Source organism: Serinus canaria, chromosome 26, assembly GCF_022539315.1.
Source record: "Serinus canaria isolate serCan28SL12 chromosome 26, serCan2020, whole genome shotgun sequence".
In the NCBI taxonomy this organism is placed as follows: domain Eukaryota; kingdom Metazoa; phylum Chordata; class Aves; order Passeriformes; family Fringillidae; genus Serinus; species Serinus canaria.
The window spans coordinates 3,735,702-3,875,628 of NC_066339.1; the positions used below are offsets into that span (position 1 = coordinate 3,735,702).

Genomic DNA, 139,927 nt, shown 5'->3' on the forward strand with positions numbered 1-139,927 from the left:
ATGGGTTTGTCCAGAAAAATTTTGGCTGGTCTACCCTTGGGAGTGTCCCAGGCCAGGCTGGAGCAACTTGGGATAGGGACAAGTGTGGAACTGATGATCCAACCCAAAGTATTCCAGGATTCCCTGAGCTGGTTTGGGTGGGATTTTGGGAATAAATCCATCCCTGGGATGGGCTGGGATGGAATTCCCCATGGAACTGTGGCTGCTCCATCCTTGGGAGTGTCCCAGGCCAGGCTGGAGCAGCTTGGGATAGGGAGAAGTGTGGAACTTCCAACCCAAACCAGTCCAGGATTCCCTGAGCTCAGAACCAAGTGGTGAATCAGGGCTGGGGTCATTCCTTTGGGAACAGGGAATGGAAGGGGCTTGTCCAGGGAAATTCTGGCTCTTCCATCCTTGGGAGTGTCCCAGGCCAGGTTGGAGCAGCTTGGGATAGGGACAAGTGTGGAGCTGGTGATCTCTTCCAACCCAAAGTATTCCAGGATTCCCTGAGCTGGTTTGGGTGGGATTTTGGGAATAAATCCATCCCTGGGATGGGCTGGGATGGAATTCCCCATGGAACTGTGGCTGCTCCATCCTTGGGAGTGTCCCAGACCAGGTTGAAGAGTGAATAAAATGAGTAAAAAGGGTAAAATGGATAAAATTCCACCCTGGGATGGTGGGAGGTGTCCCTGCCCAAGGGATGGGATGGGATTTAAGCTCCTTTTCCACCCAAACCCATCTGGAATTCCATAATTCCCTCATGGACTCAATTTTTGTGTGTTGAAATCCTTGATGAGTTCCCATTCCAATTCATTTTTGGGCTTTCCTGCTTCTGTTTAATTTGGGATTTTGAGCTCAAAAACTCCAGCTCAGCTTTGGATTCATCCTTGAGCTCCATCCCAGGGACATTTTCCATGGAATTGTCCCCTCCTTTCATGATGATCCAGGTGGATGTAGATTCCTTGATTTTTTAAATGCTTTTATGGGATTTTCCTCGATTTTTTAATACTTTTATGGCATTTCAACAAGATTGCAGATCCACAAAACAATTCAGGCTGGAAAACCCCTCCCAGATCCCCAATTCCAGCCATTCCCAACTTTCTCCCTTGCCCCATTCATGTTTAAAACCCCTCCAGGATATTGAATTCCTCGAAATTCCAGCAATCCAGGGAATCCTGTGCTGTTTGTTTGGATTAAAAGTGATTTTTTATGGTTTTTTTTTCAGGAAAACTGGAGTGCATTTGCCCCTGATTTCAAGGAGTTGGATGAAAATGTGGAATATGAGGAGAGGGAATCAGAATTTGACATTGAGGATGAGGATAAGAGCGAGCCAGAGCAGACAGGTGCAGCCCAAAAAATTCCCAAAACATTCCAAAAAAATCCCAAAAAATTACCCAAAAAAATCCCCAAAAAATTCTCAAAAAATCCCCCAAAAGATCCGCAAAAAGTTCCCGAAAAAAATTCCCAAAATTCCCCCGAAAATTCCCCCGAAAATTTCCAAGAAAAAATTCCCCAAAAATTCCCCAAAAGCTCTTGAAAAATCCCCAAAAAGTTCCCAAAAACGTTCTCAAAAAATCCCCCAAAAATCCCCAAAAAGTTCCCCAAAAAATCCCCCCAAAATCCCCAAAAAGTTCCCCAAAAATTCCCAAAAAAATTCTCAAAAAAATCCCAAAAAATTCCCCCAAAAAATCCCAAAAAGTTCCCCAAAAATTCCCCCCCAAAAATCCCAAAAAATCCCCCAAAAAATCCCCAAAAATTCCTCCAAAAAATCCCCAAAAAGTTCCCCAAAAAAATCCCCCCAAAATCCCAAAAAGTTCCCCAAAAATTCCCCAAAAAATTCTCAAAAAATCCCCAAATTCCCCAAAATTCACCCCCCAATCCCCCCCAAAATCTCCCAAAAAATCCCCAAAAAAATCCCCCAAAATCCCAAAAAGTTCCCCAAAAATTCCTCCAAAAAAATCCCAAAATATCCCCCAAAAAATCCCCAAAAATTCCCCCCAAAAAATCCCAAGAAATCCCCCCGGTTATTTCTGGCAGTACCGGGAACACTCCAGGTGTTTCCCTGCCCTGAATTCCCGTTTTCCCCGTGCCAGGTGCAGATGCTGCCGAGGATGAGGAGGTGGACGTGACCAGCGTGGATCCCATCGCCGCCTTCTGCAGCAGGTGCCAGCCCTGGGTGCCCCCCTGACCCCAAACTCGTTAACAGCCGCTAATTAACCTCCATGGGACCTTCCCTTTGTGCACCACGACGTTCCCTTTAAACATTCCCTGTATAAACCACAAAATTCCCATCCCAAAACCCAAAATTCCCGTTCCAAACCTCAAAATTCCCATCCCAAAACCCAAAATTTCCATCCCAACCCCCAGAATTTCCATTCTAAACCCCAAAATTCCTGTTACAAACACCAAATGCCAAAATCCCCATCCCAAAGCCCAAAATTCACATCCCAAAATTCCCATCCCAAACCCCACCATCTCCATCCCAAACCTCAAAATTCCTGTTACAAACCCCAACATTCCTGCTCCAAACCCCAAAACTACCCACCCAAACCCCATCCCGAATCCCATCCCAAACCCTGAAATCCCCATCCCAAACCCCAAAACTCCCACCCCAAACCCCGTTCCAAACCCCAAAATTCCTTCTCCAAACCCCAAAATCCCCATCCCAAACCTCACCCCAAACCCCAAAACTCCCATCCCAAACCCCGTTCCAAACCCTATCCCAAACCCCAAAATTCCTGCTCCAAACCCCAAAATTCCCATTCCAAACCCCACCCCAAACCCTGAAATCCCCATCCCAAACCCCATCCCAAACCCCCCATCCCATTCCACACTCCAAAATCCTCATCCCAAACCCCCAAACCTCCAAACCCCTAAACCCCAAATCCCCAATCCCAAACCCCAAAATCCCCAAACCCCCATCCCAAACCCCAAAATTCCTGCTCCAAACCCCAAAATCCCCATCCTAAACCCCGTCCCAAACCCCAAACCCCATCTCAAACCCCCAAAATCCCCACCCCAAACCCCCAATCCCAAACCCCAAAACCCCAAACCCCCATCCCAAACCCCAAAATTCCTGCTCCAAACCCCAAAATCCCCATCCCAAACCCCATCCCCCAAACCCCAAACCGCATCCCAAACCCCAAACCCCCAAACCCCCAAATCCCAAACCCAAACCCCTCCCAAACCCCAAACCCCCAAACCCCAACCCCAAAATCCCCTTCCCAAAACCCAAACCCCAAACCCCAAACCACAAACCCAAATCCCTAAACCCAAACCCAAATCCCCTCCAAAACCCCAAACCCCAAACCCCCAAACCCCAAAATCCCCTTCCCAAACCCCAAACCCCAAAATCCCCTTCCCAAACCCCCAAACCCCAAAATCCCCTTCCCAAACCCCAAAATCCCCAACCCCAAACCCCCCAAACCCAAACCCCAACCCCAGCCCCGTGGTTGTCCCCGGCAGTGACGAGGAGCTGGAGGACGCGCGGGCGCTGCTGTACCTGCCCATCGCCCCCGAGGTGGAGGACCCCGAGGAGAGCCCCTACGGGCCCCCGCCCGAGGCCGTGCCCGGCGCGATGCCCGACGACGCCCTGGGCCCCGACAAGAAGCGGCCCGGCTCCTCGGACGGGCCCCAGAACCCCAAGAAAAAACCCAAAACCACCAACATCGAGCTGCAGGGAGTCCCCAATGATGGTGGGTGGGAGATCGGCGGGGTTTGGGGTTTGGGGGTTGGGGGTCTGATCTTGAGGGGTTTGGGGGTTTGGGGTTTGATCTGAGGGCATTTGGGGTTGATCCTGAGGGTTGGAGTTTGATCCCAGGGTTGGGGTTTGATCCTGAGGGTTTGGTTTGGGGTTTGATCCTGAGGGGTTTGGGGTTTGATCCGGGGGTTGGGGTGTGGAGGGGTCTGATCCTGAGGGTTTGGGGGTTTGATCCTGAGGGTTTGGGGGTTTGTCCTGAGGGGTTTGGGGTTTGATCCTGAGGGGTTTGGGGTTTGGGGGGTGATCCTGAGGGGTTTGGGGTTGGGTTTGATCCCAAGGGGTTTGGGGTTTGATCCTGAGGGGGTTTGGGGTTTGATCCGAGGGTTTGGGGTTTGATCCTGAGGGGGTTTGGGGTTTGATCCTGAGGGGTTTGGGGGTTTGGTGTTTGATCCTGAGGGGTTTGGGGTTTGGGGGTGTTGATCCTGAGGGGATTTGGGGTTTGATCCTGAGGGGTGTTGGGGTTTGATCCTGAGGGGATTTGGGGGTTTGATCCTGAGGGGTTTGGGGGTTTGGGTGTTTGATCCTGAGGGGTTGGGGTTTGGTTGGGGTGTTGGATCCTGGTGGGTGTTGGGAGGGATCCAATCCCAAGGATGTTGGGAGGGATCTGATGCGGATGGATTTCAGAGTTTCAGGGTGTTGGGAGGGATCTGATCCAGGATTTCAGAGTTTCAGGGTCTTGGGAGGGATCTGATCCCAAGGGTCTTGGGAGGGATCTGATCCCAATGGCATTGGGAGGGATCTGATCCAGGATTTCAGAGTTTCAGGGTGTTGGGAGGGATCCGATCCCAAGGGCGTTGGGAGGGATCTGATCCCAAGGGTCTTGGGAGGGATCTGATCCCAAGGGCGTTGGGAGGGATCTGATGCAGGATTTCAGAGTTTCAGGGCGTTGGGTGGGATCTGATCCCAAGGGTTCTGGGGTGTTGGGAGGGATCTGATCCCAAGGGCGTTGGGAGGGATCTGATGTAGGATTTCAGAGTTCCAGGGTTTTGGGAGGGATCTGATCCCAAGGGTGTTGGGAGGGATCTGATGCAGGATTTCAGAGTTTCAGGGTTTTGGGAAGGATCCAATCCCAAGAGCGTTGGGAGGGATCTGATCCCAAGGGCGTTGGGAGGGATCTGATGCAGGATTTCAGAATTTCAGGGCGTTGGGAGGGATCTGATGCAGAATTTCAGAGTTTCAGGGCATTGGGAGGGATCTGATGCAGGATTTCCAAGTTCCCACTCACCCCAAATCCCTTTTCCCCCCCAAATTCCCGCCCCCAGAGGTTCACCCGCTGCTGGGCGTGAAGGGCGACGGTAAATCCAAGAAGAAGCAGGCGGGCAGGCCCAAAGGATCAAAAGGTAAAGACAAAGATTCTCCATTTAAACCCAAACTCTACAAAGGGGACAGAGGGGCTCTGCCCCTGGAAGGAGCGGCCAAGGGGAAGGTGCAGCCGGAGCTGGGCCAGCCCCTGACAGGTAAGGACGGTGTCACCTCCCCGGTGGCCTCGCTTTGTCACCCCTGATCCTCCAGGGTCCCTCCAGAGTCCCCAGAATCCTCCCTCCCCGCTCGGCTGCTGGCAAGGAGGGGCAAAATTGGATTTTTGGGGGGGGAAAATTGGGAGAAAATTGGATTTTTTGGTGGGAAATTGGGATAAAATTCGATTTTTTGGTGGGAAATTGGGATAAAATTGGATTTTTTTTGGTGGGAAATTGGGATAAATTTGGATTTTTTTGGATTTTTTTGGGGGGTGTTTTAGTGGGAAATTGGGATAAAATTGGACTTTTTGGGGGGAAACTAGGATAAAATTGGGATTTTTTTGGTGGGAAATTGGAATAAAATTGGATTTTTTTGGTGGGAAATTGGGATAGAATTGGATTTTATGGGGGGAAATTGGGATAAAATTGGATTTTTTTGGATTTTTTTGGGGGTTGTTTTAGTGGGAAATTGGGATAAAATTGGATTTTTTGGGGGGAGATTGGGATAAAATTGGATTTTTTTGGGGGGTGTTTTAGTGGGAATTTGAGATAAAATTGGATTTTTTGGTGGGAAATTGGGATAAAATTGGATTTTTTTTGGTGGGAAATTGGGATAGAATTGGATTTTTGGGGGGGAAATTGGCATAAAATTGGATTTTTTGGGGGGTGGTTTGGTGGGATTTTTGCGGGAGAAATTTGGGATTTTTGCGGGAGAAATTTGGGATTTTTGAAGGAGAATTTTGGGATTTTTGCGGGGGAAATTTGGGATTTTTGCAGGAGAAATTTGCAGGAGAAATTTGGGATTTTCCTCCTTCACAATTGCAATTTCCCATCCTCCAATTCCCTCCATTTTATTGGGGAAATTTCCTCTTTTTTTTTGGGAAAATCTCCTCCAGGCCCAGCACAGGGAGCACAATTTTGACTCCAATTTTGACTTTTTAAAAAAGAATTTTAAACCTTGGATTTGATGGATCCAATTCTGCATTTCCTTGATTCCAGCAGCTGCTGCTGTGGATTTTTAGGAATTCAGGAATTATTTAAATTCATTTATTCCTTTAATTTCCAGCAGTGATTTATTCCCTTTTTTCCCCTCCCCTTCCTGCTCAGCTCCTCTTTGTTGTTTTCCAGGAATGGGAATTTTGGGATGGGGGGAAAAACCTTGGGAATGTTCTTTGGGAATGTTTCCACCTGGAAAAAAATCCAGGATTGGAGCAGCCAGGAGCATCCTGGGGTTGGTTTTGGGAGGGAATTTTGGGGGATTTTCCAAGATTTTTGTGAGTTTTCATGGATGGCACCTGGATCCTCACAGGGCTGCCTCAGAGATGATTAATTTCATGTTAATTATTGCTGCTAATTAACGCAATTAACGACAGAATTGAGAAAGGATCGTGGCCTGGGAGGTGGAAAATTGGGATTTCCAAGGAGAATTCCAATCCTTGGCTTCCAAACAGTGCAGGATCCTTGGATTTTCCATGTTGGAGGGGCTGCTCCCAGAAAAACAAAACTTTAATTTTTAATTACCATTGAATTTTTGATTAACATTTCATTTTTAATTACCATTGAATTTTTGATTGCCATTGAATTTTTAATTACCATTGAATTTTTAATCACCATTTCCTTCCTGGAGGGGGTGCTGTCCCTAATTCCTGCTTTTCTTTGGAGTCACTGGGAAATCCCAATCCCAATCCTTCTGGAATGTTCCAGATCCAGCAGCTTTTCCTGCTTCTCCCTCTCCTTTTCCAGCCCTACATTTCCCATTTTTTTCTGTATTTCCCATTTTCCCCCCTGAATTTCCCATTCTTTTCCCTACATTTCCCATTTTCCTTGCATTTCCCATTTTCTCTGCAATTCCCATTCCCCTCCAATTCCCATTCCCCCAACAATTCCCATTCCCCCACCAATTCCCATTCCCCAACAATTCCCATTCCCCAACAATTCCCATTTCCCCTGCAATTCCCATTCCCCCAACAATTCCCATTCCCCAACAATTCCCATTCCCCCAAAGTCCCATCCCCGTCCAATTCCCATTCCCCTCCAATTCCCATTCCCCCAACAATTCCCATTCCCCTCCAATTCCCATTTTTCCCCGTCAATTCCCATTCCCCTCCAATTCCCATTTTTGTCAATTCCCACCCCTGTTCCCCGGGCTCTGTCTCACCCCTCTCTGCTCTCCCCAGCAGGTGGTGCCATCTCCGAGCTGCTATGAAGACTCTCCCTCCTCCCTTCCCTCTCCTGGCTCCCCAATCTTGGAAAAACGCTGGAATTCCCAGGCAGGACTGGCACTGACTGAATTCCAAGGATTTCAGGGAGTGATTTGGGGCAGGAATGACTCTGCAAGAGGGAGCAGCTCCATCCTCCTGCTGCCTGGCCACGGATCAGGCTGGCACTGAGCTCCAGCCGGGAATTTTTGGGGACAAATCCTTGTCCCAGAGTGACCTGAGCCCCTTCCCTGCCACTCCAGAGCCTCTCCACCTTTTATCTCCCAAAATCTCTCGGCATTCCTGGATGGAAGAACAGCCCAAAGTGTGAGTTTGGATTCCTGACTGTCTCCTGCCAAGTTCCCCTTTTCCAGCTGGGAATTCCCAACTTCCTGAGCCCGACTTTTCCCAGGGCAGAGCTGCTGATCCCAGCCCAGATTTTCAGGAATTTCCAGTGGGATTTGAGGAGCTGAGGCCCCTCTGGAATCTGCCTTGGTTTTGTGTTTGTTTTTCCCACCCTGCCAATGGCTTTTAGATAAAAAAAGTCATTTTCCAATGTTTTTTTTTTTTTTTTTTTATCCCAGCCTGTGATTCCCAAAGCTCTGCTGGAATTCCCTCCTGTCCTTTCCCATGGTTTTATTCCTTCTCTTCCTTGGGAATTTCTCCTCCAGGAATATCCAGGCTCCTCCTTGATAAACAAAAACCAATTTTATTTTTGGTCAGAACTGAAGCAGAACTTTTCCAAAGGGTTTCTGTTTTTCCCACTTCTGGGTTAAAAACAGAATCTGGCAGCTCATTCCCAACTTTTATTCCTTCAGGAATTCCTGTGGGAATGGGAATGGCACTTCCCCTGTCCTGGCACCTCTCATCCCACACCAACATCCTGATCAAAGGAAATTTCATTCCTAAATCCTTTTTTTTTTCCCCCCAGACTTTGGAGTTTCGTTCCCCCCAGGTGGAATTTTTGGGATTATCAGGAGCTCTTTAAATTTCCTGGGTGTCCTGCAGGCACTCAAAGCAGGAAGGGAGTTGGAAAATGATGAGGAGAGAGAGAGAGAAAACATTTGAAAATCAGAGGTTTTGAAATGTCTCAAAACTTGATGTTTTCAATCCCAGCTTTGGGGACATTTGGGGACATTGATGACCACGAGTGTAAAATTCCTTTTTTTTTTTAATTTTTTGGTTCTTTTTTGCTTGTGGGGTGGCTCTGCTGTGCCAAACCCACCCTGGGGGCTGGGCCTGACCCCCCCCCACATTAAAAATGGCCAGGCCAAGGTTCTGCAGGTTGGGTTAAAGCCTTGAATGCCCCCAAACTCAGCTCCCCTCTGTACAGTGTAAATGCCTTCCTTTCTTCCCATCCCTGCTTCATTCCCATCCTTCTTTCCTGCTCTGCTCCCATCTTTATTGTATTCCCATCCTTATTCTATTTCCTCCTTTATTCCCATCTTTAATCTATTTCCTGCTTTATTTCCATCTTTATTCTATTTCCTGCTTTATTCCCATCTTTATTTCCTGCTTTATTCCCATCCTTATTTCCTGGTCTCTTCCCATCTTCATTTTATTTCTTGATTATTCCCATCCTTATTCTATTTCCTGCTTTATTCCCATCTTTATTCTCTTTCCTGCTTCATTCCCATCCTTATTTCCTGCTCTGCTCCCATCTTTATTTTATTCCCATCTTTATTCTATTTCCTGCTTTATTCCCATCTTTATTCTATTTCCTCCTTTATTCCCATCCTTATTTCCTACTCTGTTCCCGTCTTTATTTTATTTCTTGATTATTCCCATCCTTATTTTATTTCCCAGTTTGTTCCCATCCTTATTTTCTGTCCTGGTTATTCCCATCTTTATTTTATTTCCTGTTTTTATTTTCTATCCTGCTTTATTCCCATCCTTATTTTATTTCCTGCTTAATCCTCATTTTTCTTTCCTGGCTATTCCCATCTTTATTTTATTTTATTTCATTTTATTTTATTTTATTTCCTGCCTTATTCCCATCTTTATTTTATTTCTCACTTTGTTCCCGTCTTTATTTTATTTCCTGCTTTGTTCCCATCTTTATTTTATTTCCTGGTTATTCCCATCCTTATTTTATTTTATTTCCTGCGTTATTCCCATCCTTATTTTAATTTCTTTCCTGCTTTGTTCCCATCCTTATTTTAATTTCTTTCCTGCTTATTCCCATCTTTATTTTCTTTCCTGCCTATTCCCATCCTCTTTTTCTTTCCTGATTTATTCCCCCCCTATTTTATTCCCTGGTTTTGTACAATACTGGAGCAGCTCCTGCAGCGGTGGTGGTTCTGTGTTTGTAAATAAAGAGGTACCTTCCCTTTCCTAAAACCCACGGGTAAATCTTGGCTTCTCCATGGAAAAGTTGGGGGTTTCTGTCGTGCTGGAATTTGGGAATCTTTCAGATTTGGGGTTTTTAGGGTATTTTTGGTTGGTTTTAGTGAAGGGAGAGGAGTGAAGCTGGAGTAAAACCCAACCCTGAGTGCTCAGGGATGGAATTCCCATCCAGGGAATGTCCCAGGCCAGGCTGGACAGGGTTTGGAGCATCCTGGGATGGTGGAATGGGTGGGATTTGAGGTCCCTTCCCACCCAAAGCAGTCTGGAATTCCCAGATCCCTGAGTGCCCGTGGAGCTGGGAGGGGAGGGCAGCTCCAGGGGGGATTGGGGGTGGAAAATCCTCCTGGAGCTTTGGGAATTCCTCAGTTGGGTTTGAGGAGTGTGAGGAAGGGAAACGGATCTGGACGTTCATGACGGGCAGAGGAACTCGGCAAACCCAAATCCCTGTGGGAATCCAGGGATGCCCATCAGGAGACTCTGATTATGGGATGCCTTTTCCATAAAACTCTGCTCAAAAACTGTGGAGAACATGATTCCATGGAACTGTGGGGAGTTCCTCCATCAAAAAAACCTGGATTTTCCAGGGAAGAACGCTTCAGCAGGGCATAATGATTTTTTTGGGATGCTTGAGCACCGCATGGATCCCACCTGGAATCTCCTTCCCTGGAATCTCCTCTCCGAGCGTTTTCCTGGGATGGCAGCGTGGGAACGATTCCTGTGGATCCATCAGTGGAGGTTTGGGGTCGGATCCCTCAGGATTGAGGGCTCTGAGAGCTCTCCCAACTCCTGTGGCTCCTTCCAAGGCTGGGAATTTCATCCAGAGCCTCCCCCGGAGCTTCTGGAGCCCTCAGGATTTGCTGGACCTTCCCTGAGGGTTCTTCCTTGGAATGTTTGGGGCTGTGGTGGCCCGGCTGTGACATCAGAGCTGCTCCCATGGGAACAGCTCCAAGGCCTGGTGTGGACACGGAGTGACCGGAGCCAAACCGGCTCAGAGCACCCTGGATTCCCATGGATCAGCCCCAGTAGAGGTTGGAATGTTGGGGTTGGATTTGGGGAGCGCTCCAGACTGGGATGTGTTTGTGTGAGTGAGGATCAGACAGGGCCTCCCTGAGGAATTGGGATTTTGGGATTGTTGGGATTGTTTGGGAGATTCCAGCAGTAATTCCTGCTGGAAATTCGGGGTTTGGTGGGAAAATGAAACTGGAGCTGCTCCTTTTCCAGTGAAAAATCCATCCAAAATAAAACCCATCAAAAACAATGATGGGAGTCTTACAGAGAGGAGAGAATTTCACTCTGGAATTGCCGAACACACCCAAAACTGATGGAATTTGGGCAGAGTTGGATTGGATCCAATGGATCAGAGCATCCTCCTGTCCTGTTCAAGGAGCGTTCCCGATGGAATTCCTGGAATTCCCGCCCTGCTGGATCCAGTAACGCCCTGCTGTGTCTTTTTTTAGTAGTGCCTCCAGCTCCACATCCGGGAGGATTTTCCCAGGTGGAAGGATTAGATCTGGTGGGATGTCAGAGACATCCCGAAGGACCTGGAAGATTCATGGAATGATTCCGGGGGGTTTGGAGTGCTGAACCCAGACACAAAACCACCTGGAAGATGGAGCAGAGCCCCATCGTGGTGATCCTGCTGTGTGCCCTGTGCATTCCAGCGGTGCTTCCCTTGGAACCGGGAATGGAGCTTCCCTTGGAACCAGGAATGGAGCTTCCCTCGGGATCGGGAATGGAGCTTCCCTTGGGATCACAATCAGAGCTTCCCTTGGGATCACAATCAGAGCTTCCCTCAGGATCAGAAATGGATCTTCCCTCGGGATCACGATCAGAGCTTCCCTTGGGATTGGGCTCGGAGCTTCCCTTGGGAGCGGGATCAGAGCTTCCCTTGGAACCAGGCTTGGAGCTTCCCTCAAGAGCAAGATTGGAGCTTCCTTTGGGATCAGGATCGGAGCTTCCCTCAAGAGTGGGATTGGAACTTCCCTTGGAGCCAGGCTCGGAACTTTCCTCAGAACTGGTATTGGGATTGGAGCTTCCCTCGGAACTGGGATCTGAGCTTCCCTCAGAAGTGAAATCGGGCTCAGAGCTTCCCTTGGAACCGGGCTCAGAGCCTCCATCGGGATCTGAGCCTCCCTCGGAAGTGAGATCGGGCTCAGAGCCTCTGTTGGGATCTGAGCTTCCCTCAGAAGTGAGATTGGGCTCAGAGCTTCCCTTGGAACTGGGCTCTGAGCCTCTGTTGGGATCTGAGCCTCCCTTGGAAGTGAGATCGGGCTCAGAGCCTCTGTTGGGATCTGAACTTCCCTTGGAAGTGAGATCGGGCTCAGAGCTTCCCTTGGAACCGGGCTCAGAGCCTCCGTCGGGATCTGAGCCTCCCTCGGAAGTGAGGTTGGGCTCAGAGCTTCCCTTGGAACCGGGCTCAGAGCCTCCGTCGGGATCTGAGCCTCCCTCGGAAGTGAGATCGGGCTCAGAGCCTCTGTTGGGATCTGAGCTTCCCTCGGAAGTGAGATTGGGCTCAGAGCCTCCGTCGGGATCTGAGCCTCCCTCGGAAGTGAGATCGGGCTCAGAGCCTCTGTTGGGATCTGATCTTCCCTTGGAAGTGGGATCTGAACTTCCCTTGGAAGTGAGACGGGGATCTGAGCCTCCCTCTGAACTGGGATCTGAACTTCCCTTGGAACCAAGACTGGGATCTGAGCCTCCCTCAGCACCAGGATTGGGCTTGGATCTCCCCCCGGAGCTGGAGTCCGTGCCGCTGGGGCTGAAGGCCATGGTGGTGGTGAACTCCACGCCCTGCAGCGTCACCTGCGGGCTGGGCGTCAAGCAGGAGCAGCTGTGCGAGGTCAGCCCGGCCGGGCAGCGCCGCAACTGCTCCGTGGTGCGCTCGCGCTGCCTCAGCGATTGGATCTGCGGCCTCCGGCACCTCAGCGTTCCCGAGGGAAAACCCCTCCAGCTCACCTGCCTCACCCCGGACGCCGCCAGCCTGGAGGGACCAAATTTTGGCTACACCTGGAAGTTCGCCCGGGGGCTCATCACCACCAACGACCTCCTGTTCCACCCTTTCCGCAATCCCAGCCCTTCCCTGAGCTTCTCGCCGGCGCTGGAGTCGCATTCCGGCACCTACCGCTGCGACGTGCAGGTGCTGAGCTCCTTCCAGTTCGTCAAGAGGATCTACTTCGGCCTCAGGGTGATCCCCAGCGATCTGGTGGATCTGGACTTCCAGAAATCCCTGACTTGGGAGCAGCAGCTGGCGGCCATCGGGGAGGAACCGCCGGGAAACGCCACGGGCCCCCTGGAGCAGCGGAAGAGATTTTGGGAGAAGCAGTGGTTTTACGAGGTCGTGCTGGGAATGGGGTGTGGGGTGATCATGGGGATCGTGTTCAGCTTCGGGCTCTGCTGCCTGGGCGGCATTTGCAGGAGAAGAGCAGCACGAGAAATGAACGGAGACTGACGCAATTCCCTGTCTTTGGCTCTTTGTTAGGATCAGGAATTCAGGGTGGGAATCTTGGGATCTTCCGCAGTTGGATTTTGGTGATCCTCCCAACTCAGGACCATCCATGGATCCCAGACCCATTTAATGGGATATTTAGAATTTATTTGCAACAGACACAGTTTATTATTGAATATTTTTGGCTACTTTGGAGCCTGGATTAGGAATTCAGGATGGGATTCTTCGGGTTGTCCCCAGTTGGATTTTGATGATCATCCCCTTCCAACTCAGGACATTCCATGGATCCCAAACTACTTAATGGATATTTTAAATTTCTTTGCAACAGACACAGTTTATTATTGAATATTTTTGGCTGCTTTGGAGCCTGGATTAAGAATTCAGGAATTCAGAATGGGATTCTTTGGTTTGTCCCCAGTTGGATTTTGGTGATCCTCCCCTTCCAACTCAGGACATTCCATGGATCCCATAAGTATTTGATGGGATATTTAGAATTTATTTGCAACAGACACAATTTATAAATTAATATTTCCGGCCACTTTGGAGCCTGGATTAGGAATTCAGAATGGGATTCCTGGGGTCGTCCACGTTTTTTCCTTTTACCAGAATGACACAAAAATGCTTTGATATCGAAAAACATGGGTATGGAGGGAAATAATTTTATTTATTTGAATGAAAACCAAACCAGGCACTTGCCAGAGCTGATTCCCAGAGGGTTTTTTTCACCTCCTGAACATGGAAAAATCGGGACTGACCCATCACAGCGGGCTGGGAGTTAATGGTCCAGAGCTGCCCCATCTGCAGGAGCCTCTCTGCTCTTTGTCATGGAAATTTCAGTGTCTTGGGCCCAGCTGGGATTCCCAAATCCAGCGGGATGAAAGCTCCAGCTCTGCTGGGGGAGTCAGAGCGGGAGCCAAAAATCTCCTTCATCTTTGGGTCGTGGGGTTTTGTAATTTCTGAGGGGAGCCAGATGCTCGGAGCAGGGAAAATGAATCCATAATTGGAGTTTTTATTTGGAGGCCGAGGGCTGGGATGGCCACTGGGGTCCAGCTGTCACCAAGGGCCTTTAATGGGATTTTTTTTAGGGTGCCCTTTGATTTTTGAAGGGTTATTAAGGACTGGGGGATGTTTATCATAACAGGGGAAGGAAGGGAAAGGGAACAGCAGAGGTTGGAGCTCAGTGCAAGCAGGGAAGTAAAAACCCTTTTTATCCCTCCTTTTTTCCCTCTCTCCCTGCAAAACAATCTTTTCTTAATGAATTCCCACCATAAAGGGCAGAAATTTAGGAAAAAAATGTCTCTCTCTGCTCTGAACTCCGGGAACTTTGGGATCACCAGAGGCTGGAGCTGGGCAGGGCTCCTTCCCTCTTTCCTTCCTTCATCCTTCCCTCTCTCTATCCTTCATCCTTCCCTCTCTCCATCCTTCATCCATCCCTCTCTCCATCCTTCCTTCATCCTTCCCTCTCTCCATCCTTCATCCTTCCCTCTCTCCTTCCTTCATTCTTCCCTCTCTCCATCCTTCATCCTTCCCTCTCTCCATCCTTCCTTCATTCTTCCCTCTCTCCTTCCTTCATCCGTCCCTCTCTCCATCATTCATCCTTCCATCTCTCCATCATTCATCCTTCCCTCCATCCTTCATCCTTCCCTCTCTCCATCCTTCATCCTTCCCTCTCTCCATCCTTCATCCTTCCCTCTCTCCATCCTTTCTTCATCCTTCTCCTTCTCTCCATCCTTCGTCCTTCCCTCTCTCTATCCTTCCTTCATCCTTCCCTCTCTCCATCCTTCCCTCTCTCCTTCCTTCAATCCTTCATCCTTCCCTCTCTCCATCCTTCCTCCTTCCTTCCATCCTTCATCCTTCCCTCTCTCCATCCTTTCTTCATCCTTCCCTCTCTCCATCCTTCCCCCTCTCCCTCCTCCCTCCAAATCCCCTGAATTCCACTTCCCTCCCTGGCTCTGCCCACCTTTAACCCCAGGCTGTGTTTTGGGAAGCTCAGAGAGGTTTTAAGGAGGATTCTGAGCCTTTTCCTGCCCTTGGTGGCTCTGGCTGAGCGTTCAATGTAGATTTTTGTCGTTTCCCCAGCTCTGAGTGCCGGATTTGCAGGTGCAGATCCCTCCCCGTGGCTCTCCCAACCCTGGATTAACGGAATGCCAGAAGGGGCTGCCCAAAACGGGGCTTAACAAAGCCTGAGCTGCCCTGTCTGGAGAGGGATTTCCCTGCCTCCCCCTGGGCTAAAAAGGGCGAGGAATTGGCATTTAAAGGGAAAACTTCACATCAGGGCCCAGCCAGGAAATTCCAGGGTCGGATTGCCCAGGCTGGCACGGATTTCTCTGGGATTGAGGAATCACAGCCAGGGAAATCCCTAAACCCCCCCTTGGGATGGAACCCCGCGCGCTGAGCGACTGGGCAGGCTCGTCCCGCTCTTCCGTCCTGTCAGGGCCGTCCCGCTCTCCGCCTGCATCCGTCCCTCTCTACTTGCCTTATCCATCCCTCTCTCCATCTTCCGGCATCAGTGCCCGCGCGCGAGCCGGCTGCAGGCAGCGGCAGCAGGCCTGGAAGGAGGCCTGGGCGCGGCCGGCAGTCGGAGAAGCGCGCAAGACGGCATGCCGGCAGCCGGCCGTCGCGCCTGGCCGGCAAGCCGGTCAGCCGGCATCGGCGCGCGAAGCCGGCCGGCTGCCGGCCAGCAGCGCCGGACAGGCGGCCGCACGCCAGCAGGCAGCCGGCCAGCGTCGTCAGCGGCGGAAGGCGGCCCGCGCGCCAGACGGCCGAGGGCCGCGCGGACGGCGGCAGCCGTCCGAGATAAAGCCGGCAAGCCGGCCCGCGCGCAACACGCCGGCAGCTGCAGTGCGGCCCTAGCGCCGAAGACCGGCAGCCGGCCCGCGGCGATACCTGCAGGCAGCCGGCCCAGCGGCATGCAGGCAGCCGTCCTCACGAGTCCGCCAGCCAGAGTAGCCCCACCACAGGTCGCCTGACTCGCGCCAGACAGGACGGCCCTCTCGCTCCCCATCGCCTAGCCACCTCCCCCCACTCACCATCCGCCCTTCTCATCCTTTTCCATCCCTTCCCCATCTCCCCCTCTCCTCCCCCAAATCCCTGAAATTCACTTCCCGCCCTGGCTCTGCCACCTTTAACCCCAGGCTGTGTTGTGGGGGAAGCTCAGGAGGTTTAAGGAGGATTCTGAGCCTTTTCCTGCCCTTGGTGGCTCTGGCTGAGCGTTCAATGTAGATTTTTGTCGTTTCCCCAGCTCTGAGTGCCGGATTTGCAGGTGCAGATCCCTCCCCGTGGCTCTCCCAACCCTGGATTAACGGAATGCCAGAAGGGGCTGCCCAAAACGGGGCTTAACAAAGCCTGAGCTGCCCTGTCTGGAGAGGGATTTCCCTGCCTCCCCCTGGGCTAAAAAGGGCGAGGAATTGGCATTTAAAGGGAAAACTTCACATCAGGGCCCAGCCAGGAAATTCCAGGGTCGGGATTGCCCAGGCTGGCACGGATTTCTCTGGGATTGAGGAATCACAGCCAGGGAAAATCCCTAAACCCCCCCTTGGGATGGAACCAGCAGCAACACCAACCAATTCTCGTTAACTTTGGTCAACTGCTTTACTGGGAGACAGAGATTTCAACAGGCAACATCGATTCCCAGCCAGTCCTGTGGGTGCTCAGCTCAGCATTCCTGCTTTTCCCAGCCTCTGGAGCGCTGGGGGCTCCTCAACATCCCAGAGCTTCCTTGGGATGTCTGGCAGCCATCGGAGCTGGAATCCAGAGCTGCTTCCTGGCTGGATCTCAGCCTTTGCAGTCCCAATCCAAGCCTGGAATTTTGGCTGGGTGAATTCTCACTGCAGGGAGATGAATCCGAGTCCAAGTTTTCCTTCTTGTCCCAGTGGTGGCTTCCTGGAGTCTCCCATTCCTGTTTTAATTTTGTCATTTAAAAAAAAATTCCTTCTTGAAGCCCCTCTGAAATTGGATTTATTGACAGCTCCGTTTTTAGGCAGAGCTGCCCAAATTAAGGATTCTGGGAAAGGATCCCCTTCTCCCAAAGAGGCAAACAGGGTGACAAATCCACCCCAAAAGCACGTGGGAGATGGGAAAACACGGAATTTGCACCTCACAGCTGAGACAAGCACCAGGCTGGGGCTGAAAATGAACACCAGAGTAGTAAAAAAATCTTTTCAGGCTGGAGCAGAGCTTGACCCTCCCGTGGATTTGTCTCCTTGGGCTGGTTCCTGCAGGGTTTGGCTCTTTTTTTGTGGGAAAAGGGATCAATCCCGTGCCACAAATGCTCCGAGCTGGCTGTGGTGGGATGGGTGTGGAACATGCTGGTCCCTGAACTCCTCAGTCCCCGTCCCCCCCACGGAATTCACTGTACAGAGTTAAAAAAAAGTCAAATTTAGCAGTCTGGTTATCTGATACATGGCTTCAATAAGGCAGAAAACCTATGGATACAGTGAGGGCGGGGGCAGCTGGCTGCAGAATTCCCGGAGAATTCTTCATTTTCTTCGTTTTCCTTAAAAAACATTTCATCGGTTAAAGACCCATGTCTTGTATGAAAGCTTTTCTTCCTCCAAACCAAAAAAAAAAAAAAAAAAGCTGTTTTTAATTTCTTCCTCCCTTCCAACCACGTGGTCCAATCCTCTCTCTCCCCACGGCGCCGCCCCGAAGTGGGGTTTGCGTTGTTCCCGTGGGATTTGCGTTGCTCCCATGGGATGGGGAGGAGCCGCGGTCAGAGCTCCAGGGATCTGATCAGGGCCACCATCAGCAGGGAGTTGGTGGTGACAACCACGACGTGTGGCGCTGGCCTCATCCCCGAGTCCTCCACCATCATGCTCGTCCCTGGAAAAAACAGGGAATGGGGAGCTGAGGGAGGTTTTGTGGGGTTTTTTTTGTGTGTTTGGTGCTGGTGAAACTCCTGGGAGGAATTTGGGGGTGGGCGCTGGGAGTTTGCCCCTGGATTTAGGGAATTTGCTGGAGCTGGAGCCCCACAGAGATGGGGTTTCACTCTTAGTGGAAAACTTGAATGGTTTTAGGTCGTAACTCTTGGGAGGTTGGGTGTTGTGGGGTCTGGAGGCTGCAGATCCCAAAGCTGGCTCAGGCTGGACTGAGTTTGGGAAGAGGAGTGGGGAGAAGGAGAAGAGTCGGGAATTCCTCTGAGTGAACAGCACCAGGGAACCAAAGGCTGATTCCAGGAAAAAACAATTCCAGAAAGGACCAACTCCAGAGCCTGAACCTGAAACCCTGTGGGGGGAATGTTCTCCCCTGGCCCTGGAAGGGGGAGTGGGAGTTTAAACCACAATTTATTGGGATCGTGCTGTGGTCAGGATGGGAGGGGCGTGGCTGAGTCCTTCCTGCTGGGAAGGGAAGGGAAGGGAAGGACAGGAGGTGTCCTGTGAGCTCCGGGGCCTTGGAGAACCTTGGAAAGGGGAATTGGGGTGGAGAGAGGGCGTGGTCAGGGAGCACAGGGAGTGGGTGTGGTCAGAGGAGTGGGTGTGGTCAGGGAGCACATGGAGTGGGTGTGGTCAGTGGAGTGGGTGTGGTCAGTGGGGTGGGTGTGGTCAGGGAGCACAGGGAGTGGGTGTGGTCAGTGGCATGGGTGTGGTCAGTGGAGTGGGTGTGGCCAGAGGGGCAGGTGTTGGGCAGAGGAGCACATGGATGGGTGTGGTCAGTGGGGTGGGTGTGGTCAGTGGGGTGGGTGTGACTGGAGGGGCACATTGAAGGGTGTGGTCAGTCGAAGGGGTGTGGTCAGTGGGGTGGGTGTGGCCAGAGGGGCAGGTGTTGGGCAGAGGAGCACATGGATGGGTGTGGTCAGAGAAATGGGTGTGGTCAGAGAAATGGGTGTGGTCAGTGGCCTGGGTGTGACTGGAGTGGCCCATTGAAGGGTGTGGTCAGTTGAAGGGGTGTGGTCAATGGGGTGGGTGTGGCCAGAGGAGCACAGGTACCGCTGTTCCTGAGGATGTGAACTTCTGCCGGGGTCCCGTCCCCGCCGGGCCCGGTCACCCGGATCTGGACGAAGGCGTGAGTGAAATCCTCAGGGATGGGGATGTCGATTTGGCTCTTGCTGGCCAGGTACAGGGTGGGGGCCGAGTGGGAATCCTGCCTGTAGAGCATCTGTGGGAAGAGGGAATGCTGAGCTCCAGTTCCCTGTGACTTCCTGGGATCAGCTCCAGGAGAAGCCCAGCCTCGCTGGCCGTACCTTGTACCCCGTCACCGCCGACTCGTCGGCCTTGGCCACCACGGGGTCCCACTTGATGCTGACTGTGGAGCCGGAAAAAGTCCAGGAGATGTTCCCAGGTGGCCTTTTTGGTGCTGAGGGATGCAAAACCAGACAGGGATTGGGTAAATCAGGGAGGGAGGAGAAGGCTGTGCTGGTCCCAACCATCCCCTGAGCTGTCACCACTGTGGGGCGTTCAGGGGACATCAAGCAAGAGCACCAAGGTCAAAGTTTGGGTGATTTTGGGGGATCCTGTGGAAAGTGGAGGGGTCAGGGCTCACTCACGGGGTCTCGTGGTGGTGACGTTGGTGGCAGGGCTGGGGGGGCCGGTCCCTGCCCGGTTGTAGGCTCGCACCGACACGTGGTAGTCGGTGTTGGGGTTCAGGCCGGTGACATGGGCCGATGTCACCAGCCCCGCTGTCCTCACTCTGTCAGCCGCCTCCTCCTTGTCCCCGTCCTTCCAGTACCGGATCTGCATGGAAAGGGACGGGTTTAGGAAGGAGAGATCTGCCAATCCCGAGTCAGCCCAGCCTGAAGGGCCTCTGGGTGTTGGTTCCTGTGTGTTTTGCTTTGTGAGTGCCCAGGAATGAGGCCACGGCCTCCTGGGAAAGGCAGGCAGGAAAAATGGGATGATTCCCTTTAATCTCTCCTGAGAGAGCAGCGAGAACCACGTGGTGTGAGAATTATCCCCCACTCTGGAATCAAAACGCTGTTTCCTTTCACCTCACATAACCCCGGGGAATTTTCCTTGCTGGGCTCTCAGGCTCTCCCATTCCCATTGGAATCTCCTACCTCGTATCCCAAAAGCACTCCGGTCATTTCTCCCTGCTCCACGGGCTCCCAGGACACATCCATCTCTGAGGACAGGACAGACTTGGCAATGACCCTGTAAGGAGCCGCTTTGGGTTCTGAAAGACAGGGATAAAATCCTTTTCCTGACTTTGGGCCCCGCTGAACAAAAGGTTTTCCCGTAGCGTCGTGCCCTGGCAGACAGCTGGTGTTGTGTGAGGGAGCGAGGGGAAGGGATTTAGGGACTTAGGGGGACAAGCAGGGCCAAAGCTCTGAGCTCTGGGATCCGTGTCTGCCCTGAGGCTGTGGGGCAGCTGGGGCTGGGCTTAAGGAATCCTCACTCTGAGGGTTTGGAGGAGTAGAGGAGCCAGAGGAACGTCCGAGCTCCCGGATGGACACAGATCCACAGGGGTCTGGCTGGGGAAAGGTGATGGGTTGGATAAAATGGGGAATTCCAAGTCTGTGCAGTCGTGGAATGGTTTGGGTGGAAGGGACCTTAAGGCTCATCCAGTGCCACCCCTGTCATGGCAGGGACACCTCCCACTGCCCCAGGCTGCTCCAAGCCCCAGTGTCCAACCTGACCTTGGACACTCCCAGGGGCAGCCTCAGCTTCTCTGGGAAATCCATCCCAGCTCCCCACCCTCACAGGGAACAATTCCATCCCAATCTCCCATCCATCCCTGCTGTCTGGCAGTGGGAGCCATTCCCTGTGTCCTGTCCCTCCATCCCTTGTCCCAAATCCCTCTCCAGCTCTCCTGGAGCCTCCTCCTCTCCAGGTGAACATTCCCAGCTCTCCTGCTGCTCTTTACCTTCCTCTGCCGAGTACACGATGGCCGTGAGGCTCTCGGGGCCCTCTCCTTTCCTGTTGTAGGCCTTGATCTTCACCTCGAAGGGGGTGTAGGGCGCGATGCTCTCGTTGCGGTACACGAAGTGCAGCGACTCCGCGTGCGGCACCCGCGCCCTCAGCCAGGCCTGGCTGCCCTTCCTCCGGAAGGACACGATGTACCCAAAGCCGTCCCCGTTCTGGTAGTCCCGCAGCGTCGGCTGGGAAGAGAGAGAGAGCCTTGGTCTGTCCAAACTGGGATTTGGTTCGTCCAAACTGGGACAATGGTGCTGATTTCCTGAAGGAAATCTGCACTTGGTCCATGCAAACCAGCCCTGGGCTCAACCCTTGTACAAACTGGGATGGTGATGCTGATTTCCTGAAAGAAATCTGCACTTGGTCCATGCAAACCAGCCCTGGGCTCAATCCTGTGTCCAGACTGGGATGGTGATGCTGATTTCCTGAAAGAAATCTGCACTTGGTCCATCTAAACCAGACCTTGGATCAACCCCCTTGTACAGACTGGGATGGTGACACTGATTTCCTGAAGGAAATCTGCACTTGGTCCATCCAAACCAGCCCTGGGATCAACCCCCTTGTACAAACTGGGATGGCAGCACTGATTTCCCTCCAGAAATGCCACACGGTCCCACCTTGGTGCTTTCCCTGTTCCCAACTCACCGTCCAGGTGATGATGAGCTCGTTGGGAGCCCCTCCGCCACCGCCGAGCCCGGATGGTGCCACCGTTGGTGCTGTGAGATCCCCAAAAAAAGCAGAGTTTGGGTTAAGGAGGTGGGAGTGATGGAGAGGAGCACAAACACGGTGTGACACCGGTGACACTGGATGGGACAGCTCCCAGGAAAGGACTGGGCTCTGTGGAATTCCAGCTTGTGCCTGACCAGGTGATTTAGGGACCAAGATCTGGTGTCCGAGGGGACAAGGATGGGGCTCGAAAGCAGGGATGTGGAGGGGAGTTTTATTAGGAAGAAGCTGGTTTGCATTTGGTGGATTGGGTGAGGTTCTCCTGCTGTTCTCCCATCCTTTCTGTCCAAGCAGCCGGACATGGAACAAACATTCCCAGCTGGATGTAGTGCTGGCAAGTGCAGCTCTAACCCTGCTCATCTTTGACACAGAAATGGGCAAAAAGATGGAAAATCCTGTGGTGGCCTCAGCTCTGGGAGCTCCCCAGGAGATGTTTCATCCCTTGGGATCGTCCTGGGCAGGGACAGGGACCTGGGCTTGTCCCCACACCCACCTGCTTCCTTGGTGCGGATTTTGCTGGAGGGCAGACTGGGCTCCCCAATTCCCAGGATGTTGCTGGCCAAGACCCGGAACTCGTAATCCATCCAGGGGATGAGGTTCACCACCTGCGCTGTCTCCGCGTTGCCCTCGATGTTTACGGGATCTGTAAAATCCAACAGCACCAGAGGGGAAGGAATAGAGCGAGGAGCAGCACGGAGCCAGGACTGGCCGGTGGCCGGTGGCCTCGGTGTGTCACCGGTGCCACTGTGGGGACACTCACTGGTGCGCATCTGCTTCCATTGGCTGGACAGGAGGGTCCGGGCCTCGATGAGGTACCTGGCGATGGGGCTGTGGTTGTCGAAGCCACGGCTCCAGCTCAGCTGGACGCTGGTGTCCCCGATGTCCCTCACCACCACCCCACCGGGTGGGCCTGGAGGTCCTGGAGGGATGGGAAATGTGTCACTGACACGGAAGGAATGGAGGTTTATCACTCTGTGCGTTGTGCAAGTCCTAAATTCACACTGGGGCTTTCTTTTCTGGAAGCTGGGAAGCCTCACAGCCAGCTTTAGCTTCTGGAAAAGCTCCTCAGCTTGGTTGGAAAGGTTGAAAAGACCTCCAAGATGATCAAACCCAAGTTTTAGGTGAGAATAAAACCCTCTGGGCCGTACCATGGAATTATTGGGTGTGAGATGGATACAGAGCAGCTGATGGCACGGGCCATGTCATTGCTGTGGGTTTGCCAGGAGCAGGGAACGTTCCCACAGGGAATTACCTCTGACGGTGAGCGTGGCTGACTCGGACGCGCTGTCCACCACGGTCTGGGCCGTGCAGGTGTAACGGCCCGAGTGCCGCAGCTGCGCGTTGGAGATGCTGAGGTCCCCGATGGCCTCCTTCTGCAGGGCAAAGGGACAACACGGTGGGGACAGCACCAGGTGATGGTCACGGGCCAGAATCCAGTGTGGGTTGGTTTGGTGGTGGTGGTGGAGGTGGAGAGGAGGGAGATGGGAAAAGATTCCCTCAGGAGGATGGAGCTGGATGGATCCAGGATGGATCCAGTGCTGGCCAAGGCTGAGGCTGTGCTGGGTCTGTTTGGGTTGGGATGGTGATCCAAGAGTGATCAATGAGTGATCAATGAATGATCATTGAGTGACCATTGAGTGACCATTGGGCAATCACTGAGCGATCATTTAGTGATCGTTGAGTGACCAATGAATGATCAGTGAGAGATCACTGAGTGATCAATGAGTGATCATTGAGTGACCATTGAGTGACCGTTGGGCAATCATTGAGCGATCATTTAGTGATCGTTGAGTGACCAATGAATGATCAGTGAGAGATCACTGAGTGATCAATGAGTGATCATTGAGTGACCATTGAGTGACCATTGGGCAATCATTGAGCGATCATTTAGTGATCATTGAGTGATCAGTGAATGATCATTGAATGATCAGTGAGAGATCACTGAGTGATCAATGAGTGATCACTGAGGGATCAATGAATGATCATTGAGTGATCATTGAGTGACCATTGAGTGACCATTGAGTGACCATTGAGCCATCATTTAGTGATCATTGAGTGATCAGTGAATGATCATTGAATGATCAGTGAGAGATCACTGAGTGATCAATGAGTGATCATTGAGTGATCATTGAGCCAACATTAAGTGATCGTTGAGTGACCAATGAATGATCATTGAATGATCAATGAGTGATCACTGAGTGATCAATGAATGATCCTTGAGTGATCATTGAGTGACCATTGAGCCAACATTAAGTGATCGTTGAGTGACCAACGAATGATCATTGAATGATCAATGAGTGATCACTGAGTGATCACTCATTGACTATTGAGTGATCAATGAATGGTCATTGATCGATCATTGAGGGATCACTGGGTGATCTCTGCCTGCCTTTATCCACAGGCCTTTCCTTTTCTCCTCCAGTTTAGGAAGGGAGTGACCATGGAATCATGGAATGGTTTGAACTGGGAAGGATCTTAAAGCCCATCCCATTCCACCCCAGCCATGGCCAGGGACTCCTTCCACCATCCCAGGTTGCTCCAAACCCCATCCAACCTGGCCTTGGGCACTTCCAGGGATGTGGAATTCACAACCACTCTGGGCAAAGTGACAGAGCAGCTTTGGTGGGCACAAACATGCAAACAACGAGCCTGGAATTAATTTTCCACCCTTTTGGATGGTCCGGAATTCCCTCTGGACTCACTGCGCTGGCTCGCCGGTAGTGGCCCTCGGACTTGTCAAAGTCGATGGGGAAATCATCCAGGGCCCAGGTGAAGGTGAGGTCCATGGTGGGGTCGTGGGAGGCGTGGCACTGCAGGGTGAGGTTCTCACCCACGTTGATGTCGGCGCTCGATGGTGCCAGCGTGATCTTGGTGGCATCTGCAGGGAACGAGCGGGAAGGGCCGTCAGCAGTGAATGTCCCCATCCCAGTATCCAAACCATCCCAGCTCCTCATCCCGCTCCAACAGCTGGAGCTTCACAGGAGGAAGAGGAGGGACTGGGAAATGGAAATGTTCTGCTCAAGGGCTGTTTGTTGCTGGGTCAGGCAGAAGTTTTGCTGCTCCACCTGAAATCACTTTGATTCCCTGATTATTTTGGTTTTTGGGAGTGTAAGGAGAAGAGAAACATCACATCATTCATTCTTAGCCGTTTCTTGCTTGATTGACCCCAAAGGAAGATCCCTACCTCGGACAGAGAGGATTCCAGTGCTGTTGGCTTTGCCCATGAAGTTCTCAGCAAAGCAGGTGTATTTTCCCTCATCGGATTTGCTGATGTTCTGCAGGATCAAGGTCCCGTCCGCCGTAATCGTCACCCTGCAGAGGAGGAGGAGCCACACAAAGGAATGTTGAAATGTCCGCTGGACATCTGGGAATTTCCACTGATTTTGGAGGAAACCAGGGACAAAATCAGGCGGGAAAAAAAAAAATCATGTAGGAGTTTGCTAAAGAAGAAATTAGAGGACTAAGAAAATTCAGGGATGCAGCAGCACATTTGGATCATGGAGTCCAGTCTTCTGTTAAAACAAATAAAATTATTGCAGCTACGTTTTCTAGGTGGGAGCTGACTCTGTGCTGCTACCTGCTGCTGTTGACCAGGAGTTCTGTCCCTTTGGTCCAGAGCACGGTGGCTTTTGGTGCTGCTCGTGGCTGGCACGGGATGATGACCTTCCCGCTCCGGGCTGCCGGGATCAGGCGCTTCACCGGGTTTAGTCTAAAATCTGGAGCTAAGGCTACAGGGATAAAAAAAGAGGATTAAGGCACGATTAGAAACGCTGCCCCGGGGGGAATTTCAGCGCCGTGCGAGTGGGAATTGATTTGTTTGTTGGATGGCTTGGTAAAAGAAGCGAGGCAGTCTGGAGAGCGGGATAAGGGAGGAATTCCTTGGCTGCTGAGGGTGGATCCTGATGCCTGCCAGGCAGGAATTATGTGGCACACGAGTGGGACGGAGCGATGGGAATGACCCTAACAAGTGCAAGGTCTTTGAGAGACACAACAACAGCTGCTTTGGAACATGTCGAGGATAATCTCTTCAATATCCTGACCAACGCAGACATCCAGCTTGCCTGAAACTCCTCCTGGAATTGCAGATGGAATCGGGATTTACCTGTTGGCCTCGGTGTGTTAGTGCTGAGCAGTTGGTGCTCAGGGCCTTTAACTCATCTTTGGCATCTCCACGAGGAGATAAACTTTTGGACTAACGTGGAACAAATTTGGCAGCAGCTCAGCTCCAGTCACCATCCACCAAACCAGGTGGAATGGAGGCTGAATTTTCTTTTTTTTGGACCTCTTTCCTCCAAAAAAAGAGGAATTTATAGTGGAAGAGAGGTTGTAGTGCTGCTGCTGGCTGTCCTGTCCACTTCCTGAGGCTAAACAGATTTTTTTTTTCACTTTCACACAGAATTTACACAGAATTTAGAATTTCAAGGCTTGCACAGTGTCTTGTTGAACCAGCAACCATTTCAGTGGTGAGCGGAGCCGTTTTTGCCCGCTCCTATCTCGCTGCCACATCGCAATGTCAGGATCACATCAGGATATTAGGAAGAGATTTTTTCAGTGTCCCATTGGAACCCAGAGCTCTGGGAAAGGAGGAATTACCTTGCACTGTTAATTCAGCACTTGCATAAACTGTGCCATGCTTGTTCTCAGCCACACACTGATACATGCCAGAGTCCTCCAGGACTAGCTTGGAAAATCTCAGCTCTCCACCGCTCACTTCGATGCGGTTCTGTGCAAACAAGAGGATGAACCCATTAGATGAGAAAAACAAAAAAATAAAAATGGAACTCGGTCCTCGGCTGGGTCGGGGTTGAGTTTCGTCACAGACTCCTCGGGGTGGCCTGGTTTTCCACGGGGGAAAACGCAGGAATTGTTTTTATGTCTGTGCGGTCACTCCCCGGCTTTGCCGTGCTCTCTTTGCCGAGACACCTGAGCAGCAGCGTGCAGGTGACACCAGGACAGGCACGAGGTGCTGTTTGTCCTCCCTGCTGGCCGGCTGTGAGTCCCTGCAGCTGCACGAAGCGATGGCTGGGATGGCAGCGCCAGGAGAGGGGGTTTGGGGAGGGTGCCGTCGCTTCGCAGCCCGATGGGGGCACATGGAGGAGGGATGCGGGGTGAGAACCGGAGCGGGGATGCAGGAGCGAGGCAGGAGGAGGGGCTGGGGCTGGAGGAGCGGGATCAGAGCTGGCTGGGGGGTACCTGGGACGTCAGGGGCTGCCCATCCCGCAGCCACCGCACCGTGGGCCGGGGCTTGCCCGAGGCCACGCAGCTCCAGCGCAGGTCGGACCCGATGTCGGCCTCGGTGTCCGAGATCACGTCCAGCCAGTCGGGCTGGGCTGCAGGGGACAAGAGAGAGAGGGCAGAGCCAAGGAGCTCAGCTGAGAGGTGGCACTGCCAGGCTGGCAGAAGGATGTCCCTGTGCCAGCGCTGCCGGCGCAGTCGTTGGCACAGCGGGATCTGCCACGGGAACCGCCCCCGCCTTTTGTGCAGTGAGGGGCACGGCCGGGTCCCGCTGTGCAAGATCAGGGCAGAATCCAGGGCTGAGGAATTGGCTTCTCTTCTTAAGGGTAAATTCAGCCATTCCTGAACCGTCAAATCATGGAATGGCTTGGGTTGGAAAGGAACTTCAAGATCCCCCAGTGCCATGGGCAGGAACACCTTTCACCATCCCCAGCTTGCTCCAAGTCCCTTCCAGCCTGGCCTGGAACACTTCCAGGGATGGGGAAGCCACAGTCCCTGTGCCACCATCCCCATCCACCCTGTGCCAAGGCCTCACCACTCTGACAGTAAAGAATTTCTTCCTGATATCTCCTCTGAACCTTCCCTCTCTCAGCTTCAGGCCATTCCTGAACTTCAGGAAAAACTGGGATCAGGATGAGGTAACAGGGATAAGTTCTTTAACTCCACTAGATCTGCTCAACAGCTCAGAGCGTTACCCCTGGTGGGAGCTCCTCAGGCTTAGGGAGGATCTTGAGTGGGAGCCAAGTTTGATTTCTAGCACTCTCCTTCCTTCCCTGGTTCCCTGATGTTTGCTGTGATGATTTTAGAGCCTGTTAAGAACTCTCTCTCTCTCTCTCTCTCCTTGCCACAGCCCAAATGTGCCCACCAAGGAAAGGTTTCCCTGATCCCTGCAGGTCTCGGCTGGGGCTTTGCAGCTCCTTTAATTAGGGCTGGTGAGAGGCAGGATTAGAGGGGGTGGTTTTAGTCCCAAAGCCTTGGACCATTGCCTGTGGCACCTTGGTGTGCTCTGGGAAGTGAAAATGTGTTCTCTGGGTGAAGGACACGTGTTTAGATGTGTTCCTTGGGTGAAGGACACGTGTTTAGATGTGTTCCCTGGGTGAAGGACACGTGTTTAGACGTGTTCCCTGGGTGAAGAACACTTTCCTGGGTGAAGGGCACGTATTTAAATGTTTTTCTTGGATGATGGACACATGTTTGTGTCCCCTTGGAAGAAGGACACGTGTTGAATGTGTTCCTTGGGTGGACACGGGTTTGGATGAAGGACATGTTTTTGGATGTGTCCTCCTGGATAAGGGACACATTTGGTTGTGTCCTGGATAAGGGACAAATTTGGTGCATTGCCTTGGATAAGGGATGAGTTTGGCTGTGTCCCCTTGGATAAGGGATGAGTTGGGTGTGTCCCCTTGGATAAGGGATGAGTTGGGTGTGTCCCCTTGGATAAGGGATGAGTTTGGGTGTGTCCCCTTGGTAAGGGATGAGTTTGGGTGTGTCCCCTTGGATATGGGATGAGTTTGGGTGTGTCCCCTTGGATATGGGATGAGTTTGGCTGTGTCCCCTTGGATATGGGATGAGTTTGGCTGTGTCCCCTTGGATATGGGATGAGTTTGGGTGTGTCCCCTTGGGTAAGGGACGAGTTTGGGTGTGTCCCCTTGGATAAGGGACGAGTTTGGGTGTGTCCCCTTGGGTAAGGGATGAGTTTGGCTGTGTCCCCTTGGATATGGGATGAGTTTGGGTGTGTCCCCTTGGGTAAGGGACGAGTTTGGGTGTGTCCCCTTGGGTAAGGGATGAGTTTGGGTGCGTTACCGTGGATGATGATGCGGCCCTGGTGGGTGTCCCTCCCTTTGGCGTTTTCCGCCTCACACTCGTACGTCCCCTCATCCTCAAACCCGGCGTGCTGGATCTGCAGCAGGGGCTCGCTGCCGATCCACTTGGAGGACTGCGGCCCATCCAGCTTCCTCCACTTGATCCGGGGCACGGGGCTGCGGAGAATCCGAGTCGGTGAATCCGGGCTGAGCTCAGTCCCCGCGGAGCCACCCCGGTCCTGTCCCACTGGGCCTTGGCTTTGGCCAGCTCCTCCCTTTTCCCATCTCCCTCCATCTCTGGTCTTCCATTGGAGGGGTGGAAGTTCTGCCATTCCCTCCCCATCGTGATCCCCATCCCAATCCCGATCCCGATCCACGTGGAGCTGCACTCACTTCCCAAAGGCGAAGCACTCCAGGGTCACCACCTGCCCGGTCAGAGCGTAGGTGTCCGCAGGGAACCTGGCCTTGATGCTGGGTGGGAACTGCCTGGCATCTGCCACAGGGGAAAACACCGCTCAGGGGACCTGGGTGACACCAAAGTGCCACCCAGGGGGTCTCAAAGGGCAGAGGGACCCATGAGGTGACTTCCCAACCCCTTTGGGTGAGGGGACAGAGGTTTCATTTTCTTTTTCAGGCAGCTCTTGCTGAGGTCTCTAAAAATCTCTTTTATAACATCTCAGGGCTCCGCAATTCCCGAGAATTCTGGATTCCCCGGAGTCTGGAATGGTTTGGGTTGGAAGGTCCTTAAAGCCCATCCAGTCCCACCCATGCCATGGACAGGGACACTTCCCACTATCCCAGGTTGCTCCAGTCCGTGTCCATCCAGGCCTTCCTCCTGTTTAATTCCCTTTTCCCTCTACCAGAATTATCCTTTAAAAATAAAGGATAATTTATTTCCACTCCCACGGACGGAGTGGAAACAGAGAATCTTGGAGAGAGAGCTGCTTCCCTCCCATCCCAGCCCATCCATATTTTTGAAGCTCTTAAGAGAAGTTGGAGGGTGACTTGGGCACTGTCCCCAGACGCTTTGCGGGGGTTTGTTAATTCAGATTTTTCCCAAAAAATTGGCATTTTTGGGACAACCCAAAAGCACCGACCCTCTGCAGCCAGGCTGAGGCGGGAGAACTTGCTGAAGACGCTCTTGGTGATGAAGTCCATGTGGCTCGTGGCAAAGCAGGAGTAGTTGCCCAGGTCCGAGGCCTCTGTCTTGGCAATGTAAAGGTTGCCCGTGGTCTGGGAGATGAAACGTCTCCCGTCGGCCGGGATGAAATTGGGGAACTCATTCAGGAGCCACCGGTAGGATAAACCTGGGGGGAAAGGAAAGGAATGAACTGGACAGGTTTGTCCTCCCCAGTGGGATGGACCCAGTGGGATTCCTGGCTGGAATTGGTCTTTCCATGGGAGGAAAAGGGAATTGACTGCAGTGGTTGTTGTGTTCTCCCAGGTGGGATGGACCCAGTGGGATTCCCAGGCTGGAATTGGTCTTTCCATGGGAGGAAAAGGGAATTGACTGCAGTGGTTGTTGTGTCCTCCTGGGTGGGATGGACCCAGTGGGATTCCCGGCTGGAATTTTCCCTTGAGTGGACACACCAAGTCCCGCCTCTGCTCTGCTGCATTACAAACTCTGAATTAACCCCAAATTTCCTTCCATGGAATTCCCAGAAAATCTGGGAACCCCGTGCTCTGCTGTGTCCCCCTTACCTGGGTAGTGGGGCGGGGGGCTGCAGGTGAACATCACCCCCCAGCCCTCGGTGATCTTCACGGGGTCCCGCTCTTCCGCCGAGAATTCCTGCAAAACTGAACAGGCAGAGTGAAACCCGGACAGGAAAATTCATCTGGAGAAACCTCTGCGCTTTCTCTGCCCCTCCTCGGGTGGCTTTGTGCAGAGGGAGATCCAAAAATATCAGTGGCTTTCTCCATAAATCCCCAAACTCTCCAAATTCCTACGGAAGTGCCAGGAGATTTCTCCACGGGATGATGTTTTGGAGAGATTCTCTCCAGCCTTTTCCCAGGCAGGCTCCGTTTAAGCCCAGCCTAACTGGGGCTGGGTTTAATTTACCTGGCGGTGCCAAACTTACAGCCAAAGCGGAGCGAGGCCTCCCTGCTCACCACGGTGCCCCTGGAATTGGATGCCACGCACTGGTAGGAGCCGGAATCCTTGGCCTTCACGGGGTTGCTGATCACCAAATCCCCGGCCACCAGCCTGTAGCGGGAATCCGGCTCCAGCTTTAGCTCCGTGCCGTTCATCTTCCACCTGCCGGAAGAAACGGGGCAGGGACAGGGATGAATCCCCACGGCCACGCTCGTGGGGCTGGGCCTGGTGGATTTCCAGCTGGAGGTGGATTTGGATCTGAGCTGTGCCCTGGGATGGGGTGGAACATCTCAGAATTGTGGGATTGTTGAGGGTGGAAAATCCTCCTGGGATCATCAAGTCCCATCTCTGCCCGATCCCCACCCTGGGCACTCAGTGCCACCTCCAGGGATGGGCACTCCAAACCCCCCTGGGCAGCCCCTTCCAGCCCTTTCCATGAGGAAATTCCTGCTGATGTCCAACCGGAGCCTCCCCAGCCCAGCCTGAGGCCGTTCCCTCTCCTCCTGTCCCCGTTCCCTGGGAGAAGATCCCAAATCCCCCCCGGCTGTCCCCTCCTGGCAGGGAGTTGTGCAGAGCCAGAAATTCCCCCTCAGCCTCCTTTGCTCCAGGCTGAGCCCCTTCCCAGCTCCCTCAGGACTCTCCAAACCCTTCCCAGCTCCCTCAGGATTCTCCAAACCCTTCCCAGCTCCCTCAGCACTCTCCAAACCCTTCCCAGCTCCCTCAGCACTCTCCAAACCCTTCCCAGCTCCCTCAGCACTCTCCAAACCCATTCCCAGCTCCCTCAGGACTCTCCAAACCCATTCCCAGCTCCCTCAGGACTCTCCAAATCCTTCCCAGCTCCCTCAGGATTCTCCAAACCCTTCCCAGCTCCCTCAGGATTCTCCAAACCCTTCCCAGCTCCCTCAGGATTCTCCAAACCCTTCCCAGCTCCCTCAGGATTCTCCCAACCCTTCCCAGCTCCCTCAGCTCCTCACAGAACAAGGAATCTCATTCCCAAGTCAACAATTTCCTATATGTAGAAGCAGAGGGGAGAAAGCAGAATTCTGGATGTTTCCATCCCATTCCAGGTGCCGAGGGAGCCCTGAGCTCACCTGTAGGTGGCCGGAGGATTGGCCCGTGCTCGGCAGGCCAGGGTGACCTTTTCCTCTGCCGAGCCCTCAGGGAAGAGGGTGTGGGATGGCTGCTCCTCGAACACCGGCCCGTAGCTCCTCATGCCGCCCTGGGCTTGGCACCAAACTGCAGGAGAGGGGAAAATCTGCTCAGCTCTGCTTGGCTTTTCCTAAAAAATATTCCTCCTTTTCAGTTTGGTAGGGTGTCCCCAGCAGCGAGGAGGAGAGAAGGAGCAAGGTGAGAACGGCACCCCATCTGTCAGCACAGCCCGGGCCTGGCGGTGGGGACACACCCTGCCACTCCCACCCAGCATCCCGCAGCGTTCCCGCCCTTCAGAGGGACCAGCATCCCTGGGGACACGTGGAGCAAGGAGTTGGGACCTCCTGGAACACCACAGCTGGAGCTGGGAATGTCCCCTTGTCCCTGAGGTTCCTCCTCTGCCTGCACAGACTTTGCCTGGTTCGTTCCTCCGAAATCCTCTCCAGGGGGAGGGAGGAGAGGGAGAACTGGGATCTTCATGGCTCTGGACACACCTGGCAGGTGCCTCTGTCCCTGCAGCTCCACCGGCTCCTGACACCTCAAACCAGTGCAAACCAGTACACACCAGTACACACCATTCTGTTCCATGGCTGGGATGAGCCTGAAGCTGCTTTTGGGGTCTTCAGACTCGGAATTGTCTCTGGTTTTGAGAAAGGGGAGGAACAAGAGGGACAAAACCCCCACCTGCCTGATCCACCCCACGCCTGGGCCACCCTTTGGGGACAATGTGCCCCTGGCAAGTGCCAGCTGCTTTCCTGTCTCAGAATTCCAAATTCCAGCAGATCCCCTCCCACAGAGGGCAATCCCAGAACCCCAGACTGGTTTGGGTGGGAAAAACCTTCCAGCTCATCCCATTCCACCCGTGCCTGGGCTGGGACAGCTCCCACAGCCCAGGGTGCTCCCTGGAAGGGACACTGCCAGCCAGAGCCAGGCAGAACCCGCCTGGAAATCTCTTTCTTGCAGGAACAGCCGGTGGGATAATTGCCAGCACGTCTGTCCTCGCTGTCCCTGTCCCCCTGGAGACGCCTGGCCCTTATCAGGGAAGGAGCCACCAGCACTGATAAGCTCCGAGCTCCTTCCCGACTCCGGGATCCTTCCCCGCTCTGTAATTGAATTAATGAGCGTCCCCAACCCGCTGTGCCAAGGCCAATCTGTCTCCTTCCCCCCCTGCTCCTCAGTGAAGCGATTCCCGGGAGCGGGATGTTTGATGGAAGAGTCACTTCCAGCCGGGAACAGGCTGGGATCAGCGGGAGCAGCCCTTGACCCGCAGCTCCCGGGGCTCGCCTGGCGTTCCGGCTGCTCCGGGAGGAGGCTGGGAAGGGAAGGGATGGGAAGGGATGGGAGAGGGGCTCTGCTAATTGGCTCCAGGCTGGGAGCAGCTGCTCCCCGTGTCCCTGCTCCAGGCAATTATCCCGGCTCTGCAAGGATGTGCTCGTGGGATGGTCCCTGGAGCTGCACGGGGAGAGGCGCTGAGCTGGAGTTTGGGAATTAAGGAAAATCAGTGGGTGGAGCTGTTTCCCCTCTCCATCAAATGGTTCTGTTCCTAAAGGAAAGCTGGAAATCCTCTCCCCTTTGGATGTGCTCACGGGATGGTCTGCAGAGCCACACAGGGAGAGGCTCTGAGCTGAGGTTTTTTGGAATTAAGGAAAAGCAGCGGTTTGGGGTTGTTTCCTCTCTCCATCTAGGGTGGTTCTGTTCCTAAAGGAAAGCTGGAAATCCTCTCCCCTTTGGAATTGCTATGGGGATGGTCCCCGGAGCCAACCAGGGAGATGCCCCGAGCTGGGATTCTTTGGAATTGAGGAAAAGCAGCCGGTTTGGGGCTGTTTCCCCTCTCCATCAAATTGATTCTGTTCCTAAAGGAAAGCTGGAAATCCTGTCCCCTTTGGAAGTGCTCAGGGAATGGTCCCCAGAGCCAACCAGGGAGATGCACTGAGCTGGGATTCTTTGGAATTAAGGAAAAGCAGCGGGTTTGGGGCTGTTTCCCCTCTCCATCTAGGATGGTTCCATTCCTAAAGGAAAGCTGGAAATCCTCTCCCCTTTGGAAGTGCTCATGGGATGGTCCCCAGAGCCAATCAGGGAGATGCACCAAGTTGGGATTCTTTGGAATTGAGGAAAAGCAGCCGGTTTGGGGCTGTTTCCCCTCTCCATCTAGGATGGATCCATTCCTAAAGAAAAGCTGGAAATCCTCTCCCGTTTGGGTCAGTGCTGAGGGAGTCCCAGCTGGAATAAACTCTGCTGGCTGAGGGGGAAACAGTGATGAGTTAATGGGGAATTAATGAGAAAGAATTAATTGGGTGCTGATAGATGAGTTAATTGTGCTCTGATAGATGGCGGGATCCAGGCTGAGCAGCTTTAATTTTGAGATTAATTGGGGAGCATAAGGTAAATAATTTCTATTTATTTAACAAATAAAATATCTATTGGTACCACTCCCATCCCTGCCCCTTTCCCGTGGGATTTTTTATTCCAATCAAGGCAAATCAGGCTCATCCTCCCTCCTGATCCCACCTGGAGCCTGTGTCCCCTCTCTCTCCTCTGCTGTCCCTTTGTCCCTGCCAAGGTCATGGCTGCCAGTGCCAGGCATCGATTTTCCCACTTGGAATCGATGCCAGGGGTTCAGGTGAATTTTAATCCACAATTCCAAGGTGCCGGAGGGGTGAAACGCTTGGATTTCACTCATTAAACAAATCAGGGGTTGATTAAGGCGGTAATTAAACAGTTGTGAGGTGGGGATAAGGTTAAAAATAAGAACTGATAAATCCCAGAAGTTCTGAGATTGATCCAGGCCATTCTGCCACCCCAAAATTCCCAATTTTTTATGTTGCCAATGCAGGATCTGTCCTGGAGCTCTGACATTTGCAAAACAGGGAGAAGACAGACACAAAATTAAGGTTTTTTAAGCCAAATTTCAAAGGAGAGGAACAACCCACTGGGAATTTTCCGTGTTCCATCCAGCTGGGAGAGCTGGAACAAGGGGAAAAACCCCACCATGCCTCTGGAATAACCTTCAGGATCAGGGAAAATGATAATGAACACCGGAATCATGAGGAACAGGTGAAAGCAGAACGCCTGAAAATGAAGATTTGGAGGAGCAGCTGCAGGGAGGTGACTCCAAAGTCTCCCTTTTGGGATGGTTTTTAGGATATTTTTAGGAATTTGCTGAGGGCCAGGCCTGGAAAGCCCAGGTGTGCAGGAGGCTGCACTTTGTGCTGAGCTGGGAAACGATGAATTTCCTCACTGGAACATTTTCCAAGCTGGATTCCTTTTTCTGAGGACATCCAGAGCACAGCCCTGGAGCTCCTGGATCACAGAGGGGAGCTGGGCCATAAATTGGTTTTACAGGAGTTTTATGCCCAGAATCCAACTGGATTTGGGTTTTTTTTCCCTCTCTCAGAGGAACCGAGGTTTTATTCTGGTTGTTTTTAACAAAAGGGTCAGGGCTTGGATTCCCAGATTTTCCAGAGCTTTTCCCAGCTGAACAAAGGCCGGGGAAACTTTGGGATTTTAGAGTGGTCTCCGTGCACTTCAGAAGCTTTAAATATTTAAATCTCCCTCCAGACCTGGAGGTTTTGGCTCCTTTCTCACTCCATAACATTTCCCTGAGCTTCACCCATCGCTTCCATCCTTTTGTCCCCATCCCTCCTCGCATTCCCAGGATTTCTCCCTGTCCCACCTGCCCTCGGATCTCCGTGGCACCGCCAGCCAAAGCTCAGTGAAAATCACCCTCCCAGCCTTCCCAGGGTGCGATTTTTGGGGGGTTTGCCTGAACTCAGGTGGGTGGTGGGAGACCCCAAGTCCGGCCGATTTCCAAGCGGGATAATTGCCTCTGGATCCAGGGCAGCTCCCCCTGCCTGGGCCTCCTCAGGGATGCAGAGAACATTAAAAGGTAATTAGATATTTATGAGGATGGGCCAGCAGGCTCTGCCCGGGGTGATGGATTGGCTGGAGGACATTAGGCAGGCTCAGCTGGAGAGGAAATGTCTCCCTGCGGAAAAGGGACCTGCAGGGAGCAGCCTGAGCCTCCCCGAGAGCCAGGGATGGGGCCTGAGGTCTGGAAATGGTCCCCAAAATCCAGAAATGGTCCCTGAGATCCAGGGATGGACCCTGAGGTCTGGAAATGGTTCCCAAAATCCAGAAATCATCCCCAAAATCCAGAAATCATCCCCAAAATCCAGAAATGGTCTCTGAGATCCAGGGATGGGGCCTGAGGTCTGGAAATGGTCCCCAAAATCCAGAAATCATCCCCAAAATCCAGAAATGGTCCCTGAGATCCAGGGATGGACCCTGAGGTCTGGAAATGGTTCCCAAAATCCAGAAATGGTCTCTGAGATCCAGAGATGGGCCCTGAAGTCTGGAAATGGCCCCCAAAATCCAGAAAGGGTCCTTGGGATCCAGGGATGGTCCCTGAGGTCTGAAAAAGATCTCCAAAATCCAGAAATCATCCCAAAAATCCAGAAATGGTCCTTGAGATCTAGGGATGATCCCTGAGGTCTGGAAATGGTTCCCAAAATTCAGAAATCATCCCCAAAATCCAGCAATGGTCCTTGAGATCCAGGGATGGTCTCTGAGGTCCAGAAAAGATCCCCCAAATCCAGAAATCATCCCCAAAATCCAGAAATGGTCCTTGAGATCCAGGGATGGTCTCTGAGGTCCAGAAAAGATCCCCCAAATCCAGAAATCATCCCCAAAATCCAGAAATGGTCCCATAGATCCAGACCTTCTCCCTGAGATCCAGGGATGGGCCCTGAGGTCTGGAAAGGACCCCAAAATCCAGAAATGGTCCCTGACATCCAAAAATATCCCTGAGATCTGGAATTTCTCCCTGAAGTCTGGAAACGGTCCCAATGATCCCGAATTTCTCCCTGAGACCCAGAAATTCTCCCTGAGATTCAGAAATGGTCCTTGAGGTCTGGAAATCACCCCTGAAACCCAGAAACGTCCCTGAGCTCTGGAATTTCTCCCTGAGATCCAGAAATGCTCCCTCAGGAGCAGGGGGACCTTTCAGGGTACAGCCAGCAAGGAATCCCTGGAAAAAGTAGGATGGGGAGTGGAATGAATCCCACTTGGCAGGAGGAAATTCCTCCTGCTCCTCCCTAAATCTGGGATTGGAAAAGGGGAATCCTGTCAAACACTCCTGGCTCAGAGGGACATCGGGAATAGCCCAGACACGGAACAGCCCATCCCAAACCAGGCGGGGATTTGGGATCGGGCGGGAGGTTCCCGGTGAATCCCGGGGGATGTCCCCCCTCCGCCAGCCCTTCCCGCGGGAATCTCTTACCCAGGAAGGCGCCGACGGCCAGGGAGGTGTGGATGAACCCAGCGGTGCCTCCCATCCTGCGCCGGGTCCTGCGGAGCCTCTACGGGCACGAGGGGACGGCGGCCCTGGGGGGGGGGACACACAGAGGGGTCAGCTTCCAACCCCAGATATTCCATGGGACTGTGATTCCAGAGTCAGCAGGGCCCTTCCAGCCCCAGATATTCCATGGGACTGTGATTCCAGAGTCAGCAGGGCCCTTCCAGCCCCAGATATTCCATGGGACTGTGAGTCCAGGGTCAGCAGGGCCCTTCCAGCCCCAGATGTTCCATGGGGTTCTGATTCCAGAGTCTGGAGTCAGCAGGGCCCTTCCAGCCCCAGATGTTCCATGGGGTTCTGATTCCAGAGTCTGGAGTCAGCAGGGCCCTTCCAACCCCAGATATTCCCTGGTTCTGTGATTCCAGAGTCTCTGGGATCAGCAGGGCCTTTCCAACCCCAGATATTCCATGGGACTGTGATTCCAGAATCTGGGATCAGCAGGGCCCTTCCAGCCCCAGATATTCCATGGGACTGTGATTCCAGAGTCAGCAGGGCCCTTCCAGCCCCAGATATTCCATGGGACTGTGATTCCAGAGTCTGGGATCAGTGGGGCCCTTCCAGCCCCAGATATTCCATGGGACTGTGAGTCCAGAGTCAGCTGGGCTTTTCCAGCCCCAGATATTCCATGGAACTGCAGTTCCAGAGGCTCCAGGGTCCAGCTGTGCCTCCCTGCTGGCCACCAGCCCAAGTGAGACTCACTCCAGGGCAGAATTCCAGCGGTGCCCGGAGGAGCAGGAGCTGCTGAAGGAGCTCTTTTTGTCCCCATGGGAGGGGACAATCAGAGAGCAGAATTGTTGTCCCTCCTCCTTTGCTATTTCCCATTCTTCCCCCCTCCTCCATAAACTCTCCTTTCCAAACGTTTCTGGTGGGAAACACCCAGGCAGAAGCACACGGGGCATCGGTGGGGAGTGAGGAAGGAGGAATAATTTGGGTTTTTGTGAAAATAATGAAGATATTGGGAAGGAATTCTTGGCTGGTGAGGGTTGGGATGGCCTGGAACAGGATTCTCCATCCCTGGAAGTGTCCCAGGCCAGGCTGGACGGGGCTTGGAACAGCCTGGGACAGTGGAAGGTGTCCCTGCTCATGGCAGGGGTGACACTTTAAGGTCCCTCCCAATCCAAATCACTCCAGGATTTGGGAATTCTGTGACAAAGGAATCTTCAATTGAAACTCTTTAACTGCCAGGGCATCTCCTGATGGCCTTCCCAGCCTCTTCCACAGCCTCCTGTGATCCCAAAAGATCCCCAAAAATCAACCCCCAGCCAAACCCTGCGCTCTCTGTGCAGCCCCGAGCCCTCTGTGGGAGCAGCCCCACCCCCGGCACCGCTTCCCCCGGAACTCCAGCTGGAATTTCGGGCTGGTTTCTCCCTCTTTGTTAACAAACCCTCTGGAAAGGGCTCACGGAGCTCTCCCCCAGCCCGGCAGGGCCTCATTTCCCGCTGCCCTGCCCAGAACGCCCCGGCGAGGAGCTGAAGATGCTGCCAAGAGCTCCCGGGCCGCTCCTGCTGCTCATCCCCCTGCTCCAGCTGGTGCTGCTTCCACTCCTGTCCCTGCCCATCTGTCCGCCCCGAGCCCTCGGAGCAGGGATTAGCCCATCCCCTGGGATGTTCCCCCCTTTCCAACCCCCCCTCATTAGCAGCAGCACCTGAGCAAACAGCGGAGCCCAGCTCGGCAGAAACCAGCCGGGCTCTTTGTGTCCTCGCCCGGAGAGAAGGGTTTGCTGCCAGCGTCCCAAAATCCATCCCAAAATCCATCCCAAAATCCGTCCCAAAATCCATCCCAAAATCTGTCCCTAAATCCGTCCCAAAATCTGTCCCTAAATCCGTCCCAAAATCCTGGGGGTTTGTCTTGTCCGGGTTCGAGGGCTGGATGTCAGTGTCCCTCTGTCCCCAGCCCCGAGAGCAGGGCAGGGGACACGGGGAGGGGACAGGGAGGGGACAGAGGGGGCAGAGGGGACAGAGGGGACAGGCAGAAGAGGACAGAGAGGGGACAGAGGGGGGACAGAGGGGACAGGCAGGAGGGGACAGAGGGGGAAGAGTGGGGACTGACAGAAGGGGACAGAAAGAGGACAGAGGGGACTGATTGGAGGGGACAGAGAGGGACAGAGGGGACAGGCAGGAGGGGACAAATGGGACTGACAGGAGGGGACAGAGAGGGACAGAAATGAAACAGAGGACAGAGAGGGACAGAGGGGAGGGGACAGAGGGGGAAGAGTGGGGACTGACAGGAGGGGACAGAAGGGGGACAGAGGGAGGACAGAGAGGGACAGAGAGGGGACAGAGGGGTCTGGCAGGGGAGGACAGAGAGGGGACAGAGGGGACTGATAGGAGGGGACAGAGAGGGGACAGAGGAAGGACAGAGGGAACAGGCAGCAGAGGACAGAGAGGGGACAGCCGCCCTCAGCCCTGCTGGGATTTTGTTCCCTGACAGGCCCCAAAATAAAGCTGGGGCTCCTTCACCCCGCCTGGCCGGGGAGGGAGGAGCCGCTGCCGGCAGCTCCAGGCGGGAGAGGCAGGAGCTGCGACAGGGACAGGGAATTTGGGGACGGAGCACAGCGGGGCGGGAGACGCTCCCACGCAGAAGCCGCTGGTTCCAGCAGCCCTGGAGCGGCTCGGTCACATGGAGTCACTTGATGTCACCGAGAATCCTGCCCCAAACAGCGTCCCGAGCCCACGGCCCTGCAGCCAACACTGTCCCTTTGTTCCCCCGGCCTGTCCCTCCGCCCTGGGGACAAGGGGCAGCTTTGAGCGCGCTGCGGGGTTGCAGGAGATGCCAGCCCTGCGCTAATTAATGAGTTGACTTTCCCAAATCTCCGCAGTTCCCTTGCTCGGGGCTTTGCGAGAGGCGGGAGCTGCTCCTGCACCAGCGGCTGCAAATTAAACTCGGGGAGTTTTTGCTCTGGCGTTTCCAGCCCCGTTTTCCCAGCCTGAATCCTCTGCTGAGCCCCGGGAGCTGCCTGGGAGGGCTCCAGCTGCAGCTCTGCTCTCTTTGTTCCCTCTCCCCCTCACACTTTGAAAACAAACAGGAAAGAGATGGGGAAAGCTGGATTTTGTTATTTCCGTGGAATCCTGGACTGGTTTGGGTGGGAAGGGACCTTAAATCCCATCCCAGCCCATGCCATGGGCAAGGACATCTTCCACTATCCCAGGTGGCTCCAACCTGGCCTTGGACATTTCCAGGGATGGAGCAGCCACAGCTTCTCTGGGAATTCCATCCCAGCCAGGAATTCCTCCCAATATCCCATCTAAACCCCTTCCCTGGCAGCTGAGTTCCCTTCCACAAGGAGGAGGCAGCGGGAGGAGGTCGGGGTTGGGCCTGTCCTCCCTCCTGGTGTTGAGGGCTCCTTGGGGCAGCTCTGAAATCCAGGGAATTTCTCTGACATTCCCTGGATTTATCCAGCTCCTAGCTCCTGATCCTGGATCCAAACCCCAGCTCCTGATCCTGGATCCAACCCTGAGCTGTGGATCCTGGATCTGACCCCCAGCTCCTGATCCTGGATCCAACCCTGAGCTCTGGATCCTGGATCTGACCCCCAGCTCCTGATCCTGGATCTGACCCTCAGTTCCTGACCCTGGTTCCCACCCCCAGCTCCTCCAAAGCTCTGGAACATTCTGCACTGGACACTGAGCCCTGCTCTCATCCCTAATTAGGGAAGGGCACAGGGAGCAGTTTGTCCCCTGTTCCCGGGGTATTTTGACAGCCACCCGAGAGCCTGACGGTGTCCTGAGAGGGGATCTGTCACCGCCGCTAATGGAGGCTGTCACCGATACCTCCGGGAGCCGAGAGCTCCACAGGATCCCTTCCCTCTGGGAGCAGGGAGCTCCACAGGATCCCTTCCCTCTGGGAGCAGAGAGCTCCACAGGATCCCTTCCCTCTGGGAGCAGAGAGCTCCACAGGATCCCTTCCCTCTGGAGCCAGGAGCAATCCGTGAGCGGGGAGTCAGAGTCAGGGAGCTCGGGGAGATTTGGAGAGGGGCTGGGAGGGGAGGAACAGCCTGGAACAGCACCCCCAGCTCCGACTGCGGAGCTGCATCCTCTGGAGGACGATTCCAGCGGGGATTTTGGGAAGGTCAGGGGTGGATTTTGGCAGGAGATGCCGCATCCAGCGCTATCCATTACCGGGATAAAGCCGTGTAATTCCATCTCCTGCACTCAGCCACCAGAGGAGCATTTGGGATTAAGTGGGGCAGCTCCTTCTGCCGCAGCATTCCCCAGGGAGGGATCGCTCCGGCCAGAATTCCTCCTGTGCCTCTTTTATTGGGGATGGTGGCTAAAGCTGGGAAGGGCAGGCGTGTGATGTTCCCTGGGTTCTGTCTCTCAGAACCTTCCCAAGGTTGGGGACATCGTGTCCGTCCCGGCACAGCGTGGCTGGGGAGGGACAAACGCGTTCATTGTCACGGGTGTGTCCTCCTGGAAATCAGGGATGGATCGAGAGGAAAACTCCGGATTCAGCCCTTCCCAGAGCTCTGTCGGTGGCTCCAGGTCCTGCAGGGATTCTGGGCCACTCCAAACCCATCCTGAGCAAGGGAGGCTCCAAAGGAGGACGGGAAGAGGGGCTTGGGGTGGAATTCTGTCACCCCAAACAGACCCTGAGCCTGGGAGCGCCTTTCCCGAAGAATTGGTCACAGCTCCTCGCTGTCCCCGGGGCTCAGGGGAGTTTCCTTTTGATCCAAACTCTCCCTTTGTGCGGGAGACAAAGCCGGGAGGTGCCTTTGGTCCGGACGTGGAAAGGGAGTGGGCGGGGTGGGCTTGGGGGGAAAATCGAATTGTGGGGGGAAAAAAAAAGGCATTTTATTATGAGTGGGACTTTTCTGCTCTGGGCAGAGTGAATTTTACATCTGAGCTTTGCAGTGAGTCAGTTTCCCTTTTAAAATTATTATTATTATTATTATTATTATTATTATTATTATTATTATTATTATTATTATTATTATTATATTTTAATATTTTAATTCTCTTTTTCCTCCCCAAACAAACCCGCTCCCATCTCTCTCCTCAGTGCCTTCCAGGTGGAAATGGAATTCCAAAATTCCCAGGGGTTTGGAGCTGGAGCTCCTGGGGGTTCCAGGCCTGGGCCACCTCCGGTGGGACCTGGGGACCTCGGGGTGGCTCAGCCTTGAGCCAAAGCCTTGGGACAGGTGACAAAGCCAAGGGGACCAACGGGAAGAGCCGGGAGACTTTTCCATGGATCTCCAGCCCCCAGGGATGGGGGAATTTCGGCTCGGGAAGGGAATTCCCCCCAGGCTGGGCACGGGCCTGGTGTTAAGCTCTAAACTCGCCCTCCAGACTCGAGTCCCAACGCAAAGCTCGGCCCAGAGCAGTCGGATTGAGAAGTCTGGAAATCCACCCAGGGGCGATTCCAGCGGGAATTCGGCCCCAAATCCTGGTTAGTGCCTGTTAAAGTCACAGATATTCCCACAGGCACATTCCCCTGCTGCCAGCCCCTCTCGAGAAATGTTCCCTTTTCCCGGGAATTGTTCCGTTTTCCCGGGAATTTTCCCCTTTTCCCGGGAATTTTACTCTTTTCTCAGGAAATCCCGGCTGCTCCTGCCCGGGAAGAGGCGCTGGGCCGGGTGGGATTTCAGGCAGCGAGAACGGAGCTGAGCCCCCCTCCCCAAAATAACCCCCCCATTCCCGCTTCCCACCGCCCTCTCCAGGCCTGGATCAGCTCCGTGAAGCTCAGCCTAAAGCCGGGACTATCCCGGGCTCCGCCCGCGCTGCCGGTGGCGTCAGAGCGGCGGCGCTTTGCTGTGCTCAGGTATAAACAGCGCCCACCTGCTCCAGCTCTTCCCCGCCGCTGGAAGCGCTCCTGGGAGCCGGGAAAGACGAGCGGGGAGCTCGGGAAACCTCCAGGAGAAGGGCTTGGATAGGGGAGCCCTGATCCAACAGCAAGCGCCTTCCGAAGGTTTTGGGGTTTGGGGATCCCTGCGTGGCTCCCGGAGCTTCCCAAGCTTCCCGGAGCTCCTCAGCCCTCCCAGTGCACCGCTGGGTGTTTGTACTGGTCAAACTGGGGAGGGGCAGCAGAGCCGAGGGGGCGCTGGGGTTAAAATCGGCCCACGGGGGAAGGTGCAGCTGCTCCCGGCGGTGCTGCCGGGTTGGTTTTGGTCCTTGGGATGCTCCAGACTCGTGTCCAACCTTCTCTCCTGCCCTTTCCTGTGGGGTTCGGGCTCCAAACATTCCCAGCCTCGTCAGGGATCGGCACCAGGCAGATTTTCCTGGTCCTTCCCGGTTTTTATGGCTCTTCAGTAGATAAAAAATGAATAAATGTCCTAATTTAGGGTCAGGGGTGCTGGGCAGGGCTGGGGTTGGGATTCACAGCCGGCTCCCTCTGGGAATGTCCCTTGTGCTCCCTGGGATCATCCCAGTGGGATCCTGGGTTTTACAACTGGACCGGGGGTGTTTTTCATGGAAAATGAAAGATTTTTGGGTTCAGGGAAAGGGATTTTGTGCAGCTGGAGAGCTGCGCTGAGCAAACCCGTGGGAGACGGGGAAATCCTCATCCCATCTTCCCTGAAAACCCCATCCCGAGTTCCTTGAAACCCATCCCAAATTCCCTGAGACCCCACCCCGATCTCCGTGGGACCCCATCCCAAATTCCCTGGGACCCCATCCCAAATTCCCTGGGATCCCATCCCAAACTCCCTGGGACCTCACCCCGATCTCCGTGCGGGCTCCGGGAGCCAGCTCCGATCCCGGGAATGCCGCTGAGCCGGGAGCGGCTCCCGGAGCTGCCGGGAGACCCCCGGAGGTGCCAGAGGCTCCAGGTGACCCTGCGGGCTCGCGCCGTGCCCAGCGCTGCCACCCTCCCCCTCTGGGGATGGTGGCACTGCCAGGGACAGGGACACAGTGCCACGGCGAGAGAAACCCCGGCAGGGCTCAGCCTCTCAAATATTTCATGGATAATTCGGATTTTGGGAATTTCCAGTGCGCCTGTAACGGCTTTCACGCGGGCTCAGCTCCACGTGGATTCCCATTTTCCCATGGGGTGACAATTCCACGCGCTGTGGGAAATCCCAAAGGCACGGTTTGGGTTTTCTGCCCTTTATGGTTTATTTGTGGTAAATCCGCACAGAAAATCCTAAGCCAGACCGACAAATCCTCGGCGAATATTCCAAAGGGATAAAAGTGGCCGCTCAGTTTTGTGGGAATTAATCAGGGGATGGAGAGGAGCTTTGGGAACCCTTTGTCTCGCTCTACCTGAGCCCAAGTGCAGCTGGGCTCACAGGATCCCCCCCTCTCCCGTTTTCCTGGAGTTTTTGGGAATTCTGAGCCACCCCTTGGAAAGCTCAGTTATTTCTGGAAAGTTTGGGACCCGCTGCTGAGCAGAGGAAGAGGTTTTTGGGGTTGTGTGGCTGTGCTGAATCCCAAACACCCAGCCTGGAGAGGTTCATCCTAAATCTCCTGCGCGACCTCGTGCTCCAGCTTTGCACCCTCAGAATTCCTCCTGGATCTGCCTGCCAGGAGCAGGGCCGAGCTCGGGCTCTGGGAAAGCCTCGGGATTTCTCGCAGCTCCGGGATGCAGAGGCTGCTGCCTCCCATCCTCACAGCAACCGGTGTTTCCCGGGAGAGAAGCGATCCCCCGGGAATCTGCCCCGGTCCGGCCGCGGGGATAACGCTGGGGGCTGGAGGGGGTCGGGGCCCACCCGGGGGAGTTTTGGGGTCAGCGTGGGTGGGGTGAGGAGGGAGCTGGGGGTGTTTGGAGACACGAGAAGGAGCCCCAGGATGATCCCCCCAGCTTTCATCCCTCTGGCAATGGGAACAGAGGGGTGCCCTGGTTGTGGGGTGCCCCCCATGCCCATGGGGGAAGGGATCAGCGGCTTGGCACACCCCGAGTGTCCCTGGCACAGCCCCAGACACACAAATCCCCACCAGGAGCACCCCCAAATCCCACCCTCCCCTGGGATCTGCCCTCAGGAAGGTGAACTGGGACACCACGGCGTCCCCGCTGCTCCCTCCCTGGAGAGGAGACTCTGCCCAGGGCTCTGCCAGCTCCTTCTGGGGGTGCTGAAGTAGTTTTGGGCAGCAGAACCCCCTGCGGACCCCCCCAGCACGTTGGAGATGCCCAACCTCCCCCCAGCGCTCTCCCGAAGTGCCTCGGGCCGGAACGCGCCGGGAAAAACCTCGCGACAACCGCTGAGAACCGAAATATTCCCCGATTTTTTTTAGAGACATTTCTGCTGACAGCCGCTCTGACCTCGGCCGCGCAGCGTTGCCACAAGTGCCACCGCCTCCTGCCAACTCCACCCCCGGCTCCTCTCCGGAATGCCCAAACCACCCTGGGCTCCTGTCCCCGTCCCTGCGGAGCCCAGCGGGACCCCGCGGCGTCCCCCCGGCCGGAGCCGGGGCGGGATGCTCCGATCCCCCCGCAGCTCCCTCCATCCCTCCGGGATGCAGCAGAGCGGCACCAAGCGCTTACCTGCGGCGGGAGGGCTGCGTGGGCATCAGCCGGGGGCCCGCGGGGCCTGGAGGCTGCCGGGGGCTGGGCTGCGAGGCAGCGCTCGCCTGGTGGCTGGCCGAGGGTGGATGTGTGTGCCCAAAGCCACTGCAGCATCTCTGCATTAGGATGTGCTCCTCCCTCTCCTCCCTCCTTGCGTGCGCGCTCCCTCGCTCGCTGCCAACCACCACGCCGCTCCCTGGAGACGGGGAATTGTTGGGGTTTTAATTTATTTATTTTTTTTTCTCCTCCCCCCCCCCCCTCCTCCTCCTCCTCCTCCCTGCTTTTACCTCGCTTGCCACAGCGCAAGGAGCAGGCGGGCAGGCAGAGCGGCTCGGGCATCATCATCATCATCATCGTCGTGGTGGTGATACATAATTCATCTCGCAGCCTCTCCCGCCTGCTGCGCCCACCGGCAGAGCCCCCTCGGGGCCGGAGCAGGTGTGGGGCCGGCGGGTTTGGGGGGATCGGAGCCCCTCGCTGTGGGGTGGGAGCAGCCCCAGGGCCCCCCATCCCTGAGTGGGTCCGGGTGTGTGCACCCCCCGTGCCTAAAAATATCCCTGATTACACAATCGATCCACAATGATACAATCCACCCGTGGGTCTCCGTGGGTTTCCTTGTCTGCAGACAGCCCTGGATGGGATTCGGGCCGAGGAAATCGCTGCACGGCCGAATTTTGGGATGCTCCGGCTGGCGTGGAGAGTCCCAAAATTCCCCGACCCTCCGCCAGGCGAGGACGGGGATTCCTCACAGTGACGGAGCGGGGGTGACAGCGTGGTCACCTTCGGGTCACCCTGGGGTTTTTGGGTGTTGCCGAGCCCCCTTTGGTCGTGGCTGTGCCCGAGGGGCTCAGGTTTGCCCCGGGGGCTCCCCCAGCGCCTTTCCCGGGACGATCCGCAGCTCCCGGCTGTTCTCGGGAGCTCCGTGCCGGTGGAGCGACGCGAGGGGAGGTGACAAGGACACCCCGGGACCCCCCGGGTGTCCAAGTGTGAAGGGTGCCCGTGCTGGGGGGGCTTCAGGTTGTGGGAACAGAGGGTTTGGGATGTGCCAGGGACCCTCCGGCCCCTCCCAGCTCCAGCCCAGAGCTGTTGATGATGTCGGGAGATCAGCGGGCGCCGGGGCCGGCCGCAGGTTAATGGGCTGCAATTAGAGAAGAGTAATTAAGGCATTAGTGTCTCTATTGATTGGCAAAGCTCCCGCGGGCCCGGGCTGTGCGCGGGCAGGAGGGGGCCTGAGGGTCGCGCGTCGCTTCCCCTCGCCCAGTTTGTCCCAGTTTGTCCCAGTTTGGGTTCCCCGCTGCCAGTTTGAGAAAGGAAGGATGGAAGGAGATCCAGGGGAGGAGATGAGCCCTGTCCCAGAGCAGGGAGGGGGACCTGTCCTTTGTCCCCTCCCCTCTGTGCCAGGGTCACTCTGCAGGTGACAAGGACAGCGGTGTCCCCTCGGGTGCCAACGCACCGGGACAGCAGCGACGGGGAGGCCGCTCTGAGGAATCCCTTGGATATTCCCAGCTCCAACAGGGAAAACTCAGCCATGGGAAGGGGCAACAGGCTGGAGCTGCCTCCCGGAGGAGGAGGAGGAGGAGGAGGAAGGAACCCGGCATCGGCCCGGTCCTGCACCCCCAGAGGTTGGGGACGATGCGGGTGTCACCGCCGGGCCATCAAAGTGCCACCGAGCGCGTCTGGCCCGGGTCGATGCTGAGATCAGCACGGTCCCGCCTCCGCTCCGGGAGGGATAAAATCCCTACGGGAATGCTGGAAGAAACCCACGAGAGCCTCAGACCTCGGGCTTGATGCTTCCAGCGGCTGCGGGCAGCGGGAATGGGGAATTGGGGGATTGGAGGAATCTCGGATGGAATTTCTGCACCGGGAGCCACTCGCAATTCCACAATTCCACAATTCCACAATTCCACAATTCCACAATTCCATCCTTCCTTGGGGCACGGCTGGCCTCCATCGTGCTGGGAATGTCTCCATCGGGCAGAAAGTGCTTTCCCCCCTTTCTGCTGTTCCTGGAAATGCTGGGAAGGGGCGGGAGAAGCCCCCGCTGCAGCAGGAAGCACTCAGCCCTTCATCCTCTTAGCCGGGCCCGCCGCAATTACATCTCAATTAACCAAATTACTGCGCCGCTCCCCCTCCTTCCAGCCCCTTCTCCGCCCCGGGGAGCCGCTGCCAGGAGCGCTCTGGAGCCTCGGGCGGGAAGGGCTGGGAGAGAGGGATGGATCCCGGAGGGAGCCGCGCTTGGCTGCCGGGAATGGGGGGCTGGGGTCAATCCCACATTTTCTGAGCTGTGGGAGCTTCTCCCCCTCTGCTTCCCCAGGGTTTGGGGGCTGGAAATGGGGCTGGAGAGGATCCAGGGCTGGCCCTGAGAGCCCTCCCTTCCTGGCCAGGGAGGGAATTTATGGCTCTGGTTCTGGATGGGATCCAGAGCTAATCCAGCTGATCCAGTGTCCCCCTTTCCTGTTAAGCTAGGAATTTTGGGAATGCTGAGGACTGGCACAATCCAGGCTCTGGTTCTGGATTGGATCCAGGGCTGATCCAGCTGATCCAGCATCCTCCTTTTCTGTTTAGGCTGGGAATTTTGGGAATGCTGAGGACAGGCACAATCCAGGCTCTGGTTCTGGATTGGATCCAGGACTGATCCAGCTGATCCAGTGTCCCTCTTTCCTGTTAAGCTGGGAATTTTGGGAATGCTGAGCACTGGCACAATCTAAGCTCTGGTTCTGGATTGGATCCAGCATCCTCCTTTCCTGTTTAGGTGGGAATTTTGGGAATGATGAGGACTGGCACAATCCAGGTTCTTGTGCTGAACAGGACCCAGAGCTGATCCAGTATCCTCCTTTCCTGGTCAGTTTGGGAATTTTGGGAATGCCAAGGATCAGGCTGTGCTGTTTTTCCCTCTTGGAATTCAACAGGAATGACTCTCGTGCTCATCGTGAGTTTTGAACCATGTTTTATTATATGTTTAGTGTTTTCTCTATACAAAAAAATCCAGTCTTTTCTTTTTTTATAGTGATTCAAAAAAAAAAAAAAAAAGAAAAGAGAAAAAAAAAGAAATCTGAGTAGTCTGGCCTTCTCTCATCTCTCATGCAGTTGGTTTAGAAGTCCTTAAATTAAACCCTTTTTTTTTCCCCTTCTAGTCCATAAATCTCACCAGAAACTGAATTTTTACAGCCTCAGCTTTACATTTCTCACTGGAACAGGTGGGGTTAACGCAAAGGTGGTGGTTTTTTTCCTTCTTCTTTGTTTTTCTTTTACTTTTTTTGCTTTAAAAAAAAGGCAAATGAACACACAGGATACTTGAGACCAGGTTGGACAGAGAGGACAGACAGATCACGAGATATTTACAAATTAAATCAAAACAAAACAGTCCCGCTACTTCCTGTCTGATGTGAGAGGGAGGAACAGACATTTAAAATGATATTTTGGAGGGAGGACTCTGGTCTGGGGGGGGTCTGACGTGGAATTTTGGGGGTCCAACATGGGATTTTGGGATGGTGACAAAATTCTGGAGGCTTGACATGGAATTTGGAGGGTGGCCGTAGAATTTTGGGTGGTTGACATGGAATTTTGAGGGTTGACATAGGATTTTGGGGGTTGACATGGAATTTTGGGCGTCTGCCATGGAATTTTGAGGGTTGACATAGGATTTTGGGTGGTTGACGCGGAATTTTGGGGTTGACACGGGATTTTTGGAGCTGACACGGGATTTTTGGAGTTGACGTGGAATTCTGAGGGGTTGACATGGACGTTTGGGGGTCTGACAGAATTTTGGGGGGTTAACACAGAATTTTGGGGGTTTGACATGGAATTTTTGGGTCTGACAGAATTTTGGAGGTTTGACATGGAATTGGAGGGTTTGACATGGAATTCAAGGGTTTGACATGGAATTCAAGGGTTTGACATGGAATTGGAGGGTTTGACATGGAATTGGAGGGTTTGACATGGAATTTCAGGGTTTGACATGGAATTCAAGGGTTTGACATGGAATTGGAGGGTTTCACATGGAATTGGAGGTCTTGACATGGAATTGGAGGTCTTGACATGGAATTTAAGGTCTTGACATGGAATTGGAGGGTTTGACATGGAATTGGAGGGTTTCACATGGAATTGGAGGGTTTGACACAGAATTTAAGGTCTTGACATGGAATTTGAGGGCTACACACGGAGTTTTCGAGGTCTGACATAGAGTTTTGGGGTTCAACATAAATTTCAGGTTTTGACATGGAATCTGGGGGGTTGACACGGAATTTTGGGGGTCCGAAACGGGGTCTGGACAGCGTTGAACAACCAAACCCCGACGTGAGGGCACGGAGACACAGGCGAGGGGCGCTACTGATGCCGTGGGTGGCGTTGTGAGGACCAGAAAAGCTTCGTTATTCTCGTTAATAAAACAGCTTTTAGTGCAAGAAATAGGAGGTGTCTCTTTTTTTTTTTTTTTTGTCTTTTTTTGTCTTTTTTTTTTTTGTTTTTTTCCTCGATAAGGTTTTGGGTTTTTTATTGCTTAACTGAAATCTTGGTTGCTGCAGGTACACGGGAAGCCTGGGCCGAGGAGGTGACGTCGCAGGTGGCACTCGCAGCTCTGCTGGGACCTGTGCCATGAGGAGAGGGTTTGGGATGTGCCAGGCTGGGTGGTGGAGCTGGGATGTGCCAGGAAAAGGTGGTGGCATGGCCAGAGCGAGCGCTGTGGTGGCCCTGGGTGACGCTGCCCAGCTCTGCCCTTCTCCCTCCTGGATCTCCTGGATCGTCGGCGACGCCTGGATTTGGGATCTGTCACCTCCAGGAGGGCAGTGCTGGAAGCAGGGACAGCATGGCCAGTTGGGTTGGGTTTCTCCAAGCAGGATTTCAGGTTCTGGACCAAAATTCCAGCTTTTCCTGCTGGTTCTGTGCCTCCAGCTGTGGTGTCACCTCAGGGAGAATGGGAGCAGCCTCCGGATCAGGGAAGAGCAGCGATGTCCCCGTATCCCGAATTCCTGGTGTTCCTGTCAGCTGTCCCACGGCTGGGTGCCAGGGAGGTCCCTGGAACTGAGATGGAGCCTGGATTCATCTCCAGGACGTGGATGTGGAGTTGGCTCGGAATGTTGTAGGAACAGGACAAATCTACACATTTGGGGTTGAGCTCGGCTCCTGAGACTGCTGGAATTTGGGGTGTGGTGCTGGGATTTGGGGTCTGGCTCTGGAATTTGGGGTGTGGTGCTGGGATTTGGGGTCTGGCTCTGGAATTTGGGGTGTGGTGCACGGATTTGGGCTCTGGCTCTGGAATTTGAGGTGTGATGTGGGAATTTGGGGTCTGGTGCTGGAGTTTTGGGTCTGGCTCTTCCCTTTTTATTTCTGAATGAGGAGTTGGCTCCTGATTTAAACACTTGATGAAGAAAGGGTTCTTTCTCCTGGAGAGCTGAAGAGTGTTCCCTGCCCCAGAGAGGTTGTGCAGATCCCGGGAGGGATCGTTGTCCCTGCGGTGGGAATGGGAGCATCCCTGCTAGCCCTGGGGGCCACCACAGGAATCAGGACAGGAGGTGACCGGGATGTCCCCTCTGGAGAGGGGATAGAGCAACAAAGCAGCTCCCAGGGAATGGGATCAGGATCAGGGTGGGGAAGATCCCTCAGCACCACAAATCCTTGTGCGGATTCTTCATCCATCCATGGATCCATCCATCCATCCATCCATCCATGGATCCCATGGATCCATCCATCCATCCATCCATCCATCCATCCATGGATCCATCCATCCATCCATCCATCCATCCATCCATCCATCCATCCATCCATGGATCCATCCATCCATCCATCCATCCATCCATCCATCCATCCATCCATCCATCCATCCATCCCTCCATCCATCATCCATCCATCCATCCATGCATCCATCCATCCATCCATCCATCCATCCATCCATCCATCCATCCATCCATCCATCCATCCATCCATCCATCATCCATCCATCATCCATCCATCCATCCAAGGATCCATCCATCCATCCATCCATCCATCCATCCATCCATCCATCCATCCATCCATCCATCCATCCATCCATCCATCCATCCATCCATCCATCCATCCCTGCATCCACCATCCATCCATCCATCCATCCATCCATCCATCCATCCATCCATCCATCCATCCATCCATCCATCCATCCATCCATCCATCCATCCATCCCCTGCTCCAAGGATGCTCCCAGGACACGGTGTGGGTTCATCCCAGCCCTCTCTGGTTTTTTGGGAGCTGTGGGGTCACCCTGTGAGCACTGTGGGAAGTTTGGGGTCAGGGCTTTTTCTCCTCCTGCAAACCTTGAACTTTACTCAAGGAGTAAAAGATGAGAAGCTCGGGATGAGTTTTTAACCTGAATTTTCTTTAGGTTCCAAAACTCCAGGCGGGAAATTTTGAATAAACGTCAGAATTTCTGCTAAACCTTAGAAATGTTGAGTAACTCTTACACCGAGCTGAGACAGGGCTGTGAGTAACTTACACTGAGTTGTTTCTCCACCTCTGCATCTCCTCCCTCTTCTCATTACTCAAAGTAACCTGGGGAATGTTATGAGGAAATTTGGGATAAGGTTGGGCGGAGTCCAGCTCCTTCCCATTCCTCTTTTTCCAGAGGGATGCCGAGACATTTCCTCAGGGATGGGGTGGTTCAGGAATTTGGCTTTTCATGGGAATGGCACATCATGGACACCCAACACGGACCCGTTTCCAGCAATCCCGGCCTGATTGCCAAAGGTTTGGAGGCGCTTTGTGGTCCCTGTCAGCAGCGAGGACTGGGAGTGCTGGGAAGATCCCAGATCCAGAGGCTGGATTTGTTTCTCATTCCCAGCGGTGCTTGGGCAGGGAGTTGCCCAAACTCAGCTGGGAGTTGGGAATGGGATTGTCCCCATCCCAGGGGCAATGTCACCTTTGGGAATGGGATTGTCCCCATCCCAGGGGCGATGTCACCTTTGGGAATGGGATTGTCCCCATCCCAAGGGCGATGTCACCTTTAGGAATGGGATTGTCCCCATCCCAGGGGCGATGTCACCTTTGGGAATGGGATTGTCCCCATCCCAGGGGCGATGTCACCTTCGGGAATGGGATTGTCCCCATCCCAAGGGTGGTGTCACCTTTGGGAATGGGATTGTCCCAATCCCAGGGGCGGTGTCACCTTTGGGAATGGGATTGTCCCAATCCCAGGGGCGGTGTCACCTTTGGGAATGGGATTGTCCCCATCCCAGGGGCGGTGTCACCTTTGGGAATGGGATTGTCCCCATCCCAGGGGCGGTGTCACCTTTGGCCAGGGAGGTGTTTTCCTAAAAGCTGGATGGAATTCTGGGAGTCGCTGTCCTGAAGGGGGATGGGTGGCAGGACTGGGATTGGGGCATGGCTGTGTCCACCCTGAGAGTCACAACGGGGCCGTCCCTGCCAGGGGACACCGCTGGAGGGTCCTGGCAGGGGGTGACGGATGAGGGACATCCCTGGGACAGCTCCCCCAGCTCTTTGAGGGGGCTCTGCCTCTTGATCCTGACCTGAACCCTGGAATTCCTTTGCCGTTGGTTTCATGGAACGTTTCGGGTGGGAAGGGACCTTTTAAGGTCACCAAATCCAACCCCACGAGCTCCATCTTCACCCCACGTTTGACCTATCAGAGAAGACGACCAAGATAAATGATAATTATTATTTTAAGGAAGGCATTTGCATTGGATTAATTTGCATCCATCTCTCCTGTTGGCCCCGGTCCGGGCTCTTTCCAGGATCCATCGGGATGTGGCAAAATCCCTCTCCACAATCCGTAGCAGTGGGAGTTTCCCTGTCACTGACACGTCTCCAGAGCAGAAAGAATAACTGCACGAATCCAAAAAAACCTCCATTCTCCTCAGGAAAAAAAAAAAAAAAAGGACCAAAACAAAAAACAAAAGGAAAATCCATCCAAAAATTCCATCTTTTCCCAAGGAAACCCGATCTCTCTCTCTCTTCTCAAAGGTACCTTTGGTTTCAAAAGTGCAGGAAGTGGGAGGATTCACGGGATGCAGTCCCTCAGGAATCCCTGCCTTTTACCCTGATCCGTGCTGGGAGAGCTGGGAACGCTCCCAGATATCCCATTCCTACTGCTCAGGTGGATCCAAGGCCGTCGGGGGCGCGGAAGCGGAGTGGGAAGAGCATCCTTGGAGTGACTCCCCGGCAAGTCCCAAGCTGTGTAAGGCATGTGAGGGAGCGCTCGGGGTTGGGGGGGGGGGGGTCGCTGAAATTCTGGGAGTCTCCAGGTGGGATGGGGGTCCCACGGTGGCTTGGCTGAGTGCTGGAGGGGGGAAAGGCCACTGTCAGAAAGGAGGAGGGGGTTTAGTGGGAAAAACAGCGTCCGGTTCATCCCAGTGCCCGTGGAGGTTGTGGGGTTCCAGTCCAGTGTTCCTTCCTCGTGGTGTGGCCCTGAATCCTTCAGGGAATCCTCCCCCTGCTCCCAGGGGGTTTTTTCCATCCATCCTTGGATTATTTTTTCGTTCATCATTCTGGTCTCCTCGTCCTGTTCTGATCCCGCTCCTGCTTCCAGGCCCTCTTTGCTACATTGGATTTATGGAGTTGCCTTGGAAAGAAAGCAGGCGTGGGGTGGGGGGCGGCTCCCCACAAAATCCCTGCAAAGCAAATTTAAACCCAAGAAGGTTTTTCTGCAGTGCTGTTACCCCGGGCTTGGCAGGGGAGAGGCTCTTCCCTGTCCTTCCACAAATCCCAAAAGTTCCTCCACAACCTCTTCTCCTCCCGGGGTGCTCCGGAGCTCCGTGGGAACGGGGGATGAGCTCCCTGTGGGTTTTCTCAGCCTCAGCAAGGACAAATCCCGGTGCTGAGGGAGGTGGTGGGGACCTGCTCTTCCCTGCATAGGTTTTTTTCAGGAAGGAGTGTTTTTTGGGAGAGGTTACGGGCAAGGTGCTGCCGTGAGTATGGACGGCTCAAAAATCCGGGGGTTTTCACCCCAAAATCCACCCCTTTCCTCCTTCCATGCCTTTGCTCTGCCCAGGCCCCTCTCACCCCTCTTCCCTCCCCAGAATTCTTTCATTTCTTTCCCCCTTCCCCTCTGATCCAGAACCTTCCTGGAAAAATTAAACCCAAAAAGTTGGAGCTCCCTCCTAAAAGAACAAAAAAAAAGCCTTGGGGAGCCGAGAACAACATGGGGCCCCTCCAGACTGGCCCTGAGGCAGCTCCAGACTGGGGAACAACCCCAAAACTGGGGACCAACCCCAACACTGGGACTCAACCCCAACACTGGGGAGCAACCCCAAACTGGGACTCAACCCCAACACTGGGGACCAACCCCAAAGCTGGAGAGCACCAACTGGGAAGCAACCCCAAAAGTGAGGAGCAGCCCCAAAATGGGGGAGTAACCCCAAAACTGGGGAGTAACCCCAAAACAGGGGATCAGCCCCAAAACAGGGGAGCAGCCCCAAACTGGGGGAGTAACCCCAAAACTGGGGAGCAGCCCCAAACTGGGGAGCAGCCCCAAACTGGGGAGCAGCTCGAGCATCTCCTCCCCTCCAGCCCCTCCAGCTCAGCCCCGATTCCCACTCCGGCTCCCGCCCCGCGCGTCCTTTGCCGTTGGCTCGTTTGCTAAGGATAAATGGCATTGGCGGCCGCCTGGGCTGCCACGTTGGTTGGAATATTTTTCTTTTTTTTTTTTCCCCTTTTTTTTTTTTTTGGTATTTTTTTGCTATTTTTAATTTTTTTCTCTATTTTTTTGTTTTGTTTTGTTTTGTTTTTTTTCAGTCCTCGCTCGATTCCCTTTCCTGTCGGAGGCGGCGGCGGCGGCGGCTGCCGGCGGAACCCGCGGCCGCTCCGAACCCCTCGGGCTCTGGAGGCTTTTCCCGGCGTTTTTGCTATGCCAAGGAATAAATGGCATTGACGGGGGACGTGGCCTCGGAGCTCTCGTTGCCCTCGGTCTCCTCTTTGTCCTTCTTGACCGTGTACTGGCCGATGAAGGAGCCGTCCTCGTTGAACTGGCCCTCGCCCCCTTCTCCGTAGTCCACCAAGCTGTCGTCGCTCTCCTGCTGCTTTATCGTCCCGTCCAGCGAGGTCTGGCTGTTGGGAAGAGGTTTGTTGTCTTCATCGCTGGCAGCAGAAGACAGACAGACACGGCAAGGGTTGAGAAACGGGGCTGAAAACCTTCCCCCGAGGGATGGAGATCCTAAATCAATCCGCAGCGGGAACGCGGCTCGGCAGAGCCCTCAGTAATGGGGGCTCATCTGGGTGTTGGGGGGTGTGGGAGGTGGAGGTGGTTGGGATCTCTGAACACCCAATTTTGTGATTTTTCAGCTCAGAAATCAAATTTCTTCGCCTCATTTTCCTCATCTCAGATTTCTTAGGCCTCGATTTCCTCGTTTCCTTTCCCTCGATTCTTTAATCATAATTTCTAAATCTAAATTTCTTAACCTCATTTATTAACCATCATTTCTTAACCTTGATTTCTTACTTACAATTTTTTACTCTCAAATTCTTACTCTCAATTTCTTTCTCTCAGTTTCTTAAATTTAATTTCTTACTCTCCATTTCTAAATTCCAAGATTTTTAACCTCAGTTCATTAATCTCAGTTTCTCACTCTCCGTTTCTAAATCTCAGGTTTTTAACCTTGATTTCCTGCCCTAGATTTCTTAACCTCAATACTCCACCCAAAACTTGGATCAATGGGTCTGGATGAACATCAGGAATATTCTTCCCTTGGGTTCTTTCTCTCTCAGAGTTTTAGCCACCTTTGGTGACCTGGTTGAGTGGTTTGTCCCCAAATTTCCTTGAGAAAACACAGTTTTTCCCTTGAAAAAAACCACATTTTTTTTTCTTGGAAAACATGGTTTTACCTTGAAAAAAAATGCAGTTTTTCCTTGAAAAAACAGTTCCCCTTGAAAAATCGCATTTTTTCTTGAAAACAGAGTTTTTTCCTTGAAAAAATGCAGTTTTTCCTTGAAAAAAATGCAGTTTTTTTCTTGGAAACCACAGTTTTTCCTTGGAAAAAAACACATGCAATGGGGAACATTGCGAGGGGACACTTTCAGGATGCCAAGTTTTGTGCAGCTTCCAAAACTCCTGGGAATTTCCCTTTCCCAGTTTATTTCTGGGCGTTTTTCCTTGCTCAGTCTGGGTTTTCCTCCTTTTCACTAAAAGCCAGGTCACTTAAAAATAAAGAGTTTGACCCAAAAGGGAAAAAAAATCACTTTAAAGAATTCCTTTTAACCAAAATCTAATCAGGGAAAAGCTGTTTTTCCTTGGAGGGCAGGGACTGGTATCCCATCAATTGAGATATTTTGGGAAGGATGAGAGTGGATTGTTCTAAATTGATATAAAAGTTAATTTTTATATCAACAATTCATGCAAATTGTGGAATATTCCTGAAGATATCCCTGAAATATTTGTCCTCCCACCTCCATTCCTGTCTTTTTCCAGTTGTTTTTTTTTTAGCTTGGGATTTGCCAGGCTCGCTCCACTCCATTCCTTAAAATTGGGGAAAATTTAGGGATTTTTTTTTGTTTTTTGCACTTTTCTTGGGCTCTTGAGCAGGGCAAGGCATTAATTCTCCCTCATTCCTTGGGATTCATTCTTCCTCATTCCATGGGATTTATCAGCTCCCTGAAGTGGGCGAGGAATTCGGGATCCTACCGAGCCTTTCCTTGGATCAGCGCTTTGGGAATTCCATCATAACCCAACCCCAATATTTGAGACTCCCTATTAACTTGGCATCACAACAAAAAAAAAAAATTAATTTGTTAGCTCTGGAAGCAGCTTTTTTTTGGGAGGGAAAAAAAGGAGGAATAATTTGGTGAGGAAGCAGGACTGGTTAGAAAGCCCCAAAAACGCGGAGTGGAGAGCGGCAAAACGCAGATCCTCGATTCCCAACTCCCCTTCCCAAACTTTGGGGGGCAGCTCAAGCCAAATCTGGAGCTGGATCATCCCTACCTGAGGGGTTGTAGCACCAAATTCCCAGTGGGAATGCATTGCCAGGGAATTCCCGCTGGTTTTACCTCTCTCCAAGGCCGTTTATCCCGTTAGTGCGTTAGGAGCGAGCAGCGGTTTTCCGTCAGCTCCTGATGGGATCTAACCCTGTTCAAATGGATTTCTGGGAGTGCCCAGATGGGAATCACGTGGGAAATGCTCTCCTGAATCCCATAAATCATCGGGAAGAAGGGGAGGCTGGAGCCAGAGGGAGGATTTTCAGGACTAAGAGTGGGCACTTGGACGGGATCCAGCAGTTCTGGCTCATGTCCCTCGTCCCCATCCCCTGGGACACACTTTTTCTTGGAAAACAACAGTTTTTCCTTGAAAAAACACAGTTTTCCCTTGAAAATCCATAGTTTTTTTTCTTGATCCCACGTGCATTCCCAAGTTTAATCCTGCTCCACCAGAAGGGATCAGCAGCTGGAGCTGGGGGGGGCCTGGCTGGATTTGGGGGGTGCACCCAGCTCAGGGAGCAATTCCAAGCAGGATCTGAGTCTCCAGAAGCCCCGATGGCAGCGGGAATTAGAGGGATCTGGTTGAATGTGTTAGGCAGGGACGTGGGAACTGGGACAGGGGAGTTTTGGCCGTGAAGAAATCAACGGGAGGAAGGAAGGAAGGAAGGAAAACAAAATTCCCAAAAAAGCGGAATGTGCCGGACTTCTGGCAGCACGAGGTCCTACCTTTCAAGAGACCTTCACGGTCCATGTGGATAGACCAGGTGAAAAGGAGGAGAAGGAATGGGAATAAAACAGAGAGAAGCAGAAAGAGCCTGATCAGAGAGAGAAATGAGGAGGTTCTGCATTCACAGGGGGAGTGCTACGACCCAAAAAATCCAAAAAAAAAAGGGAATTGTCGCCTCGTTATACCAAATGGAGCAGGGAGGGCCATTCCAGGTGGGATCAGCCTCCTTGGAAGCCATCCCAGCATGGAAAGAGTTGTCCAAGAAGGGCTGGGTGGTGTCCAGGGCACAGTGGTGGCTCTGGGGAGCCGTGTGCTGCAGCACAAGGGTGGCTGGGTTACCCCAGAGTCCGGCTGGGATTCCTTGGAATGGCCCTGTGGATAAACCTGCGCCTTCCCAGAGCTTTTCCAGAGCTTTCCTTCCTCACGAGGCTCCTGGGACTGTTCTGTGTCCTCCCCTCTGGCTGCCTGCAGAGATGTCCCCTCCTCAAGCAGCACTGCCTGCTCTGTGTCACGTGCGCCCTTTTCCTGGAAATCCTGACTGGAAATCCCAACCCTAAATCCCCTTCCCAGCATCCAGAGTTCCAAGCTGCCTCCCTGGGGCAGCAGGGAACATTTGGTATAATGAGGCACCGGTGCTGGCATGGAACCTTGTCCATGGATAATGGTCCTGGCCTGGGAAGGAGCTTCCCTGCTTGGGAACACCATTATCCCGAGATCAGAGCGGGGAGATGTGCCGGGATCTAGGGATGAGGAGCACGGAGAGTGGCATGCACGGGGCGCTGGGGACGTGAGGGTGACGAGGGCACAGCAGCCATGCCATGGGGAGGAGGGGACGGGAGCCGGGATGGGCTCAATTCCTGCCCTTCCCTGAAATCCTAAATGCTGCCCCTCCCGGAGCCCGGCCCCGCAGTCAGCCCCGAGCTCCATCAGCCAACAGCTCCAGCCTCCAGCTTCACCTTCCCTTCTGCCTCCCAGAGGGAAACTTCCTGGAATTCTCCAGGAATCCTGGTGTTCCTCAGGAGGAGGAAAGTTGGTGGGTTTATGGGTTGTAGGATTTTTTTTTTTTTTGGTTGTTCTTATTAGATTGAGTTTTTTTCACACTTTATTTGGTCCATAAAACTCCATGGACTCCATCCCAGAGTTTTATTGTCCTCCTTTTATTGTCCTTCCACTGACTCCTGCCTTGCCCTTGGAAATTTTGGGAATGGGATTGTCCATCAAAGTCAGAGCTCCATCTGAGCAGAAGGATGAAGGATTCACCCCAATCCTTCCCCTTGGATGGTGCCAGGGGATTTCTGCCAGCCATTCCAAGAGTTTGGATTCCCTTTGGAGTGGGAAGGTGCCTGGCCTGGGATTTGCCTCGGGAATGGTGGATGGGGCCAGGAGGGGGTGGCTGGACCTCCCTTTGTGGGCTCTGGAGAAGGAGAGAGAGGAAATCCGGGAGTGCTGCCAGAAGCTGGGCCTGGGGAAATCCCTGTGGGAATCCCTGTGGGAATCCCTGTGGGAATCCCTGTGGGAAATGGGGGGTTCAGGCTTCCCACCAACCACCCCACAAATCTGGGAAGCACGAGGCTCCCTATCCTGACTGGAATCACCATCTGGGGCCAGGCTCTCTCCTGCTTATGGCTCATTCCCGTCTCAGGAATGCCCCAAAAAATCCTGCCTTGGGAAGGGATGGGTGTGACCCCAAAACCTCCAGCAGGACCAGGCTGGGCTCCTTCCTCCCCTGCTGCTTTCCCTGACCCAGAATGGAATCCAAAGGGAGCATCCCAAATATTCCCAGGTGGAATTTTTGGCCAGCCCTGGAAGCGCTGAGCGGCAGGGAGGGGAGGAAGGTGTTGGCCCTGGGGGTTGTTTAGGGTGTTAAGGAATGCCAGCCTTTCCCTACAAAATCTTGCTTGTATTCCATGTTTTTTTGGGAGTCTGGGGATCTTTATGGAATCCTTTGGAATAAAAAAATCCCTCTGAAATGGAGTTTCTGTGCCTCTGATGAAATTAATGTGATCCCTGGCTCTGTTTCTGATTCATTTTTTTTACCCCTAAATCTTCTGGCAGAATCCATTCTTACTCCATCCTTTCCTGAATCCCAAACCCATTCTTCCCATGCTGGGAATAACACGGGATTCAATCAACCCCTGGTTTAAAGGAGGAGGAAAAATTCCCACCGGGTTTTGTCTGCAGCTCAGGTGGGAAAAGGAATTTTAATTCTTTAAGGAATTCAAATTAAAATGTCCCAAATCCCCTCGGCTGCTGGGTGAGCCCTGAGAGTGAGACCTGCTCCTGATCCCGAGGGATCACAGAGAGCTGGGAATGTTTGGGAAGCTCCTGTCCCTTTCTGACACATCCCAGGAGATTTCCTGGAGGGAAAAAGGCTCTGCTGCTCTTTAGGGGTGACATTTGCGTGCAAAGAGCGGGATGGAGCCGGGGCAGTCAGAGAGGTTCCGGCTGAATCCCTGCTGGAGCCCTCAGGGGGTTTTTGTGGGATTGTGTGGGGCTGGAGCACAGGCAGACCCCAAATCATTCCCCTTTCCCGCTTCCAGGGCTGATCCCTACGGAGTTTGGGGCATTTCTCCCATGGATGTTCCTTTATGGGAAGGACAGGGGCTGAGCTGTGGGGTGAGACTGCAGAACTACCCTCAGGCTGCCACAAAATTTGGGGTTTTGGGGGGTTTTGTGGGGTTTTTCTTGCCAGGAGTTCTATAAAAGTTGTTCTGCTCCTGGTGGGAGCTGATCCCAGAATCCCAGCTCTGCTCAGCCTGCTCCCAATGGAATTTTGGGGCATTTCTCCCATGGATCCTCCTTTGGGGTGCTTCAGAAATACCATCAGGCTGCTACAGAGTCCAGGTTTTTGGGTGATTTTGGGGATTTTATGTGTTGGAAGTTCCATTAAGGTCACTCTGCTCCTGGTGGGAGCCATCCCAGGGAGCTGATCCCAGAATCCCAGCTCTATCCAGCCTGATCCCAATGGAATTTTAGGCATTTCTCCTTTAGGATACTCCAGAAATTCCCTAAGGCTGCTGCAGACTCTGGGTTTTTGGGGTGTTTTTTGGGATTTTATGTGTCAGAAGTTCCGTTAAGGTTGCTTTACTCCTGCTGGGAGCTGTCCAAGGTCGCTGATTCCAGAATCCCAGGAAGAGGAGGTGGAACCCCACAACCTGGCGGCTCCGGCAACGTTTCAGGAGCCGTTTCCTTCGGGAATTACAGCGGGAAGGCGGCGGGAGGAGGAAAGGGGGGACAGGGATCGTTCCAGGGGGGATTTGTGGCACCACAGGGTGGGGGTTGTGATGGTGGGGGAGGGGCTGACGGGGTGGGGTCAGACATTCCACGGGGTCCTACCTGTAGTCGAAGGATCCGTCCTCCACGTTCTTGTCCTCGGGATTGAGGTGCTCGTCCTTGTTGTCCCGCACTGCGAAGGAGCAGAGCCCCCCTCCCAGTTAAACCAGTAAGGATTGAAGGGTTTGGGAATGGGGAGGAGCTGGGGAAGGGTCCTGGGGGTCTCTGAGGGGGAAGAGCTCGGAGAGGTGAAAGCTGCACCCGGGGAGAGCTTGGAAAGGGTTACAAAGGGGTTACAAAGGGGTTACAAAGGGGTTACAAAGGGGTTACAAAGGGTTTGTGAGAGGTTTAAAAAGGGTTCCAAAGGGATTGCCCTCACCTGGCTATTGCCAGGACTGGATGATCCCCAAGGATCCTGAACCTGTTTAACCCTCAGGAATGGCCATTCCCACTCCCACCTGGATATTCCCCAACTGGCTTCACCCTTAGAATCCTGGACCTGCTGAAACCTCGGGAATGGCCATTCCCACTCTCACCTGGATATTCCCCACCACTGGATGATGTCACACCCATTTAAATTTTGGGATTTCCCATTCCCACTCTCCCCTGGATATTCCCCACCACTGGATGATGTCATACCCATTTAAATTTTGGGATTTCCCCTTCCCACTCTCACCTGGATATTCCCCACCACCACTGGATGATCCCCAAGGATATTGGACTGTTTAACCCTTGGGAATGGCCATTCCCACTCTCCCCTGGATATTCCCCACCACTGGATGATGTCACACCCATTTAAGATTTGGGATTTCCCATTCCCACTCTCACCTGGATATTCCCCACCACTGGATTTCCCCACAGATTTGGACTTTACTGGATGCCCATTCCCACTCTCACCTGGATATTCCCCACCACTGGATGATGTCACACCCATTTAAGATTTGGGATTTCCCATTCCCACTCTCACCTGGATATTCCCCACCACTGGATGATGTCACACCCATTTAAGATTTGGGATTTCCCATTCCCACTCTCACCTGGGTATTCCCCACCACCGGACGATCCCCAAGAACCCCAGACCGACTGAAATCCTGGGAATGCCCATTCCCACCCTCACCTGGGTACTTCCCGCCGCGGCTCCTCTTGATGAAGCAGACGATGAGGAGGATGAGCACCAGGAGGGCGATGGCGCACATGAGGCCGATGAACCAGCCCTGCGTGGCGATGTCCACCTGGTTCTTGGTGTAGGCTGCGGAAAAAGGGGGAAAATATTCCTAAGGAACGGAGCAAACCGTGCAGGGAATGGAGGAAGAGGAATTCAGGGCGCTGGTTCAGGAATTTTCTTTGGTTTGGGAGTGTGGGTGAGGTTGTAGTGCAGGGATTTGTGTTTTTTTGGTGTTTTTTGGTGTTTTCTTGGTTGTTTTTTGGTGCTTTATTGGTGATTTTTGGCAGGTTTTTGTGGTGTTTTCTTGGTGTTTCTTTGGTGGTTTTTTGGTGTTTTATTGGTGATTTTTGGTGGGGTTTTTGTGGTGTTTTCTTGGTGTTTCTTTGGGGTTTTTTGTGGGTTTTTTTTGAGATTTTTCCATAATGCTTTAGTTGGTTTTGGTGTTTTATTGGTGGTTTTGATGGGTTTTTTTCTGTAGTTTTTTGGGGGTTTGGGGTATTTTTTTGGTGATTTTTTTTTCATATTTTTCTTTTCTTTTGCGGTGGAAAATAAAATCAGTTTTATCAGGAGCCACAAACAGCGAAGGGGCCCAACAGAAAGGAAAACCTGGGAAAAGGGAATTGCAAAAAAAAAAAAAAAAAAAAAAAAGGTGAAGGAAGCTGGGGAAGGAATTTGATGGAATTTGAAAACTGCCCTGGGTGCTGGAAGATCCAAGAGAAACATTCCCAAGTCCTGCTGCCCTGGGATTTCGGGCAGCAATGCTGGATCAGGGAATTGCTGAGGTTTGAGGGTTCATTGGAAGCCTTGAACAGGGATGAGCAGGGATGAACTGGGATGAACTGGGATGAACTGGTGTCCCTGCAGAGGTGACAGAGGTGGCTCTTCTGCCACCACCACCCATCTCCTGCTGCCTCTGGTGGCGACCGAGGCTCTCAGGGCTGGGGAGGGCCTGGTGGAAGCCCCTTCAGACCTGGGAACAAGTGGGAATTCCTTGGAATGCCAACAGGAATGCCACGGATCCAACCCTGGTGTCCAGGGATTTTCATCAGGGAACTGCTGAGCCCAGAGGGTTCATTGGCAGCCTTGAACTGGGATGAACTGGGATGAACTGGAGCATAGAGCGGTCTGATAGCTCCAAGTGTTTTCTCCTGGATGGAGCAAATTCCTGCTTCCAGTGCCTTCCCAAGGCTCCTGTTGATGGGATTAATTCCAAGCCTGTTCCCATCCTCCAGCTCCCGTGTCCTCTCTGCCATTCCCCGACTCCCGGCTCGCAGCTCTCCCACACGGTCAGACAGACAAATCCACGGCCTAAAAATAGCTCCAAGGCCGCCTTTTCCAGCCTCTCCTTGGAATTCAGCGAGGCAGAGGAGAAAATAACCTTCAGCAGGGCAGAGGGGCTGGGTTGATCCAAGCTGAGGGAAAACCAAAGCGTTCCCGGTGGGAATGTGGGAGAGCCAAGGTGACTGGGATGGGGTTGGGAATGGAGATGGGCAGGAGATCCTGAAAATCCTGAAGATCTGGTGAGGAAAAAGAGGGATAAAGAAAGCAGGGAGCAGCCCTCCCTTAATATGTTCAGAGAGGAAGGATCTTGGAAGGGAGGCAGCGATGGGAAAAATGGGTTGGATTGGCAAAAATTCCTAACCCACAAAATTTGAGGGACCAAACTGCTCTTGTTCCATCGGAATTGAGGCCAAGAGAAGAAGTGTTTTCCTCGGGATGGAATGCAGGGAATTGCAGGTGAACCAGGACAAGAGGAGGATGACACGGAGGAGAATCTCTGGACAAGAGGTGATGCTGAACCCGGAATATTTTGGGGATTTTGGGCAGCACCGAGAGGGGAAGGAGCTGCCTGATGGTTCCTCTGGCTCCAACACTGTCAAATCCCACATTTCCTCAATCCCAGCCTGAATTCCAGAGTCCTCGAGGATGAGCATTTAGATGGAGAGGATGAGATGATGACAAAGAAATGGATTCAATAATCCGAGTGTTGGGGAAGGAAGGGGAAGGAAGATTTGCTGGGAAGTCTGGAGATGGAAAAATTCCATGAACAGCGATGGGATGGGATTTTTCCAGGGAGAAACAAGGAGGTCTTCAAAACATGGAATTCCAGAGAAGCCTGAGAGGTGGGATGGGAGTTGGAGCTGGGTTGGGAAAGGAGGGAGGATTTGAAACCCGAGTCCCCAGGAGATCTCACAGGAGGATGGGGGCACTGCCTGTAGGTGAGGGGAAAATTCCCATCCTTCCCAAAAAAGGGGGATAAATCCACCCTTCCCAAAAAAGCAACACTTGAGAACCAAATCAAAGTCCCTGCAAAGGCGGGTTTGGAGTAAAGAGTGACTGTCAGGAAGGAAGGTTTGAAGCCCTTGGCTGTGCCAGGGGAATTTGTGATTTGATTTAAGGTGAGGCCAACCTCGAGGGAAAATGGAAAACAGCTGCAGGATACGACAGGTCCTGATTGGAATTGCAGCTGCAGAGCCTTTTTTAAAAAATAATTAATGATAATTTCGTGGCAGAATATTCGTTAGCTCAGAGTCATCATTGACGTGCCAGGAGCAGAGCTCAGCTCCACCGAGTTTTTTTTTCCTGAACTGCAAAAGAAATCTTTGGGTGTGAAAAGTCCCCTCTGGCTGCAGCCCTGTGTGATCCTATTCCCACAATCTAGGGATCACTGAGGGTGGAAAATCCCTGTGGGATCACCGAGTCCCAGCTGTGCCCCATCCCCACCCTGAGCACTCAGTGCCACCTCCAGGTGCCACCTCCAGGGATGGGCACTCCAAACCCCCCTGGGCAGCCCCTTCCAGCCCTTTCCATGAGGAAATTCCTGCTGATGTCCAACCTGAGCCTCCCCAGCCCAGCCTGAGGCCGTTCCCTCTCCTCCTGTCCCCGTTCCCTGGGAGAAGATCCCAAATCCCCCCCGGCTGTCCCCTCCTGGCAGGGAGTTGTGCAGAGCCAGAAATTCCCCCTCAGCCTCCTTTGCTCCAGGCTCAGCCCCTTCCCAGCTCCCTCAGGACTCTCCAAACCCTTCCCAGCTCCCTCAAGACTCTCCAAACCCTTCCCAGCTCCCTCAAGACTCTCCAAACATTTCCCCATCTCCATTCCCTTCCCTGGAAACTCTTCCCAGTGTTTGGATAAGCTGAGAAACTCATTTATTTATTTATTAATTTAAAATTTAGCAGCCCTCCTTCTCTACTCCGCTATTTTTGTCATTTCCAAGCGCCCTTTGCTCCTGGGAGGAATTTTTTTTTGGCTTAATGAGCTGCCAGTTAATCAGGAATGAAATCAGAGCTCAGCCTCCTGCAGGGGAATATTTCTTATTTATCTGCCCCCAGCCTGAAGAAACCTTTGGAACAACGATTTACAAGATATGAAAAAAAAAACCCCAAAGCCCCAAAAACTGCTCGGTTCCTTTTTATCCAAAGCATTCCCAATGTCATAGGGTTGTCAGCAGGGGTCTGGCACTTGTGTCAGCAACATCCAGCCAGGAAAGAAATGGATGTGGAGCGTTTATTCCTGCAGGGAAGGCGACAGCTCCGTGCATCCCACAGGGCTCAGGTCAGCAGCAGCCTCAATCCCAGGGATAAAGGTGGCTCCATCCCTTATTCTCCATGAAAATATCAGTAGGAACCTCTCAATTATGGAAAATATATGCAGAGTCTTCCCAGCAGGAATCAGCCAAGGATATTGTGCTTTTTTGGGTTTTGTTTTGCTGTTTTTTTAATGATGCCCGGCCACTTGCTGTCGCCTCCATCCCCCCACGGGTCCCAAATGGGGGGAAAATCAGGGGAGGAAGGAAAAGAGGCGGGTCCAGGTTGGGATTGGTTTTCCAGAGGGATAAAATGATTATTTAGAGAGATAAAATCATTATCCATAAGGATAACTCCCATGGGAGGGCAGGAGCTGATGGAGATTTCGGACTCAGGAAAAGATCCGGAAAGAGAAACAAAATTGGGGATTGAACTCCAAACTGGAGCTGTGCTGGGAGGGGTCTGGGTCCAAAATCAGCTCTGATGGGACCAGAATATTCCAGGGGCTGCTGTGCCATGGATCCACTCAGTCCCAGAGCAGCCTGGGGACAGAGCCAAGGGCAGCCCTGGCTGGGGGTTTGTCAGCATTGAGCAGGGTAGGACACTCCAGAACCACCTGGATGTGGCACTTGGGGACACGGTGGCCTTGGCAGTGCCAGGGAATGGTGGCGCTCAGTGATGGCAGAGGCTTTTCCAACGTAATTCCATGGAACATCAGCAGCTGCCATCTGTCCCTGCCTGGTGATATTCCAGATTTTCTGACAATTTTGGCTGCTCACAGGGGGTGTGGGGAGCGCTGCTCCCCAATTCCCGCAGCTCTCTCTCTTTGAGATTCCCATTTTCCTTTTGCCATTCCTGGCAGGGCCTGGAAATCGCCAGAGTTTCCCATCCCACAGCTGGAGCCGAGCAAAACCATTTTAACTCCTTGGAAATCCCCACCTCTACCTACAACAGTCTCAGGGAGGCTGCTCCAGTGTTTCCTGCTCTGTGGAATTCCAGCAGAGTGGAATTGACAGGAGCTGAGCACAGATCCCTTTGGAAAAGCCCCGGGGGGATATGAAGGGATTTAGGGCTCTTTGGATTTACTGGGAATCCTCGGGAGGGAACAGCAGAGTTTTACAAACCTACAAAGCTCCTGTGGGACAAAGGAGGGAGCGTCTGGAGCCGGGTAGGAAATGGGGGAATCCAAAACCAGGAAAATGTGGAAACCACACGGATACAAAGCCTTGAAAATTCCACACAAAGTGCCCGAGGAAACATCCCAGGAGTATGGAAACCCCTAGGGATACTCTTGTGCCATCAGCACATTCCCACTCCCGATCCTGCATCCCATCAGTGACACCTCATTGTCCCCCAGAGTCCCAACGGGCACGAAGGGGCCGCAAGCAGAGGCTGTGACAACGTGAATGCGCTCTCCTTCCTTCCCTCCATTCCAAGGAATCCCCATCCCAAGAGATCCCCATCCAAAGAAATCCTCATCCAAAGGGATCCCCATCCTGAGGATCTCCATCCAAAGAATCCCCATTCAAAGGGATCCCCATCCTGAGGATCTCCATCCAAAGGGATCCTCATCCAAAGGGATCCCCATCCTGAGGATCTCCATTCAAAGAATCCCCATTCAAAGGGATCCCCATCCTGAGGATCTCCATCCAAAGGGATCCTCATCCAAAGGGATCCCCATCCTGAGGATCTCCATCCAAAGGGATCCTCATCCAAAGGGATCCCCATCCTGAGGATCTCCATTCAAAGAATCCCCATTCAAAGGGATCCCCATCCCAAGGGATCCCCATCCTGAGAATCTCCATCCAAGGGGATCCCCATCCAAAGGGATCTCCATCCAAAGGGATCCCCATCCTGAGGATCTCCATCCAAGGGGATCCCCATCCTGAGGATCTCCATCCAAAGGGATCCCCATCCAAAGGGATCTCCATCCAAAGGGATCCCCATCCTGAGAATCTCCATCCAAGGGGATCCCCATCCAAAGGGATTCCCCATCCTGAGGAATCTCCATCCAAAGGATCCCCATCCTGAGGAATCTCCATCCAAAGGATCCCCATCCTGAGGAATCTCCATCCAAAGGATCCCCATCCAAAGGGATCTCCATTCCTTCCTGAGATTCTCGTCCTCCATGCAACGCCGAGCAACCCCTGAGTTGAGGGCGGTGGGATGAGGGATTTCCATGCAGCCATGGCCAAAGCACCGTGGGGATGGTGGGGCCATGCCGGGGCCATGCCGGGGCCATGCCGGGGCCATGCTGGGGACACGCCGGGGACACTCTGGGGACACGCGGCCGACGCCTGTCTCACCTGAGCTGGTGGTAAAGGTAATGTACGAGTGCTCGCTGGGGTGGGACCATATGGGGAACACCCACAGCTTGTACATCATCCCCGGCGTCAGATCCGCCAGCTGCACCGAGGACGGGCCCTGAGCCTTAACGGGGATTGATTTCTCTGTCTTGTTACCTGGGGAACAGAAACCGCACATCAAACCCCGCCCGGACACCCCGCGGGGACAGCGGGGACACTGCGGCCCAGGCGCGGGGCTGGCCCTGGGAGCTGGCCGGGAATGACATGGCTCCTGGGACAGGGAGCTGTGGTTTGGGGTCGGTACTGGGACAAGGAGCTGCTGGTTTGGGGTCGGTACTGAGACAAGGAGCTGCTGGTTTGGGGTCGGTACTGAGACAAGGAGCTGCTGGTTTGGGGTCAGTGCTGAGACAAGGAACTGCTGGTTTGGGGTCGGTACTGAGACAAGGAGCTGCTGGTTTAGGGCCGGTACTGAGACAAGGAGCTGCTGGTTTGGGGTCGGTACTTAGACAAGGAGCTGCTGGTTTGGGGTCGGTACTGAGACAAAGAGCTGCTGGTTTGGGGTCAGTGCTGAGACAAGGAACTGCTGGTTTGGGGTCGGTACTGGGACAAGGAGCTGCTGGTTTGGGGTCATGATACTGCAGACAAGGCACTGTAAAATCCCTGGGATTGAGTGGAAATGAGGGACATAGAGCTGCTGGTTTGGGGTCAGTACCGGAGTCAAGGAGCTGCTGGTTTGGGGCCAGTACCAAAGCCAAGGAATTCCTGGTTTGGGCTCACTGCCCTGGGGACAGGGAGCTGCTGGTTTGGGGTCACTGCCCTGGGGACAAGGAGCTGCTGCTGGGGTCATTACCCGCTGAGAATTGTGGCTTTGAGGTTTTATTCCATCAAATGCCACCAAAAAGGGGTGGACAACCACGGCTGTCCAGAAAGGGCTGAAATCTTCAAGATTTCCTCCCTCAGCCAAATCCTGGAGGGGGAATCCCAAGGAACTGATGCTGCTGCATGGATTCAACACCTGGGCTTGCTCCTTGTGCTTCCCAGTGACTGGGAAAAAATAGGGGTGGGTTGGGAGCTGGGATATTTGGGATTTAGGGCCTGGCAAGCTCATGCATATCCTGAAATATGGGAATTTTGGAGACCAGGCACTGCTTTGCACAGGGAATCATTTCAAGAACAGTTCAAGGTCATCTCCTGAGGGAAGCTGGAATGGCAGGAAGGGGTTTCCTGCCTGGAATTACAATTTCAGGATTCTGACCAGCACAGCAGGGGATGGGAGGGCTGGGAAATAAACTCAGGGATGAGCAGCAGCCGGCACTGCCTCTCCAGAAACCCCAAATAACCAACAAGACAAAAACATCTCCCTAAACCGGCACCAAACCCAGAGATCCCGGCTCTGCTTCCAGCCCAGGGCGGAGCCGTACAACGCTAAGGAACACCGAGGAGGAGGTTTGGGATCTTAGAGGATTCTGCCAACTCCAGGTTCAGGAACCCCATCTTCCAAATTCCCGTCAATTTCATTTTCCTCTCTGTTCTCCACCTCTTCCCATTGACCTCGACATTCCCAAAGATCATCAAACCCCACGGCCGTCGGCGCACGGAGAGGGAACCCCTGGAGAACCACCACAACCACCGTGTTTTCCCCTCTATTTTATTTATTTTTTTTTTCCACGGAATCATGGAATTCAATCCAAGGCAAGGGCGGGAGCTGGCAGGATCTCTAAGGGCAGCGCCACCCCGTAGAGTCCCCACGCGATCTGATGCTTACTGGTGATATACTTAACCACAAAGTCAGTTCCTGCCGAGAAATTGTGGCTCCAGGTGATGTTTGCCCAGTTACTGTTCGCCATGGCTCTGATGTCCCATATGGACGATCCATTGGCGGCTGGGGGACAGGTTAGAACACGAGTTAGTCTTTAGTGGGGTTAGGCCCGGCTCAGAGGTCAAAGCTCGTGGAAATCGCAAAAACCTGGCAGAAACCCTACAAAACTTGGCCAAAAAACCTTACAAAACCTCAAAAAACCATAACAAAACGGGGCAAAAACCTTACAAAACCTCAAAAAAACCTCAAAAAACTGTCCCAAAACCTTATAAAACTTCAAAAAAACCATAACAAAACCTGGCAAAAACCTTACAACACCTCAAAAAAACATAACAAAACCTGGCAAAAACCTTACAACACCTCAAAAACTTAACAAAATGGTGCAAAAACCTTACAAAACCTCAAAAAAACATAACAAAACTGGGCAAAAACCTTACAACACCTCAAAAAAACATAACAAAACTGGGCAAAAACCTTACAAAACCTCAAAAAAACATAACAAAACTGGGCAAAAACCTTACAAAACCTCAAAAAAACATAACAAAAACCTTACAAAACATTACAAAACCTCACAAAACCTCAAAAAAACCATAACAAAACTTGGCCAAAACCTTACAAAACCTCAAAAAAAAACATAACAAAACTTGGCAAACACCTTACAAAACCTCAAAAAAACCTCAAAAAACTGTCCCAAAACCTTATAAAACTTCAAAAAAACCATAACAAAACTGGGCAAAAACCTTACAAAACCTCAAAAAAACCATAACAAAACTTGTCCAAAACCTTAGAAAACCTAAAAAAAACCATAACAAAACAGTACAAAATCCTTATAAAACCTCAAAAAATCCATTAAAAAACTGTTCCAAGACCTTATAAAACCTCAAAAAAAATTAAGAACTGTGCAAAACCCTTATAAAATGTCATAAAAACATGTAAGCATCATAAAAACTTCATAAAAACCTTAAAAAGCCCTACAAGCACCTTACAAAAAAGTCACAAAATCCTTACAAAAACCTGACAAATCCTTACAAAATCCATAAAAAAGACCTTACAAAAACATGATAAAACCTCCTGAAAACACAGAAGCGCCATAAAACCCTCAAAAAAACTTACAAAATCTTAATTGAGCCTCATCAAAACCTCACAAAATCCTGACAAAATCCTTACAGAAACCTCAGAAAAACCTTAAAAAGCTTTATGAAAACATTACAAAATTTGTACAAAAACCTCACAAAAACCTTACAAAATCATTACATAAACCTGGTGCAAACACTTTGGTCTCAGCCTAAGCATGAAGAAACCTCAGCCTAAGGCTGGATGGATTTTTCCCAAGATTCCCAACATTTTTAGGGAATTTTGGGGGTGTTTAAACCCAACGGCACTCGACTCATCCTGGAATTCTTCCGGGGCACATCCCTGAGGATCTGGGCCAGAGGGGAAACCTCGTCCTGGAATTCCTGCATGGATGAGCACGGATCCAGTGCTGGGAGTGGCAGGGAATTGTCACTTCGCTGTGGCCCCGGTGGGACAATGAGGTCACTCGTGTGTGAGGTTGAAGTTAAGGGATCTCGACGTTGCTTGGGATGAGTCCCGTTCCTACAGAAGTGGGAGCCAACCCCTCACTGTCGTGGGGTTTTTAGGGGACAGCAGAGAAGCGACACCTTGGGGTTTTATTGTCATTTTTCCTCGAGGTTTTTCAATGTTTTGATGCCATAAATCTGGGATCGGCCACCACAATCCCTTGGGAAAAAAGGGTTTTGGGGTTTTAGGGCACTGCAAGGACCTGGCGCTGCGGGATGACCTGGAACCCCTTAAATCCCAGCTTGGGTTGGATGGGGACACTGGAGGTTCCTCATTTCCTCCTGTCCTCTTTCCCTGCTCTGCTCTCTGCAGATCCCCCCTGCAGAAAGTTTTGGTGGCTTGAAAGCATTTTAAACTGATTTAATGCAAAAATACAGAGAAATGGCTTTGAACTCAGTCATGGAATCATCCCAGGAGGAATGGGATGATTCCATGACTGAGTTCAAGAAGGAGGGACCCTAAAACTCTTCTCATTCCACCCCCAATCCCCATTTTCCTCTATCCCAGGTTGCTCCAATCCCCAAGTTTTTAATCCTGATTTCATTCCTTTTTTAGCTCAATTTATTTTTTTTACAACCCAAATCATTTATAAACCGTCAATTCCGTTCTCCTGGCGTTTCAACCCCAGATAAATCCTTCCAGATTTATCCCTCAAACACATCCAGGAGGGAAGATTTCCCCACCAGAGCCAAGTTTGATTCTCCTGATGGTACGAGAAGACCTGGGAAACACCTGGCACAGGGATGGTGCTGGAACTCCCACCCTTGCCCGGCGTTCCCGGGGGCTCCGGCAGCGCAGGGAGCAGCGGGATAAACCCAAGGACTGGAATAAATCCTGACAGCTCTCCTTGCTAACAGCTGAGGTGCTAAATCTGAGCTGACATCTCCTGCAGGAGCACCAGAACCCGTTTGTAACAGCTCTAAACACTGGATCACACTTTGGGGGGAATTTGTTGGGTTTTCCACCTCTTCCCAAAGTGCATCCGGCATCACCGCACCCCCAGCAGGGCTGGGCTGTTCCCTGGTGGCACGGAACCCTCCGAATTCCCAACGGTACTCCCAGATTCCACAGAGCCCTCCAAATTCCAGCTCGATTCCAGATTCCACAGAACTCTCCAAATTCCAGCTCGATTCCAGATTCCACAGAACTCTCCAAATTCCAACTTGTACTCCCAGATCCTACAGAACCCTCCAAATTCTCATTTGTACACCCAGACTCCTCACAAAATCCTCCAAACTCTCCCTGGCACACCCAGCTTCTGCAGAACTCTCCAAATTCCAACTTGTACTCCCAGATCCTACAGAACCCTCCAAATTCAAAACTTGTGCACCCAGATTTCACAGAACCCTCCAAATTCCAACTTGTGTGTGCTCAGCTTCTGCAGAACTCTCCAAATTCTCGTTTATACACCCAGATTCCACAAAATGCTCCAAATTCCAACTTGTACTCCCAGATTCAACAAAACCCTCCAAATTCCAACTTGTACTCCCAGATCCTACAGAACCCTCCAAATTCCAACTTGTACACCCAAATTCCCATCCCGGCGTCATGGGACGGCTCTGATTTTCCTGGTATCCCAAGGAATCGAGGCGGGGAAAGGTCCCAGTAGGGTTAGAGAGGGGTTAGAGGAGAAAGGAAAGCTCAGTACCCAACTCGTGCCTGGTGGTGGCTGCCGGAGCCCTCTCGGCAGCGGCGCTGGTGCTGGCGGCGGCGCTGGCGGCGGTGCTGGTGGTGCTTGTGGTGGTTGTGGTGGTGGTTGTTGTGGTTGTGGTGTCGGTGGTGGTTGGGGTGGTTGTAGGACTGATTGTAGGACTGGTTTCAGGAGTGGTTTCAGGAGTGGTTTCTGGAGTGGTTTCTGGACTGGTTTCCTCCACTGCGGTTGGAGGTGGCCCAGTTGCCTCTGGGAGAGGGAAACACCGGCTTTGTACCTGAGGTGGCATCTCCTGGGCACTGCCCTCCCTGAGGCGGCACAGCACGGAGCAAATCCCGCTGGGAACGCACAGCTGGAGCCCTTTTCCTACCCTTGTCCCCATGCAAGGCTGTCCTGAGCCCATCCCAGGGGCTGGCAGAGGTGCAGGAGCAAATCCCATTGGGACTCAGGGCTGAATCCCTTTTTCTTGTCCCTGGCCCCACACAGGGATGGCCTGAGCCCATCCCAGGGGCTGGAGCAAATCCCACTGGGAACACACGGCTGGAGCCCTTTTCCTACCCCTGGCCCCATGCAAGGGTGTCCTGAGCCCCTCCCAGGGGTTGGGAAAGGTGCAGGAGCAAATCCCACATGGAATGCCAGGCTGAGCCCCTTTTCCTACTCCTGCCCCCCTGAGCCCGTCCCAGGGCTTGGGAGAGGTGCTGGGGCTGCTCCTGTTCCCAAGTTTGATCCCAATCCCAATCCCAATCCCAATCCCAATCCCAATCCCAATCCCAATCCCAATCCCAATCCCAATCCCAATCCCAATCCCAATCCCAGTCCCAGGCCTGAACCAGCTGCTTCTCCTCAGCCTTTCCCCTGCCCATCACCCTCCTGGGATAAACCAGCACTGGGAAAACGCAGCTCAGGTTGGTCCTCACCCCATTGTCCCACGACATTCCAGGAAATGGGATTTAGCTGGAGGAAAACCCACTAATCCCAATAATTCCATTCATCTGCCCCTGCACTCCAGCTCCAGCGTTTTTGGAGCTGCCAGCTCAGCCTGCAGCTTCCCAGCTCTTTCCAGCCTGGAGAAGGAGCAGCTTTGGCATCGAGGGGGGTTTAATTCACTGGGGGAGGGAGGGATGGAGCTCCAGCAGGGCTGCCCCTCCCAATTTACATGGAAATGAGGGTTTGGAACACCCCGAGCTGTCCAGGGGGATAACTGGGAGTGATTTGTTTGTTAATTGTCTCACTCGGGCTGTGATCCCAAGGAAAAGCAGGAATGTGCTGCAAAAAAAGGGGGAAATGTGTCCTTTAACCCATCCAGAGTGGGGTGAGGGTCCCCCAGGGAGGGAGGGGGGCTCTGGATGGGGCTGGAACCTTCCAGCAGAAAACACAGCTGGAATTCAGCTCCAAATACCAAAGGTGACTCCGAGGGGACTCACCCAGGCACACTCAGGTTAAATTATATTTATTATCATTATTCCTGCTGGCCACAGGATTCCAAATCCCTCTGATGGCTGAAGGAAGCCAGATTTTATAAATATCTCCCTCAAACCACAACAGCTCTAGGGAAGCACTTTAAAACCAGTCCTAGGACCAAGCCAGGCTTTTCTTCCCCACCCACCTCATCCCCAAGGAGAGCCAAGCCCTGAAAATCAGAGTCTGAGAGGGGCAGGAGCTCTCTCAGTCCATCTCAGATGCAAAAGTAGAGTTTGAGCAGAGCTGAAAGCACCAGCCCAGGTCAGGGGTGACCCCAGGGCAACCCCAGGTACTCAAAAACTCCAGCCCAGTTCCAGGAGTGCCCCCAGAGCACTCCTGGATCCTCACAGTCCCCCCAAAACTCCAGGCCAGCCTTGTGGATGTCTCCAGAGCACCCCAGGTTCCTCAAAAGTGCCCCAGGAGCAGCCACAGTTACCCCAAAACCCCATCCATACCCAGGGGTGCCCGCAGAGCACCCCCAGCTCCTTAAAAGCACCAGCCCAGCCACTGGGAGCAGCCACAATCACCCCAAAACCCCCATCTGGCCCCAAGAGCAGCCACAGTCACCCCAAAACCCCCATCCGGCCCCAAGAGCAGCCACAGTCACCCCAAAACCCCCATCCGGCCCCAGGAGCAGCCACAGTCACCCCAAAACCCCCATCCGGCCCCAAGAGCAGCCACAGCCACCCCAAAACCCCCATCCGGCCCCAGGAGCAGCCACGCCCCCCAAACCCCCACCGCCCCAGGAGCACCACCAGCCCCAAAAACCCCACCAGCCAGGACGCCCACCCCCCAAACCCCATCCGGCCCCAGATGCAGCCACAGCCCCATCCCCATGCAACCCAACGCCACATCCGGCCCCAGGAGCAGCCACAGCCACCCCAAAACCCCCATCCGGCCCCAGGAGCAGCCACAGCCACCCCAAAACCCCCATCCGGCCCCAGGAGCAGCCACAGCCACCCCAAAACCCCCATCCAGCCCCAGGAGCAGCCACAACCACCCCAAAACCCCCATCCAGCCCCAGGAGCAGCCACAGCCACCCCAAAACCCCTCCCGGTCCTCTCTGACCCCACAGCATCCCCCCGATCTCATGCACCCCGATCCGAAGCCCCCCCCCGTGCACAGCCCGTCCCTGTCCCGTCCCGGGGGGTCCAGCCCGGCCAGGGGGAGGTGACAGGGAGGGGACACAACCAAAGGCTCGGCTTTGCCCTCGCGTGTTCGTGGTGAGCCAAAAAAAACCAAAAAACCCAAAAAACCCCAAAAGGGATTTTTGCGTTTTGCCCTTCTGGGTTTGTTCCGCAAGGACTTGGCGGGGTCCCGAGGCCGCTAAAAGCTTTTCCTGCGCTGGGATTTGTCCCCATCCATCTCCGCGGATTGCTGGCGGGTTTTTGGGGTTAAGAGATTGGTGTCGCCGGGTTAATGTCCCCATTAAGGGGATGGAGCGGCGCCGGAGGCTGGGAACACTCAGCTAATGCAGGCTCGGCATTCCCATGGGAATCCCGGCTCCCCTCGGAGGAAAATGAGACCTCAAAAAGCACAAAGTGAATTTGGGAGCCGGTGGAAAACCTGGCACGGCTTTCCAGCTTCCATCGGGGGTCTCCTAAGAGCAGCAGAAATTCAATTTTAATGCTCCTCCAGAGTTTAGATGATCCGGGATAAATCTCTGAGCATCCCTCATGCACCCAAATCCTCCGGGATTCTGCCCGGCCTGGAGCACCGGGATGAGCTGCCAGAGGCTCCAGGCAGGGTTTGCCCTCCCTGCCCCACTTCCCGGGCTCTGGGGGAAGCGATCCCCGCCAGCAGAGCCGTCACTTCCCATCAGGATAACGGGGGATGGATCCCAGCGAGAGCCGGGAGGGGATGCGGGGATGAAAATCAGCCTGGCAGGAGCGGGGACGGGTGAAGAGTGGGATGGGGTGAGCTGGAAAAGTCGGGGGGCAGGGGGGGAGCGCGGCTCCCGCCGAGAGGGAAGGGGGGGTTTGGTCCCAAAGTGGCCCCGGATGGAGCTGAGGCCTCGTCTGGGAGCTCAGAAAAAATCTGAGAGCTCAGATTTGGGGAGGGGGAGATGGGGGGTGTTGGCTGGGCTTTGGAATCTGTCCCCTAATGAGGGCTGGGGGGATCGCAGGGATCAGAGGGATCGCAGGGATCAGAGGGATCACAGGGATCAAGGGGGATTTCAGGGATTTCAGGGATCCAATATCCCCCAAAGTAAAGGGATCTCAGGGATCAGAGGGATCACAGGGTCCAATATCCCCCAAAGTAAAGGGATCTCAAGGATCAGAGGGATCAAGGAGGATTTCAAGGATCCAATATCCCCCAAAGTAAAGGGATCTCAAGGATCAGAGGGATCAAGGGGGATTTCAAGGATCCAATATCCCCCAAAGTAAAGGGATCTCAAGGATCAGAGGGATCAAGGAGGATTTCAGGGATCCGATATCCCCCAAAGTAAAGGGATCTCAGGGATCAAGGGGGATTTCAGAATCCCATGGAGCTGATATCCCCCAAAGAAAAGAGATCTCAGGGATCAAGGGGGGGTTTCAGGGATCCAATAGACTCCAAAGAAAAGGGATCGCAGGGATCAGAGGCATCAAGGAGCATTTCAGGGATCCAATATCCCTCAAAGTAAAGGGATCTCAGGGATCAAGGGGGATTTCAGACATCCCATGGATCTCATATCCCCCAAAGAAAAGGGATCTCAGGCATCAAGGGAGATTTCAGGGATCCGATATCCCCCAAAGAAAAAGGATCACAGGGATCAAGGGATCCAATGTCCTCCAAAGAAAAGGGATCCAATGTCCTCCAAAGAAAAGGGATCTCAGGGATGAGAGGGATCAAGAGGGATTTCAGGGATTTCGGGGATCCCAGGGATCCCATATCCCCCAAAGAAAAGGGATCTCAGGGATGAGAGGGATCAAGAGGGATTTCAGGGATTTTGGGGATCCCAAGGATCCGATATCCCCCAAAGAAAAGGGATCTCAGGGATCTGACAGTCCCTTCCCGGGGTCCCCTCTGGCTGGTGACAAAAATCCCAAAGGGACACAGGAGACCCAGGCTGGCATTCAGGACCTTTGGGAAGCCTGGGAATCCCATCCATCCTCCTAAAAACGGCCCCAGGCACGGCATTCCCGAGCTTTGGGGAGGAGCTGGAATTGTTCTCCTGCATTCCCAGGGCTTGGACAGAAAGTTTGGGGTCAGCATGAAGCACCTGGAATTTATGGGATGGAGGGAAAATCCCCTTTTCCAGCCAATTCCCCATCCCCAAACCGGGCAGCTCTTGGGAATTGCTCCGAGGGGGAAGAAATCACCCGGGAAATTTGGATTAAAAACCACCAGCAGCAATTCCCAGCTCTTTATCCCATTTCAGCCGAGCCAAACGAGCACTCAGCTCTTTAATTGCCTCCCTTTCAAGGCTTTTTCCCTCTCCAAGATCCATTATTCCTTCTCAGGGAAGGATTGGGGGGCAGATGATGGATTGAAGATGCAGCAATTAATTTCACTAATGAGAGATGCTGAGCTCTTCGCTGCCTGCCCAGCCCGGAGTGAGCAGTTAAAATAATAAAAAATAAAAGTCCAAACCTTCCACAAAAACCTGTTTGAAGCTCAGATTAGGGGGGGAAAAAATCCCAGAGAGGGAGAATCCTGAAAGAAAACCAGGATTTTTTAAAGGGAAACTCTAAATAAAAGACATAAATCCTGCTCAGGGTAGGATAATTCATGAAAATTGTCTTTTTTTTTTGCAAAATGCAGGAAACAATCCCAACATGTGCTGCCTTTTAATTATTTAAAGATGCTTTTAATGCCTTTTTGGGCTGTGGCAACAGCTTTCCCTGGGGTGTGTCTACAAAATAATGAGGCTTGGAGAAATTGGGATGAATTTTTCATGATTTTTGATGGTTGGGCCGAGGACATTGGCCGAGATTTATTTTTAATTCTCCCGGTTTTTACCAAGAGAATGGAATGGAGAGCCCATGGATGTGAAGTGCTGAAAATCTGATGTGGAAAGGGAAGAAATTGGAGAAAAAAAGGGGGTGATGGAGCAGAAAGAGAGGGCTCAGAAATTCCTTCTGTTTCTAAAATGAAAAATGGGATTTTTCTCCTCAAATTCCCATTGATGGACAGAGAAAAGTCAGGATTTTCCCTTTGAGTCTGAACCCGATTTCTTTATGCTCCTCAATGAAGTTTTTTTCCATAAAGATGAAAAATCAAAAATCCAGTTTTGGATTTTTTTTTTTCCTGCTCAGAGCATAAATAAAAACTCTTCTTGAACCTCCTCCTTTTCCCAAATCTCCTCTCCTGTCTTCCAAAGCCTGGCTTAGAAAGGTGAAGCTTTTCCTGAGGGAAAATCCCTGCACTTCACTTCCATTCCATCACCTGCTCTGGTTCCTCCTGACCCCGTGTCAGGTTTTCCCTGGAAAATGAACTTTTCATTCCCTGTCAGCACCGGGAGAATTTTCCTGCAATTCAGGACAAATTCCATAAAAATCCACCTGAATTTTTGTCCATAAAAGGACAAAATTCCATAAAAATCCACCTGAATTTTTGTCCATAAAAGGACAACATTCCATAAAAATCCACCTGAATTTTTGTCCATAAAAGGACAAAATTCCATAAAAATCCACCTGAGCTGGGTCAGCCAGTGGAGATGGGGAAAGGTCAGGGAGGATTTCTGAGGATTTTTTGGGAAGGGAATTTTCCATGCCCTGAGTCCCCTCCTGGAGCCTGGAATGGGGAGGAAGATGAGGCAGCAATTCCAGACCTCCAGCTCCACTTCCCAGCTCTCCAAAGTGTCATTTCTCCTTTTGGAAAAGGGGGAAAAATGGAGGGATGGGCTCTGGAGAATCGGGGGATTGTCCCTGAAATCACAAAGAATTCCAGAGGGGCAAGAAGTGAATGGAATGATTGGGTGCTGGGAGAGATCAGGCAGTGATTCCAGAGTTCAGCAGGAGCCTCTGGAAGCAGGAAAGGATTTGGGGTGATCCTGATCCACAAAGAAAATCTGGATTCTGTTGGCTGAGCCAAACCCTGGATGGAGAAGGAGCTGGAGGAGAGGGTGATCCTGATCCTGAATTTTTTAATCCTGAATTTTTTAAATTTTTTCAGGGATTTGATGTTCATTTCCAGGATATTTAATGTTAATTTTCAGGATTTTCATGTGCATTTCACCACCTAAACCTGTTATTCCTCTTTTTTAGGGGGGGAAGGTGGAGGAAGAGGAAAAGACAGGGAGGAGAAAAATTGGCATCTGTTCAGGAATGGGGGGAAAAAAGGCAAAATAATATCGGGAAGAGACATTGCTGCAGCAAAATCCAAGGAAAAGGAACATCCACGAGGCAGGAAAGTGAATCCTGCACTTGGATCCCTCGGGAAAACCTTCCCTGGGAAGCTGTTCCTGCTTGGAATGTGCAGAGGCAAAGCTGAGAGCCTGGAGCTGCTGCTGCTCCCCCCCAAAAAAAAAAGCTTTTATTGGGAATGAGTTTGGGACCGGCTGGGAAATTCCCTGAGGTGGGAAAAGGCTGATTGGAATGTGGGGTGTGGGGAAATCAGAATTTTCCGAGTTTGGGAGAGTTGGAATGGTGGTGTGGGGATGAAGGGAGGAGCTGGGATAACCGGGATGGGGTTTTCCATGGGAGGAGGGGGAGGAGGAGGAGGAGAAGGACGAGGAGGAGGAGGAGGAGGAGGAGGAGGAGGAGGAGGAGGAGGAGGAGGAGGAGGACGACGACGATGAGGAAGAGGACGAGGAGGAGGAGGAGGACGAGGAGGATGAGGAGGACGAGGAGGATGAGGAGGACGAGGAGGATGAGGAGGAGGAGTTGGAGGAGGAGGAGGAAGACAAGGAGGACGAGGAGGACGAGGAGGAGGAGGACGAGGAGGACGAAGAGGACGAGGAGGAGGAGGACAAGGAGGAGGGGGAGGAGGAGGAGGAGGAGGAGGAGGAGGAGGAGGAGGAGGAGGAGTTGGAGGAGGAGGAGGAGGTGGAGGAGGAGGAGGAGGAGGAGGACGAGGAGGAGGAGGAGGAGGAGGAGGACGAGGAGGAGGAGGAGGAGGACGAGGAGTTGGAGGAGGAGGAGGAGGAGTTGGAGGAGGAGGAGGAGGAGTTGGAGGAGGATGAGGAGGAGAGGAGGAGGAGTTGGAGGAGGAGGAGGAGGAGGAGGAGTTGGAGGAGGAGGACGAGGAGGAGTTGGAGGAGGATGAGGAGGAGGAGGAGGAGTTGGAGGAGGAGGAGGAGCTGTCCCTGGTGCTGGAAAAGTTCTTTCCCTGCTCCCACGTTTTGGGAATAGCAGAAGGAGGAGGGCAAAGGCAGCAGAAGGCTCCATGCAGAACATGCACAGCTGAAATTCCCGCTCAACCCTTCCAATGGACACCGGGAACGGGAGGAATCTCCTGGATCGAATTTAAAAATCCCAAATTTCCAGCTGCGATCCCACAGGGGCTGGAAGCCAGAAATGTTCTGGGTTTGGTGGGGTGGGGATGGAGAGGGTTAAAAAGGGAGAGGGGTTTGTGCAGAGTTGGGGTTAAAATCCTCTGTGAGAGGGGGAAAAAACCAACTTTAATAGGGGAAAAAACCCCACTTTATTAGGGAAAAAATGCCTCTCTAATAGGGGAAAAAAACCCCTCTTTAACAGGGAAAAAACCCACTTTATTAGGGAAAAAAACATTTAATAGGGGAAAAAAAACACATTATTAGGGGGAAAAAAACCACTTTAATAGGGGAAAAAAACCACTTTAATAGGGGAAAAAATCCACTTTATTAGGGGATAAAAACCACTTTATTAGGGAAAAAAACCTCTCTTTAATGGTGGAAAAAAACGACTTTAATAGGGAAAAAAACCCAGTTTATTAGGGAAAAAAACCTCCTCTTTAATGGGGAAAAAACCCACTTTAATAGGGAAAAAAACCCCACTTTAATAGGGGAAAAACTCTACTTTAATAGGGGAAAAAATTCTACTTTAATAGGGAAAAAACCCCACTGTAATAGGGGATAAAAAACACTTTATTAGGGAAAAAACTCTCTTTAATGGGGGAAAAAAACACTTTATTAGGGAAAAAAATGCCTCTCTAATAGGGGAGAAAACCCCTCTTTAACAGGGCAAAAACCCACTTTATTAGGGAAAAAACACTTTAATAGGAGAAAAAGCCCCCTTTAATAGGGGAAAAAACCCACTTTATTAGGGGAAAAAAATCCACTTTATTAGGGGATAAAAACCACTTTATTAGGGAAAAAAACCTACTTTAATAGGGGAAAAAAACCCCACTTAATTAGGGGGAAAAACCCAATTTAATAGGGGAAAAAAATCACTTTATTAAGGAAAAAACCCTTCTTTAATGGGGGAAAAAAAACAATTTAATAGGGAAAAAAACCCCACTTTAACAGGGCAAAAAAACCATTTTAATAGGGGAAAAAAAACACTTTAATAGGGGAAAAAAACAGTTTAATAAGGGGAAAACCCTCTTTAATAGGGGAAAAAATCCACTTTATTAGGGGATAAAAACCACTTTATTAGGGAAAAAACCCTCTTAAATAGGGAAAAAAATCCACTTTATTAGGGGATAAAAACCACTTTATTAGGAGGAAAAACCCACTTTAATAGGAGAAAAAATCACTTTATTAAGGAAAAAACCCTTCTTTAATGGAGGAAAAAACCAAATTTAATAGGGAAAAAACCCACTTTAATAGGGGAAAAAACCCACTTTAATAGGGGAAAAAAAACACTTTAATAGGGGAAAAAAACCACTTTAATAGGGGAAAAAAATCAATTTAATAGGGGAAAAAAACCACTTTAATACGGGAAAAAAAACAATTTAATAGGGGAAAAAACCCACTTTAATAGGGGAAAAAAACCACTTTAATAGGGGAAAAACCCCTCTTTAATGGGGAAAAAAAACCAATTTAATAGGGAAAAAAACCCACTTTAATAGGGCAAAAAAACCATTTTAATAGGGGAAAAAAAACACTTTATTGGGGAAAAAACCCAATTTAATAGGGGAAAAAATCCCATTTTAATGGGAACTCGACTCTCCTTGGGGCTTGCCCAGCCCTCGGCCGCTGTGGTTTGGTTTTCACGTGATTTTTAAGCCTGGCTTAGCGACCTTTTAATCTTGGCCTGCCCCGCTGTGGAGCCGCCCCGGCCCCCTCTGTGCTGGAAGGATTGAAGTGCCCAATTGGCGTGGCCATTGGAAGGGTTTTAATTAACTTCTCGGCTTAATTGGCAGCTTAATTGGCAGCTTAATTGGCAAGCTCCGCTGCCCCCATGCCGGTTACCTCCGGGTACGGTACCTGGGCTTGGCGTGGCTTCGGAGGCAGCGCCAGGGATAGAGAGAGAGAGGGGGAAAAATGGGAAAAATGGAGAGAAAGAGGGAAGAGAAAAAGACAGGAATTTATCAAACGGCCCCGACGCGCCGCCGGGACACTCGGAGTCATCGGAGAGAGGAGAGAGAGAGAGGGAATGGGGTTAAATCCAACGTGAGACGGCCTCTGGAATGTAGGAATGGGGATAAAGTGGGAATCTGGGAGGAACTGGGAATCTGGGATAAACTGGGAATCTGGGATGAACCAGGAACTGGGGATAAACCATGCCAGGGAATCCGGGGTAAACCAGGAATCAGGGATAAACTGGGAATCAAGGATAAACCATGCCAGGAAATCTGGGATAAATCAGGAATCGGGGATAAACCATGCCAGGGAATCTGGGATAAACCAGGAATTGGGGATAAACCATGCCAAGAAATCAGGGATAAACCAGGAATCAGGGATAAACCATGCCAGGGAATCTGGGATAAACTGGGAATCGGGGATAAACCATGCCAGGGAATCTGGGGTAAACCAGGAATGGGATAAACCATGCCAGGGAATCTGGGATAAACTGGGAATCTGGGATAAACCATGCCAGGGAATCTGGGATAAACCAGGAACCAGGAAATCTGGGATAAACCAGGAATCAGGGATAAACCACACCAAGGAATCTGGGATAAACCAGGAATCAGGGATGAACCATGCCAGGGAATCTGGGATAAACCAGGAACCAGGAAATCCGGGATAAACCAGGAATAGGGATAAACCATGCCAGGGAATCTAGGATAAACCAGAAATCGGGGATAAACCAGAAATTGGGGATAAACCATGCCAGGAAATCCAGGATAAACCAGGAGTAGGGATAAACAAGGAATCAGGAAATCAGGGACGAGTCAGGAATCAGGAATTCAGGGATAAACCATGACAGGAAATCTGGGATAAACCAGGAATTGGGGATAAACCACATGAGGGAATCTGGGGTAAACCAGGAATCTGGGATAAACCATGCCAAGAAATCAGGGATAAACCAGGAATCAGGGATAAACCACGCCAAGAATCTGGGATAAACCAGAAATTGGGGATCAACCAGGAATCAAGGAATCTGGGATAAATCAGGAATCAGGGATAAACAAGGAATCAGGAAATCAGGGATAAACAATGCCAGGAAATCTGGGATAAATCAGGAATAGGGATAAACCATTCCAGAGAATCTGGGATAAATCAGGAACCAGGGATAAACAAGGAACCAGGAAATCAGGGATGAATCAGGAATCAGGAATTCAGGGATAAACCATGCCAGGAAATCTGGGATAAACCAGGAATCAGGGATAACCCACACTAAGAAATCTGGGATAAACCAGGAATAGGGATAAACCATGCCAGGGAATCTGGGATAAACCAGGAATAGGGATAAACCATGCCAGAGAATCTGGGATAAACCAGGAACCAGGAAATCCGGGATAAACCAGGAATAGGGATAAACCATGCCAGGGAATCTAGGATAAACCAGAAATCGGGGATAAACCAGAAATTGGGGATAAACCATGCCAGGAAATCTGGGATAAACCAGGAGTAGGGATAAACAAGGAATCAGGAAATCAGGGACGAGTCAGGAATCAGGAATTCAGGGATAAACCATGACAGGAAATCTGGGATAAACCAGGAATTGGGGATAAAACCATTCCAGGAAATCTGGGATAAACCAGGAATTGGGGATAAAACCATTCCAGGAAATCTGGGATAAATCAGGAATTCAGGGATAAACCATGCCAGGGAATCTAGGATAAACCAGAAATCAGGGATAAACCAGGAATCAGGGATAAACCATGCCAGGGAATCTGGGATAAACCAGGAACCAGGAAATCCGGGATAAACCAGGAATAGGGATAAACCATGCCAGGAAATCTGGAATAAACCAGGAATAGGGGATAAACCAGGAATAGGGACAAACCATGCCAGGGAATCTGGGATAAACCCCACCAGGATCCAGGTTAAACACCCAAGAGGGGGCAGAGGTGGCACTGAGGTGGCAGCAGTGGCATCGAGGTGACAACGGTCTCGTTAAGCCGAGGGTGTTTAGGTCTAATCCCAACTAAACCCGGGTTTGGGTTTTGAGGCTGAATTTCGAATTTCCCCTCGGTTTTTCCTTGCTTTTCCCACCTGATTTAAACTCGGGAAGAGTCCGGTGAGCAGGGAACCCCCTCGGAGCACGAAAATGGGATGAATTTCCTTAATCTGCTTTTTTTTCCTTAAATCCCAGCCTCGTTTCTCCCTCAGCTTGGCAGGAAGTCCCATCAAAGAGAGCACAGCTCACCCGTTTCGTGCTGTACCTCGTGTTTGGAGGGCAAATATGGGAGAAAATCACTGAAATTTTATCAATTTTTGTGTTCTGACAGCCAAACTTTGTCTTTTTGGCAGCACCAAACCCCACGGAGGGGGTTCCTTGTCTTGTCCAGCAGGTTTGGGCACCACCTGATATTTCCAATTACATTAAATTGATCCAAATCAATTAAAATTTGATTAAAATTTACACCATGACTGATATCTCGCTGTTATCAGCGTCCAAAATTTGGGTGTGAACCGGCTAAAAATTCCATTTTCAGCTTCAATCCAACCCCTGAGCTCTCTCAATTCCTTTTAAAGCAATTCCAGGCCCCTCTCGTGTTTTCCTTGGATGTTTTCTCCCCTCCATCCAATAAATTTTGCTGGATCCCACCCCAGGGGGGGGTCGGGAATGGTTTTATTCCCACGGGATCTGGGCAGGAATCACTTTCCCCACTCAGAGCCATTAGCTGGGATGGGGGATGGAGGGAAGGAGAGAAAACCCCATTAAATCCCAGCTCTAACCCAATCCCAGCTCTGTCAGCCGAGCCTAAAGAGGGGGGAGAGCCGCCCTTGGCTCCCTCAGGGCTCCAGAACTTCCACTTAAATTTGATGGATCTTCCACAAGGGAAGTTTGATCTGATTATGGGGCTGAGATTGGGGCTCTGGAGGCTTTTAGGGTCAGGTAACACCCATGGGGTGACAGAGAGGGGACACCAGGAGTTTTATCTGATTATGGGGCCGAGATTGGGGCTCTGGAGGATTTTAGGGTCAGGTGACACCCATGGGGTGACAGGGAGGGGACACCAAGTTCCCTGTACTCAAAAATCCCCCAGAGCTGCCCCTGTTGAGCTGATCCAGAAACACAAAGGGGCAAATCAGAGCTTCCCCCTCAGCACAAGGAGAGTGAGATCCAAAATCATGGATTGGCTTGGGTTGGAAAGAACCTCAAATGCCACCCAGGGACATTTCCACCATCCCAGGTGGCTCCAAGCTGACCTTGGACACTTCCAGGGATGCAGGACCATCCACAACCTCTCCCTTCCAAACCCTCCCTGTGAGGAATTCCTTCCTGAATCCCATCTCATCCTGCCCTCTTTTGGTAAAAAACCATAAATTCTACAGAAATCCTCCTGCTCCAGGGCACACAAGGAATGTCCCTCCCTTGGGGACAGCCCCCAGGTCACCTCAGCATTTGGCCACTTCCACCTCTGCACGAAAACCTCAGTGGCCATCGCTGTCCTGCACTCCTGGTTTTTGGGGTTCCTTGATGCAATTTTTGGGCTGTCCTATGGCCCATCGTGATGCCATTTTTGGGTTCACCACAACGCCATTTTTGGGGTTTGTCACATCCCTCCACGATGTCATTTTTTGGCTATTCCATGGCCTGTCAAGATGCCATTTTTGGGGTTGCCACATCCTGTCATGGTACCATTTTTTGGCTGTTCCATGGCCTGCCATGATAACATTTTTGACTTTTGTCACATCCTGTCACAATGCCATTTTTGGGCTGTTCCATGGCCTGTCACAACACCATTTTTGTGTTTGCCACATCCTCTCACAATGTCAATTTTGGGCTGTTCCACAGCCGGCCACGATGCCATTTTTGGGCTGTTCCATGGCCTGCCATGATAACATCTTTGATTTTTGTCACATCCTGTCACAATGCCATTTTTGGGCTGTTCCATGGCCTGCCATGATGTCATTTTTTGGCTGTTCCATGGCCTGTCACAATACCATTTTTGGGGTTGCCACATCCTGTCATGGTCCCATTTTTTGGCTGTTCCATGGCCTGTCCCAATGCCATTTTTGGGGTTGCCACATCCTGTCATGGTCCCATTTTTGGGCTGTTCCACATCCTGCCACAATGCCCTTTTTGGGGTTGCCGCATCCTGCCACGATGCCATTTTTGGGCTGTTCCACATCCTGTCCCAATGCCATTTTTGGGGTTTGCCACATCCTGCCACGATGCCACTTTTGGGGTTGTCACATCCTGTCCCAATGCCATTTTTGGGGTGTGACACATCCCTGTCCCCTCAGCCGAGCCGGGTGCTGCCCTTACCTTCATCCAGCAGCGCCGGCGAGTCCTCCATCAGGATTTCTCCCTCTCCCACCTGGGTGCGGGCGCGGAGCCTGAAGCGGTAGCGGGAGATGGGGTCTGACCTCTGCACGGTGAACCTCGTCTGGTTGGGGGACAGGTTCTCCACCACCATCCTGCCCATCCGGGTCCCGTTAACTGCAGAGGGAAGGCAGGGCAGGCTGGGCTCAGCCTGGGCCAGGAATTTTGGGGTGTCCCTTTCGTCCCTCACCCCCCAGGGGGTCTGTGAGGTCACCGTGGGGTCACTGAGGGGCTCAGAGCTGTGGCTGCTCTTGAACATGGCCAGGTTGGGGCACTTGGTGACATCCTGGCTTGGGGACCTGCTGAGGGAGACCTTCAGGTGCTCTCTACTGCCCCAGGCTCTGGGGTATCACTTCCTAAATCTTGTGTTTGGATGAGCACCAAAACGACTCTGGCTGCAGCTAAAATCCTCCTAAATCCAAGATCCAGCTGATTTTCCCTCAAAAACTGAGTCTGGGGAGCTGCTGAGCACCCACCCCCTCCTTGGTTAAGTGGAGATGTCTCCACCTTGTCCCCTCACCCCGGGGAGGCTCTGTGGGGTCACTGTGGGGCTCAGAGCTGTTAAATACTCCCAGTTTGGGCCACTTGGGGACCTGCTGGCGGGGACATTCAGGTGGGCAGAGAAGGCTCAGGGTCATTCGTGCTCTGGGTATCAACCAATTTGTGTTGGGTGAGCACAAAAATCCCTCAGGCTGCACCGAAAATCTTCCTAAATCTGAGATAAAACCAATTTCCTTTCAAAAATTGAGTCTGGGGAACTGCTGAGCACCCACCACCCCCCCTAGAGATAGCCAGGACCCCTCCTAACACCACTTTGTCCCACCATGGAAATCTCCAGTTCCTCATGGAGAGGAAAAAAGCAGGAAGGGAAGAAATTTCCTGATTTATCCGTGGGAAGAAGACGTGGGACGTACAGGGTTGGTATTGGAGGGTGTATCCCGTGATGATCCCGTTGGGATGCTCGGGGTGGTCCCACTCCAGGTTGATGACTTCCAGGTTGGGCTGTCGGATCCGCAGGTACCTGGGGGAGCTGGGCACTTGGAGGGGAGCGGGGAGGAGAGGGGAGAGAGGAGAAAACACACACGGGGTAACGAAGCTGGCACCCACCATGGGCACGGCCACACCCTGGCCACTCACCCCAAATGGATCACGCCAGGATTTATCCCAAAAAACAGGAACCAGATGGATTTTTTGGCCAAAAAACCCCATGGGATCCTCCAGTGAGGCCACAGAGCTGGAATGCAGCTCCAACCCCGCTGCTCCTGTTGGATCCAAACTTCCCGGCCTTCCCATCCGAAGGTTGGGAAATTTTCATCCCAAAAGTTTCTCCCTTAGAGGAACAAAAAGCATCCCGAAAACTTCTCGGAACTCCAGCCCTACTTCTCCTCTTGGACCCAAATTTCCTGACCTTCCTTACGCCCCCCACACGTCCCAAAGATTTCTCTCAGAATCACAAAAAGTATCCCAAAAACTTCTCCAACTCCAGCTGCTCTTGGTCCCAAATTTCCTGACCTTTCTTACATCCCCCCACCCATCCCAAAGTTTCCATCCCACAGATTTCTCTCTCAGATTCATTATAAATATCCCTAAAAACTTCTTCAACTCCAGGTTCTCTTGGTCCCAAATTTCCTGACCTTTCTTACATCCCCCCACCCATCCCACAGATTTCTCTCTTAGAAGAACAATAAATATCCCAAAAACTTCCCTGAACTCCAGCCCCATTTCTGCCTGCTGGAAACAAATTTCCTTACACCCCCCCTCCTCCCATCCCAAGGTTTTCACCCCAAAGATTTCTCTCTTAGAACCCCCAAAAGTGACTTCTCTTTTCCCAAAGAATCCCTGGGAAAGAAGAATTCCAGAGATCTCCCCCAGGGAGCTGCTTCCCCCAGCTCCTCACCCTAAGGAATATCTGGGATTATCACTGGAAGGAAGGAAAGAATTATCCAGCCTGGAGTTAAATTATTCTCCTGATTTCCTCCTAATTGCGGTGTCTTAATTGGGGGAAGAGCGATGGGAGAGCTCAGGGATTTATTTTTAGCGGTTCAGGATATCCTTCAGCCTCCTCAATGTCAGTTTGAGTCGATAAAAGGGCTTGGAAATGTAGGAAAATATAAAATCTGCATTTTCCCCTTGATAAGAGTAAAATCTGTAATTTTTAATTAATAATTAATTAATTAATAATTAATAAATAAATAATTAATTATTAATTAACGCCACCCTCATGTCCTTATCGTCACCCCAAAGGTTCCAGAGCCACCCCAAATCCCCTAGAAACAGGGTCACAATGCCCCTGCCTGCAAAACCTACAATATTCCTTCTGAAACAACCTCAATTATCCACAGAAAATCCGTAAAAAAATTGGGATTTTCCCCAGGAATTGTGAAGGAAGAGACCGCACTGAAAGGAAGAGCAAAGGGGAGACCCCAAAATATTTTGAGACAAGAGTTGCAAATGTTTTCTTGCGTTTTTGTGACCTTCTGTGCCTGAACTCCTTCCTGTGCTGTAGGAAAAGTCACTCCCAGCCGTCGGAATTGCGGCTCCAACTCGGAATTATCGGCGTGTCTAAAAATAGCTCCTGTGCCAGCGACAAAATTAAACCCTGGAGTTCATCCTTGACACAAGAACGAGGTGCTCTTGCCTTAAAAGCCTGGCAGTGGTTCCTGAAGGTCCTGGGAAGGTTTTCCTGCTTTTTCCAGGATGGATCCAACCACAGCCACGTCCCCAAACCGCGGCTCGGGGACGTTTCCAGCTCAGGCAGCCAATCGAGGGCACTGAGCTGTGCCTAGGAAAGGGTTTTGCAAATATTTCTCTTGTTCAGCCCAAAATCTTCTTGGATGAGGTGTCCACACCCCCTGACTGAGGGATTTTTGGGAATGCTGAATTGGGTCAGGAGCCAACTCCAGCTTTGCCTTCAACGATGACACTCGGCTAAAATCCCTCCTCAGGAGCCGCTCAGCTCCTTGGATCTGCTCCACCCAAACCTCTCCCAGCAGGAAAAAAACTTCCCTGTGGGAACATACCTCCTTCAGGGGTGGGGAATTCCTTCATTTCGCTGCGGGGCCCGTCCCCTCGGCCGTTGGTGACCACCATCTCCAGCTTGTAGTTGCTGTAAGGGAACAGCCGGGACACGATGCCCCGGTTGCGGTCTCCAGGAAAACTCACAAACTGCCGTTTTTTGGAGACCCACAGGTTCTTCAGCAAGCTGCTGTCTCTCCAGAAATAGGCCTTCAAGAAACAGGCAGGCCAGGTGATCCCTTTAATAAAGGGGGTTTTTTGGGGGGTTTTTTTTTAGGTGTTAAAAAAGCAGAATTTTGTCTTCAAGGGTGGCTCGAGGGTGTGGGAGTTTTTAGAGGGGTTAGTGAAGCTCCATGAGGAAAATCAGGGTGCTATTCGAGGAAGAGGCTGAGCAGGAAGTTAAGAGCTCCCCAAAACATGGAGCAAAACCAATGAGCTCAGACTAAAGCTGCTCCTAATTCCCAAAGATTAAAATCCAAGTGGTTTTCCCTTTCTGCTGATGGTGGACAAGGAAAGGTGGGACACACCCAGGCACGAATAAAAGCCTGAATTTGGGAATTCTCTCATTCGAGCTCCTGACTGTAAATCCTATTTCATGCCAAAACAAGAATTTGGCATTTTCCAAATTTTCCATTCAGAAAATCCCTCAGATCCAGGAAAAGTGGAGCCAGCAGATGATTGGATTGGGAATGTTGGGATTCTGAGGTTTTGGGAAAGTTTTAACGCCCCTGCTCAGGGTTTGGCTTGGTTTGAATGGCTCCATCCTCTGTGCATCAGCAGCAAATATAAATATTAGATGGAAGTCTGGAAAGATTGATAAATATTAAATATAACCCTGGAAAGACCCAGAAAATCACAGATCCACGCCGGCTTAGCGCTCAGTTAGTCCTGACCGCAGGTTTAGGCTTTGCAAGGGTTGTTGATCAGTAAAAAATGCTGTCAGTGTTTTGGGGATGACACAAAACCTGATTTGGTTGGAGTCATTCCCTCAGGGCTCCTTTGCTCCATCCCAATCCCTCCCTGTTTTCTTGGAGCATCCCAAATCCTGCAGCCAAGCCCAGAGGAAGCCACAGGAGACATCCCCAACCCCATCCTGACACCCCAAAGAGCAAATCCTTGGAGCTGCCCCAAACCCAAATGCTCCTGGTGGAAGTTTTCTGTCATCCCCACATCCAGCAGCTCCAGCCCTGGGAGCCAGCTGGGAATTTTGGGAGGTTTAGCTGTGTTAATGGTCAGTGCTGGGCGGGGATTTGGGATTGGGGAGTTTGGGATTTGCTCACTCGGTACTCCTTGAGCTGTCCCTGGATGGTGTCCAGGTGCACCCGGGTCCAGGTCAGAGCTATGGCTGTGCTGTTTAACACTCTGATCCTGATATCCGTGGGCGCAGCCTTGGGATCTGGGCGGGCAGGGACAAAGCAGAGAGGCCATTAGGAACCTGGAATGACCCCGGAGCTCGGACAGATGGACAGCTGGACAGCTGGACACCCCCTGCTGTGCTTTTCCCATCCCAAATCCCGTGAGCAGCAGCCCCACCCTCTTCCATGGGAAGAAAGTGAATCCGATTTCACTCCTCCGACCATCAGGACATTCCTGACCCAGCTAAAAGGGGAAATTCCTGCTGCAGGGAAGGGTCTGGCTCACCTCCCTCTCCAGGTGAGACATCCCAGCATGTCCAACCTTCTCCTTCCTCACCTGTCCCAAAGTTGGACCCCAAAGATCCAGAAAAACCTCATTTCCATATTTTTAATCATAATTTAGTCAGTTTGCTGTTGATCCCCTTGGGATTTTACCTCCTTCCCACAGCTTCTGCTGTGTGGAGAGATCTGGAGTGAAGCAGCTCGGATCTGATTATTTTTGGGACAGTTTTTGTGGATTTTTGGGATTTTTAACCCATCCCACCCCTCAAACAGAGGCAGAAGCAGTTTGATCTCCCTGCTTTACCTCCATACAGCACACACACAGTTGGAGGCTCATCCAGATCCTCCCAAACCTCCAAATTATTGCAGAAATTTCCAGAAGAAATTAAAAAAAAAAACCCTAGGAAGGCATAGAAAATTGAACTAGGTCCAGTTTGCTTCCAGTGCTTTGTCTTGCCCTGATTCTCACTTTTTCACCCCATTTTCCTTGCCCTGTCTCCTCTGGGAGATGCCCAGCTGGAGGGGGTGCTGTCTGTGCCATCCCAATCCCAAAATTCCAGCTTTACTTCCAATTTCTGTGCCCTGCTGGTGCCCCTTGGCTTCAAACCCAGGGTCATGGATGGTCACCTGGTTTATCCCAGAATTCCAGCTTTACTTCCAGTTTCTGTGCCTTGTTTGTGTCCCTCGGCTTCAAACCTGGAATCTCCTGCCTCATCCACCCATCCATACTTCCTGAAAAATCCAGAAGTCCCACAGCCAGGGGGACTTCCATAGCCCAGGTGGCCACAGACAGGGACACCTCCCAGAGCCCAGGTGGCCACAGACAGGGACACCTTCCATAGCCCAAGTGGCCACGGACAAGGACACCTTCCATAGCCCAGGTGGCCACAGACAGGGACATCTTCCATAGCCAAGGTGGCCACAGACAGGGACATCTTCCATAGCCCAGGTGGCTACAGACAGGAAGATCTTCCATAGCCAAGGTGGCCACAGACAGGGACATATCCCATAGCCCAGGTGGCCAAGGACAGGAGGATCTTCCATAGCCCAGGTGGCCACACATAGGGACTCCTCTCATAGCCCAGGTGGCCACAGACAGGGACACCTCCCATAGCCCAGGTGGCCATGGATAGGGACAACTCCATAGCCCAGGTGGCCATGGACAGGGACACCTCCCATAGCCCAGGTGGCCACAGACCAGGACACCTCCCATAGCCCAGGTGGCCATGGATAGGGACACCTCCCATAGCCCAGGTGGCCATGGATAGGGTCACCTCCCAGAGCCCAGGTGGCCACAGATAGGAAGATCTTCCATAGCCCAGGTGGCCATGGATAGGGACAACTCCATAGCCCAAGTGGGCACAGACCGGGATACCTCCCATAGCCCAGGTGGCCACGGACAGGGACACCTCCCATAGCCCAGGTGGCCACAGACTGGGACTCCTCCCACAGCCCAGGGGGCCATGGACAGGGACATAGCCCAGGTGGCCACAGACAAGGACACCTCCCGTAGCCCAGGTGGCCACAGACTGGGACATCTTCCATAGCCCAGGTGGCCACTGAGAGGAACACCTCCCATAGCCCAGGTGGCCATGGATAGGGACACCTCCCATAGCCCAGGTGGCCATGGATAGAGACACCACCCATAGCCCAGGTGGCCACAGACAGGGACAACTTCCATAGTCCAGGTGGCCACGGACAGAGACAACTTCCATAGCCCAGTGGGCACAGACAGGGACTCCTCCCATAGCCCAGGTGGCCATAGACAGGGACTCCTCCCATAGCCCAGGTGGCCATGGACAGGGACACCTCCCATAGCCCAGGTGGCCACAGACAGGGACACCTTCCACAGTCCAGCTCCTCCAAGCCTTCTCCAAACTAAAAGTGGATTTTTGTCCCAAATCCCTCAGTGCCTCACCCACATCCAGGGCACTCCTCGCCCTTGGATGGACCCGTCCCCAAAATCCCACCTGCAGCTGTGGGAATACTCACAATCCTCCCCGGAGTAGCCGATGTAGGTGTCGGGCTCGGGGGCTCTGCCGAAGTCGTTCTCGGCCTGCACCTTGATCTCGTAGGGGACGAAGATGGGCGTGTTCCACACCACGTGCCGCGCGCTCCGCACCGTCTCGTTGTGCCAGCTCCCGCGGGGGTCCCGCCGCCGCCACCTCACGATGTACCTGAGGTTGGGCCCGTAAGCCTGAGTTGCGTTCAGGGGCTTCGGTGGAGGGAAACAGAGAAGGAGGAAAATAAATTACTTTTTTTTAAAAAATTGGATTTTTCCGCCAAGGAGAACCCAAAGTTCTGCTCAGCAGTGGGGTTGTGTTCCAGGCTCCATCAGCAAATCCCAAAGGAGGACGAGGCTTTGTCCCCAAGGAGAGGGAGAAGGAGTTCTTGCCCTCCAGAGCCATGGCAGGACAGTGAAATTTTCTCCACAAAAATCCAAGATTTTATTCCTGGAACGGTTTGGGTTGAAAGGGATTTAAATTCCAAGCCCCTTCCATGAGCAGAGACACTTCCTGTGTCCTGTGTCCTAGCCCAGATTCCCTATCTATATATTATATAAAATAAATCAAATATGTGCACAATATCTGAATTATACAATATTTATTCCATATCTACTGTCCCCCTATTCCAGCCTCTGTTCCCGCTGCCATTCCAGCCCTCCCCACGGCTCATCCCTGATTTGTGGCTGACACCTGCTGGTGCAGGGAGCAAAGCAGGAGCAGCCCCATGAATCCTCTGAGCTGCTCAAGGACTCGACTTCAGGTCACCCTCGGGAAGCTGAGTCTGGCATCCGGCATCTTCGGATGTCACGTCTTTGAATTATTTCATTTTCAATTTTTTAAATTATTCTTTTTATCACAGCGCTGAAAATGGCATTTCTTGTGCCTTCTGCTTTTTATTTCATGGAATCCTGGAGTGGTTTGGGTTGGGAGAGACCTGAAATCCCATTCCACTCCACCCCTTCCGTGATCCCAGGTTGCTCCAACCTGGCCTGGGACACTTCCCGGGATGGGACAGCCATGGATTTTCTGGGAATTCCATCCCAGCCCCTCCATATCCTCCTGGTGAAGGTTTCATTCCCAATATCCCACCCATCCCTGCCCTCTGGCCCTCTGAACCCATTCATTCCCCCTCATCCCACAGCTCCATCCCAAAAGGCATCCAAGAAGAACTCACGGTCCACGTGATCTCCATGTTGTTTTTTTGGGTCCCTGCCCCTTGAACTCCTGTTGGATTTATTTCAGGACCTGAAATCCACATTGAAAACCAAAACAGTGAATTTTTCCAATGTCAAAAAACAACCACTGAGGGGTTAAAACCCCACAAGCCAAAAGTCCTTCCAAGGCAGGAGTTAATGGCCTGGTTTTTCCAGAAGTTCCCATTCAGGTTAATGGGACACGAGACTCTCAGTCCTCTGGAAAACCAGGCCATTTATTTAGGAGGCTCTTTTTTGTCCCCTAAATGTCCTCAATCTTTGAAAGGGAACCATTGTGGAGGGAGCAGAGTTTGTCACTCTGAGCCTGAATCACGGCGGGCGCTGTTGGGAGCCAACACTAGATGCCAGCAGATCCTCCAAAAATCACCCTGGAATGGGTAAAGGAAGAAGTGCAGCAGAACTGCTGAAATTCCCCTGAATTCCTCCTGTGGAATTTTCCCAACTATTCTCTGACAAAGCACTGAGCAGACAAACTCAAATCTTTTTTGTGGATTGGAGCTTGTTTTGTTCTTTTTGTCGGGGAATTTGGGTGGGAAGGGATCTTAAAAATCACCCAATTCCACCTTTCCCTATCCCAGGCTGCTCCAAGCCCCATCAAACCTGGCCTTGGACACTTCCAGGGATCATGGAGCAGTCACATTTTTTCTGGATAATCTGTGCCAGGGCCCTGCCACCTCCCCAGCATCAACCAGCTTTAACAGCAGCCTGTTAACAATTTATACAATTTTACTCAAGTCTGATTTTCCTGCAGATTACCGAGCTTCCTTAGTCTGAAAGGACCGGAAGGATTCTTTAAGGAATCTTTTCTTTAAAGTAAAAAAAGGAAAACCAGGTTTTTCTATAACAAATGAGTGACTTTTACACAAACCTACCCTGAAGGACACACCACCCCCAGCCTTGAGAATTCCACAGAAAATTCCCCAGAAAATTCCCCCGCCGCCCTTGCCAACCGATTCCTGGGATCGAGGGAAGAGCCTCCACGGAGAGGGGTAGATTCCAAGGACAAAAAAAAATAAATAAAACCTGGGAAAAACTCACGTGCCCCGTTGGTCTGGTAGCGCTCGGAGGGCACGCTGGGCACGCTGCTGCCCACGTCGTTGACGGCGATGACGCGGAATTGGTAATTGACGTACGGGGACAGGCTCAGCACGGCCGAGTTGACGCTCCCGGGGTACCTGGAGTGGTCGTGCCACACTCCCGGCTGGAAACGATCCTCCTCGAACTGCACAATGTAGTCTGGGAAGAGCAGGGAGAGGTGGGTGAAGTCTTGGAATCTCTGAGCTCACCGTGACCCTGAGATGAGTTACAAATCTCTTTTTCCCAGCCCGGCGGTCGAAGGAGTCAGAGCTCTTCAGGTCTCGTTCTCAAAGTTGTTTATTGTTTCTTGTCTATTAAATTCTCCTGGCCTGCCAAGGTTCACTCAGCAGCTCAGACAGAGGCACTCTGACCCCCTCAGGGTGGTGTTATCACACTAAAAACCACCTGTACTTTACCATCACTTCCCAACACCTCTCACCCGTGTTAGACAGTGAGCTTCTACTCTAAACCAATGAAAAATGCCAACATCTCAAGGTTGTTCATTGTTTCTTATCTATAAAATTCTTTCTCTGACCAGCAGCTCAGACAGAGGCACTCTGACCCGCTCAGGACAATGTGATCTTTTCATACTAAAAATTACCTGTACAATATTTACAACTACTTCCCAACACTTGTGTTAGACAGTGAGTTTCTACTCTAAACCAGTTTAAAAATGCCAACATCTCAAGGTTGTTCATTGTTTCTTATCTATAAAATTTTTTCTCTGTCCAGCAGGACAGACAGAGGCACTCTGACCCGCTCAGGACAATGTGATCTTTTCATACTAAAAACCACCTGTACAATATTTACAACTACTTCCCAACACTTGTGTTAGACAGTGAGTTTCTACTCTAAACCAGTTTAAAAATGCCAACATCTCAAGGTTGTTTATTGTTTCTTATCTATAAAATTCTTTCTCTGTCCAGCAGCTCAGACAGAGGCACTCTGACCCGCTCAGGGTGGTGTTATCACACTAAAAATTACCTGTACTTTATTTACCATCACTTCCCAACACCTCTCACCTGTGAGTTTCTACTCTAAACCAATTTAAAAATGCCAGCATCACCCAGAAGATGGAGGCTGGGAAGAAGAAGGAAAAAGGACAAGGCACACCCAAATTCCTCCATTCTATAAACCCCAAAAATCTGTTTTTCACCCTCTGATAAATTCACTGTCATTCCACTTAAACTTTTGTGGCTTTTAAATCTTCATGGAAAGGTTGGTGATTTTTTCCAGGGGTCTGGGGCTCTGTGCCAAGGTCTCTGAGCCGCCCAGGAAGGGGCTCAGGCCTCCAGGGCAGCCAGAGGGATTTCCCAAATTCCAACATGAAAGGTTTGGATGGGAAGGGATTTTCTGTCCCAGGGATTTTGGGGACAGGGGACAGACCTGTGATGGGGCTGTTGTTGTCATCTCCAGGGATCCACGTCAGCCTCACGCTCCTCTCGGCCAGATCCGTCAGCTCCAGGTCCCGGGGCTGGTCAGGTCGTGCTGTTGGAATGGGATAAATGGGAGGCTGGAATTGGCCCAGGAGCAAGTCCCAGTTCCCATCACCTCTCCCAGCCCCGTGGGCAGGACCTGCTCCAGGGCACAATCCACATCCTGCAGCTCTTTAGGGGGTCGGAGTGACTTTTAAAATATAAATGTGGTCATTTCTGACAGTGGCTTGCCTGGAAATCCTGTCTTTCCCAGGAAAAATCCTGTCTTTCCCAGGAAAAATCCTCCTTTCCCAGGAAAAATCCTGCCTTTCCCAGGAAAAATCCTCCTTTCCCAGGAAAAATCCTCCTTTCCCAGGAAAAATCCTGTCTTTCCCAGGAAAAATCCTGCCTTTCCCAAAAATAAAAAATAAAAAATAGGTGGGGAAAGCACCGGGTGCTGCTTTAGGGGGATTTGTGACCTTACACAAAGAAATGTAAATGAACAGCAGAAAAAGGACACAAAACCTTAGTGGAAAAATGAATTTTTGAGAAAATTCCCCATTTTTAAAAAATGTGATCACAAGGACCAGCTCATGCAATACCAGGGATAAATTCCAGGTTAAAAGTAGGGGATTCCATGCTGGGATTTTTTTTTTTTCCCCATCAGGATTTTCAAGCACAGGTGAAGGGATTCCTGCACTCAGGAACTGCCACCGTGAGACACAAAATGTGGTGGAACAGGAGCTTTCCACCCCTCTGGTTGGGTTTTCAAGGACAACTTGGATGGAACTTGGAAAAAATCAGCTGCTTTGAGGACAGCTTGGAGCTTCAGGTTCTTCAGGGAAAACCTGGAAGCCTCAACTCCTTCAAGGACAACTTGGGTGGAATTTGGAGCTTCAGGTTCTTCAGGGACAACCTGGAAGCCTCAACTCCTCCAAGGACAACTTGGGAAGGACTTGGAGCTTCAGGTTCTTCAGGGACAACCTGGAAGCCTCAACTCCTTCAAGGACAACTTGGGTGGAATTTGGAGCTTCAGGTTTTTTGAGGACAACCTGGAAGCCTCAACTCCTTCAAGGACAACTTGGGCAAGATTTGGAGCTTCAGGTTTTTGAGGACCACCTGGAAGCCTCAACTCCTTCAAGGACAACTTGGGCAGGACTTGGAGCTTCAGGTTCTTCAGGGACAACCTGGAAGCCTCTTCTCCTTCAAGGACAACTTGGGCAGGACTTGGAGCTTCAGGTTCTTCAGGGAAAACTTGGAAGCCTCAACTCCTTCAAGGACAGCTTGGGAAGGATTTGGAGCTTCAGGTTCTTCAGGGACAACCTGGAAGCCTCAACTCCTTCAAGGACGACTTGGGCAGGATTTGGAGCTTCAGGTTTTTCAGGGACAACCTGGAAGCCTCAACTCCTTCAAGGACAGCTTGGGCAGGACTTGGAGCTTCAGGTTCTTCAGGGATAACCTGGAAGCCTCAACTCCTTCAAGGACAACTTGGGCAGGACTTGGAGCTCCAGGTTATTCAGGGACAACCTGGAAGCCTCAACTCCTTCAAGGACAACTTGGGCAGGACTTGGAGCTTCAGCTCCTTCAACCTGGAAGCCTCATCCCCCATTTTTTCCAGCTGCCACCCGTTTCTCTTGGAGTTACTGCTGAGGGAAAACCAAAACCCAGGTGGGCAATGAAAGGAAGGCGAGGAATTAGTGACGATTACCTTTGGGTAAATCTCTCAACCGGTTAGCGGGGATGGCTGCAAGGTAAGACAGTGCTTGTTAAACCGGGTTAGTTTAAGCTTGGGTGGCCAAAGGAGGACCTGGCAAACATAAAGTTCCAGATTTCAGCGGGATTTGATCCACTTTGGGAAGCAGAGCAGGAATATCCTTCCCCAAGTGCCCCCACTCGTAGCTGGCAGCAAAAGGGAAGTATCAGTTTGGTGTGGGGTTAATGAGCCATTAAGGGAAAGGAGGGGAAATTAATCAACCCCAGGGGAATTATTTGGGATTTGGGATTCCTGGTCCAGCTGTGGAGGGACACTGGCAGGTTGTGGCATTCCTGGGAATCTGAGGTGGCCAGGGGATGATAAATCCCTGTTTGGCAAGCAGAGCTCGCAGTGGCACAAATGGGGAACGGGGTGAAGTTTGTCCCTCCCTGTCCTGCTAAGGGGACACGCAGAGGGGACACACAGGGCCAGGAGCAGCTGGCTCAGCCCCAATCCCATCCCTCAGCACCCCACCACCCCACCAAATTCACCCCCAAATTCAGGACTTTTCTCATGGATCTTCAACATCCACCTGGGGATATTCTGGCCACAATTCCTGTTTAACTTTTTGCCCTCAAATCTCAGATTTTTTGCAGCATTTCAGTGCCATCATCCAGGACAAGGCAGCGAATCCTGCGACAACAGAACCCCTGCTCTGCCAGCGCCTCCCTGAGCATCCAGGGGACAATCTTGGAGCCCAGATTCCCCTTCCAGCCTGACCTTGAGGTTGGGGTGTCCTGTTCAAAGCCAAGCACTCAGCTGTGGGGTCAGGGGGGCTTTACCCAGCACGGTGAGATAGGCCTTGGCCAAGTCCTTGTCCAGCTCCGTGCTGGCCACACACGTGTAATCGCCCTGGTCCTTCTCAGTCACGCCATAGATGGTCAGACCATCCTCTTCCTTCTTCATCCTTCAAGGAAACAACGTCCCAAAATTCTGCCCCAACACGTTTAGGAAGCAGTGTTGAAGGCTGGATGTTCCCTGACAAAATCCAGCTGGAAGCCCAACCAGAGCAGGAGAACATCTCCGGTCTGGAGGTTTTATCAGCTGAGGATGTGCTGGGTTATTCTGGGAAAGCTCATTTCCTAAGGAATCACGCGCCCTGGGGCCTATCTGGGGAATAATCACATTTTTAGGACAACAGCCAACCCTGGGCTCGTGCCCTGGGATCAGATCTTGCCTCACAAGAAACAGGAGTCAGGTAGAGAAAGGAAATTAAAGCTGTGCCAGCCACAGCAGAGAAACATTAATTCTGGAGTGGCTCGTTATGAATTCCCAGGTTTTATCAAGATGTCCTAAAATATATGAGAATAAAACCCACAGCAAGGTCTGGATTTACTGATAAATCAGCTGGAATTGCTGGAGGGAGCCAATGAGATTAAAAGTGTCAAAACCATCAAATGTTGCTTAGGTGGGAACTCAATATTTATCCCTGGGGACACCTGGAATGTTCTGCTAAAAATCCAACAATTCTGGGAGAAAAATCATTGGAGTTTTTGGGCACAGACCTGTTCCCCAGGTACAGGGGGGCATCGTCCTTCAGCCAGGTGACCATGAGCCGCAGCGTGGGGTCGTGCTTGACGCGGCAGTGGAGCCGGGGCATGGTGCCCCTCTTGACCACCTGGTCCTCGGGGCCCCTCACGATCCTGGTGGGGTCTGTGTGGGGTCACAAACAAAGGGACACGTTCCAAACTCCTCAGGACCCCTCATGATCCCTGTGGGGTCTGCATGAAGTCAGGGGTTATCTCCCAAACTTCTCGTGTCCTCCCGTGATGCTGGTGGGGTCTGCACAGGGTCAAGGGTTAGGTCCCAAACTCCTCAGGACCCCTCATGATCCCGGTGGGGTCTGCATGAAGTCAGGGGTTATTTCCCAAATTTCTCGTGTCCTCCCATGATGCTGGTGGGGTCTGCACAGGGTCAAGGGTTAAGTCCCAAACTCCTTGAGTTCCCTCACAACCCCTGGGGTGTCAGCACGGGGTCACAAACAAAGGACACACCCCAGACTCCTCAGGTTTCCTCACAATCCTGGTGGGGTCTGCACAGGGTCAAGGGTTAAGTCCCAAACTCCTCAGGACCCCTCATGATCCCTGTGGGGTCTGCATGAAGTCAGGGGCTGTCTCCCAAACTTCTCGTGTCCTCCCATGATGCTGGTGGGGTCTGCTCAGGGTCAAGGGTTAAGTCCCAAACTCCTCAGGACCCCTCATGATCCCGGTGGGGTCTGCAGGAGGTCACAAAGGGTCATATCCCCAAACTGTGGGGCTTGGCTGAGGGGCTCAATGGAGAGCAGGGTGACTTGGGAAGGACAAGTACAGTTTGTCCAGCTTTGAGCAAATAAATTAATTGAACGAGTCATTAATTCGTGCTGAGCCTTTAAAAGAGCCCCTTTTTTTGGAGTCAGCAGCAGGATTTGCTGAGTGGGGTAAAAACAATTCCAAAAATGTTTTATTGTCCTCAGCTAACCCAGAGGAGCACTTGGGGTCAGTGTTGGCGTCGCTGATGGCATCTCCCAGCCTGACACCCAACCCAAACCCTCCCACCATCCCCAGTCTTGGCTTTTCCCAGTATTAAAATGGAATCTCCACCATTTCAAGGCTCCTGACCTGCTGGAAGATCAGATCAGCCCCAACCAACCTCCCTTCACCTCAGGGGTTATTCCTGACGCAACTTCCAGAAAATCCAAGATTTTGGCACCCCCGTGCCCCTACCTTTGACCTCCAGGCGGACTTGGGCCTCAGCTTTCCCCAGGATGTTGGTGGCCACGCAGGTGTAGATTCCCTGGTCCTCCTTCCTGGCCATGAACATCTCCAAGCTCCCGTTCTCGTGGGCTTTGTAGTTGCCTCCATCCAGCGTGTTCCCCTGGCCGTTCTTAAACCTCCCAACACCACAAAGTGCTGTTGGAAGGGAAGGAAAAGGAGGAAACCCCCCCTTTCCCACCCCTCAGGATGGAGTGGGGTGGGATCCGGCTCTTACCAGCGCAGGGTGGGGATGGGGGACCCAAAAAAGGGACAATCCAGGCGCGTCCTGTTGTTCTGGATCACCCTGATCAGCTGGTTCCGGGGGCCCAGGATCCGGGGGGGAACATCTGCCAACCACCAAAATTCCAGCCATGGAGAAGAAGGAAAAAATGGATTCTGCAGCTCTTATCCAGCCTTTTCCCTGGTTTTTTGGTTCATTTTTCCTACTGGCTGTTTCAAAACCCAGCAGAGCGTCTCCACTCCCGCCCACCCCACCTTCCCTCTCCTTCCAGCCTCGTTTTGTGACTCGTATCCCTGGATTTGCCCAGCCTTTGCCTGGTTTGAATCTATGGCAATGGATTCCTGCTCCAAAGCCTGGGTGCCTTTGTGCATTCCCTCAGAGCAGCAAAGGGGAAAACTCATGGAAAACTTTGGCAGGGAAAAGAGAGCTTGGAAAAACCAGGGCGAGTGACTTTTACATGGGAATATGGTAAGGGGACACAGGGAATGATTTTAAACTAAAACAGGAGAGTTCAGGTGGGATATTGGGAAGAAATTCCTGGCTGGGAGGGTGAGGAGGGGCTGGGATGGAATTCCCAGAGAAGCTGTGGCTGCCCCTGGATTCCTGGCAGTGTCCAAGGCCCGGAAGCACAGGGCTTGGAGCACCCTGGGATAGTGGAAGATTCCATGTCCCCCCTTCCAAGTGGGTGGAATTTTAGATGAATCCCAGAACCAACAGGTTGGAAAAAGGTCGGAAAATGTTTCCAGCAAAGTTGGAAAAGACCTTTAAGATCATCAAACCCAACCAATGACCCAACACCGCCTTGGCACTAAGAGCCACATCCACCCTTTTAAGATGAGCTTTGAGCTGAGCTTTGAGTTCCCTCACAACAATCCTTTCCAGCCTCGGATTCCATGGAAATTTGAGTTTTGGGTGCTCCCATTCCCTCAGACTCACCCAGCACGCTGACGAAGGCGTTGGCCAGCAGGTAGCCGTGCTCGTTGGACGCGTTGCACTGGTACACGGCGCTGCTGCCGATCTGCGTGTCCCGGAACACGATGGTGTCCCCGGCCACCTCCCGGCTCGGGTTGGGGGGAGACGCTTCGAAACAAGGACAGCTCCTTCAATTCGGTTCCAAACCGAAAATCCACCCCAGAATCTCAGGGAGTGTCCTCCCAGCTCAGCCCAGCTCAAAGCCGGTGATGGTGTGTGAGCTCCACAGACACAGCTGGGAGCCACTGGGTGAGCGGAGCCCATCCCAGAGAAGTGGGGGTTCACGTGGGTGTTGGACCCCACCAGCAGCTCTGGCCCGTGCTCAGCCAGGAGATCCTTGACTGGGACTTGGGCTGGGATTTGGGCTGGGATTTTGGTGGGATTTGGGCTGAGATTTTAGAGAAGGAGGCAACTCTGGCTCATGCTCAGCCATGAGATCCTTGGCTGGGATTTTGGTGGGATTTGGGCTGAGATTTTAGAGAAGGAGGCAACTCTGCCTCATGCTCAGCCATGAGGACCTTGATTATGATTTTGGTGGGATTTTGGCTGAGATTTTAGAGAAGGAGGCAACTCTGCCTCATGCTCAGCCATGAGATCCTTGGCTGGAATTTTGGTGGGATTTGGGCTGGGATTTTGAAGAAGGACGCAACTTTGACTCATGCTCAGCCATGAGGACCTTGATTGGGATTTTGGGGAGATTTTGGCAGGGATTTTGGAGAAGGAGGCAACTCTGGCTCATGCTCAGCCATGAGGCCCTTGGCAGGGATTTTGGTGGGATTTGGGCTGACATTTTGGAGGAGGAAGCCACTCTGGCTCCTGCTGAGCCAGGATAACACCTTGGCAGGGATTTTGGCAGGGATTCTGGATTCTGGACTCTCTCCCACACTCACATTCGATGGGCTCTCCGTTCACCAGCCACTGGATGGACGGTTTGGGGTTGCCGTTGGCGCGGCACACGAGCCTGCCGTCCTCTCCTGGGGCCAGGATCAGGTTCTCCGGCTCATCCAGCCAGTAGGGAGCAGCTGGAAAACAGCCCCGCCCCGGTGACACAGGGACAGAGGCACCACCCCCAAATTCCCCCCTCCAACGCTCCCTGAGGGAGGAAGGTGATGGAAAAACCAAGTGGGTTTCCCAGGATTCGGTGAAGGAGGAGAGACCCCTTTCCCTTTTCCATGCCACACAAACCCACCACCACTTCTATCAGAGGGTTCCCATCTCCCGCTGCTTTTGGGATCTTTTGGACAAGATTTAATTCAAAAAAGGGATGAGTTGGATGGGATATTGGGATGGAATCATTCCTTGGGAGAGTGGGGAGGGGCTGGGATGGAATTCCCAGACACGCTGTGGCTGCTCCATCCCTGGCAGCATCCAAGGCTGGGTTGGATGGGGCTTGGAGCAACATGGGATCATGGAATGTGTCCCGGAACTGGGCGATCTCTGACGTCCTTCCAACCCAACCCATTCCATGATTCCCTGAAGAACACAGACCCTTTCCCAGGGAAAGGCGCCACTGTCCCTCCCAGCATTCCATGAATGTCCCCTCCCGGCTCCAGGCGGCCAGGACCCAAAGAGGGAAGGTAAAGGTGACGTACCCTTCACTCTCACCGAGATCGTGTGGCGGATGCTGCCCATCTTGTTGGAGGCCAGGCAGAAATATTCCCCGGAGTCCTCCTCGGACACGTTGGAGATGCGCAGGGCCTTGTTGAAGTTCTCCAGCTTGGTTTTACCCACCGGGAGCTCCCCGCCTTTCTTGTACCACATGATGTCCGGCGCTGGTCTGAGGAGAGGGGGGGCAGATCAGAGCTTTTCCGAAGGCGAGGGAATGACTCCCAACTAAAGAGTTGTGATTCCTAAATAACAGTGAAATTCCCATCCTGGGAACCACCAAAACCCAGGGGGAAGGGCTGATCTAACTGGTGGGCCGCCCTCCTTCCCATCCCCGCCCCTAAACCACAGCCCTGAGCATTCCCAGCAGGTCAGGAACAGTGTTCTCCTCCTGATCCTCCTGGGAATGCGGGATCATGGAATTCTGGAATGGTTTGGGGTGGAAGGGACCTCATGGAATTCTGGAATGGTTTGGGGTGGAAGGGACCTCACAGCCCATCCCTGACCATGGCCTGATGGTGTGGGCTGGACCACGAGCCCAGGACACTTCTGGGGGACACAAATGTCCTCCCCCAGAGTGTGGTGAGGAGCTCCTGGGAAATTCCCAAATTTTAGGACAAACCAGTGATGCTTTATCCTTGGACAAGGATCTGAAAACACCTGGAAACCTCAGCATTTCCATCTGCTCATGGAGCAGGTTATGGGAGCGCTGTTAGCAGCTGAAAAGGAGGGAATGATCCCTTTTTCCCAATCCAGGGGTGATTCCTTGGGCTGATCCCGCTGGGAATTGCTGGGAATCTCCCTCTGTGGGGTACATACACTCCGGAGGCGATGCATTCCAGCAGGAGATCCACCCCTCGGAGCACCATCTGGCTGCTGGATGTTCCATAGGGATACATGAAGCTGGGAGTGGTTTCTGAGATCCCTCGGGCTGGAATCAGTGGGAGAGAAGGAAAAACAAAACAAAACCAAAAATAAAACAAAAAAAAAGGAAAAAAAAAGAAAACAGAACATGGTCATTTAAAAGTCTCCAGGAATTCACAGAAGGCGTCACCTCCCCGGCTATCCCGGGATTCTGAACTCACCCAGGAATGTGCCTGGAAAGGGAAGGAAGGCTAAAAGTGAATTTGGGATTGAAAAAAACAAGGGGAGAGAGAGGAATTTTGGCAGGCAGGGGAGAGAAGGGGCAGCAGAGGGGACTGAGCGTTGGGGACGGTCCCCATTCCATCAGTTCCTGCTTTTCCTGCCCTCCCTGCCTCTGGAAAATGGGCTGGAATCAGATGGAATTGGGGAATCTTGATGGATGGAACATGTAATGAAGGACAGGAGGAAAAATGGGCACGGAAAGGGTTTGTTCGGACCCGGAGCTGCTTTTCCACAGAATTCTCCAGGATCCAGAGCATTCCCAGGGCTCCAGCAGCACCAAGGAAGTTTTCCAGCTTTCCTGAAAGCCTGGAAGGATGGATCCCCTTGGAAAGGGACGGTTCAGCCACCAAAATGACCCATTTAGGGCTGGACAGGGAAGTTTAATGGGAAAAAAAACAAAGGGAAGACACGAGGCAATTCCCTACGGATCCACATTAATTATTCATGGAAAAAATTCCATTAAGGAGTGGAATGATTGACCTAGATCTGGATCAGTGAGGACGAAACAGGATGAGATGGGTGGGAAAGCAGCAGTGGCAGGGATGGAAGTTATGGGATTAGGAAAGGGATGGGATGGGATGGGAACAGGGACACAAAAAATCCGGGAGTGATCCATGGGGAGAGACCAAATTTTCCTTGGCTCAACGAGTGGGAGGATTTTGGGAATTTTGGGAAACTTGGGAAGGAGGAGGGGAGTGAGGATGGGGGCTCTTCCTGGAATTCCCACCTTAGGGAAGGAAAACCCAACGCCAGGATTCATCCATGGAATGTTTGGAATTGGCTCCACGCCCCCATCCCGCCGCTCCGCGCGCTCTCCCAGTTAGTCAGTTATGGATTAATGGATTACCAGGGCAGGAAAATCCCAACTTTATCCCAAAAATCCAACTTTTCCAGGTCTGTCTGCATCCCTGCTCCTGGTTTAGTCTCGTTCCCGGTGAAACCAGCTCGACCCATCCCATCCCAGAGCTCCCAAACCTCCACCACAACTGGGAGCTTCTCCCAACAAATCAGAAAATGGGAATTAATTATTTTATCAGCCAGTATTGGCTTTGATCAGGATTTATTCCCACTCTGGATCCTGTGGGATAACTGGAAGCGCTAAGCAGAGCAAGCTGGATTTTACAAGCCTGTATTAACGATGGCAATTAAAAATCAGGGAGATTAATTAGTACCCTCCTGGCTTTAATGAACCTAAGGACAGCATGGAAAAAAACTGATTTTTTTTCTCCTCAGCACAGCATTATTAATAAATAATAAATAGCAATTAATAAATCATAAATATTTTGATGTTTCTAACAGGGAGCAGCCAGAAATTCCCTCAGAACCAGAGGCTCTGAGCATGTGGAAGTTCCAGCTGGAAGTGCCAAGGTTTTCCTCATCCCTCTGGATGGATCCAAGCTGGAAAAACAAATTCCAGGGGCTGTTTCTTTCAGCTTAAAAAGTGACTCTGCTCCCAAGCTTTGCTGTGAACTGGGATCTTCCCAGAAATATCTGATTCCCATCCCAGAGCTGCCAACTGCCCTTTTCCCATCCAGAATTCCTCCATCAGCTCTGTTTTCCAGGGATGTGCTCATCCCAACACATCCCAGCTGCTCAGCCCCGGCCTCAAACAGCCTCAGGTTTGCCAAAAAAAAAAAGAGAGGAAAAGGGACAAAACAGGGTTTTAATTCTATTAAAAGGGGGGGAAAAAGTAGGAAATTCTGCTAATGAAATATTCCATTTTTCCTTTTTGGATTGCTTTTCCCTGATAATTGCCCATGGAATTCTGGGAATCATCACTCCAAGGCCTGGGGACAAGGGGTGGGTGACACTTCCTGTGGTTATCCCGGCCCTGGAGAGGAATTTGGGACAAGTGTCCCACAAATCTCCCATGCTCCACATCCCCAGTAGCAGATCCCCCATTCCCAAGCTCAGGAGAATCCTGGGAATGGAATTCTCAGCCTTCCAGACCCCTTTTCCAGCTGCCTCTGGAGCCAAGCTGGGATCCTGGGGATCTGCACCCCAAGGAGGAGCAGCCAAGAGCCCCAAATCTCCCCAGCACCTCAAATCCTTGGGATTCACATCCCTGTCCACATCCCAAAGCTCCAGAATTCCCAGCCAGGTCATTCCAGGGAGGAATGCTGGGGCAGCCACAAGGACTGAGGGGAAGAATTGTCACCCCCATCTCATTAATTATTGAGCTAATTAAGGCCTGGGTTGGAGTCCAGGTCTGCACAGGGGTGGGAGAGGGGGATCTGAACCCTCTGGAGCCAGGAAGTTTTCCAGGGAATGTTACAACTTGAGCAGCAGGAAGTTTCTCCTGTGCACCCATGAAACGAGGGGCAGAATGGGATTGTGTGGATAAAATCCCAATTTTCCTGATGGAGTGACTCTCAAGATCCCTTTTCCCTGAACAATGGGAAATCCAGAAGCCCAGGAAAGCTCTCCACTGGAATTCTCTTTGTCCCTCTCCCATCTCTTGTCCCCTCCCTTCCAGGTGGTTGATGCTGCTCCCACCAAAGCTGATTTTGCTGCCAATCCCTTTTCCCAACCATTTTTCCAAGCATTCCCAGACTGTCCAGCCCATCCCAGCACTTCCTCCCAGGCTGATTCTGCTGCTGAGCCTTTCCCAGCTCCTCAGCTCCCTCCAAACCCTCCCAGGATCCCAAGGTGCCCTGGCACATGGAGAGCTCTGCTCCAGCTCTCCCAGCTCCCTCCTTGTCCCCAAAAGTCCCCACGGGATGGGAATTGTGCCCTGGGCTGTGCCAGGCCCCAGGGAAGCTCCGGCTCCACAGGGATTTCACTCCAGGACACGCTGGGGACAGCAAGGGACATTCCCAGAGCTCTCCCCGCACAACCCAAAAGCAGCAGGAAGGGCAGGAAGTGAATCCTGTCCAGATCTGGGAACAGTTGGAATCTGGGGTGGCTTTGGAGAGGTGGTGACATTCCCAGGATTCCCAAACCTGCCCCATCTCCTGCTCCCTAAAATCCCTCATGGCTGCCCTTCTTATCCCAACACATCCCTGACAATTCCAACCCATTCCCAGGGCAGCCATCCTGGATTTTTTTGTGCCTGAAGCATCATTTAGGATTTTGGGACGAGCTTCCCCCAGAAGGGGCAGAATCCAGAGGGAATTCCCTGCCCAAATTAAGGATTTTGGGATGAGCTTCCCCCAGAAGGGGCAGAATCCAGAGGGAATTCCCTGCCCAGATTAAGGATTTTGGGATGGGATTCTCCCAGAAGGGACAGAATCCAGAGGGAATTCCCTGCCCAAATTTAGGATTTTGGGATGGGATTCTCCCAAAGGGCACAGAATCCAGAGGGAATTTCCCATCCCAGCAAAGGGCAGGATCCTGTGGAAGCATCCAGCTCATGTCTGACCTCTCTGCACAGGAATCACCCAGATTTCAGGAAAACCCAAATATTCCTCTTTTTTCTTCCTTTTTTTTTTTTATCCCTGCCTGAGTTCAGCTGGAAATCCCAGGAATGCTCCTGCTGGAAATGTTCTTCTGGAGACACGGAAAAGAGGGATGAGGATCTGACGTTTAAATCCCGAGCTTTGCTCAGGACAGGAGGGACAAAACTCAGCTCAGCCAGACCCTATAAACCCCAAACCTCCCAAGCTGGGCTTAACTCTCTTAAACCCCGCCCAGCAGAAATGGGGAACTTTGTGGGGTTTTGGGGTCGCTTGGAGGGATTTATGCCCATAAATTTTGGCAAAGCTGAGGCCACGATGGGGACATGGTGACAGCAAAAGGGACACGGGCAGGGAATGTGGTCAGTGGGGTTAGGCGGGGCTGGGTTAAGCCGGGACTCCCAAAGCCGGCGTGGACTCACCGCGGTACATGGCGGGGGAATTTCCTAAAGACGTTTCGTTATGGGACTTCTCTGCAAGTGAACAAAACACCGTGAGCAGCACCGGGGACGGGGGGGACAGCCTGGGAAGGGGACACGGGAATTCCCAAAAAACAGCCAGGATGGGGACACGGGGAATTCCCAAAAAACAGCCAGGATGGGGACACGGGGAATTCCCAAAAAACAGCCAGGATGTGGACACGGGGAATTCCCAAAAAACAGACAGGGTGGGGACACGGGAATTCCCAAAAAACAGACAGGATGGGGACATGGGGACATCCTAAAAACAGCCAGGATGTGAACACGGGGATATCCTAAAAAACAGACAGGATGGGAGACATGGGAATTCCCAAAAAACAGACGGGATGGGGACATGGGAATTCCCAAAAAACAGCCAGGGTGGGGACATGGGGACAACAGCCAGGATGTGGACACAGGGACATCCTAAAAACAGCCAGGATGGGGACATGGGGAATTCCCAAAAAACAGCCAGGATGGGGACATCAGGAATTCCCAAAAAACAGCCAGGGTGGGGGTCACGGGGACATCCCAAAAAACAGCCAGGATGGGGACATGGGGAATTCCCAAAAAAACCCCAAAGATATGACAGGGTGGGGGACATGGGGACATCCCAAAAAACAGTCAGGATAGAGACATGGGGAATTCCCAAAAAACAGCAAGGACAGGGCAAGGCAGGGAACATGAAAATTCCCAGAAATCAGCAAGGATGGAGAGGGTGAGGAACACAAAAATTCCCAGAAATCAGCAAGGATGGAGAGGGTGAGGAACACGAAAATTCCCAGAAATCATCAAGGATGGGACAGGGTGAGGAACACGAGAATTCCCAGAAATCAGCAAGGATGGGAGAGGGTGAGGAACACGAAAATTCCCAAAAATCAGCAAGGATGGAGAGGGTGAGGAACATGAAAATTCCCAGAAATCAGCAAGGATGGGACAGGCAGGAGCAGGGATCCAAAAGCACTCGGAGCGCGGCGCCTTCCAGGACAAACACAGGAGGAGCAGCAGGAAAAGGGGCTGATTTCCCTCTCCAAGGGGTGGGAAGAGCTAAAAGTGTGGGAATTGTAGAGCAAATATTTCCTTGGAATCTTTGGGAAAACCCAAATTTCGGAGCAATTTGGAGGGAAATTTTTTTTTTTCCCTCTGTTTTTTGACTGCAAAAATTCCATATTCCAGCTGCTTTTTCCCATGGGATGGACACAGCTGGACAATGATGTAGGAAGGCAAGGAGGAGATGAAATAATAATAATAATTATTATTTTGTTGTTATTATTGGAATGATTTAAATCCCTGATTCCCTACTCCAGCTTTGCACCGAGGAGGAGCTGCTACACGGAGGTGGAAAACTCAGCATTCCCAGGTTCCTCTCATCACATTCCTGCTCGTTCAAGCTGCCAGGAAATCAAATTAAATTCCTCCCACCAACATTCAGGAGCGCCTGGTGCTTCCCAAAAAACCACCAGCAACTCCCAGTTGGATCTTCCTGGGAATGCTGGGAATGGGTGGGAGCCCACTGGTGGTTGATGTTCGTGGAGGATTTTGTCACCTCGAGCCCCTGTGGCAGCTCAGGGTCCTCGTGTCCCTCAAACCGCCCCCATTCCCTCTTCCAGAGTCACCCCAGCTCACCAGGAATTCCTTTTCCTTCAGGAATTCTCATTCCTGGAGGAAAACGTGCCCTGGAAGGGCCGGAACCAAAGAAAGGCTCTGGAGAGAGCCCCTGGTGTCCCCTCATCGGTGCTGGGTGGGGACACCCATCCTGAGTGTCCCACCAGATTCCAGAGGCTCCCACATTCCTGGAGGCACTTCTCGGAGCACAGGAACATCCACAGCCACATTCCACACTCATTTTTCCACCTCCAATCCCCTGGAGCGAGCCTCGGACAACTCCACCTTCCCAAAATATCTCTGGATATTTTACAATTCCCTGAACACGGTGGGAATGTGGAAACGTCCCCAGTTTTATCCCAAAGACGTGGAATTGGAGATTCCTGCTCCAAGTTATCTCTGGGTATTTCCCTGGAGATTAATTTCCTGGGAATTCATCTTCCCTTGGAGATGAATTTCCCTGATGATACAGAAACGTTCTCCAGTTTATCCCAAACACACGGAATTGGTGATTCCTGCACCAAAGATCCCATTTCCCTGGAGAAGGTGGGAATGTGGGAATGTCCCATTTGATTCCTGCTCCGAATCACCTCTGGATATTTTACATTTCCCTGGAGACAGTAGGAATACTCCAGATGTGTCAAAACTCTGCCATTTATCCCAAACACAGGGAATTGGTGATCCCTGCATGTCCCTGGAGATGATAGGAATGCTCCCTATTGGCTGAAACATTCCCTGCTTTATCCCAAACAACGGAATTGGCGATTCCTGCACCGGAGATCCCATTTCCCTGGAGAAGTTGGGAATGTGGGAATGTCCCATTTGTGAAACGCTCTCCAGTTTACCCCAAACACATGGAATTGGTGATTCCTTCATTCTCCTGGAGGAGGAATGTCCCAACTGTGCTGAAACACTTCCCATTTTATCCCAACACTGGGATTTGGTGATTTTTGCTTCAAGCCACCTCTGGATATTTTACACTTCCCTGGAGACAGTGGGAATGCCACATCTCTGTAAAAACATTCCCTGTTTTACCCGAATTGGCAATTTCCACATTTCCCTGGAGACCGTGGGAACAAAACGCTCCCAGTTTTACCCCAAACACACGGAATTGGCCATTCCTACACCAAACCACCTCTGGAACCGTAAAACCAGGAAGTTACAACCCCTCCCCCTCCCTCCCCACCCACCCCAAACCCACCCAAACCAAACCACCGGATCCATTCTTCCCTAACTGGATTCCTGACTGGAAAACCCTTTGGGAAGGAGCCCAGACTGGTCCCCCAGTGAGCCACTTACTGGTTTTGACCTTGAGGGTGTAGGGGTTCTTCTGCTGGATGGTGTGGGTGAAGTGGAAGCGCGCGTTGCAGCTGTAGTCGGTCAGCGCGTCCTGCGCCAGCACGTTGGAGAAGTAAAGGTCCCCGTTGTGGCCCTGGGACACGCGCTTGTCCTGCGGGATCGGCTCCATGGCTGTGGGAGAGAGGAGGGAATTCAGGGCCAGGCGGGAATTCTGGGCCAGGTGGGAATTCCGGGCCAGGTGGGAATTCCGGGCCAGGCGGGAATTTAGGGCCAGGCGGGAATTCAGGGCCAGGCGGGAATTCAGGTCCAGGCAGGAATTCAGGGCCAGGCGGGAACTCAGGGCCAGGCGGGAATTCAGGGCCAGGTGGGAATTCTGGGCCAGGCGGGAACTCAGGGCCAGGAGGGAATTCAGGGCCAGGTGGGAATTCAGGACCAGGCGGGAATTCTGGGCCAGGCGGGAATTCAGGGCCAGGAGGGAATTCAGGACCAGGCGGGAATTCTGGGCCAGGCGGGAATTCAGGGCCAGGTGGGAATTCAGGACCAGGAGGGAATTCAGGTCCAGGCAGGAATTCAGGGCCAGGCGGGAATTCAGGGCCAGGCAGGAATTCTGGACCAGGTGGGAATTCAGGTCCAGGCGGGAACTCAGGGCCGGGTGGGAATTTACGGAGAACGGGAATGGCGGAGGGCTGGAGCGTGCGAGGTGGGGAGTGGGGGTGGTGAAGCAGGAGGAAGGGCTCTAAGCTAACAGAAGCTGCCCTAAATTAGCAGGAAGTGCCCTAAATTAGTGGTTATGACCCTAAACGAGCAGAAAGTGTCCTAAGTTAGCACGAAAAAATCCCCTAAATTACAGTAACGACCCTAAATTACAATCACGACCCTAAATTAGCAGAAAGTGCCCTTAATTAGCAGTAATGACCCCAAACTACCAGCAATGACCCTGAGCTAGCAGCCACGATCCCAAACTATCAGAAACAACCCTATCAAGCAGAAATTACCCCAAACTATCAGGACCAGCCCTAAAGTAGCAGAAAGTGCCCTAAACTAATAAAACTGACCCTAAACTAATAGAAATTACCCTAAACTAGCAGAAACAACCCCAAACTATCAGGACCAACCCTAAACTAACAGGAGCAACCCCAGGCTGACAGAATCAACCCCAAATGATCAGCAACAACCCCACCCATGGTTATTTTAAGTCTCACAGGTGATGGAGCCGCCATTCCCGGAATTCCAGGTGGGAAAGGCGCTCCAGACTCACAGCTGCTCATCCAGAAGATGACGGGCTCGGGGAGGCCGGGTGGGGGATTGCACTGCAGGCTCAGCGGGGCCCCCTCATCCACCTCGATCACATCCACCTTTTCCTTGGGCCACAGCGGAGATTCTGCCACGGGAAGCAAAGGAAAGTGAGGAAAGAAGGGAAGGATTCCTCAGGAGTGATTCCTGCTGGATCCGGCCTGGTTCCAGAGCAAAATTCATCTGCAAAACTCCCTGGAATTCATCCCCTGAAATCCATGCCCCCAAATCCATCCTTCAAATCCATACCCTCCAAATCCATCCCTGGAATCCGCACCTTGAATTCATGTCCTCAGTTCCACCCCCACAATTCCATCTCCTTAAATCCACATCCTCAGGTCCATATTCAAATCCATATCCTGAAATCCATCCCTTTAAATTCATCCATCAAATCCATCCCTGAAATCCTTGGCCTTAAATTCACATCCTCAATTCCACACTCTCAAATCCATCCCTGAAATCCACACCCTTAAATTCACATCCTCAATTCCACACCCTCAAATCCATCCCTGAAATCCACACCCTTAAATTCACATCCTCAATTCCATGTCCTCAAATCCATCCCTGAAATCCACACCCTTAAATTCACATCCTCAATTCCACACCCTCAAATCCACCCCTGAAATCCTTGGCCTTAAATTCACATCCTCAATTCCATGTCCTCAAATCCATCCCTGAAATCCACACCCTTAAATTCACATCCTCAATTCCACACCCTCAAATCCATCCCTGAAATCCACACCCTTAAATTCTCATCCTCAATTCCACACCCTCAAATCCATCCCTGAAATCCATGGCCTTAAATTCACATCCTCAATTCCACACCCTCAAATCCATCCCTGAAATCCTTGGCCTTAAATTCACATCCTCAATTCCACACCCTCAAATCCATCCCATCCACCCTGAGCAGTTCCCAGCCACAACCCCATTCCTTCCCTGTCTCCAGGACACACCTGGACACACCTGGAGCTGTCTGAGCACTGGATATTCCCCCCCAGCCCTCCCGTGGCCATGTTTTGCTTCCCTGGAATCACTCACTGGACACCTGGAGGTGGATTTTGCTGGAAAGGGCCGTGCCGTAGTCGTTCCTGGCGAAGCACTGGTACTCGCCCTCGTAGTCGTCGGGCCGGCCCCCGCTGTGGAAGTCGATGACCAAAGTCCCCGATCTCCTCCTCATGGACACCTTGGGATCCTTGGCCACGTTGAAGAACTTCCCGTTCCGCGTCCAGGAAAAGCTGGAATGGCCAGGAAAAGCTGGGTTTGGAGTCATGTCCCCAAGGAGGTCCCTGCCTGTGTTGGGCCAGCAGCGGGATGTGTGGGAACTCAGCGCATCACCTCGGATGCTCTGAGTCCCAGGGAGACTCCTTGGGGGGCTCGGAAGTCCTGGAATGTAGCCAAAGGCACCTGGTGGCTTGATTTTGACCCTTCAAGGGTCGTGCTATCAAAGCATGAGGGTCTGGATGTTTCTGAGGTTTGAGTGGTGTAGGGCAGGTGTTTTTATAGAATAGAATGTAGGTTTTAGGATTTTGGTACAGGGGGGTCTAATGGAGGCAAGATGGAGGATTCAGGCCCGACCTCGTGGCTTTTCTCCTTCTTCTTGCCATCCATCTTCTCTGTGATGTGTGCATTTTAGATTGGTTCATACTAAAGGTACACTGTTTAATAAAGGTGATGGGTATTGGAGAAAAATTGTAAATATCACATACGCAATTATCAGTATAAGAATGTACGACCGCCCTAAAGGGGCAGAGAGTGCTTGTGGCTGCCTTGCTGGTCAGATCTCGGCTGGGCAGAACAAAAACCTTAGAGATAAGCTTTAATAAACAACCCGAAGACTGAACTTTAGAGGAGTCCAGACTCGTCTGTTCATCGCGGGCTGCCTGCGAACCGTCCCACGCGAACCACCCCACGCATGTCCGACAGAGACAGACAGCCGATCGGACAGGGATGGGTTGGGCAGGGAGGTGGGAGAGGCTCCGGAGCGGTGAGGGACAGCGGGATGAGCGCTGGGAATGCACTCACGTGGGAACGGGGTTGCCTTTGGCTTCGCATTCGATGAAGATGTTATCCCTGGGATCCACGATGTAATCCTTGATGGATTGCTTGGTGATGGTGGGGGGCTGCGGCACTGCGAGGAATGGGAAATCCGTGAGGAACTGGGGGAGATCCCTCTGTGCCATCCCACTGCAATTCCTGCTGGGAACTCATTGAACTGTGTGATTTGGAGGTTGAATCCTGAGGAAATTCCTGTGAATTCCCTGAATTCATCATCTCTTGGAGCATCACAGAGCCTGGACTCCCTTTAGGGACCAAAAATCCTTAATTCCCTCTCTGTATCTTGGTCTGCTTAGGGAATGTCCCAGTTCCAACCTCCTGTTCCCGCAGGCTGAATCCAGTGGGAATTCATCCTGGATCTGCAGCTCAGAAGGGGCTGGGTCAGGGATCCTGAGAAATTCCTGGTGCAAGGAAGAGATTCCAACCCCCCAGGATGAGCCTAAAGGAGCTCAGACCTGGAATTTAGGAGGGCAGGGATGGAAAAGGGGACACAGGGACCCCATGGCCCTGATCTCTGAACCGCAGATCCCATCTCCTGAGGTGAAGATCCACGGCTGTTTCTTCATCCTCTGAGATCCAGGGACGCTCCCAACTCATCGGGATGTGAGGCTGAGCCTGGAACAGGCGCCAGGAGGGGATTCCTGCCCTTCTCCAAACCCAAACCCTGCAGGAACAACTTTTCCATGGCAAACACAGCCTGGCCCCTGCTCTGGGGACAGCACAGAGAGCTGGGAGCTCTTCCCAAGCTGCTCCAGCCTTTCCATGCCTTTCCCAGCCTGGACATGCAGGAAAAGTGGCTCAGAAGGGGCCACATCCCCCTTGTGCCACCACCACCACCACCAACCTCTGCTCAGGGACCCCTCATGCAGTTTTGGGGAAGGGAACACTTACATTCACTCTGGATATTTGCTGTTATTCCCAAAGGGAAAGCATAGAGGGAAAAAGACAGGAGGTTAATTCAACCTGTTCCAGCCCTGCTCCCGGCAGAGCCAGAAAACAAACCCAGTTTTTACAGGCCTTGGAAATCCTGTACAAAAACCACATTTCCTTCCAAGTGTGGAGGAGAAAAACCTAATTGTGGAGGAGAAAATCCAAACGTGGAGGAGAAAATTCAATTGTCAAGGAGAAAACCCAACTGTGGAGGTGAAAACCCAAATTTGGAGGAGAAAACCCAAATTTGGAGGAGAAAACCCAATTGTGGAGGAGAAAAACCAACTGTGGAGAGGAAAATCCAACTGTGGAGAGGAAAAACCCCAATTTTGGAAAAGAAAACACAAATGTGGAGGAAAAAATTCAATCATCAAGGAGAAAACTTAACTGTGGAGGAGAAAACCCAAATTTGGGGAAGAAAACCCAAATTTGGAGGAGAAAACCCAAATGTGGAGGAGAAAACCCAAATGTGGAGGAGAAAACCCAAATTTGGAGGAGAAAACCCAATTTGGAGGAGAAAACCCAAATGTGGAGGAGAAAACCCAACTGTGGAGGAGAAAATCCAACTATGGAGGAGAAAATCCACCTGGGATGTTCCCACCTTCCTCCCACCTCCTCCCCACCCCAGTGAGGAATTTTTGGGAAGGAACTGGAGAGGATAAATCCCAAACTTACGGTCCAGGGGGACCTCGATGGCGCTGACGAGGTGCTGGAGGCAGAGGGCGAAGGCAATTCCGGCGCAGGTGACCCGGGATCTCCTCAGGATCATCTTGGAGCTTCCCTGTGTGGCCTCAGGATCTTGGGATGTCCCTTGGGGTGACTTTGGGGTGTCCCCTGGGGTGGTGGCACGTGCAGAGGGATCCTCAGCTGGAACAAAACAACCCCAGAGTCACACGGTTGAGCCAATCCTGGCTCGGTTTTCCCTTTGGAAACTTTGGGAACGCGGCGTTTCCGCCCCAAAAAATGGTGGGAATGGGGCCAGGAATGGTGGCCAGGGTTTGGGGACACGTGGGAACGGCTCTCCCGAGCCCAGGATTGTCCTGCTGGAAGGATTTATGGGGTTGTTTGGGCTCCAGTCCTAGAGCCAGGGACCAGGGACCAGGAGAAAATTCCTGGGAGCAGTGGGATCCAAACGGAGCCCGCGGGATCAAACAAAAATGTGGATTTTCTGTTGAAAAAAATTAATAATAATTTTATTTTATGTGTAAAAATTACTGAGGAATATCCAATCCCTCAGGGCATCGGGATGAGCTCAGGGCTCTGGAGCTGCTGTCCCAAAACCCATGGCATTGATCCAGCAGAATTCTAGGACTGGGATTTTTCCCAACTGCTCTCCAAACAATCCCATTCCCAGCCAGGATCCAGATGTTCCCCTGGCTGCTACCAAGCCCTGTGGATGTGACAGCCTGGCCAGAGAGTGAGAAAATCAGAAAAGTTTCCCCAGAAATGGCTGGTGAGACTTCAGGGAGTTGAAGATAAATAATGACAACTTGTCATTACAAACAGCCTGCAGGTGTTGTTTTCCTACTCTGTTTTCCTGGTTTTTTCTCAAAGATTGTTTATAAGAAAAAAGGTGCTTTGCTAATTAGCCAATCAGGTGAAATGTATTGATTAATGGAGCAGTCAGGTCAATCTGTAGAAAAATGTATAAAAAAAAGGGGGAATCTGAAGAAAAGTTTTGTTATCCTGCCCAAACCACCCTCCAGGTGGGTCTGTGTCGTTTCTTACTCAACAGCGACAAGATCCCATCCAATCTCCCAGGATTTTCCGCTTTTTATCCCTCTGGTGACAAATGCAGATCCCAAAAGGACAACCAGAGCTCGAAATCCATGTCAAACAGGGATATTTTAAGGAAGGGAGGCAGTGAGGGTTAAAAAGGGTCCAAATAGGAACAGCTGGAGCCTGAAAAGTGAGGGATTTCTTGTTTTCCTTGGATTTGGGGGCGCGGGATAGCTGAGAGGGAAGGAGGAAGTTCCTGGCACAGATTCCTGGGGGAGATTTGTAAATATGGGAATGTAAAAGGGCTGAGCCCAAGCTCTGATGGGAAATCCTGGAATGGTTTGGGTTGGGAAGGGAATTCCCCTTCCCCTATCCCAAATTTCTCCAGCTGAGCATTGGGCACTTCCAGGGATCCAAGGGCAGCTTCTCCCTACAAATCCCTCTTGGCCCCACTGCAGTGGGGCTGCAAAAATCCAGGAATATCAGGAAGAAACGAAATTCCAGACAATTCCTGAGCTGTAAAAGCGACAGGGAATCTCTGACTTGAACCATGGGCAGAATCCTGCAGGAATGCCCGGGCTGGATGATCCAGGATGATCTGTAGGAATGCACGGAGCAGCGCTGGGAAAAGCACACAGGGAATTCATCCCCTGGAAATGCCAGGCTCCTCCAGGCTCCTCCAGGCTCCTCCAGGCTCCTCCAGGGCCCCTTTGTCCGGAGCAGATGTGGGCAGAGGGAACAATCCCTGGGAACAATCCACGGGAACAATTCCTGCGCGTGTAGGTGGCTCCTGGAGAACACAGCCCCGCATTGTCCCGGCTGCTCCCGCCGGGAACGGGGAATTCTCCTGTCACAGAGAGAGGCTGGAGCTGCCACAGGGATCAGGGACATTCTGAGCTGAGGGGTGCTGGAGTGGGGGGAATGGCAGGGGAGAAGCTTTTCCCAAAAATCAGCATTTTTCCAGCTTTTTTCTGGCATAGAAAAGATCTGACATCAGCCCGAAAAGCAGGAAAAATCCCTCGGCCTCATCCCTGCATCCCAGAGGGAGGCACGGAGAAGGGAAGGGGTGGTTGGGGTTGGTCCCTCACCAGCAGAACCAGGCTCTGCTCCTCAGAATTCTTTGGAATTCCCTCTTTTCTCCCTGCAGGATCTGAAATAACAACCCATGGGAACAGCTCCCCTTCCTGCAGAAATTCCCAGGAGATCCAGCTCAGGCACCAGCCGGGACACGGATCCCCCTGCAGGGGATCTGCCCTGAAGTCAGAATTCCCCAAATCCCTAGAAACAGCAGCACCTGGAATGTCCCCTGGGATCCACTGAGTGCACAAACCACTCTGATGATGGGCTGCAATTCATTCATTCCCATTTATTAAAATGAGATTATTTTGGGATAACGATGGGAAAATCCCCCTGCTCCTGGAAAACACCCCCAGCTCCAGAGCAGGGAATGGGAAGCAAAGGGAATCTGAGCTTGGAATTCACCAAAATTAAACAGTGAGGGATTTGATTTAATCAGCTGGTTAGGACCAGCAGGATGCTCCCTGCAGCAGTTGGATTTTTATCCCAGTTTATCCCGATTTATGGCTGCAGGAGGAACAGTAAAACTTTGGGAATTGCTGTTCCCGGGGAACATTCCGGCAGCTCCGTTTATTGCTTCATTAAAGCTGATTGAGGAGCAGGGAGCAGCTTTGCCACCAGCAGAAAATCCCCTTGGGCTGGTGTCATTTTTTTAGAAATAAACAATAAAAACCCATTTTTTACCTTTAAACAACTCATCTTTAAAACAACACCCCAAAAGTCGACAGAACCCGTGAGCTCTAAAAAGGCTGGGGGGCACTGGGGCTTCTCCAGCACCATTTTTCCAGGAATCCCAACAGAAAATCCCAAAGAATCTCTGGGGTGGTCACTCAGGGACACTCCGGTCCCTTTGTCCCGTTCCCGATGGAGCAGCAAATCCCATCCCAGCAAATCCCATCCCAGCAAATCCCATCCCAACAAATCCCATCCCAACCCCCCCGGCAGCTCAGGACAGGTGGAGGTGACACTGTGCCATCGTCACCTCCTTCCCAGGGCCATCCATCCCACGCTGTTCCCAGAAAACCCACGGAGCTGGTGGCACGGGGGGACACCGGCCCTGCCTGTCCCCAGAGTGTCCTCGGGCCACCCCACCCTGGTGGCATCTGGCCCTGGGATCAGCCAAGGGTTAATCAGGTGGGAAAACAGCCCTGGGATGGATCCGGAGCCTCTGGAAAAGTTTCCCAGCTCCCACCTCCGCTCCTGCTGCCGGATTCTGCACCCGGACTTGGAGCAGCCTCTCCAAGGGTGGGAATGTTTGGATCAGCTGTGGGATTTTGGGAGTCCCCAAAATTCCCACTCGGGAATTTCCAAGGTTTTTGTGAATAAAATGATGGATGCAGTGCTCAGAGAGAGGAAAACTCCGATCCCACGGAGCTGGGAGAGGGTTTGGCTGGAATTCCCTTCCCTGATGGACACAGCCCACAGCTCGTCCGTGCCAGGGATGTCTGTTCCCATGGGAAAATCCACTCGGGGAAGTTGGGACACTTGGGATTCCTGTCCTGTGTGAGAGGAACCCTCGGACAGAGGAACAGCAGATCCTGATCCCATCCTTGGATCCCAGACCCGGCGCTCCCTCCTGCCAAGGGCATCAGGCACGGCCGATCCCAGTGGGAACCAAGTGATCCCAGTGGGAACTGAGTGATCCCAGTGGGGAATGAGTGATCCCAGTGGGAACTGAATGATCCCAGTGGGAACTGAGTGATCCCAGTGGGGAATGAGTGGGAACTGAATGATCCCAGTGGGAACTGAGTGATCCCAGTGGGGAATGAGTGGGAACTGAATGATCCCAGTGGGAACTGAGTGATCCCAGTGGGAACTGAGTGATTCCAGCAGGAACTGAGTGATCCCAGTGGGAACTGAGTGATCCCAGTGGGAACTGAGTGATTCCAGTGGGAATCCAGTGGGGACTGAGTGATTCCAGTGGGGATCCAGTGGGGACTGAGTGATTCCAGTGGGAACCGAGTGATCCCAGTGGGAAGCGAGTGATCCCAGCAGGAACTGAGTGATTCCAGAGGGAACCAAGTGGGAACTGAGTGATCCCAGTGGGAACCGACTGATCCCAGTGGGATTCCCAGTGGGAATTGACTGATCCCAGTGGGGAATGAGTTATTCCAGGGGGACTGAGTGATCCCAGTGGGATTCCCAGTGGGAACCAAGTGGGAACCAAGTGATCCCAGTGGGGACTGAGTGATCCCAGTGAGAACTGAGTGATCCCAGTGGGATTCCCAGAGGGAAGTGAGTGATCCCAGTGGGAATTGACTGATCCCAGAGAGAACCGAGGATCCCAGAGGGAACTGACCTGGCCTCGAACACTTCCATGAAGTTCTTCCCCAAAAACCCACCTGGTGACCCCAGGGTGATGCTCCAGGTGTGTCCCACCATTCCTGGCAGGGTTTGGTGATCCCATTCCCACTTCTTTCCCCAGGAATTGCCACAGCCCTCGAGGACATTTTCCACAGGAATGCGACGAAATTCCAAATTTATTCATTCCCCAAGGAGAGCAACACCCTTCCCTGCTGTTTCCCACCCTTCCCTGCTGTTTCCCACCACTTTTCCCGTCGCTCTCCATGGAATTGTCACCCTTTGTCACTCAGTCATCAAATCCTGGTGTCACCACCTCTCCATCTGCCGCCGGAGCTGCCTCCGGAACGGGAATAAATTAATTGGGAGAAGCTTTTGGCTCTGGGATAATGAAGTTGGCACAAACCCAGCTCAGGAGGGAGCCCAGGGATGCCGTGGTTAAAAATTCCATAGAAATAAAAGGGATTGGGAGGAATTAAAAGGCCAGGTTGGAATTTAGGGTTTCCTTGGAAAACGTCGAAGGAGGGATTGAGCCAGGGATGAACGAAGTGAGGATTTTTATCTGCCAAAACTTTCCAAAATCCCTGGAAAAGGTGGAATCTGTGTCCTGCAAATCCTTGGAAACGCAAATCTCCCCTTGATGACACCGCTGGGAGCGGGAGGGAAAATCTGCAGGAAAATCGTGGAGTTTAAAGTCGAGGGAAAAAAAAACAAAGGAAAGGGAAATTTCAATATTTAACTCCTCCCACCAAAGTTTCCTGCTGGGAATATTCAATGGGAAAAGCGTGAAAATCCATTAAAACCTCAGAGCTGAGGGAAACAAAGAGCAGGGATTGGGACTGAGGGCTGGATCAGCAAATTCCTTGAATTCTGCAAGTTTTCCCTGCCTTTCCCAGGATAATGTGGGAATGTGGAGCGTGTCCCGCCCTGGATGAGGTGATGAAAACTGGGAATCTCCCTCATGGGGCTTTGGGAAGGGTTTCTCTCCCTTTTTCCAAGCTCAAGATGGAATGAGTGCTCAGAGCATGGAAAACCCAAAATTTCCCTATGGGAGGGACGAATCCCACAAAATCCAGGCACAAAACCCCTTTAGGATCTCAGGGAATCCCACAAAAAGCTCAGAGAGGGATGATCTGGATCATCCCTGCAGGATGCCAGACCCCTTTTTGGGATTTTTCCCGTTTTCCCGACCCTTTTCCTGCCTCTCTCCCTCATCCCTCAGGATCTCACCCCTTGCTGGTGGCCATGGCAACCCCAATCCATGCAGGAAAGGGGAAAATCCAGAAAATTATTCATGAGGAATGAGGGAGAGCTGGGAGCAGACCCTCTGGAAGCTGGTGGGAAGAGGCTCGGTGTTCCCATTGGGAAAACGCTCCTGATTTATTATTAAATAAGGAAAAATTTCCTTTTTGTTGATGTTGTTGAGCTTAATTAGGAGGAAAATCTTCCTGGAGGAATCCTTGGTAATCCCAGCCCTGTTCCCAGCCCTTTTCCCACTCCTCTGGTTTTCCAGAGCCTCTGAGCAAGAGGGGAGTTTGGGAAAGCAGAGCAGGCAAAGCCTGGTTTTAAATAGACCTGGAATTATCCCATTCCCTGCTCCCGAGGGAATTCTGCTCCATCAGCTCCAACTCTGAACTCCTGGAGGCTGTGGGGATTCCCAAACCTCCTGCCTGTGCTTCCCACTGCTCCATCCCTGCCCTTGGATGCTGCTTTGAAATTCCCCCCCCATCCCAAAAATCCAACTTCCCTCGGAATTCCTGGAGCTCCAAACCTTTCTCCCGTGTGCTTCCCACTGCTCTGGAATGACCCCATCCCACATTCCCCAAGGATTTGATTTATTCCACCTCCTCCTGTCCTCCCTTTCCCTCTCCCATGTCCAGCACAGTTTTCCCTCTCTTTATCCCCCCCCAAAAAAAGTCCCAAATCCAAAGATTTACAGGAAATCTCATCACAGGTTATTCCAAGGATGGGGAGCCACTTCCCTCTCCCTCTCCCACATCAGGCACAGCTTTCCCCTCCGAAATTCAGGTTTTTCCTCTCTTTATTCCAAAAAAATCTCTCAAATCCAAGGATTTACAGGAAATCTCTGCCATCTCCTCACACATATTCCAAGGACAGGGAGATACCTCCCCTTCCCTCTCCCAAGCTCAGGTTGAGCTTCTCCCTCTCTCTATCCCAAACTCGAAGATTTTCCACATTCCAGGAAGGATGCTCTGAGATCCCCACATCCCAAAAAAAATCCTGATTTCCCCCTAAGATTTTCCACATCCTGAGAAAGATGCCCTGAGACCCCACATCCCTAAAATCCCCATTTCCCTCCAAGATTTTCCACATCTCAGGAAGAACACCCTGAATTCTCCCACATCCCAAAAATCCCCATTTCCCTCTAAGATTTTCCACATCCCAGGAGATTCCCTCATCCCAAAAATCCTCATTTCCTCCTAAGATTTTCCACATCATGAGAAAGATGCCCCAAGCTCCTCACATCCCAAAAATCCCCATTTCCCTCCAAGATTTTCCACATCCCAGGAAGGACACCCTGAGCCTCCCACATTAAAAAAATCCTGATTTCCCTCTAAGATTTTCCACATCCCAGGAGATTCCCACATCCCAAAAATCCCCATTTCCCTCTAAGATTTTCCACATCCTGAGGACACCCTGAGCTCCCCTCATCCCAAAAAGTCCCCGTTTCCCTTTAAGATTTTCCCCATCCCAGGACACCCTGCATCCCAAAAATCCCCATTTCCCTCTAAGATTTTCCACATCCCAGGAGATTCCCTCATCCCAAAAATCCCCATTTCCCTCTCCCTGTCCTCCCCTGCCTCATCCCAACCCCTCCATCCCGGAGAAGCTCCGAGGCTCCACAGCCCTGATCCGGAATTCCAACTTTCTCCGTCCTTCCCTTCTTTCCCTGACTCTTCCCTGGGGAACAATGGGGGCAGGGAAAGAGGACACTGCCCACTCTGTGCCCTCCCCGTGCCCGAGTGCCAGCCTGGGCCTGTCCCCGTGTCCCCAACGGGTGACGGCGTTTTGTTCCCAGATGCAGCTTCCTTTTGTTCCCAATTCCAGGAAAAAAGCAGAGCAGAGACATCCCCACCACTGAGAATTCCCAGCCAGGAATTTCTGACTATCCCACCGATCTTCCAGCTTGGAATTTTTTGGGGTTTTTGCTTCTGTTCCCTTTCACAGTGAGAAAATTCCAGAAGAATTGGGGAGTGGGTCATGGGGATCCGCATTTTCCCCACCCTGGGATTTTCCAGCTGGGAAAGAGCCAACCCCAGCCAGGGAAAAGTGGGAATTTCACTGAAAATTCAATTAAAAATCCAGACGAGGCCTGGCTGTGTATCCCAGCTCCAGCAGAAATTTGGGAATAGATGTGGGAGGGAGGAAGTGGGGAGAGGAATTTTTGTTGGGATAATTGTCTGGGATTTCCCTGGAGGGTGGTGCAGGAACTTCGGGAGAGACTTCCCAGAGAATAAAAGCGGGAATTTCCCAAGGGAGGGCAGCGGGAGATTAGGACTAATCAGGCAGGCCCAGCAGAGATAAACCCGCCTTAAAAACAAAGCTCAGCTTTGTAGCTTTCAATGCGGATTCGCCAATCCCACCACGGCCTCATTAGCATCTCATTAATATGCAATTCCCATTTTCCTGATTAAATGGCTGGGAGAAGGGAAGGCAAGGAGGAGGAGGTGCCCTGGTGATGGCTCTGAGCCCTGGGGACAACTTTTGGGGCAAGAATTCCCATTTTCCTGCTTCCCAAGGTGCTCTCCAAGGATTCTCCATCCCAGGTGAATCCAAACCCTGATATTTGGGAATGAACACAGCAACATTCCCGATTTTCCAGCTCCCCCATCCCAGTATGGAATGAACATCGTGCCAAAGGGAATATTCTTATCTCCACAGCCAAAATTCCCTCTTTGGGGCTATTCTGACAACTTGGAGCTTCCAGGAGCCGCTCCCGAGGTTTTGGTGCATCCCCAAATCCCATCCCAGTTCCCTCCATCTCCAGGACCCCCCAAATCCTCCCTCCCCCACCACAAACCCCTTTCAGTTCCACTTTGAGCCTCATGAAACCCTCGGGATAATTCCAGCCTGGCTGATCCTGGATTTTCTGGGATTGGGCGATGCCCACCAGGGCACGGCAGAGAGATTTCCAATGGCTGGAAAATGGGAATGGGGCTGGGAGGGAGAAGGATGGGACAGAGAGAGGAGCAAAACTTGGGATTTGAAACCATCAAACCCCATCCCTGCCCATGGGTTTGTTCCTTTTCCTGGTTTTCCTTGGATTTGCTGGAATGAAAATCCGCTCCAGCCTCTTGGAGAGGGAACATGAAAAGGAGACAAGATCTGAGTGGGGCTGAGAGGGTTTTAATTTAATTCCCTAAAGAACTCCTGGGATGTTCTGTTGGGATATCAAAGGAAAAATGGGATTGGGAGAGGATTTGCTCCTGGCCTCGGCATTCTGGCCATTCCATGATTTCTGAGGGAGAGGAGGAGGGAACAGCAACATTCCCAAAGCTGGACATGGTGACACTTCCCAGACCCCCCCCAGGTCACTCTGCCCAGTGCTGGACTGGTCTTCCACAAGGATTTTGGGATTTCCCAGTGCCCAGAGCCAGGAAATCCCACCTGGAGAAGCCTCAGCTTCCTGATCTCCCAGGTTTGGAGCTGGCTCTGCGGGGCTGGAGATGAGGTGGCCCTGGAACATCTCCTGGTGGTGTCCCCAGGATCTTCCCTGGGCAGCTGAGATGTCCCCAGGAATTTCCTCCTGACCCTGGAGATGTCCCCAGGAATTTCCCCTGACCCTGGAGATGTCCCCAGGAATTTCCTCCTGGAGGGGAATAAAGGGAAGAACGAGGGGGAATAAAGGGAAGAATAAAGGGGGATAAAAGGAAGAATTTTCCTGATGATCACTGGAGGCTGAATCCCAAAATCCCTCCAGAAATCCCAATTAACACTTCAGAAATCCCAATTATCACTTTGGTGCACCTTGAACTTCCCGCTCCTCTTCCTCCAGCGTTCCCAGCTATTCCTGCATTCCCATTTCATCTTTCCCTGCTTAAAAACCACATCCCACACCCCTCCCCCGGCTCCCAGGGGAACCCTTTGGGTCCTTTTCCCCCCCAAAAAAATCCCTGAGATGAGATTTTGGGATGAGATTCCAAGGGTGTGGCTGGATCAGCCGGATGAATCCCACACTGCTGGATCAGAGGGCTCAGCTCCATCCCAGGGCACCATTCCTGCTCTTCCCTCTCCTCCAGCAGAGCTCAGGGCTAAAATTATCCCTGAGCAGCTCAAATCCCAAATCCTGGGGGGTTTTATGGCCTCTGGAGCCCGATCCCGAGGACAGCTCCGGCTGTGGCACAGATTGGGAGCAGAAATAGCAGGAGGGTGGCACAATTTGGGATTGGCACATCCCAAACTGGCACATCCCAAACTGCCACATCCCAAACTGCCACATCCCAAACTGGCACATCCCAAACTGGCACATCCCAAACTGCCACATCCCCCTGCACCTGGGGGATCTCCCTGGAACGGCCCCTCCAAAGCCTCTCCTGGCTTATTCCCACCTGGTTGGTGGGAATAAGATCCTAAAATTCCCAAAGCCCCTCCCTTAGTGGGAAAGGGATCCCAAAGCTTCCCAAAGCCCCTCCACGGCTTCTCCTGGCTCAGATTTAATGGAAAATTATCCCAAAATCTCCCAAAGCCCCTCCATGGCTTCCCCCAGCTCTGGTTTATTGGGAAAGGATCCCAAAATCCCCCAAACCCCTTCCACGGCTTCTCCTGGCTCAGATTTAATGGAAAATGATCCCAAAATGTCCCAAATCCCCTCCACGGCTTCTCCTGGCTCAGATTTAATGGAAAATGATCCCAAAATCTCCCAAAGCCCCTCCATGGCTTCCCCCAGCTCTGGTTTAGTGGGAAAGGATCCCAAAATCCCCCAAACCCCTTCCACAGCTTCTCTTGGTTCAGATTTAATGGAAAATGATCCCAAAATCTCCCAAAGCCCCTCCACGGCTTCTCCTGGCTCAGATTTAATGGAAAATGATCCCAAAATCCCCCAAAGCCCCTCCACGGCTTCTCCTGGCTCAGATTTAATGGAAAATGATCCCAAAATCTCCCAAATCCCCTCTACAGCCTCTCCCAGCTCAGGTTTCCAAGGAAAAGGATCCCAAAATCTCCCAAAGCCCCTCCTTTAGTGAAAAGGGGATCCCAAAATCTCCCAAATCCCCTCTACAGCCTCTCCCAGCTCAGGTTTCCAGGGAAAAGGATCCCAAAATCTCCCAAAGCCCCTGCACAGCCTCTCCCAGCTCAGGTTTCCAGGGAAAAGGATCCCAAAGCCTCCCAAAGCCCACACTGCCCATCCCATCCTGGATATAATTGAGCCATCTGTCCTCCCACATCCCAGCAGCTGTTTGGGATCAATCCCAGCCATTCCCACCCCCTTTTCACCGGACAATAGGGCAGGAACTGCTTTTCCCTTGGGAAAAAGGGGTTTTGTTTGGCTTCCTGGGGGGTTTCATCCCTGGATACTCCTGGCTATCCCTGTTTTGCGCTTTGCTCTGCTTTGGAAGAGGAATTCTGAGAACTATTTGTGGGTGGAATTCCCAAGAAATGTCCATTCCCACCTCCACTCCAAATCTGGGATTTGGGTTAAAATCCTGCCAGGAAATTCGAAAATTCTCAAAAATTCTCCCAAATTCTCCCCAGCTCAGTTTTGTCAGTCCCAGGAATCATTCCCACAGCCTCAGGCCTGTCCAGAAAGGCTGGAAAAGGGAGACAAAGAATTCCTGGAATCAACCATCTGGAATTCCCAAGAAATGTCCATTCCCACCTCCACTCCAAATCCGGGATTTGGGTTAAAATCCTGCCAGGAACACTTCAAAATTCTTAAAAATTCTCCCAAATTCCCAAAAATTCTCCCAAATTCTCCCCAACTCAGCTTTGTCAGTCCCAGGAATCATTCCCACAGCCTCAGGCCTGTCCAGAAAGGCTGGAAAAGGGAGACAAAGAAGGCAGAATTCCTGGAATCAGCCATCCGGGAGCAGCCTGCTGTCCTGGGCCGGGGCCAGCTCAGCCTCGCAGCTGTCACCGGGGCCAGCTCGATTCAGACGAGGTCAACCAAAAATCCCCAGGCTGGTCCCAGCTGCTGGCATGGCCAGGAATAAAATCCCTGGGGAGCTCTGGCAGCTGGATCCCGGAGCTGTCAGCAGGAAATGGCAGCCTGGGATGTGCAGAATCAGGTTTTGAAGGACATTCGGGAAAAATCCGCCCTCTAAAATGTGCAGTTCTGGGGTTTGGGTGTAAAAAATTCGGTCAAATTCCAGCTTTTCTGGGAATTAAGGGGGTTTGGATAGGAAGTTTGGGGTTTGAGATGCTTTCTGTTAGAACTGAAATTTTTTCAGATACAAAGGAAGAAGGAAATGGCGTTACCAATTTGTTGAGGTGGATTTGAGGTGGAATCACGGAATGTTTGGGTTGGGAGGGAGATTAAGGTCCCCCAGTGCCACCACAGGGACACATTCCACTATCCCAGGTGGCTCCAGCCTGGCCTGGGACACTTCCAGGGATGGATTCTCTGGGAATTCCATCCCAGGGCCTCCTCATCCTCACAGGGAAGAATTCTTCCCAACTTTCCACCCAATTTTCCCCTTTTTCAGCCTGAACCCATCCCCTTGTCTTGTCATCCCAATTCCTGCTGCAGATTCCCTTTTCCTTCCTTGCGACTCCTTCAGATCCCGAAGTTTCCACACCAATCAAATCCCCAAATCTCCACACAAACCAAATTCTGATATCTCCACTTCCATGGATTCTCCAATTCCATCCCAGGGCCTCCCCACTTCAAAGGGAAAAATTCCTTCCCAATATCCCACCCAAATCTCCCTGAACCCATCCTCTTGTCCCACCACCCCAATTCCTGCTGCAGATTCCCTTTTCCTTCCTTGTGACCCCTTCACATCCCGAGGTCTCCACACCAACCAAATCCCGAGTTTTACACACAAATTAAATCCTGGTTTCCACACCAGTCAAATCCTGAGGTTTCCACACAAATTAAATCCTGGTTTCCACAAAATTTAAATTCTGAAGTTTCCACACAAATTAAATTCTGAGGTTTCCACACCAATCAAATCCTGGTTTCCACACAAATTAAATTCTGAGGTTTCCACATCAATCAAATCCCGAATTTTCCACACCAATCAAATCCTGAGGTCTCCACACAAATTAAATTCTGAGGTTTCCACACAAATTAAATTCTGAGGTCTCCACACCAATCAAATCCTGGTTTCCACACCAATCAAATCCTGAAGTCTCCACACCAACGAAATCCCAAGTTTTCCACACCAATCAAATCCTGAAGTCTCCACACCAACGAAATCCCGAGTTTTCCACACCAACCAAATTCTGAGGTTTCCACACAAATTAAATCCTGAGTTTTCTGCACAACCCAAATCCCAGTTTCCCCACCCAAGTCAAATCCCAGTTTCCCCACCCAACCCAAATCCCAGTTTCCCCACCCAACATTCCCTTCTCCAGGCTGACCATTCCCACCACCCTCAGCCCGTCGGAATTGTCACCAGAGGAGCTCCCTGGCTGTCCTGGCACGTGCGGGTGGCACAAAGCCCCGTCCTGTCCCTCCCCTCCTCCCGCTCCCAGCTGGCATTGCCTCAACCCCATCCCAAAGGAGACCCCAACAAGGAGCTTTTGTGGCTGGGTCTGCTGGGAATGTCAAAGCCAGATTTCAGGAATGTGACAGCACCGAGGTGACAGCAGGGACGGGAGCCTCTCCTGAGCCCCGCACTCCATTGGCTCACAGAGGGGTCTTTATCCCGATCCAGAGCCATCCCGGCCCCACAAATGGGGCTGTGTCTGCAAATCCAGAGTGGCTGGAGGTGTCACCATCCTGGATAGCCGAGAGGGGGGAAAATGGAAAAGATGGAGTAGAAGTTATCCAACAGCACGAAAAACGAAGTTGGAAAAGAATCCCTCCAGGGAAGGAAGGAATCCAGACCTCCGTGACAAGATTTGAGAAAGATTGTAAAGGAATCCAACCCCTGGATGGGTCCTGGTGGGTTTAAAATCCAAGGGAATACTTTGGGAAGGGCAAACAAAACCCAAGGGGAAGAATCTGTGGGGTTGGGAAAAATCTGTGGGATTGGGAAGAATCTGTGGGATCGGGAAGAGCCTGAGGGGTTGGGAAGAATCTGTGGGATTGGGAAGAGCCTGAGGGGCTTGGGAAAAATCTGTGGGATTGGGAAGAGCCTGAGGGGCTTGGGAAGAGCCTGAGGGGTTGGGAAGAGCCTGTGGGGTTGGGAAGAATCTGTGGGATTGGGAAGAACCTGCAGGGTAGGGAAGAGTCTGTGGGGTTGGGAAGAGTCTTTGGGATTAGGAAGAGCCTGTGGGGCTGGGAAAAATCTGTGGGATTGGGAAGAGCTTGAGGGGTTGGGAAGAGTCTTTGGGATTAGGAAGAGTCTGAGGGGTTGGCTGATCTTCACCTGGGGAAAAAGGGAAGGCTGGGATTCTTTCCCTGACCACAGATTGGGGGAATGTCCTATAAAAACTGCTGGGAATATCAAATAAAACCTGCCAGGAATACAAAAAGACTCCTGCTGGGAATATCCAAAATCCCCACTCTGAATATCCTATGAAACTGCTCTGAATTTCCACAAAATCTGTTGGGAATATCCAATAAAAGTGCTGGGAATATCCATTAAAATTTGCTCTGAATATTCAGCAAAAAATTCCAGGAATATCCATAAAAATGGCTCTGGATATCCACCAAAAACTGCTGGGAATATCCAATAAAAACTTCTGGGAATGTCCAATAAAAAGGAATCTCCAATAAATCTGCTCCTACAGGGATGGGCAGCTGAGCTTTGTCCAGGAGGAGAAAAATCCCCAAAGCCTCACAAAGAGGGAGAGGATCTTGTTCCCTGCTCCCAGAAATCCCCAAACAATTCCAGCTGGAATTACCTCAGGGGGTCGCCACCATCAGGAGCAGGATCAGCCCTAAACTCAGCCCAGCAAAGCCAGGCTTTACCCAGGTGGGGTTTAAAACCTGTCCTAAATCGTGGAGACCACCCAACATCCAAACTCCAGCTTAAAAACCACGCTGGGGGTGGAAAAGAGGGAATTCCCACATTCCCACATTCCCTGCATTCTGTTGTTCCAGTGTATCCCAGTTTTCCCTCTTTATCCTGGATTCCAGTGGGATCAGGGAGATGGGAACTCCGGGAATAACGTGCCCTTCCCAAATCCCCAGGAGGGGATTCAGCACCCTGGAGAGCGGCCGGATCCAGGAGGATTTTCCTACCCACGGCATTCCCAGGTTTTCCAGAGGATTTGTGGCTGCCCCATCCCTGGAAGTGTCCAAGGCCAGTTTGGAGCAATCTGGGATAGGGGGAGTTGTCCCTGCCTGTGGAATGGGATGAGCTTTCATTTTCCATCCCAAATTATTCCATGATTCTTCAGCTCTTGGAACTCGGGATGAGCAGGAAAAGGGAACAATTCAGAGGTGAAAAAAGGGAATTTTTGGTGCATTTTCCACAGATCCCAGCAGAACCTTCCCACTGGAGCTGCCAGGAAATTTCAGGAGGAATTTGGGATTCAGGCTGACAGAGGATCAGATCCCGACTGTCCCTGGGAAAAGGAGCAGAATTCCACTGCCAAGGAAGTGGAAAACCTGCCAGGAATTGCCACGAACCTCCTGCTTCACCTTGCACCAGCCCCGGGGGTTCTGCTCCTCTTTTCCCACTCCCTGGGAGGCTCCAGCTTGGCTTCCAGAGGTGGGAAAGGAGCATCCCAAAATCCAGGACAGGGATTCATCAGCTCTTCCCAAGCCTGGATTGCTCCAAGCTCCCTTTGGATTCTCCTCCAGCAAACTGGGAATGAGCCAACTTCTTGCTTAAGGCAGGCAGAGGAATGCAAGGGGGGAAAAAAATCCCAAATTCTCATTTTTTTAGGGGAAAATCTCCACTATTCCCTCTCTCCTGGATGCTTCCCTGAGGAAAACAGAGCTGGGTCTCAAAATCCCAGGATAAGATCCAAAGGAACTCATGGAGGAGTTGTCAGGGATTTCTGCCCACCCCAACTCATCCCTGTTTTTTTTGTTTTTTTTTTCCATGGATAATCCTTGTCCTCCAATCTCATTAAGTGGGAATGGTGATCCTGACAATCCGAGGGATAAATCCTCCTCTTTTTTAATCTGTAATAACCCAGCCCTGTTTCTTTCAGCTCGGGATTAAAGGAAAAAAAAAATAAAATAAAAGGGAAAGGGAGGGGGATGGGGATTATGGAACATTTCAACTTCCAGCAAGTTCATTCCGAGCTGGAATCCCTGGAATTACACAATAATTGTCCTGAACAGACCAGAAAGGAATGAAGAGACTTCAGGAAGAGGGGGAAAAAATGGAAAAGCTGGAGCAGAAGTCATCCAACAGCACGGGAAATGAGGAAAATGAGGTTGGAAAGGAATTCCCTCCGGGGCAGGAAGGAATCCAGACCTCCCTGACAAGATCTGACTGAACTGTAAGGGAATCCAAGCCCTGGATGGATCCTGGCAGGGTTTAGGAATAATTTTGGGAAGGGCAAACAAAACCTGAGGAATAAAGGGAAGTGCCAGAGGTTTTTTCCTTGTTTTTTTAGGAGTCTCCTCACCGGTTTTGCTGTTTAAATTCAAATAAAATCTGATCTTTTTTCAATCTGAAAATCAGATTTTCTCACTGGGTTTGAATCCTCCCGATTCAGCTGCCCCTAAAAAACAGGGAATTGCACAGCTCCCAGGAAGCAAAGAAATGAAGGAATTCTGCCCTGAACTTCCAGGTTTTTCTCCCTGGGAATGAAGTTCTGCTGGGATTTGGATTCTGGGGCTGCCCAGAGGAGCAAATTGCAGCCCCACAGAAAATCCAGAAAACAAATCCAGAAATTCCTGCCCGGATAAAATCAGAGCCTGAGGAATGTCCTGGGAATGGAGCTGTTCCATTTTCCCAGATCCCTCAAACAAATCCCAAACTTTTCCCTTGGAGACTCCTCCTCCCCTGAGCAAGGGCAGGATGGAGCTGAAAAATTCCAAAGTTCCAGATGGAACCAACAAATCCCAAAGTTCCCAATTTCAAGTTCCACCTGCCCAGGTGAGCTCCACTGGTCTTTATCCAGGGAATATTTCCTTGGAGCATCCCAGAACTGCCCCATTCCTGCCAATTTCTGGATAAACACATCTTTATCCAGGGAATATCTCCTTGGAGCATCCCAGAACTTCTCTATTCCTGCCAATTTCAGAATTTCTGGATAAAACACATCTTTCTCCAGGGAATATTTCCTTGGAACATCCCAGAACTGCCCCATTCCTGCCAATTTCTGGATTTCTGGATAAAAATCATCTTTATCCAGGGAATATTTCCTTGGAACATCCCAGAACTTCCCCATTTTTCTCAGTGGGGTGACAGGACCAGAGGGAGGATCTGATCCAGGGCCATGATCCCTCTGGATAATTCCTTTTCCCAAGGTCACCCCAGCTGGGATGGAGCACTGGGATTAACAGTGGGAAGCCAAACTTCCTTAAATCCATTTATTCCCACTTTTCCCAACAAAAAATGGATTTAAGTGGGAATAAATGAATTTAAAATCCACCCCAAAAAAATCCCTTTTCCTGCTGCCCATGTCCATCCCTTTCCTCACGTTCTTGGAATCTCCAAGAGTTTCTTGGGATGGAATTCCCACATTCCCATTCCCAGATTCCCATTTTCATTCTGCTCCAGGCTCACTTTGTGCTTCACATCTGATCCCAACCCCATCCCTGAGGTTTGAGGGTCCAACCCCTCTACACCCAGGAGTATCCCACGAGTATCCGACTCGGAGCATCCCAACCACCTGCCAGGAGCAAAAACATGGGAAGAAATCCTCATTTTTCCCGTTATTTTTCAATGTTTTCCCCCATTTTTGGGACCCTTTGTGGTGGAGTTTTTCCCAGTGGATTTTGGGGGGATTTTATCCCCGCTAAAAACCCCGGGAGAGAACGAGAGAAAAACAAATCCTGATTAAATTATTTGGAAAATTCAGGATATTCCCCATTTAATCATCAGCTGGGAGAAGGGATGATTGGATTGGGCTGGGTTTGAACCAAATCCCTTGGGATGAGGACGAGGATGAGGATGGAGCTTTGTTAAGGTCAGAATTAACACAAAGCCAGGCCCAGGTCCCAACTCCTGCAAACAAAGTCACTTTTCCAACCAAACAACCTCTGCCTGCCAGCCCAGCGCTTTTCCATGCATTATTTATGTTGGATTCACGTTACAACCACACCAAAAAAAAAAAAAAGGGAAAAGCAGCAAAGGCCCAGCCCTGAAATGGTGAAATTAAAAACAGAAATTGAGAAAAAAAAAATAGCAAAAAAATTCAAAATTTGAGTTTTCTTTCAGGAGAGAAAGCAAAGTTTTCTTGGAACAAAGCAGCCCCTCGGTGTCTGCCAAAGAGGGGGAGGTTTTCCAGGAAAGAAAGGAGTCAGCATCCCTGGAAAAGTCACAGGATTCCTGCTTTTGTCCTCGGCAGCTGCCAGGAGCACCCCGGAAACAGCACAGCGCCACAGGATCCATCTTAAAGCAGCCGGGCCTCGGTTGGGCACGTCAGAATTCCAGGTTTTCCCGCAATTCCCGCATCCCCCCGGCCCTTGGCACTGCCCCTCTGCAAGGACCCAGCCGGGAACAGCCCGCGGTGACTTTGGGGAGTGCTCCGGAGCCATCCCAAGGAGCTGACCTTGAGGAAGGAGCCCACAGGCAGAATTCCAAAGGGAAAAGCAGAACTCACTCGAGCCATGCCCAGTTTTAGCAGGGATGGGATTTTTCCGGGCAAAACCTTCGTTTTCTCACCCAAACCTCCTCTGGGTGAGGCCTCCCCGGGATGGAATGCGGGTTTTCCCTTCTCCCTGCCCTCCAAGGAGCACCTGAGGCCACGGAAAAGGGAGGACCCCTCTCCATCCCCGCTCCATCCCTTCTCCATCCCAACAATCCCAACAATTCCTCTCCCCCAGGCCCCAGCGCTCCCACGGCCTCCTCACCCTCCTCACCCCATTCCCGAGCTTCTCGCGGCCGTGGAGCAGCGGGAGAGCCGGTAGAGCCGGGATCCCAATGATTCAGCACTTTCCCGGCTCTTCCCGATGGAGATCGATCCCCGGCAGCGGCTGCGGGAGGATGCGGATCCCGCAGCCGCCACTCACCGCTCGCCGCCGGGCCCCGCCGCTTCCCTGCGCCGCATCCCAAGCCAGGTGCGTTTTCCCGATGGATTTTTCCGGCCCGGGATGTTCTTCCGGAGGGAAGGCGACAGGGAAGGAGCGAGGCTCGTCCCCCGCAGAGCAATCGCCGCCCCCCCCCCCACCCCCCGCCGGCTCTGGGAGCCCCAAAGTTGCGCTGTCACCCCAAGGTCCCCACCCGGGCTGCGCTCCCCGTGCCCCCGCACTGCCACCGCGGGGTTTTGTCACACGCAGGGACACGAAGCCGTGACGTAAGAGCCAAAATCTCATCACATGCCCCAGCTCCCCCCTCCCGGGGTCCTGACAGCAAAAACCGGGAGATCCTGGGGGGGTCACCGAGCAGGTTGAGGACCCCAGTTTCTCCCTGAGGATGCGCGGACCCCCCCCCGTGCGCATCGCCGAGCATCCCCCGAGATCTTCCCGCATCCCGATCCCGGTGTGTCCTTACCCGGAGGAGCTGAGGTGGCCGCAGCCGGGGCTCGGTGCGGGCTCGGTGCGGGCTCGGTGCGCCGCACTGCGCGCTCCCGGGCGCGGCCGCGCCGCACTGCGCGCTCCCGAGCGGGCGGAGAGCGAGCGCGGCCCGGCAGCGGCAGCGGCAGGAGGAGGAGGAGGAGGAGGATGAGGCAGGGAAAGGAGGGAGGAAGGCACGGGCTGGAGGGGAGGGGGCAGAGCAGGAGGAGGAGCTCATTAGCGGCGCCCTTAATGAGCAGCCGCAGGCGCTCAGCGCGGGGCTGAGCCCTGCCAAGGCTGAGGGCGCAATCTGGGGACAGAAATGCGAATTTTGGGCAAGGAAAGGAGGAGTTTGGGTCACCCCGAAGAACTGACCCCTCCCAAAGCCCCGCGCGCAATCCGGGGACAGAAATGCGAATTTTGGGCAAGGAAAGGAGGAGTTTGGGTCACCCCGAAGAACTGACCCCTCCCAAAGCCCCGCGCGCAATCCGGGGACAGAAATGCGAATTTTGGGCAAGGAAAAGACGAGTTTGGGTCACCCCGAGGATGAGGAGGGTCCCCGGGGTGCTCTGTGCCCCCCGGTACTGCTGGAGAGGAGCGCGAGTGGCACCGCTCGGCTGGGGGCGACATCGGCTGCTGGCACGGGTGGCACCGATGGCACCGGTGGCACTTTTGGCAGTGGTGGCACTGCTGGAACTGCTGGGACCGGGGCACCCGTGGCACTGCCGGTACCGGTGGCACTGCCGGGGGGACAGTGCTGGCACCGGTGACAATGGTGGCACTGGTGGCACTGGTGGCACTGTCCCCCCGGGTGACCCCGCAGAGGTGACCGAGCCCGGACGTCCCCGCAGCCTCTCGGTTTAATTAAAGCTCCCCCCGCCCCCCACTCCCAGCGAGATTTGTGGCCTCGCCTTCCCGGGGTTTTTGATGAAATTCCCGGTTTTCTGCTGAGGCTGCAGAGCTGGAATTGATGGAGGTGGATGTCGGGGAGCGCCAGAGGGAGCCTGGGTTTCCTCTGGCTGCTGGATGGAAGATGAAATATGAAATATTTGATTTTAGGGGTGGATTAATGCAGGAATTAAATCCATCCAATATGCCAGTGGAAATCACGGAGTCGGGAATCAGGGGATAGCTTGGGTGGGAAGGGACCCTAAATGGATCCAATTCCATGGAATTTCATTCCATGATCCCAGGTTTTTCCAACCTGCCCTGGGACTCTCCCACCCACAGAATTCTCTGGGAATTCCATTCCCCACCCCCCTCCCAGGGAAGGATTTATTCCCAATTTCCAACTGAACTTTCCCCTGGTTCAGTCTGAGCCCATTCCCCCTTTCCCTGTCACTTTATCCCTTGTCCAAATCCTTTTCCATCTTTCCTGTCATTCCCTCAGCTCCTGGAAGGTCACAGCTGGATCATCCCAACATTTCCCTCATCCAGATGGAACAATCCCAATTTCCCAGCCTGGAATTCCTACTGGGAATTCCAGGGCTGGAGCAGCTCTGCAGGGGGGGGTCTCACCTGAGGGGGCAGAGGGGCTGAATTCCTCCCTCTCCTGCTCCATTTTTATCCCAAAAATCCATTTCCAGGTGTCATCATCCCATGGGAATGAGGGAGGAATTCCCGTGGCAGAAATTCCATGGGGATCCCTGCATTTGCTGGATCTCCAGAGGGGGAAAAACTTCCTGGGGGGATGTGGAAACCCCAGGTGTGGAAATCCCAATTTCCCTATGGAATAACAGATCCAGGGAGCAGCTGCTGGGAAAGGAGGGAGAGAAATCAATCAGGAATATTCAAGGATGGAGCAGAATTCCAGACACTTGTCCCCAGCTGCTGGGAGCTGAGAAAACCAGGAAAAAAACATGAGGAAAAAGGGGGGGGAAAACCGGGAAAATATCATGAGGAAAAAGGGGGGAAAACAGGGAAAAAACATGGGGGAAAAGGGGGGGAAACAGGGAAAAAACATGAGGAAAAAGGGGGGGAAAATCGGGAAAAAAACATGAGGAAAAAGGGGGGAAATCCATGGGGAAAAACCATGGGGAAAACCTGGAAAAAGCTGTGGGGAAAACTGGGGAAAATTGGGGAAAAAAACCTGGGGAAAACTGGGCAAAAGCCATGGGGAAAATCAGGAAAAAAACATAGGAAAAACAGGGAAAAGCCATGGGGAAAATAATGAAAAGGCCATGTGGAAAACCAGGAAAAAAACATGGGGAAAATAAACTAAAAAAGGAAAGAGGAAAACCAGGGAAAAGCCATGGGAAAACTGGGAAAAAACATGGGGAAAAATGGGGAAAAGCCATGGAGAAAAATGGGAAAAAAAGATGGAGAAAAATGGGGAGAAAATGGA

At 52.1% G+C, this 139,927-nt stretch overlaps 4 protein-coding genes across 10 annotated transcripts in view; 2 read left to right on the forward strand and 2 right to left on the reverse strand.

Moving 5' to 3' along the window:
* Positions 1 to 9,739, forward strand: part of RBBP5 (RB binding protein 5, histone lysine methyltransferase complex subunit) — a 16,785-nt gene extending 7,046 nt beyond the window's left edge. For 2 of the 5 annotated variants that reach the window (XM_050985217.1, XM_050985219.1), the window contains exons 10-14: positions 1,205 to 1,322; positions 2,073 to 2,142; positions 3,445 to 3,674; positions 5,002 to 5,196; positions 7,374 to 9,739. In XM_050985217.1, the coding sequence (XP_050841174.1) occupies positions 1,205 to 1,322; positions 2,073 to 2,142; positions 3,445 to 3,674; positions 5,002 to 5,196; positions 7,374 to 7,402 (642 nt within the window). In that variant the 3' untranslated portion in view covers positions 7,403 to 9,739. The remainder of the gene's footprint in view (positions 1 to 1,204; positions 1,323 to 2,072; positions 2,143 to 3,444; positions 3,675 to 5,001; positions 5,197 to 7,373) is intronic. The other 3 variants (XM_050985218.1, XM_050985220.1, XM_050985222.1) reach the window with 3 other exon arrangements.
* A 1,805-nt stretch (positions 9,740 to 11,544) lies between these two features.
* On the forward strand, positions 11,545 to 15,463 carry TMEM81 (transmembrane protein 81). The gene has a single exon (XM_018924901.3). The coding sequence runs from the start codon at positions 11,545 to 11,547 to the stop codon at positions 13,183 to 13,185; it is 1,641 nt and encodes a 546-aa protein (XP_018780446.3). The 3' UTR covers positions 13,186 to 15,463.
* Positions 15,464 to 16,754: 1,291 nt separating this feature from the next.
* On the reverse strand, positions 16,755 to 37,399 carry CNTN2 (contactin 2). The gene is made up of 22 exons (XM_030232376.2): positions 37,309 to 37,399; positions 31,973 to 32,117; positions 30,868 to 31,043; positions 30,491 to 30,586; positions 29,887 to 30,096; positions 29,183 to 29,282; positions 28,791 to 28,966; positions 26,946 to 27,082; positions 26,346 to 26,475; positions 25,330 to 25,480; positions 24,937 to 25,064; positions 24,455 to 24,630; positions 23,005 to 23,125; positions 22,513 to 22,671; positions 22,246 to 22,395; positions 21,672 to 21,742; positions 20,977 to 21,211; positions 20,171 to 20,286; positions 19,664 to 19,850; positions 19,361 to 19,473; positions 19,107 to 19,275; positions 16,755 to 18,003 (listed from the first exon to the last, which is right to left on the reverse strand). Exons 1-22 carry the CDS (start codon positions 37,361 to 37,363, stop codon positions 17,894 to 17,896), a joined length of 3,111 nt encoding a protein of 1,036 aa, XP_030088236.1. The 5' UTR covers positions 37,364 to 37,399; the 3' UTR covers positions 16,755 to 17,893.
* An 18,090-nt stretch (positions 37,400 to 55,489) lies between these two features.
* On the reverse strand, positions 55,490 to 118,563 carry NFASC (neurofascin). Of its 3 annotated transcripts, XM_050984971.1 has the most exons (27): positions 118,470 to 118,563; positions 116,832 to 116,937; positions 115,848 to 116,044; positions 114,775 to 114,897; positions 113,517 to 113,687; positions 110,577 to 110,627; positions 106,433 to 106,544; positions 105,601 to 105,785; positions 104,899 to 105,030; positions 103,973 to 104,116; positions 103,031 to 103,142; positions 102,766 to 102,932; positions 101,569 to 101,716; positions 100,846 to 100,970; positions 98,282 to 98,383; positions 96,857 to 97,054; positions 95,779 to 95,849; positions 94,591 to 94,813; positions 92,242 to 92,357; positions 90,967 to 91,171; positions 88,861 to 88,983; positions 87,890 to 88,063; positions 83,491 to 83,505; positions 62,826 to 62,957; positions 61,772 to 61,841; positions 58,435 to 58,446; positions 55,490 to 55,878 (listed from the first exon to the last, which is right to left on the reverse strand). In XM_050984971.1, exons 1-27 carry the CDS (start codon positions 118,561 to 118,563, stop codon positions 55,647 to 55,649), a joined length of 3,540 nt encoding a protein of 1,179 aa, XP_050840928.1. In that variant the 3' UTR covers positions 55,490 to 55,646. The 3 variants fall into 3 exon arrangements, with proteins under 3 accessions (XP_050840928.1, XP_050840930.1, XP_050840929.1); XM_050984973.1 differs by lacking the exons at positions 58,435 to 58,446; positions 83,491 to 83,505; positions 116,832 to 116,937; positions 118,470 to 118,563 and having other exon boundaries at positions 115,848 to 116,036; XM_050984972.1 differs by lacking the exons at positions 58,435 to 58,446; positions 83,491 to 83,505; positions 90,967 to 91,171; ... (1 more) ...; positions 116,832 to 116,937; positions 118,470 to 118,563 and having other exon boundaries at positions 115,848 to 116,036.
* Between the last annotated feature and the right edge of the window lie 21,364 nt (positions 118,564 to 139,927).

What these genes read in the sequence shown, in the direction of transcription:
- TMEM81 (XM_018924901.3), top strand. Translation starts at nt 11,545, where the DNA reads ATGGATCTTCCCTCGGGATCACGATCAGAGCTTCCCTTGGGATTGGGC.
- CNTN2 (XM_030232376.2), bottom strand. Translation starts at nt 37,363, where the DNA reads ATGGGAGGCACCGCTGGGTTCATCCACACCTCCCTGGCCGTCGGCGCC. An exon ending in GAGTGCTTCGCCTTTGGGAA is followed by an intron (nt 28,967 to 29,182) that starts GTGAGTGCAGCT and finishes GATTCTCCGCAG; the next exon opens with CCCCGTGCCCCGGATCAAGT. An exon ending in CGTGTACTCGGCAGAGGAAG is followed by an intron (nt 20,287 to 20,976) that starts GTAAAGAGCAGC and finishes CCTGTCTTTCAG; the next exon opens with AACCCAAAGCGGCTCCTTAC.
- NFASC (XM_050984971.1), bottom strand. Translation starts at nt 118,563, where the DNA reads ATGATCCTGAGGAGATCCCGGGTCACCTGCGCCGGAATTGCCTTCGCC. An exon ending in AAAGGCAACCCCGTTCCCAC is followed by an intron (nt 116,045 to 116,831) that starts GTGAGTGCATTC and finishes TGGCCATTCCAG; the next exon opens with CTTTTCCTGGACGCGGAACG. An exon ending in GAACGGAGAGCCCATCGAAT is followed by an intron (nt 104,117 to 104,898) that starts GTGAGTGTGGGA and finishes CTTGTTTCGAAG; the next exon opens with CGTCTCCCCCCAACCCGAGC.